This window comes from Mercenaria mercenaria, chromosome 16 (genome assembly GCF_021730395.1).
Source record: "Mercenaria mercenaria strain notata chromosome 16, MADL_Memer_1, whole genome shotgun sequence".
Classification (NCBI taxonomy): domain Eukaryota; kingdom Metazoa; phylum Mollusca; class Bivalvia; order Venerida; family Veneridae; genus Mercenaria; species Mercenaria mercenaria.
This window is the reverse complement of record NC_069376.1, coordinates 33,943,696-34,057,086: the sequence shown is the minus strand read 5'-3', so window position 1 is coordinate 34,057,086 and position 113,391 is coordinate 33,943,696. Positions and strand designations below refer to the sequence as shown.

General features: G+C 34.7%; 1 protein-coding gene across 12 annotated transcripts; it reads left to right on the top strand.

Moving 5' to 3' along the window:
• Positions 1 to 34,978: 34,978 nt before the first annotated feature.
• Positions 34,979 to 99,196, top strand: LOC123541329 (uncharacterized). Of its 12 annotated transcripts, XM_053526662.1 has the most exons (7): positions 34,979 to 35,175; positions 37,495 to 37,575; positions 44,241 to 44,363; positions 85,686 to 86,371; positions 89,468 to 89,679; positions 90,178 to 90,398; positions 91,006 to 99,196. In XM_053526662.1, the coding sequence occupies exons 3-7, from the start codon at positions 44,311 to 44,313 to the stop codon at positions 92,975 to 92,977; spliced, it is 3,144 nt and encodes a 1,047-aa protein (XP_053382637.1). In that variant the 5' UTR covers positions 34,979 to 35,175; positions 37,495 to 37,575; positions 44,241 to 44,310; the 3' UTR covers positions 92,978 to 99,196. The 12 variants fall into 12 exon arrangements, with proteins under 12 accessions (XP_053382637.1, XP_053382638.1, XP_053382647.1 ...); XM_053526663.1 differs by lacking the exon at positions 37,495 to 37,575; XM_053526672.1 differs by lacking the exons at positions 34,979 to 35,175; positions 37,495 to 37,575; positions 44,241 to 44,363 and adding an exon at positions 51,066 to 51,145.
• Positions 99,197 to 113,391: the final 14,195 nt, after the last annotated feature.

Sequence of the window (113,391 nt, the reverse complement as noted above, 5' to 3'; positions counted from 1 at the left end):
TCTTAGTATATTCTGAAGTTTTAAAAAATCACAGTTTAATCGAATTCTACATTGTAGAAAAAATTTCGATCGTAACGTGCAGAACTACCTTAACAGTCCTTTAAAGTGAATATCTCTGCCATAAAATCCTCTTAAACAGCACTTTCTGAAAAACATTTACAATATCTCATATCTCTGACTTTGTTTAGATGAGCCTATGTCTGAGAAAATATTTGAAAGAAATAAACATTATAACAGACAACTTGATCTCACCTGACATTGTAAGTTTAGGCTTTCGGTACCAACCGGGAAATAAAGTCAATACAACCTTAACCGTGAATACCTTTGAATAGCAAGCATCCTTCTACAATGGCATATTTCATATTTTTTCTTTGAGAAATTAACCGTTTTAGAGCTACAACCTCTGTGAGACAATGTCTTAGTTGTTCCAAGCTAAGATGTCCTCCCTACAGCGGTTACCTCCATACAAATTGAAATAACTTGTATAAATTTTTAACCATTGGCCTGCTGGCGGCAAATGATTCAGCCTTTGCGACCAGTGCAGACCAAGATCAGCCTCCACTTCCGTGCAGGCTGATCATGGACTGCACTGTTCGCTATTCAGTCAGTAAACCCTTTGAATAATAAGTGGTACTGCCCAAACTGAATGATGGACCAGTCCATTCTAGAAATTTAGCAGGGTAAAGGTTAATAAATCGGATTGAAGAATAGGAACATGTTTAAAATGAATGTTATACAAGAAAACCCTTTCTTTTTCCATCAGATTTTGATAATTCAACATTTTTAGTTTATATATTTGAGCCGCACCATGAGAAAACCAACGTAGTGTGTTCGCGACCAGCATGGATCCAGACAAGCCTGCGCATTCGCGCGGATGCGCAGGCTGGTCTGGATACATGCTGGTCGCAAACGCACTATGTTGGTTTTCCCATGGTGCGGCTCATTTTTGGTTTATATATTTAGTCTTATAAGAAGGTTCATGAATCCAATAAAACTAGTTTTTAAACTGTCTTCTTTTTGTTTTTAAATCACTTACCAACTTCCGGTTTTATTACTCACTGGTCAACAGACGTGACAAAAAGCTGTTGATTTTTCTTCCGCCTAAAACAAACAACATCCGTGTTTATTAAAAGCCACGGACTCTATGACGTTAATGGGTCCACTTCAAAAAGCGTATTTCTGTTTTGAGGATTGCCTGAGAGAAGATTGATTCTGATTAAGTTGCTTTTGTTTATTTTGATCGAAAAATTAATCAAACGCATCTCTTTTTTTTTCATGCCTGCGGTTTAAAATAATGAAATAAGCCTTTTAGTAGACATGGCATGGAAATAGCGAAATCTTTCTTCCTTATTATATTTACAGGGTGTGTGTATTTTTTTTATTTTGTAATTTTTTGTGTTTATTTTTGTTGTTGTTTCTTTTTATTGATTCATTTTTAATAGTCGTTTCTGATGCATGTCTTTCTTGTTTGAAACTTTTCTTAATTTTTGAACCAGACTTTTTTCTACCCTGCAATATGTCACTCAGTATACTGTAGAAAAAAAACTTTAACACGAGTGCACGGTGCACGATATGTGATTTCCAAAGTAAAAACAATTCAGATTAACCTAAGTTACCCTGCTAAATTGCCATAATAAACAAATCTATCTTTTAATTTGGACAGAACCTTTAACTGTTAAAAGGGGTGCTTACCAAATACTGACTGAATAGCAAACAGTGCAGATCTTGATCAGACTGCACGAATATGCAAGCTGATCATGATCTACACTGGTCGCAAAGGCAGAATAAATCATGTCTAGCATGATAAGGATTAATGAAATGCGGTTAAAATAATTTGATGTAATTCTTATGAATAATTTATAAAATAGTAATTTTTTTTGTTACACTGTATACAATGTTTTTTGAGTGAGGAACTTCATTTTCGATGTTTAAAATAGGGTACTTACGACCTCACACTGAAGTAATCTTTTTTTTTTTTTAACGAGAAAAAAAAAAGATTTTCAAAAAAAAAAAATTAAATAGCCATTGTCCACTGATGTCCGTAGTGACAGATGTGGTCAGCGAGAATCCTTTTGTGTTGGTCAGTATTTTAATTATTACACTGACCCGCGTGTCACAAGTAATAAAAATCATAGAATTTTATCTTTGATGTGGAAATATTTAAACTGCGGTTTAATTGTATCTGGAAAAAAGGCAAATGCTTTGTGAGTGCAGGTGGAGAATACAAAAGGGGAAAAATAACATACACTTTACCTGTGAAATGAGAGAAAAAATACTTTGTGTTATATTACTGGCAAGCTGAATATTACAAATTTTCGCTACTAAATAGAGAAGCATGCATAATTGTTTACAGCAAAGAAACATCAATTCCGTATACCAAAAAGTGTCCGGTAGAAATAACAATATTAATTAAAAAAAATATATAGAGTCATTTTATTTATATATGTTTTATTTTCCCATTTATTACCTTGTTGTGTTTCATTCCCCATTTGTTTTTCCCTTTTTTTCACCCTCTTTGTTTTTCTGTTGTTGTTTTGTTCAAAATTCCTTTCTACTCATATTTGTTTTGGTCATTTTGTTTGTTTTCAAACAGTTTGAAAGCGAAAATTGTTACTACTTCTGGTGCCAATAGCTTCTCGTTATTTACGACTTGTTCCTCATTTTCTCCTAGGGTGTGTTTGTTATCGTTTTCAGCAGTAAGGTTTGTGGTGTTTTTCTAGTTTGGTATTAGGTATTATTTTTAGGGAAAACATGTTATTGCACACCCTGCACCTTTTCAGTGTTTATGAGATATTAGGTTATATAACTAATGGCTCATCTTAAGGAAAATGTACTAATATTGAACATTGCGCTTGTAATTCATTTATCCAATGAATAAAATTTTCTATACAGAGCAAAGTAATGTCACACAGGACACATAGCCCGTAGTTATTCCATGTTATTTATCTAATGGTCATCTCCATTACGACTGTCCATGCGAAATAAAGTAATTATCCTGGTAACCAATGCTTGATATGAATTTTTTATTCGTTTAGATTTTGTTTGACTATCGTACTGGGACTTCCATGGCAAATTCAAGGGCTTTTTGTACAGTTGTTTCCCCGAGATGATAACGATAATCAGTATTTATTCGTTATGTCAAAAGTTCAGTATTATGTCAGAAGAGTATTCCTCGCGGAGATAAAATTAATGATTGATACAAACAAATAATTGCTTCAATATAAGGATGCGTTTAATGTATTGTATATATTTATTAATGGCTAATATATAATTTAGTTTATTGGTATAATAGTGGATCAATCATGGTCACAGATAAGCCACGTGCCCTGGGACATATATTGACCGCAGCCATGTCCAGACGAGGAAGCACTTCGGACAAATTATGCGAACATGGACATTGTCAAGAGTAAAAATAGATTTATTCCAATAAGTAATGGCTAAAAAAATATGAAAATAACAAATCATAGATAATGAAATACTCAGATTTTAATTGCTTACCACATTTGATTTGCCAACCCAGAGTTCACAACCCCAACCTCAGACATTTGGATCTATATGTTTTAAATAACATTTCAAAATTTCAAAAATGCTGATAATTTGGCTACCAAACCCCATTTTTAAAAGTCACAAAAATATACATAAAAGGTGTATTTTTATAAAATGGATGAATATCATTTTTAAGAATACCAAAGTGTAGATTTTGATCTTTTCACGAGAAAATGTTAAACATCATACAAATATCAAATGATCTTATTCGAAATGGCACGAAAAAAAAAACACGGTATTTGTTTTTAATGTAATTTTCTTCTCTCAAAACATTTTCCGCGAGTTTGTAAATTACACCAAATTCTTATAATTATATTAGTGTTTTATCTGTGTGTGTGTGTGTGTTGTTTGTGTTTTTTTTTTTTTTTTTCGTTTCTATGTCATGTTTGAAAATGTTTAATAAAGCATATTTCAGTGTTCGTTTTTTTATTTATCATCGTATCATACACACATTTAGGTACAATATGGCAAGATGGCAACGATGTAAGATGTGTAACTCATCATGGCCTTGAATTCCCCAATTCAAAATGGCCGCCATTTGGATGGCTCGAACAACGGAAAACTCGAACTAATTTCCACGGGACTCTCGAGTTCGAGCCATGGAAGGTTCGGACTGTATATATACTTTTGTAATTATAATACTTTTTTTTGTTGTTGTTTCTTAAGTAAATATCTTTCTGGTAAACTCTCAGGTTCACTCAAATTATAAATACCATATACGGATTCCCAAACTTTTGAGAACGGGCTTAGAATACAACTTTATAAGTTGTATTTCATTCTTTATGAAAATTATAAAGTAAAAAAGAGACTGAAAACAAAATGTGTCATTTTTACGCTTTTCTGCAGGTGATTGCGCATGTTCCTCCTTTCAGAACTTCGAGTTATAGAAGAACAGAACAGAACAGATTTTATTGCACATAAACCAGTTATGCAGTTTCTCGTGTTTTAAGTCATAATATAAACAAGACATATGTTCTTATAAAACGTGTACATTTGGAAAATAATAATTCAATTTACAAACTTACTAATCGTTTAGGTGAATTTCAGTTAATTTAAACTCTTTTTTTAACAAGTTTAAAATAATGACATAAAGTTTGATGATAATTGGTTATCTATTGATTCTTAGCAAACGGCTACATAAACTTATAGCTTCCATTTTTGATTTGCTTATAACTAGTGTTAAAAAACCAGACATTTTTTTCCTTTCAAAATCAGTGGGATGGAGGTTTCAGAATGATCAAGTATGTTAAGGAAAATTTCATTCGAAAACATTTAATTCGTTAAATGAGTTCTAAGGAGATATATAAGGAAATAAACTTGAATATCAGGAAAGATCGCCTTGAAGATATAGTTCTAAACCAAATTCGTCAAGGCATACACAAGATTGTGTTGTTGATAACACTTATCAATTATCTTTTATCCATATAATCACAAAGGCATATATGAGACGCCCTTCGCATTTCCTTTTCTTTATAATATTTAATATTAATATAACTTTTTAAAAAATCAGCAGGTTTTTTTTTCATGTTTGCGTCCTACGTAAACTATACATGAAAAACAGAACAGAAAGCATGCATGAAAAATACCCCGAAAACAAATTAACGGACAATAACATGACGCGTGATAAGGAATATTTCTTGCATGGAAAATAGTTACATTAATTAGTCTTTGGATGAACTTTGCGGAATGCGTTACTCAATCATTTGAGCATCATTAGTGTCAAAATGAAACGGATAAGCACATGTTAAGAGTATATCATTTATGCACGGGTCAGTTTTGTTATGCAAGATTTTTGACGTCTCATTACCTGCAATTTGATTCATGATCGTTTTGTGGAATAAATACTGCTGATTACTAATCAGACCTGGCAGAGAAACGAGAATTAAAGAAATGTGTTTGTAATAAATATATACAAAAATAACGAGTATGCATAATTAAAAGCACGTATAACTAATATTTTATGGAACGCCGGCGAGAACAAAATTTCAGAAACGAAGCCAGCAAAGCGCGTTAACAGTTTAGCCGAAATCGAAATAGATCAAATACTTCTTGAAAAGAAATTATATACCGCTAGGGAAAATACAATTAATAAAATATGTCCAGAAGAATATACATTATCTATGACTGTATTCAGTGTAAATGTTGTTTAGGAATGAAAATGTATAGAAAAGTATTATTATTTCGGATATTTTTTTAAATTCTAGAAATGATTTGCTAATCTGCTACTTTCAAAACGATTTTCCCCCATAGAGTTATCTCAAATTTTATTAGTGCCACTGCTTTTTTTTATTTCACCAGCATTCGTGGAAGCGCATATTAAGACTGAAAAGGTTTGCTTTGTGTAAAAGCTGTCAGCGGCCCGTTTTTATGCTAATGTTCAGCGTAACTGAGACTGAAAGAGCTGTCCAGCACATATACTGGTATACCATCGACCAGTTGCATAAAGGAAACAACTTTCCTTTAGAAAGAGTATTGCAATAGCTGGTTCCCAGCTTACAATTGCATTTTCAATTGCTCGCACAGAAAGTCAGGTACAAAAACTTCCAAGGGATTCGATGACTTTGGTATTTTTCGTTATTTATAAATAAAAATCCAATCGTAATACCGACCCGTCGAGACGTGCTGGAATGAAACAATTGTTCTAGCTCTGTATTTCTTTATAACAACTTTTTTTTATAAAACCAGCATACGTTTGTATGTGTTGCTAAACATCACATCGTTCCATCATCCACAAAATCCTTCCTACGGTCCTGTCTTATATTTATTTAATAAACAATAATGCAACTTTCACATTCAGATTTTGAAATTTCTGGCGTTCCATAGATGTCAATAATATTTGTACCAAAGGCGATTGGATATTATTAATTGAATTAAATCAAACATGTAAGTATACAATATTACATGTTTGTTTTTATTTGTAACTAAAATGTTTGGTATATAAACTCCCAAACTCCCATAAAAACCTATGCAAAAATACTAAACAAAATAGCTCAGCCATTTGTTATTTAAATATCTAAAATATTTTCTTGAAATTTAGTATACGCTTAGAACAATATGGTGTTGGTAACATTTAAAAAGTTAGCCAGACCAAACAATGAAATCATAGATATGTTTAATCTTTTTACGAATTACACCTTTTAAAAAAACAACAACAACAAAACTTACAAAATCACATTAATATGAGTAAATTTACAAACTACCGAAAACCTTTGAGGGAGGAACATGACAATAAATACAAAGTAGCATCATTATTGTGTCCCATCGTAAAAAGTGTCTGATATTTGTATGATATTTAACCGTTTTTTAGTAAAAAAAAGTCTGCACCCCTTTCTCCTGATAACTTTAATCATTCATATAAAAAAAAGAAGACTTACATGCATACTTCTGTGACTTTTAAAAGAACGGATTTTGGTAGTAAAATAAATAAAATTATATGTTTATATAATTTCGTATTTTTGAAATTTAGATATATTATTATTAACAACAGGTCGTTCTAACTGCATGCTAAATTTCAAAATAGTACTTTTTGGCAATCTTTAAGATATTAGCAAAAAAGCAAATGCTGGGGTTCAGTATATATAACAATAACTTCTAAATTAGTCAATCTTTTTAAGAGAACAGTGTGATGACATATGTCCTGCCACTTAAAGAGTCTTTATACCTTTTCTCCTTTTGCCTCGACCTGACTTCCTCCCAGAATATTTAATGACTTGACTCCTTAACAGAATATTTGATATCATAGCACTTGTTGTCGATACAAAATGGAACCGACTATGGCATTTCACACACACACACACAAATACCCATACCACAAATCAATAGAGAGGGCATGTTCGTTTCTCTTTTCTACATTGATTAACTAATTATACAAGAGATAACAAAAACCTAGACATAGCATGCTTCGTTCGAGTTAACTACTAACCAATTCATATTCATTAACAGATCATATTTTTGCCTGGTCAATAAAATAACAAGTAGCCCATTGTGGATGTTGTTTTGAAGTCCACTCAACAGTGCCTTTGGGGATGTTTTGGCCTGTTTTACCATTGGTATTGTATTAAATATTGATAATAATTTGTTGTTTACGTGATCCTAATTTGCTGTTTTGCTTAATTACCCGTCATATTTATCATATTTTTGTTATGGGTAAGAATACTTAATAAAATATTCATATGTATATTGAGAATTTTTTTATGTTACCGAAAAGCTTTCATATGGCGCCGTAGCAGAAATTATATATAAAAAAACGGTAGTTTTGCCGAGAAGGTTGTAATGGAGCTAGATCAACGAAAAGTTGCGGGTACGAAGCCTTCTTGTGTATGTAAAAAGCTTTCAAATAAGACACCAATCCAAACATTAAAGCCGTGCCATGTGAAAACCAACATAGTGGGTTTGCGACCAGCATGGATCCAGACCAGCCTGCGCATCCGCCCAGTCAAGTCAGGAACCATGCTGTTCGCTTTCAAAGCCTACTGCAATCAGAGAAACCGTTAGCGAACAGCATGGATCCTGACCAGACTGCGCGGATGCGCAGGCTGGTCTGGATCCATGCTGGTCGCGAACCAACTATGTTGGTTTTCTCATGACACGACTCATTTATATGGAACTTGTGTACAAACTTTAAAGGGGACGCATTAATTTAAAAGTAATTCAATTAGCAAACAAAAGTAAAAACTTGATTCTGCTATAAATATATTGAACAGAAGACACTGTTTTGATATAAAAATGAATATAATAGGAAGGCTTGGCATAATACCGCTCCCCCCCCCCCCCCCCCCCCCCCCCCCACACACACACATAAATACAAGTGCTCGTCCGGTGACTTTCCAAACAGCAGAAAAGTTTATTTTGTATAAATAACACTAATCAATACCGTTAACGATGAAAACAAAGCTGATCCGATAAAAATGCCCTTATCGAAATAATTATCAGAAAATTCTGCATGAAAGCTATTAAGTTTCTTGTATACTTCGTTTTGACCGCTCAGTGGTCATTATTTATTCATTTCAAATTGCATAATATGGTCATTTGGTCATTAGAGATAATGGTACTATCTAAATAGGAATGAAATGTACTTTATCTAACGTGGACAGAGCTGTGGTCAATTTTGTTTTATTGCGATATCCTCTCGAGTTACACATTGGGGAATATTGGACAGTGCCATGCGAAATTGGCGGACTAAATTAAAAACGCCAATTACTTTAAATTACACTAAATAAGCTAAGCGATACGTCTATGTTTCTGTGGATAAAATAAATGTTCAAATGAATGAAAAGTATTTGTGCAAGCAGTTACCTCGTTAATTTTGAGAAGTATTTTCTAAAGCAGCGCAACACACAAAATTCTACAAAACTTTAACTTAACAGGCCCGACTACTTTAAAAAAAAAGCGCTGCAAGGATCCGACAAAAATTTTTTTATCATTCCAAAGGTCTCTAAAAGTGGAAGAAGGATCTTATTTAAAAAAAAAATGTTGTCATCCATGTCGCTAAAAGGCGTCTTTAATATAAAAGTTTTTATGTAACATTTTTAAGGAAAAAAATCTCCTTTTTTTATAATCTTTATCTTAATAGTATTCTCTGGAATTGCATGAAAAAATTAAAAATTTTCCTCGATATTTTTTTATGATAACAAAAAAAAAATGAGATTTTTTTAAACTACAGATTTAGAAAATAAAATGTTCCTGTTTCAAATAATTTAAGTTTTTCGGACTGAAGTATATCAATATTCAGTAGTTATCAAGTATTGAAAAGGAAACTTATCTTAACAGTTTAATCAAACATAGACATTAAAATTGCATACGAACGCTGACCCGCTTTACGATGTCAATAAAATAGTTCTGTATCTGCGGCAGCTGTGGTTTTCATACGCGCCCCATATGTTATCTGTTTTAAAACTGGCCGGCAAAAGAATAACTAATATTCAATAGGATGATATGACCCTTTGCCCTAGGGGTCATATGGCGTGCGACCTTTGTAAAATATTAATAACAGCTCTTTTAGTGTAATTCGAATCAGAGTCTGGTCAGTCTGACATTGTTGTAAAAATGAAGAGCTTTTGATTGCTTGTAACCACAGGGGTTTGATTCCATGTTGTTGTTTATGATTATATTTATGTTGTTTGTGTGATGTTGCTTTTTTTAATGTAATTTTCTCTTTACTAACATTTAAATGTTTGCTTAAAGTTGTATTATAGATTGAAATGTTATAAAATGTGACAGACGACATCTAAAACTGTTTTCTCAACATTTAAAAGTATAAAGAGTATTTAGAAAGACTGAGAAAAATCGCCGACAAGTTTAGCCAGAGAAGGCGGCAGATAGGTTTTAATGTTTTTCTTAAAATACTGTAGAAACCGGCCAGCTGATATTGCTATTTTTCTCAAAAAGTAAGATTGAGAACGCGATCGGAAGTGATCGCCAAAGATCGCGACTTATATGGATTTTACTATTGTTCTAATGATGTAAGATTTAGAACGAACGCAAGAGAAAGCGACTGACGGTAAATGTTCTAAAGCGATCGACGGATTTTACTGTCAGATTTAAAGCGCAGTCGGTGGAAACTGCTAAAGAACGCGCTCTTATGTGGTAGGCCAAATGTTTTCGGAAAAGTAGATTTAATTTTGCCACGCGGTCGTTAAAGGGGTCAGTGGATTTTCAGAAGTTGTATTTCAGGATTTTTATATTTTCTTATCCCCAAAATGAAAACATGTCAAAACAAGTCATTTCCCAAATGATTAACTGGATATAGAAGACGACATTGCATGCTTTCTTTGATCTTATTATTCTAGGTTTTTTTAATAAAAAATTTTGTATCAGTAAGGATTGTCATGCCGTTCTTTTAGGAAATATGCAGAGTTAAAAAACATTCAAACCACGATGAAGATGTGTCTAGGGATCGTACATGTCGAAAAAGATTCTTTCAACACGAAGTTCAAAGTGATCACAGAGGACATTGCGTTCTGTTTTTTTCTTAATTATATGATACATTTGTTAAATCACCTTTTTTCTTTTTCCTTCAAGCGCCATATAATATATAAACCAACTCATGAACATATAAGAAAGTTAAAATTCAGGGAAAAAGGAACGTCAACCTGCCTGTCTATACAGAGCCCTGTGGAGATTATAGTTTTTGAATTACCAGTAGGATAACTACGAAGCCATTAAACAAAAACGGATACTGTATGCACGCGCGCCTGACACGAACATATCGGATTTTGATGGGCAGTTGAATATTTTATCCCGAAATACATGTTCCACATGGCGCTGTTATGTAACTTTCCTCCAATAATCTATACCCCGCGTTATCAACGGTCATTCGGGTAATGTTTGCATTTTTTTCCACAGGAAAAAAATCTTGTAATTCAACCAAAACAACAGCCAGATAATGTCCAACGACTTTTGCTGACAAGTAAAAATGTCTTTGGAAGCTGTTCAGAGGTAACAGTTCTATCAATTCAGTATTCAATACAATATTCAAAATTTATAAAATTATAAAGGTGGGGGTTTACCTACAGCGATCTGCATATATTAAAAGTATTGAAATTAATATTTAAAGTAGCAGTCCTAAGGCAGTGAGTTTCATATATTTTTAAAGTATTAATTGAATAGGAAACAAAAATAAAGCAAAATATCAAATAACGTCACTTTAGGAAGGAACCAACCAACCAAAGAACTTGGACTCAGTGTTGTCAAGATATTTGCTAATCCTTTAGGATCACGAAGTCAATTCAGTTTTCCTGTAATAGAGTGCTAGGGGATGTGAGAGGTGTTGCACATTTCATTACCTCTCATAAACAGACTCAAGCGAATCGAGTCTGCTTGTATTTTGTTTTGATGCGTTCAAAGCTTGCAAAGGGCCATCTTATAGATCAAAGATGTTACTACCAAGAATAAAGGGTGTTGACTTGACTTCAAACTTGACTTGCCTGCTAGGCATGTTCTCATTTCTGGCAGCACTGACTACTGTTCGTGTCTTTTCATTCAGCCTAAGTACAAATATTTTTAAATCGACAGCGAAATCACAGTCTTGGGTACGGTGTTCCGTTTGGACAATCGTGACTTGGGAGTTCAAATCATTAACAATGAGCCATCCCAATAAAAAACTTGTTAATTTATATTTGTGGATAAACCTGATAATAGTCCAGCACCACGTCCACATTATAAACAAATTTTGTTTTGCAACAAGGACACTCCTGAAGCTATATAGTCATTGTTTGTACAGTTGTGTTTTTCTTCTTCTCAGTATATACGGACGGAAATTTGCTGATAAAATAAAAACAAAATAGTAATAAAGAAAATATATTTTCTAAAAAATGTAAAAAGGATGTTAAGTCTAGGTATAACTTAGCAGACCCGCGGATTTGTACTGCTGTAATTTTGTAACGGCTGTTCACTACTAAAACATAATTATCTAAGCCTACGCAGGTCTATCAAAAACAAAATAGTCCTAATCTTTGTTTCTGCAGCATCGTGTTTTCTTTTTATTAATCTATTGCGCTTCGATCAGTATTATGTGTAGAACTCTACAGAAATCGGCATCTTCCTCTACCACTTGCTAGATTTTAAAAAAAAATATGTCTCGGAAACAGACATTGAAAGAAACGAAAACTTCGGAGTTCAAATCATTAACAATGAGCCATCCCAATAAAAAACTTGTTAATTTATATTTGTGGATAGACCTGATAATAGTCCAGCACCACGTTCACATTATAAACAAATTTGTTTTGCAACAACGACACTCCTGAAGCTATATAGTCATTGTTTGTACAGTTGTGTTTTTCTTCTTCTCAGTACATACGGACGGAAATTTGCTGATAGAATAAAAACAAAATAGTAATAAAGAAAATATATTTTCTAAAAAATGTAAAAAGGATGTTAAGTCTAGGTATAACTTAGCAGACCCGCGGATTTGTACTGCTGTAATTTTGTAACGGCTGTTCACTACTAAAACATAATTATCTAAGCCTACGCAGGTCTATCAAAAACAAAATAGTCCTAATCTTTGTTTCTGCAGCATCGTGTTTTCTTTTAATTAATCTATTGCGCTTCGATCAGTATTATGTGTAGCACTCTACAGAAATCGGCATCTTCCTCTACCACTTGCTAGATTTAAAAAAAAAATATGTCTCGGAAACAGACATTGAAAGAAACGAAAACTTCGGAGTTCAAATCATTAACAATGAGCCATCCCAATAAAAAACTTGTTAATTTATATTTGTGGATAGACCTGATAATAGTCCAGCACCACGTTCACATTATAAACAAATTTGTTTTGCAACAAGGACACTCCTGAAGCTAGTCATTGTTTGTACAGTTGTGTTTTTCTTCTTCTCAGTACATACGGACGGAAATTTGCTCATAAAATAAAAACAAAATAGTAATAAAGAAAATATATTTTCTAAAAAATGTAAAAAGGATGTTAAGTCTAGGTATAACTTAGCAGACCCGCGGATTTGTACTGTTGTAATTTTGTAAAGACTGTTCACTACTAAAACATAATTATCTAAGCCTACGCAGGTCTATCAAAAAACAAAATAGTCCTAATCTTTGTTTCTGCAGCATCGAGTTTTCTTTTAATTAATCTATTACATTTCAGTATGTATGTGTAACACTCTACAGAAATCGGCATGTTCCTACCACATGCTGGATTTAAGAAAATATGTCTCGAAAACAGACATTGAAAGAAACGAGAAGGAGTAAACTTTCAGGGGGTTATATTAGATAAAGTGTAGCTAACTTTTTTTTAAAAGTTCACACCCCTTTTTTTCTTCTTCTATAGTAGCGATGTACAATGTAGTTCTTTATTCCTAAAGTCCTTATTTATAATATTAAAGAAAGTTTTTCGGCATTATGTTGTACAGGCTGCCTTTTGTATCAAAAATATTTTATAGAGCTTTATAAATCCCGCATAATTACTTGCGAAAGCTTACATTCTAATTTCCGACAGTATTTTGTGTTCTAACAGTCGTTTTATGTATAAAAAAAAGTGTTCAAACTTTACAATGAAGCGTGAAATGACGTGTATGTCGTACACAACATGAAAAGAGTCCGAGTATCAAAAGAAATTCTCGGAAAATTTGTGTATACTCTGTTGATATTATATAAGAACTACTTTTTTGCTATACATTACGACAGATCGGTAAATAAACGTTAATTTCGTTTCTTTAAGGATTATAAAAAATATGGAATTTAAAAAAACTTCTTTTCAGTCTGGATAGGAAAATATGTATCGAGATGTATATAAAATAAAATATGTATCGAACAAATGTTCGACGAAAATCTCATGCGCGATGGAAGGAAAAACAAGTGTGGGTAAGTAAATACAAGCGATCATTTCTGGCACATATTCGCAGCAGTTATGATCATATAAATAAAGACAAAGACGATGGTAGATTCCCTGAACCACAGTGATTTTTCAGTCTGGCTAGCGGTGAATAATGAACCGGTCAAAGAGAAGCTAATACGTGTCATCACAATCAAAGAAATATATCCCTTGTATTCTTTATTCGGTTAAATTTGGCTTGTTACGTGGAACTTAATTACAAACTCTCGCTGATATAATAAACAAGTTGGCCGAGCTTCATTTATTTTCGCAAAATATCAGTGTTTTTGACAATGATTGCGACACATTAATAGTTCATGATCCCATGCTGTCAGAGATAACAATGTTTGTACCTTGCTTCCTAGCAAACGAATTCCAAGAGGTGACTTGTAGAAATATTTTAAGATGTCGCAGGAAAAAGTATGTCGAAGGTTCTGCGCGCGTGTTAGTATGGGTCACGAGGCGCACGTGAGAGTATGGGCCGCGAGACGCACGTGAGAGTATGGGCCACGACAGGTTGCGAATAGAGTCTAGACCTCTGTACATACTACATAACAAAGTTAGATGAGCAGCCTCCGAGACCGCTTTAACCTGAATGGTGTAAGTTCGATTAGGGCATAAAATATTTCATGTGGGAAAGCCATGACAAGCCTTACAGCTGGATTACTGTAGGTCGACGGTTGTAATGCTTTAAGAAAACAATGTCCGGAGGAACACCTGAGGCTGGAAAAGTCGCCATTGTGACCTAAATTATTGTCGGTGTGAATCTAAACCCAACAAAAACAAAACAAGATTTTTTTTTCTAAGAAGAGCATTTGCATAAATGATTTGTCGTTGCGTTTGTGCATCGCATAAATGTAGCTGTGCAAAAAGAAAGAATTGGGCACGAGGTGTCTCATTTACTGCGTTTACATGAACAAAACAAGAGGAGTAAGAAAACGGGATTGCAGTTTCATTTTTTAAAGAAAACCCTGTATTATCAATATCCACATTTTGTTATTGATTAGATTAGATTAACAATGAAAAGTTATTAATTCATAGGTGCAGTCATCAACATGTGGAGTCTGTCACAATGTTTTTTTCTATCCACGACATATTTATTAAATAATAATAATACATCATCAGAGAAGGTAAGGACAGATTTCCCGGAAGCACAGAGCACCCCAAAACACAGCCATAGAGCCAAGTAGGCTCGTAACAAAAAGAAACTGTAATGGAAAAATACAGTAGACAGGTTGCCTAAAAATCCAACAACAAGTACATCTTAATTATATGCAAAATATAAAAAATTGGTAAGGGGTAGTTTAAATGATGTGGGTGTTGATGAAAGTGAAAGAAAACAATGATGAATATTCAACAGTGTCTACCTACACTACAGACTACAGCAGCGAGAACACGCACGTACACAAGACAAACACACACACGCCCGCCCGCACACATAACAAACTTTCAAACAAGCAGGATAAAAAAAAACACAGTGGGGCACCGCCCACGAACGGCCGGTGGTCAAAAATATGATGGACACCTAACCCCACTCATAGTAAAAGGAGAGGGGCGTAAATGCAAGAAGGCGTTTGGGGGAAGGGGTGAAGGAAAGTAACACCTACAACAAATAAGACAATAACTAACATTAGTGACAAAATACCAGATTACATAAACCAAACTAAAACATATAAAAAGGGTCACTGCAAGGTATAGATACACCAATCTACTCAACAACTTGTCTGAGGTCAGAGCACCTAGAACCTAACGTTAAAGGGCACGATTAAGCAAGATGCAAGACAGTCTCTACTTTGTAACAAACAATCTTTAATTTCTTACAATGCCTTTGGAGACAACTGTCATGGGATACACTGTCAGAATAATTTGTATATTTAATATATTGATAACGTAACACATAAGCACAGATAGTGCTTGACTCCCTTTTCATGTTGCCATTGCTATAATATTAGAAACTGTGTTATTTATGTTGATTTGGGTTCATTATATGGATAGCTGGGTCCCAGCTTCGCACATTATGTCATATACAAAAGTTAAAGGGAACCAGATATTTGATAGAGCAAGTACTCGTTGTTAAACGTTATGTTTAAATTTGGACCAATCAGAAACAAGTTCTAAAAATAGCACGTCTGCTGGGGTATAAATAGGTAGATGGATGACAGAGAGTTCATTCGGTATCCAGCGGTCGAAAAAGACACATCGAGGATTCAACTAATAATTTATCCCAGTACCTGGGATAGAGAAGGAGACTATTGCAGTTACCCTGTCAGGGCGGATAAATTATTAAAAAGACGACTTTGGAAGTTCTTAGACTAAAGAAGAGTACAGTAGCAGAATTTCGATAAGGTTTCGAGCTATAGGGCCAGCGCATAGGAGTTTTACCTTAAAGGTAGTTGAATGCTATAGACGACAGCATATATAGGCTGAGCATCGGGAAGCTGAGACAGAGACCCAGAGTTTGGTAATCTACTGAGATAGTAGGAGAGTTCCAGCTTATAGACGGTTCAGCGTTATTGGTGAAGTACAGCCAAGGCATCGGGGATATACCTATGGTAGTTGAATGCTACATATGATAGCATATAAGCGCTGAGCATCCAGGAGTCAGGGCAATCATATAGAGTTTGAGAGGACAGAGACCGAGCATCTATGCGATAGGGCTTGTATGTTGTTGATTCAAAGACATTGTCTGACGGGAACTTCAACAAAAAGACCAGTCAAGTATAGAGTCTCCAACCTATAGGAGTTTGAGCTAATCATTTTTAATTGAAGATTGATAGTTTGAAACATTTAGCGATTTGCCTGATCCCTGAAATTGTCTAGCTCATAATAGAAATCATTTACGAATCATTGGTACACGAATCATTTAGGCAAGGTAGCCAGAGGAAAATTCTATATATGAGATATTTGGTCTCACCAGCTCTACGTTTTAACAAAGGACATTCTGTATTCGTTTGTCAGCTAGTCTAAGACATAGTCACCTTAGCGATTGGACCCAAACCATTGTTCAAGATACTAAAGGCGTAGGCACTTCCCTCGGTCATATAATCAGTATCCTGACATACACAGAAAGCTGACAAAACTCACCATTCTGTACCAATCAAACAGACTATCGCCTAATCTCAATCCTCAGCTGTACGGAACGCTGTGTACATAAATATCATTCTTGGGGAATCTTTTAGCTCCAGACCGGTCAGGTCTTGTGATAGGTGACTCCATAGATAACCAACTCTCTTACTCCGGCCCATTTCTACGGGTCGGATCAGTATTATGAAACGATTTTTGTTAAAACAGCGAAAAATCAAGACTTCCATTGAGACTTTTTACCTTGCTTTCTGTGCGAGCAGTTGCAAAATCCATTGAGATGCTGAGAACCAGCTATAACAATAAATAAACCAAAAGAGGTCCTTTTTAATAGTTTGTGTAATTGCTCGGCGGTATATCAGTATATGTACTTCACATGTCTGTCAGTCTCGGTTATGGTGACCATTAGCTTACTAGGACCTTTGTTCTATTTGTATATACTAACGGCAACATGAAAGATACTGGCTGAAAATCGAGCTTTTCGCCGATGACACAAGCCTCTAGATTGTTGTTGACGTCTTGGCATCCGCTACAATAAAACTAAAGCAAGACCTCTTCTCTATTTTACGTTGATCAAAAACCGGTGCTCTTTCATCCATACAAACCTGAATATATAAAAGACGCCAAAACCAAATCAGAGAGATTTGCTTCCCAACAACACTTGAACCCCGAAGTTAAAAACACACCCACGCATACACGCAAGCACGCACGCACGCACGCACGCACAATTGTCTAAGGGATAAAATCTAATCTTAGCAGCTGTTAACAGAGTATGATATAGAAAAGGTTTCTTCTATCGCTGTCATACATTCTGAACCGATCCTAGATCACATGACCTGTTCTTTTATATGTACTCTTCAGAATATGCTTATATAATATGCTTATATATGCTTATATAATCTATATAAATCTTATATAACTCCATCCAAAATGAAAGAGCTGGGATCATTTTGGAGTCAAATTAGTTGTATAATTTTCAGAACTTTATTCACGATCTTAAAGTTTGAATCTAGAAGAAGAAAAAACATAGCTCGTTCTTTTTTTTAAAAGTGAAAAATTTACCTTTGTCCTGGAAACCTTTGTAATATTTTGCCCACCAAGCCAACAACCCGAATACAACATTGGACACACCAATTATGTACCGCCAGGTCACTCTCATAAAACTGTACTATAGTTCATTTCTTCTACGCACTGTCCAAGAATGGAACTGTCTGAAGACGTCCGTGCAATAGTAGTTCGACAACAGCACTCTCAATAGTACCTCACGATTCCTTCGTTTGGTGAAGTTTTTAGCATTCTGGTTTGTATAGAAGGCCAATTGTAGAATCGCCAATGTATGATCTCTTGTGGATCAATTGAATGGTGACATATCATGCTTTCTGTTTATGCAGGTAAACTTGTGTTTGGTTAAATTTCAACAGAGCACAATTGTCTGAACAGTGTACAAACTCATTACTGTTTTTTCAGGCAAGGGTGGAAAAAAAGTGGTAGACAATGAAAGCAGTAACATTTTTATTAAAAAAAAAAATAAACAATAAGACAAACATTTCCAACATATTTGGACGGTTCAAAAATCCCATGTTAAACATACGATAAAGCCCGAAACGCGTGAAAATGATCCGAATGTAAATCGGGTGAAGTAAGCGCTCTATGTAGATTATGCGTCTAGATTGATTAAACTGGGCGAGTCTACTTACTTATTACTTGAGGATGAAAAAAAAACGTGTTTTTTAAATGTTGCTCTTAAACAAGGGTGGCGGTTGAACTATTAAAAGTACAACAACAGTTGATTCACAACAAATCGTACGGTATGTTTTATAATCAGTAGAAGCTAGTCGTATTTACGCTTATGAGACCTGTTTCAGCCATAAGTAAAGAACTGACAGGTCCATCATGAAATATTTTCCCCATCGTGCAAATACTTGTCCTATTCAATATGATCGCGCGATCAATAACTTTATTGGAACGAGATGGTCCGGATTTGATACCGTAGTTTTTCAGCTATTTACGTAGGCGCACAAACTGGTGTTTGAAGAGCGAAAAAACTTTATCGTTTTTCTATTAACCTCTCAAGTTATAAGTTCAAGGGTTCAAAAAATATCACCAAATATACATTGGCTTCTTTGTTTTTCTTTTGATAACCCTCGGTCATAAGTCAATTTGTTTGACACTTAATCAATGAGGTCGTCTTTACACTGACCATGTGTCAAATAAAACAAGTATTTTAAAGATAAGCGTTCTTGAAAGCAATTTATTTTTTATCGGCGTGACCAGTTAAGGATGTTATTCATCCATATATAGCTAGATGTAGTGTGGTTTAGATCAGGAAATGCCGAGTTTGAATCAGGAGAGGGTCATGACCGCACCCGGTCTTTAAAACAACATTTCTTTTTACAAAGAAGAGAAACTCGAACACGATTCAAATATCTGCAAGCTTCCATCATACGTCTAGGCTCTTTGGTAAACCGACCATGGTCCTGTGTGATCATTTAGTCCATTTCATATACTGTTAATATAGCATGCAGTAATTATTCGCTTTGTTACATTCATGGCCGGATGGTTAAGGCCGCTGCCTTCAAATTACTTGCCCCTCATCGATGTTGGTTCTAGCCTCACTCGGGGCGTTGAATACTTCATGTGAGGAAGCCATCCAGCTGGCTTACGGAAGGTCGGTGGTTCTACCCAGGTACCCGCTCGTGATGAAATAATGCACGGAGGGGCACCTGGGGTCTTCCTCCACCATCAAAGCTGGATAGTCGCCATATGACCTATAATTGTGTCGGTGCGACGTTAAACCAAACAAAATAAATAATCAAATTGTTACATTCAATGTTTTCAAAGCTTATGCTAAAAGGCGTATTTTTTAAAGAAAAACAAAGATATTTTAAGAATTTTCTGACTAAAATTAATCACTACAATGTAACAATATGGTTAATTGGTGGAAAACATTCAAGGACTCAAGTTAAACTTCAAAATATCAATTACATTTTTGGAAAAAAAAATCAATTTAAAATGATTGTGTTAATATTTGGCTTATAGAAGAGAGTTCTGATTAAAATTTTCTATGTACCTCGTGCCTTAATGGTAAAAGAAATGCCCTTTATACAAGAATATACAATTCTAAGTCTGCAAAATAAATTATAATGCCCTTCAACTCGCTGGATCTTTATTAAATACAAATTTTAGCTCGTTCAAGTAAGCGATTTGAGCCGCGCCATGAGAAAACCAACATAGTGGCTTTGTGACCAGCATGGATCCAGACCAGCCTGCGCATCCGCGCAGTCTGGTCAGGATCCATGCTGTTCGCTTTCAAAGCCTATTGCAATTAGAGAAACCTTTAGTGAACAGCATGGACCCTGACCAGACTGCGCGGATACGCAGGCTAGGCTGGATCCATGCTGTACGCAAAGCAACTATGCTGGTTTTCTCATGGCGCGGCACATTTGTTCTTATTTCACAGGGAAACCTCTACCGTGATTAACATTAGCTTTCGGGTCTTATCTTTTTCGGTTTTTCAGTTGCATTACTGTGGAAATTATTATTACACTCTGATTAGACAATCTAAAATTAAGGTAGTTCTGCAAGTTTGGATCGATTTTTTTCTACAATGTAGACTTTGATCAAACTCTGATTTTTCAAAACTTCAGAATATACTAAGAAAATTTAGCAAATAAAAAAGATACGCTTGTCTGTTTGATTTTTTTGCAAGGCTGCTTTAACCATTTTGGACCTCACGTAACTTTTCATAATGGGAGTCTATGGGAAAATCATATCTTTCATAATATTTTCACGAACAGAAATTGTTCTACAATGTAGATTTTAATGAAACTTCTCACAGTTAAAAATAAACTTATGGCCTATAATGTGGTGAAATAAGATGTAAAGGTCCGTATGCTTATTTGTGAAATATTTGACCATAGTGAACCGCACATTTCAGGCAAATTTTAAGATATTATTTTGAATTATTTAATTTGTCAGATGTTTCTAATATCATATTTTAACATTAGAAAAATAGTGCCATTGTGATAAATTTACTCAAAGGTTGCCATTAATTTCATTTCCGTACGCCGAATGCTGGCTTTACTTTACGTTTTCCGGATAAATGATGTTACACCCCCCCCCCCCCCCCCCCTCTCTCTCTCTCTCTCTCTCTCTCTCTAGCTGCATCCGTTGTATATAAAGCACTTTTGAATGTGTTAATAATGCAAAGGATGCTCTTTAAAATCTTGCATAATGATAATGATAATTTCCGTGCATGTCAAAATTTAGAAACCAACAATAAGGTGTTGTTGGCCTTAATTACGGATACGTTTGGCTTGAGAAAACAAACGAAATTAATAAAATTTATATGTATGTCCATGGAATAAATTTAACACGTCAATGGGCACCTGTCAGTATCTTCGTTAAAGGCTGGAAAATTCAAGTGTCTAAAATGCTAAATGCGAACAAAATTAGCAAAAAGAACGTGGCCAAAATGGTAATTGAGTAATTAATAATCAAATCGTGCACTTTTCAACTTTTGTTTTTGCCTTATTTACAATTCAGCAATAGTAGTGGATCAGAGGTTAGCGAGGCTCTCAAAAGTGTTTTTCTCTTCTTTTTTTTTTTTCATTTCATGAACCTGCTTTTCGTTAAAACACACTTATACGAAATTACGTCCTCCGCCTCTGATTCGTATGGGTAAGTTGGCAGTAACTTGTTGAGAACAGGTTTGTACTGGTACAGAATCCAGGAACACTGACTAGATTAATTGCCCGCCGTTCCATTAACTGAAATACTGTTAGAAAACGGCGCAAAGACATTTGAAGAAATTACAAAACTTAATCTAGCCGGGTCCCTTGATCAAATGTTCGTACGAGCGCACACGAACAGACGCACAAACACACACGCGCACACACATATATGCGGGAAATTATTTGAAATATTGATACAGGCAGTAGTTCTTGAATGTTCTTCTTCTTCTCGTTCGCAACTACACTGTCAGACCAGTAGCCTCGATGAAACTTGTGGTTTGCCGCAGATCCTCAATGCCTCCATACAGTTTCTGGTGCATTGAGGTATCTATCGGCCAAGTCGCAGCTCGCACCTGGACATGCCCTTTACGTCTCTAAAGTATATGCTCCGCAGTCTGATCTTCCTCACCACATGGACTAGCTGGCGATGGTGCCAGTGTGTATTTCTTGTACATGTGGGCATTGAGCTTGTTGTGCCCTGAGCGAAGCCTGACCAGCATCACTTGTTCTTCCTCTGTCCTTGGTCTCGTTATTGCCTTGATGATTGTGACTTTCTCCTTGTAACTCACAGGTTTTTTTGGTTGTTCTGACTGAGCTCCCAGCTAAGCCATTTTGTCTGCCTCCTCATTGCCTACAAGTCCACAATTAAACAGAATCCACTGAAGTGCTACTTTGTAGCTTATACTCAGGCTCGGCATTCTCCTGGTTAGCTGCGGAGCTTTACAGTTGATCAGAGCTTCCATGACAGACAGTGCATCTGTTAGAAGGACGACTGAGGAGCTTTCTCCTGCCGAGTCTTCAACCATTGAGACGGCCTTCGTGAGTGCTTCAGTCTCTGCCTTGTACCGGTAACTGCTGCAGTATTTTCCTGTGGCTGCATGTATTGTTCCTCTCTTGCCAGATGGGTATTGAATGAAAACTCCTGCTCCTCCATCTTTGACGGCGCATGTGGCTGGTCCGTCTGTATAGACATGAGTCCATGTTTCCGGAGGACAGTCTTCAATGATCATAGCAAGTGTGAGGTTCTTCCAAATACCTTCATCCTCTTGCTTCCCGCGGTCAAGACGAGGAACAGCAAGTCTCACAGTCACTGAGGACAGATTATTCGCTAATAGGTTTATAATGTCTTCACTACCTAGGGGAGTCGTTGGTATATTCAGCTCAGTTTTGAACTCTCGATTGAGGCAGTAGTTTAAGCTGGAGAAGCGGCGGATCGACCACGTCGATCGACCTCGCGATTCCAACCACTTACCATAGAAATGTTTCTCACCCTTAGTTCCTTTTTATCATTGCTCAATTTCATGCTTTCACCTAGAAACAACTAATCATATGCCGTATGGGTTAGACTCTATCAAAGATAATGAATTGAAAATTTAGAAGTAGAAAACCATCGGTTCCTTCTCAGGACATAAAATATTATAAAGAAAAGCTTTGCAGTGCTTTCCTAGGGATACACTGCCTGACTACGTACCTGCCAAAGTATCCCGTAACCGCAGTAGGAATTCAGCACCGTATAGTTTTGTGACCGCTGTGCCTGTACTATTTGTTGGACATTTGGTGCGGCTAAAAATTAAATATTATTTACAGTACTCAATTTGCAAATTCACACAAAGAAAGCAAACCTTTCACAGACTATCTCTGCAGGAGAGGAAAAACTAAGAAGGTTTGGTTGGAAAAAGTGTGACAACGTGATTTACAAAGTTAGGATGGTTCCTGATTAATTAACATGAGATGGAATCGAGCCTCCATTTTGAAAAGAAAAAAGTGTTTTTGTAACCGCGGTAACCTTGCAATCTCTAAACAACAAAGCGTAAGTACTGGCTCCAGGTTAATGAAACTGAGTTTTGATATCTTTTCCATTGGTCAGTTTCAAGATTGCACTCAAAATACCCAATCACATTCTATAGATTTTAGACGGGTTTTAAAACAAGAATTCATGGAACTAAAAACCATTTTCAGCTTGCACTTTTCACCTCTGGTGAATAAATTGAATTGCGAAATAACGTAATACTTCTGGGACATTGATTTATTTATATTGTTATTATATGATTGATATAACTGGAGATAAATGATGCTGATTACTCCTAGTCATCGCCAATGGCGTCTAAAGCATTTATAATCAGTGGATGTGCTGTACTCGTTAAATGACATTTTGGTGCTTCCGTTCTGCTCTATGACAAGTCGTCTTTGAATACCAGGGTTACTGTACAGTAAAATTTCTATGAAATGCAGATGAGTATCAGAAAACACTTTTTGAGTCAAAACATTTCAATGGCATAGTTTTTTATATTTATTATCTTCAATAATCGGCATGTAGTCGGCGATTATTACAAAGACTGTAAGTCTTTGACCTTTTGCAAACAGTCGATGGTCATGTTACTGGCGTAGGCTGTAAATCTTTGGCTCACGATGGAGCATAGTGATTCTTATAATGAGTGTATGCCTTTGGTCAACAGTCGAAAATAATGTACCTAATATAGTGTGTAGGTCTTTTGCTAACGGTGGAACATCATGCTTCAGTAATGAATATGTGTATTTGGTTAGCGCCCGAGGAGCATGCTGCTTGCATAGGATGTAGATCTTTGGCTAATGATATACATATATGGATGTCTTTAGTTGACAGCCGAATGGCAAGCTGCGTACATGAAGTGTAGATCTTTGGCTAATGATATACATATATGGATGCCTTTAGTTGACAGCCGAATAGCAAGCTGCGTACATGAAGTGTAGATCTTTGGCTAATGGTGGAAGGCATGCTTCTAATAATGAGTGCATGTATTTTGGTTTACAAATGAGGATCTTGTAGCGTACAAAGTGTGCAGATCTTAGGCTAAAGTTGGAACATCGTGCTTCTGATAATGTCTATGTCTTTGGTTGATAGCCAAAGTGCATGCTGCTTACATTTTGTATAATATTTGGCTAATGATGGCACATAGTGCTTCTGATAATGTCTATAGGTCAACAGCCAAAGTGCATGCTGCTTACATGTTGTATAATATTTGGCTAATGATGGCATATAGTGCTTCTGATAATGTCTATGTCTTTGGTTGACAGCCAAATTGCATGCTGCTTACATGTTGTGTAATATTTGGCTAATGACGGCACATAGTGCTTCTGATAATGTCTATGTCTTTGGTTAACAGCCAAAGTGCATGCTGCTTACATGTTGTGTAATATTTGGCTAATGACGGCACATAGTGCTTCTGATAATGTCTATGTCTTTGGTTAACAGCCAAAGTGCATGCTGCTTACATGTTGTGTAATATTTGGCTAATGACGGTATATAGGGCTTCTGATAATGTCTATGTCTTTGGTTGACAGCCAAAGTGCATGCTGCTTACATGTTGTGTAATATTTGACTAATGACGGCATATAGTGCTTCTGATAATGTCTATGTCTTTGGTTGACAGCCAAAGTGCATGCTGCTTACATGTTGTGTAATATTTGGCTAATGACGGCACATAGTGCTTCTGATAATGTCTATGTCTTTGGTTGACAGCCAAAGTGCATGCTGCTTACATGTTGTGTAATATTTGGCTAATGACGGTATATAGGGCTTCTGATAATGTCTATGTCTTTGGTTGACAGCCAAAGTGCATGCTGCTTACATGTTGTGTAATATTTGGCTAATGATGGCATATAGTGCTTCTGATAATGTCTATGTCTTTGGTTGACAGCCAAAGTGCATGCTGCTTACATGTTGTGTAATATTTGGCTAATGATGGCACATAGTGCTTCTGATAATGTCTATGTCTTTGGTTGACAGCCAAAGTGCATGCTGCTTACATTTTCTATAATATTTGGCTAATGATGGCACATCGTGCTTCTGATAATGCCTATAGGTCAACAGCCAAAGTGCATGCTGCTTACATGTTGTATAATATTTGGCTAATGATGGCACATAATGCTTCTGATAATGTCTATAGGTCAACAGCCAAAGTGCATGCTGCTTACATGTTGTGTAATATTTGGCCAATGATGGCATATAGTGCTTCTGATAATGGATATGTTTTTGGTGAACAGCCAAAGTGCATGCTGCTTACATGTTTTGTAATATTTGGTTAATGATGGCACATAGTGCTTCTGAAAATGGGTGTATTTCTTCGTTAACAGCTGAGATTCATGTTGCTTACATATGGTGTAGATCTTTGGCTAACGGTTGAACAACTGGCTGCATGTAATGAGTGTTAACCCTTATCTGACAGCCGAAGAACATAATTATTGCTAACAAAGATTATGTAAGTCTTTGACTAACTGTTGAAAATCTTGTTGCTAGCACAGAGAGTTTGGGTCTTTGGGTCACAGTGGAATATAATTTTGCATAGACTGATTGTAAGTCTTTGACAGGTGGTGGAATTTCTGTTGCTATCATCATGTATGCTTTGGTACATTTTATGACTTATAAAACCAATATGTCTGGCACAGAGTGTTGGGTCATGGTTCCCAACAAAAGATTACTAGAATGCTACTAACACCGACTGCTGGGCCGTTATTCGCAACCGAAGACTTTGTTGTTCAAATATTCTGTCAGGCTATAGGTTAAAAGAAACATTTCATGCCGTTTAGACTATGGTTACTAGCCAAAGAGTAAGCTGCTTAAACAGGCAGTCGTGCTACGGTTCAGAGCCAAAGATCGTACAGCTAAAACAGACTGTTGGTCCATGGTTCTAACTTCTTAGTCAAATACCATGCTGCTCAAAAACAAACCGTTCAAAGCCGACAACTGTATGGCTCACTCAGACTATAGGACCACGGTCTACGGCTAACAATATCATGCTGATCAGGTACACTCACAATCAAAGCTGATGCCGCTCAAGCAGAACGTTGGTTGGGCTTCGATTCAAAACCAGTCAGAGACCGTGCTGCTTAGACAGACTGGGGCCATAGTACACAGGTAAAGACCATGCTGCACAAATAGACAGTAGACCTACGTTATATAGCCAAAGAAAGTTGAAAGTGCTGCTTAAAAAAGACTGTTCGACCATGGTTCACAGTCGAAGATCATAAAACTCAAACAGACTGCAGGGCTATGGTTTATGACCAAAATTATGTTACTAAAAGGTCTGTTTGGGTAATTTAACTACCAGAGAGCGTACTGGACTGTACATGTTCAGTTCACAATCAAAGACGATGCTGCTCGAATAGACTCGAACAGAGTCGAATAGACTCTATGTCCATGGTTCAAATCCAAAGACCATGTGCTCAAAAGACCGTCGGGTCATTGTTCTTAGCAGCGATTTTTACTTCTTTATCAATTTTTAGGCTAGGGTTTACGACCGAAGATTATGTTGCTCTGAAATCTTGTTGGCATGGTCGTAGTTCACAACGAAATGCAAACTGTGATGGTTATGTACTGACCAAATGAGGAAAATGTACTTCTGAAGGGGGTCAAATATATTTACGGTTTTTATCACAACACAGTACAGATTTTAATACATGCTTTATAGTGGACTATCCAAATATTAGAGTGAAATATATCTGGTCTTTTCACGATGAAAATATCAAATATATTTTTTCACTGGTAAGAAAGTACTAAATAGGTAAATTTAGTAAAAAAAAAACAAAAGAAGTAAACAGAAAATTTGTCCTTTTTTACATGTAACATATCCAAATATTTTTCACTCATGAACACCAAATCTTACATTTTCATTCATGGTTATGCCACTGGTGAAAATATTGCATCTGGTATTCATGAAAATATTCCAATCTTACACTGAAACAAACAAATATTCTCTCTACCTTTTGGTATTGAACCGACGTTTCAGTTTTTCCCAGTCCCTCTTATTTGATTCCACGCTCCTCCATTTGAATATACTATTAAGCCCAGTGTACGAGACCTACAACTAACAAAAGATCCACAGACACTATTAATTTAGTCATGTACCTTTTGCCGTTGTAATATCTGACCTTCTGTTACTTGTTTAAATATTTTTTCTGCAAAATTTCGGTGCCCCCAATCACTCTTTCTATGAACAGAATTCTGTTGTTTCAAATGGTTAGAATAAACCTTCGATATTATTAAAATTCAATTATATTTCAAATTAATAATCGAAGCATGGACGTGTTTTAATTTCCTTACCTTTGCTGAACAAAGACATTTTATCTTCAACAATAATTGCGGTCTTTAAAATTCTTTCTATCAGGCCGGCATCGGATCTGATAAAAAGATATGTTTGCATTTTCCGATATCATATTGAGCATGCAAATTGGTCATCAATAATTACTGTCCGGTGAGTCACGCTGTGTCCTTGGTGCACGATGACCACTCACTGACCACTGCCTGTTTTATCTTGATACATCTTCATTAATATTTCTAGACACGGCAGTAATAGCTTGAATACATAAAAGGATAAAATGTTTGTTATTTATGGCTATGAAGATGTACAGACAGGTATCAAAGTAGTTCTTTGAAGTACACTATCAATTTGAAATAAGAGAAATAAAAAAGCGACCCTTAAATCATTGAGCACTCGGCGTCTAAGTTTGCCACAGGATATTCAACATTTAACCCGATGCGGTAACACGTACAGCATCCGACTTTATCACCATGATCTCAGATAGTTTCCTTTTCGAACATGTTGACGCCCTACCACTATTTTTTACTTTCCTGACCTGTTGGCTTTTGCTGTACCCACGTCAATGTTATTTCGCTGACGTTCTGCTGTGAAGTACTTTTGCCGTGTTTTCGAGATATTCTTATGTTGACGTTCTGTCATGAAGTGCATGTGTCGTATTTTCGAGGTTTTTCTTTACGTTGACGTTCTGTCGTGAAGTGCAAGTGCCGCATCTTCGATGTTTTCTGGCGTTGACGTTCTGTCGTGAAGTGCAAGTACCGTATTTTCGAAGTTTTCTGGCTTTGACGTTCTGTCGTGAAGTACATGTGCCGTATCTTCGAGGTTTTCTTGCGTTGACGTTCTGTCGTGAAGTGCACGTGCCGTATCTTCGAGGTTTTCTTGCATTGACGTTCTGTCGTGAAGTACATGTGCCGTATCTTCGAGGTTTTCTTGCGTTGATATTCTGTCGTGAAGTGCAAGTGCCATATCTTCGATGTTTTCTTTCGTTGACGTTCTGTCGTGAAGTGCATGTGCCGTATTTTCGAGGTTTTCTTGCGTTGTCTTCTGTCGTGAAGTGCATGTTCCTTATCTTCAAAGTTTTCTTGTGCTGACGTTCTGTCGTGAAGTGAATGTACCGTATCTTCGATGTTTTCTTGCGTTAACGTTCTATCGAGAAGTCCGTGTGCCGTACCTTCGAGGTTTTCTTGCGTTGACGTTCTATAGAGAAGTGCATGTTCCGTATCTTAGAAGTTTTCTTGCGTTGACGTTCTGTCGTGAAGTGCATGTTCCGTATCTTAGAGGTTTTCTTGCGTTGACGTTCTGTCGTGAAGTGCATGTTCCGTATCTTAGAGGTTTTCTTGCGTTGACGTTCTGTCGTGAAGTGCATGTACCGTATCTCCGAGGTTTTCTTGCGTTGACGTTCTGTCGAGAAGTGCATGTACCGTATCTCCGAGGTTTTCTTGCGTTGACGTTCTGTCGTGAAGTGCATGTGCCGTATCTCCGAGGTTTTCTTGCATTGACGTTCTGTCGAGAAGTGCAGGTGCCGTATCTTCGAGGTTTTCTTGCGTTGACGTTCTGTTCTGTTGTGAAGTGCATGTGCCGTATCTCCGAGGTTTTCTTGCGTTGACGTTCTGTCGACAAGTGCATGTGCCGTATTTTCGAGGTTTTCTTGTGTTGACGTTCTATCGTGAAGTACATGTACCGTATTTTCGAGGTTTTCTTGCGTTGATGTTCTGTTGAAAAGTGCATGTGCTGTATCTTCGAGGTTTTCTTGCGTTGACGTTCTATCGAGAAGTGCATGTGCCGTATTATCGAAGTTTTCTTGCGTTGACTTTCTGTCGTAAAGTGCATGTGCCGTATCTTCAAGGTTTTCTTGCGTTGACGTTCTATCGAGAAGTGCATGTGCCGTATCTTCGAAGTTTTTTTGCGTTGACGTTCTATCGAGGAGTGAATGTGCCGTATCTTCGAGGTTTTCTATTGATAAGTGTATGTTTCCTTGCGTTAACGTTCTATAAAGAAGTACAAGTGCCGTATCTTCGAGGTTTACTTGCGTTGACGTTCTATCGAGAAGTGCATGTGCCGTATCTTCGAGGTTTTCTTGCTATTACGTTCTGTCGTGAAGTGCATGTGCCGTATCTTCGAGGTTTTCTTGCGTTGACGTTCTGTCGAGAAGTGCATGTGCCGTATCTTCGAGGTTTTCTTGCATTGACGTTCTCTCGTGAAGTGCATGTGCCGTATCTACGAGGTCTTCTTGCGTTGATGTTCTGCTGTGAAATGTATGTGCCGTATTTTCGAGGTCTTCTTGCGTTGATGTTCTGCTGTGAAATGCATGTGCCGTATCTTCGAGGTCTTCTTGCGTTGATGTTCTGCTGTGAAATGCATGTGCTGTATCTACGAGGTCTTCTTGCGTTGATGTTCTGCTGTGAAGTGCATGTGCCGTATCTTCGAGGTCTTCTTGAGTTGACGTTCTGTCGAGAAGTGCAGGTGCCGTATTTTCGAAAAATTCTGTACGTCATTCTTTAATGTGTCATAGCTTTGACTTTTTGGCGGTTGGGGATATGTTGACATTACATCTTTGAGTTATAGCAGTCATTCTACCATGCTTGAACTTTTTAAGTATATATGCCGTAAAGTCGAATTGCTGTAATGTTATCTTGATTTCTGCCGCATCATCGTGTTTAGGATCAGGTGTATGAGTCAAAGATGCCATGTCTTTTAAAACCTTGCGTAAAACATGAAAATAAATGTGGCAAAATTGTCATTTTTAGACTTTTTATCGGGATTTTTTTTATTAATTATTGGTACTCATGCATGTTATCCATAATTATACAGGCTTAGTTATTTATTTGCTGATTTCAGAAGGAAAAATGCGAAACTTTATCGTAATAAAACATTTAACTTCGCAGTGAACTTTTGACATGCGGTTAAAACGACGAGTATTCGAAAACCGATCCTCAATCTATTTATGTATATAAATCTATGAAAATACCACTTTCTATGTCAAACTTGTAAAATTCGATGTCACAAAAATCATTTAACAAGGTGAGGAAGCTGTATGTATACCTTAAGGCGCGATTTGTTTTACTTACTTATGATTTATCGTTTTTTGCATGTTGAACTTTTCGCCCCATTACAAATTGAAAGTAATTTACTTAATAACAAATACGTCTTACAACCGTTTTTTTTTTTTTTTTTTTTTTTTTTTTTAAAAAATAAATAAAATAATCGGTTATAGTGGGGAAATCTCAAAGACATTTCCGTCGAAGAAAAGAAGAAGGGTAAAATTAGCGAATTTCATTCTAAAAAAATCGGATACTTAAAAAAAAAGAAGAAAAAAAAAGAAAAAAAACAAATACAACAAATTAATATTTATATTTTACGACAAAACAAAGGTCGAGCTGAGTCGTAGAAATCGACACGAGCAAGGGCACAAATCTAATCATTAGCGTCCTTTATGTGGGCGACAAAAGTCAAGGATTAATTCAATAATTTTGGATTTATATATTTCTTACTATGAAACCAGATAAGTATGTTTCATATATATAATGTCGTCATATTAAATTGGTGCTTACATAATATACACATTAGGTTATAGGTGTGACTTTGGGTACTTCTGTGCGCATACGTATTGATCAGGACACCGTCCGTTTCTTGTGCAATGCCAGTTAGAGACCAGCATTATGGAGCTGGTAAGAGTTTACCCAAAGGATCATTATCTCTTTATCTTAGTGCCGAGGTGCAAGTAAAAATTATCAAAATTGGGTGTCACTTTAATTTATTTGTTAGCAAAGTGACACTTCACAAGTGGGAAAACAGTACGTCGCATCACGATACGACATGCTTCTTCAATTTTCTTAACGAAATAATAGCTCCTTAATATCTTCAGGTGACAAAAGGTCACCCACCGCCCTTTTTGCGCTTCTTCCATCAATATCTAGCAGGTGGAGTGCATTTTGTCAGTTTTATATCACAACTTGAAGGGGTCAAAAAGGGCCAAGGGTCACTCGTTATAACAGCTTTTTGGAACAAAGGGCACGCGACTTTTTTCAAAACTGCAAGCGTCTAATTGGTTTAGAAAACAGCATCATTCGTTCGATGGACCATGACATGGGTCAAATCAATAAAAAAGGTCAGGCCGATCTTTTCAACTTGAAAGGTGGGAGGGGTACTCGCAAAGAAGATGAGATCGCTTGAAAAGCGCTGTCTGCATTGGGAGATATAATTATCATATCAATTTCTAATTGAGTGTTCAAAACGTTTCACCGCAGTTTTCAATGGCGGTTTAGATAGCAGAAAAAAGTAGCTTCCCTCAAAATTATCAAAAGTAAAGGCTCAGCATCGTTTAAATCTCATTCCAGAATAATTTATTTCAAACTTAATGATCGATTAAAAGGAATAACTATAAATATATATAAATATAAATATATATATATTATGTTTTAAGAGTATATTTAGGACATCATTTTATTGAGTGTTGCGCAATATCTCTTTTTTTGCGTTATAGTTCATGTTTGCATAACAATGTTTCAGTTAGACGTGGCAATCTGTACTCAGTTCCAGAAATGATATCCCTGAATCTCCCAAAAATTCCTGGAATCGCCAAAAGAAAAAAATAAGATAATGGAATCTTGCGAAAAAGATCTTTGCTCGTTTCGCTCGCAATAATTATTTCCATGATATAGCATATCCTACACACTCCTAATGAAAGTTAGTTTGTAGAGAAAAAATAATAATACAGTTTCCTTTCCGAGGAGTTTTAGAAGACATTTGCTTGCAAGTGTGGACCGACATAATATACATATAAAAAATCATGTTATCTTAAAACAGAGTTTTGAAGAAACTTATTTTCGTATCTATTTTTTAACTGAAAAAAAAAATAACGCAACTTCTATCTGTTAAATTAATTGCAAATAGATAATAGCTTGTGCAATAATTTTCAGCTGTTAAAATGAAATATTATTGTATCTACGATCTGTTATTAATAAAATAAAAGTTGATAATAAAGTGCTAAAGTCTCGTAGTGTTTGAATCAGTCCGTGTACTCCGTAAAATTAATATAATATGAACGGTCTTTGTCGAAAAAGTAAAATTATTAACTTTGGAAATATTCATATATGATTTAGATAGACATTTTTTGTCGATTTCAAACAGCTTAAAATTATTTTTCAGATTTAAGAAGTTTTTTTCTTACTTTTTCATTCTTTCTTTTAGATTTTTTTTTCAAAAGCAAATATAATATTTATGTTCAATTTTTGCATGCACCTGCACCAAGTTATTTGAAATGCATTAGAAATGGATGTCTGTAACATTAATTCCTAATTCTAAAATGTCTTGTAAATTATGATATGAGTTAATTAATTATATTAATTTATATTATTAATGTGACAGTAGTATTGCTGTTGGAATACACTGGCCAGATTTTCTTGGCTTTCTGCATTATTGATTATTTTTCAGTAAAATACATGAAAGCTGTAAGTTATTACGAGCACGCTTACATGTCAGCCCCTTTGACCCTTTATTTGACCTGTAACTGACCAACTCCAGCCGTTATATCCTCTTACAAGACGTCTGGTATTACACACCTTTTTTATCTTTAGCAGTTGTGCAAGAAGGGCCTTGATAAATTTTAAAGAATTTGTTGACAAAGAGCCAATATAGCATGAACATATTAATGTACTGATTTTGATACAACAGCCCTTTTATGTATTCCAAGAAAGAAAAAAAAAAAGAATCTCTCTTTACGATAGTGGCTATGAAAAGACCAGTTTCCAAACACATATGGTATAATAAAATGACCTGCGCATTTTTGCGACATTTTGTTGTGGCTTACTAAGGTTTTCTTTAATGTATGATTTTTCACAGAATGTTGATACTCTGCCGAGATTAGAAATGCAGGGTTTGAATACGAGCCCCAATTTTTTCTTTTGAGGGGCGGAGTGGGGGGGGGGGGGGGGGGGTTAACGATACAGGTCATATGTCGATTTTCAAGGGCACCTTGGGCAGATCGATGTTTCAAACGACACACGGATACAGTTGAAGGTCATATGGGGATTTTCAAGGGCACCTTGGGCAAGTCAATGTGTCAAACGACACACGGATACAGTTGAAGATCATATGGGGATTTTCAAGGGCACCTTGGGCAAGTCAATGTGTCAAACGACACACGGATACAGTTGAAGGTCATATGGGGGTTTTCAAGGGCACCTTGGGCGAGTCAATGTTTCAAACGACACACGGATACAGTTGAAGGTCATATGGAGATTTTCAAGGGCACCTTGGGCAAGTCAATGTGTCAAACGACACACGGATACAGATGAAGATCATATGGGGGTTTTCAAGGGCACCTTGGGCAGTTGAAGATCATATGGGGATTTTCAAGGGCACCTTGGGCAAGTCAATGTGTCAAACGACACGCGGATACAGTTGAAGATCATATGGGGGTTTTCAAGGGCACCTTGGGCAAGTCAATGTTTCAAACGACACGCGGATACAGTTGAAGATCATATGGGGATTTTCAGGGGCACCTTGGGCAAGTCAATGTTTCAAACGACACGGATTTTCAGGGGCACCTTGGGCAAGTCAATGTTTCAAACGACACGTGGATACATTTGAAGATCATGTAGCGATTTTCAAGGGAAGCTGGGTAGAACCACGAATATTCCGTAAGCCTGTCCTGTGGCTTCCTCGCATGAAAAAAAGATTCACTACAACCGATGTTTCAAACCCACGGGGATGTATGGCAGCATGATTCGAAGCCAGAGCGACCTTGACATGTTGGCCACGGAGACCTCTTAAGCACAGTAAGTGCATAAAACCTCCATTCTTTTAAGTTTAAACAAGGTGATTCAGAGTTTAACCGCTGGAAAAAAGGCCCAAGCGGAAAATATCCATATATGCATTTCACAAGTGTTACTTCCCTTTAAAAGAAAAGGTACATATTGTAAAAGTTACTCCCCTTTATTGTATTCCCGCCATAAGTCATAGCATCACGTGCAACAGACTCCTCACAAAGGTTATCATGCGGTGAATGTTTTTAGACATGAAAAGGTTTGAAAAATGTGTCACGAGCTTTGTATCTTTTGTTTCAGGTTAATTTACATGTATTCTAAAACAATTTCCAAACTATAAATTGTTTTTTTGGCGTGCTCGAAATGCTAGACACGTGTCAGACCCAAATATCACTAAAATTCATTTTAGTGTCTCTTTTATCTTTCTAAATATAGATCTACTTTTCTTTCTCATAGGCATATTGGTTGATTAGGAGCTTGCCGAGGAAGCCTAGCACATTTTTCTACCAGTCTGCAGCTTGTGAGCTGGATTGTCTGCCCTTGGGAGAGTCACAAAAGACTGGGGATGTGAAGTTGCCCCATAGTCTTTCCCACTTCATGATTTGTTTTAATGCTATGTTGTGCTGTTTGAGACATATTTTATGGGAGTGCAGGTGAGCATTAGCAAGTAAATATTTTTGTTTTTAAAAAATGCAAAGAACATTCCCTGCAGAGACTCCTATGTGTAAAATCTGCTAATTTTTAATTAATTAAAATGTGATAAACAAGCAGGGCTCCGGAAATTTTGATAACTCAATCGGTCCGGAACGAAAATCCTGACATCGGCGCTATCCCACCCACCGCATTCCCAATATTACATATTTTGTAAAACGTGATAGGGTAAAGAAATAAGCATGTCATGCATTAAAACTGAGTTACCAGTCACGCGCGTTACCATACAATGAAGACAGTTATCCAGTGTTATGTGTGATCGTTACTTTGTTTAAATTTCGATGTTTTTCCGAGATAATACGAGGCACTGACACCGTGTGCGTAACTAGTCTAAAAGCCAACGCACGTGACTTCGATACCGTATACACGGCAGATACTTTGTGATGTTTCCTCATTCTTTGACGGAATTCTATAAAATACAATGCGTCAAAGTGAGTTACGCGACACATATTCTCTGCTAAACAGCCTCAGTATTTAAAGAATACTCTGCCGCAGACCGAATGTGTACATTATTTGAACGCTGAGATCGAATATCCCGCATGTATAGTACCAAAACGTCACGCGGGTTGGCCACGATATTTCATTTCACTTACGTTGTACTTCAATAAGCAACTACATTTTATAAAAGTTATATGTTCTCTTCTGATGTAAACAAAATTTCATTTTGAAACGTTTTTTAAAAGACCGATTGATAAACATGCCACCCCGGTTTTCTTTATCATTTGTGGTTGCCCGTCCATTTTTTTCTTTTTTGTACAGTAGGGTTGCAAAGACGATTTTCTGCATTTGTTTCAACTGGAGCCCCAACAAATGAACCATGTAATTTTTTCAAATCAAGTAATTATAAAAATTATTTTTATCGGTTTTCCGTGTGATGTCTCATTAAATCAAAGACCTATAATGTACAATTATAGCTCTTTGATTAAATGCAGCGACCATTTGTTTGTTACTGTGATCAAACATAGCCTTTTCAAATAAACCATCCGTCGGGTTCTAAATAAAAGAAGTGGATCCCCGTCGAAATGATTTGGATCCAGTCAGAAACGTTAGGAAACCAGTCAAAAATGTTTAATACACCGCAGTCGGCTGTCTGCAAACATTAAAGGATGTGCCGCGCGAGCACTGATAGCGTCACGCGCTAATTACGGACCGATTATCAAAGTGACAATCAGACCGATTGACACGTTTATTGATTATCTGAAGGTGCGACCAACAATTTCCTACTTGGCAGGTGATCGTGTATTGAGATATCAGACCGAAATTTATACTTTTCTCCATTTTTACGGGACCGATTTTTTTCGTTTTTTCACTTCACGAATGGGTCTGAAAAGTCAAAAATCGGTCCAAAACCGACAAACCAGCAAATTTCCGAAGCCCTGTAAACAAGCAAACTCTTGCCATTGTGTAGATTGATTCTAGAACTTTCAATACCACAAACAATCTTCTGCCTTATACAGGGATGAATTAGTGCATGCACACTGAGAAAGGCTGAATTAGTGCATGCACACTGAGAAAATGTTATGAATTGTCGAAATAACTGGATAGCAGCTTAAACTCGAGGAATAGGTTGGATTCAGAAATCTTATATATTTCTGCACTACTTCTGTTTTTCTGTACAGGGGGAATAGTGACAGGGCCTGTAAGGAGGAGAAAATGGAATCAGTCTGATCAAATGACATAGATCTAATCAAAATAACTTTTTGTCATAAATATATTATCTCTCCAGCAGAAAATCACATAAAAACATATTGTCTAGTGTTTTAACTGGTATAGTTTAAAACGTACTAACAGTTTTGGTTGGAATATGTAAAAAAATATATTCAACAATGAAGATCAGGATGAATAACAGTAATGATGGTAGTGGTGATGATATGACAGTGATGATGATGATGATAGTGAATCTGTTTAGTTTTAAGTATATTCAAGTCATATATTTGCTATTTGATATCTAGGAGACCACAATATTTTTACCCTGAAAAAAAATTTAACCGTTAGCCTGCTGGCGGCAATTGATTCTACCTTTGCGACCAGTGCAGACCAAGATCAGCCTGCACATCTGTGCAGTCTGATCATGGTCTGCGCTGTTCGTCATTCAGTCTTTTTGGTAAGCACCCATTTTAACAGTTAATGGTACTGTCCAAATTGAATGATGGACAAGTTCATTATAGAAATTTAGCAAGGTAAGAGTTAAATTACCATCATCCCTCATCATTATTATGATCATAATTCCTGCTGTTTCATTCAGGAAGAATTTATTTCAGAGGCATTTCAAAAGAAAGAAAAATTTTGACGCAAGTCACAAGTCGCTGGTTTAACATCTTAGAGGGAGCTACGGTAATATGGTAATACATTTTGTATAAAACTGACCAATGGGCTTTTGGGACTGACCACTGGTGAAATGAAGAAATGCTTGCCAGTGAGAAATCCCCTAATTGCATGAGAGAAATGTATTGAGCTGGGATATTATGATTGACATAATCATATTTTTTTCTGTTTTACAAAAAAAAAAAAAAAACCTGTCAAACTTGTGTATTTTTTTGTGTGTAAAAGTAAAAAATATGTGCTTGGAAATAATCAAAGGCATTTAAAAATATAAAGGTAATAATATTCTCTTATAAATGATTTAAAAAGATTTCAAAGAGCATTTAAAATTTGAAATTATTTTATTTTGATTTTTTTATTTACATTGTTCTTAGTGCTCTTTTGACTATTTTAATCAGTAGAATTCAATAATTTAAAGAAAAGTAAATATATATATTTTTTTTTATATAAAAGAATTTTTTAGCAAGTACATGTATCGCATGATCACTGCTTGTCTTTTTTTTTTCTAAAAATTTTTTTAGAGAAATTCGTTTAAATTGAATTTTCGTTTTGATTGAATTTTCATTTTGAGATAATTTTTATTTTGAGATAATACCTTATAAAATTTAAAACCCTCATTTATCAAATTATCTGACAACATTAGATTTTGACCCTATAAAACATACTTCCTTCTTTCGAATATTTGCCTTTTATTTAATAAAAAAACAACACTTGCATATGATTCAGTGTTATTGCTTTGACATATAATTCAAAATTTTTAAATATTTTTTTTCAAGATTTCAGTCAGTGGTTTATTGAGATTCTGAGAAACATTCCTCATTTGAGCATCAGGGTTTGCTTGAACAGTTATAGTTTTCTGTATTGATTTCCCAGAAATATAAGTTGTAACTGTTACATACAACCATTTATGACCTACACATTTTTTTCCTAAACTGCCATGAAAGAGCCTAAGTTTGAGTGTAGAATCATATTTGTGTGGCGACAATTGTGTGACCCAGTTTATTGAGTCAAAAATAACATTTTGTTAAAGGTAAGCATACTGGCGGCAAGTGATTTTGCCTTTACGACCAGTGCAGACCAAGATCAGCCTGTACCTCTGTGCAGGCTGATCATGGTCGGCACTGTTCGCTATCCAGTCAGTATTTTTTCAGTTAACACTCCTTTAAATAATAAGTGGTACTGTCCAAATTGAATGATGGACAAGTCCATTTTAGAAATTTAGCAGGCTAAGGGTTAATTAAATAAGGTTGTATCTTTTACTGACAACCAAGTTTTCTGTAGGTTTTAGACATATCTACTGAGGAAAAAGGGCGGGGAAAAGGTCATATCTGCCACTTAAGCCTTTTTAAGAATGCATATTATGTGGTTTTGGATACAACACTTGATTACAGACCATTGTAAAAAGGTGTATAATCAATTTCTTAAAAATTATCACCATGGTTGGTATATGGCAATGGTACTTTCAGAATTCTAAAGCTTTCAATATGAGGGTACAGTATGGATACAAACAGATTCATTGAGAAATATGTGAAACGAAATGGGCTATTCCAGACGTCAGTATATTTTCTATGTTTGGATTGCTTGAAATCTTGGATTATTCAAGCAGTTGTTGTTTTCCTGTAAGAACTATAGTTTATATTAGTGTCACAGGGTGAGAAAAATGTGCAGAGAGTCCAGGTTTCAAATCCGGGACCTCTCGCTTACAAGGCAAGTGGTCTACCGACCGAGCTGCCTGACACATCTCTCCCCTTGTGTGACCAAGTTTGCAGCGTGACATACACCCCCACAAAATGGGAAATTCGTCTTCGAATTCCAAAGGTACATAATATTGCAAGTGTTGTAAGACTGACCAAGCAAGCATGCCACAGTCCCATGTTTGACGTCCAATGTCACAGTGTGACAAAAATGTGCAGTCGGTCCGTGGCTTGAAACTGGGACCCCTCACTTACAGGGCGAGTGCTATAATGATTAAGCTAACTGGCTGCTGGACACATATTCTCCCCTTACATGACCTGAAGAGTTATACAGATTTTGATAATTATTAGTATAAAGGTTAATTTTTTTTTATTTGATTCTAGTATTCTGCGGTGCCAGCTGAGGTATTGCTTTCTAGTAAAAAAAGGTTAAGCAATGATCAGGACAGTTACAGGTATTTGTATTTCTTAAATCAAGCTCAATGTTTTATTAATTGGAATAGAATTTAGTTGATTAAAGTTATGTTTTGATTATAAGAGTTATGGCCCTTTAGATGGTACTTTGTTTCGTATACCATTAAAGGGAAACTATCTGCTATAGAATTGATAGATTGAGCATTGTATTGCACAAATAGCAACAATGGCCTAATAGGAAAATAAGAAATATAAAGTTTGCCTATGTACAAAATATTATTGATCTGTCTTAAAAAATGTGCTATTTTAATTTTTTTTGTGAAATTCTGACCCTATATGTATTTTAAGCAAATAAAAGCACAAGAAACACAAAAGAAATGTTCAGTATGTTGATCAGTTACATATACACAAATTTCAGATGTCAGTTTTCAAAATGTTTTTATGTCTGTTTCAATGACCAGACTTTTAAAGATCTCTGGGATCATACAGAATTGGGCTGAAACCTTTGAAAGAAAAAGCATAACATGAATGTCTATTTTCAAATGTATAGCTTAAAAGTAGGGGAACAGTGGTCTGGTGGTTAAGGTGTTGGCCACTCAGCCCAGGGGTCATGGGTTTTAGCTCCGCTGGAGTCGGGACCAGGACTTCTCATATGATGCTAGTACTGGTTATTCCAGGAAGCGGACTCCATTAGGTTCAAATAAGCTTTAAGCTTTTATCACAATCCAGCTAAAATAAATAAGCATTTATAAACTAAACTAAGAGTACAACAGTGGCTGTATTTTGTTTCAGAGAGTTTTCAAAGGCAATCTAATGTTCTTTCAACAAAGATTATCAGTAAAGGGAGATAATAAGAAAATCCATCCATGTCAAATTTAGTTCCAGGAGATTGAAATTCTATCATTAGCTACCACTATTGGTCTACCTGTAAAAATTCGCTACTATGCATTGTTTTCTTCATTGAAAGACCAGTTGTGGTCTTAAATTAATGGAGATGCAGTTTGCTTTGGCTAGTCCAGTACACACCTCATGTTTTGACTGCAAGAGCTTTATTGTAGGATTCAGAAACAAAATGATCAATGGTAGTCAAATTGTCCTTTTGATTTGTATGAAAAGAGATGTTTTTTGTTAAATCACTGGGGCAATGCAACTATGTAATTGTGCAGTGAGAAGAAATTACCAAAATTAATATTACCATGCAAGAAAATGCTTGAGAAGTTCCATGAATCTGATACACTCTTGAATTTTCTTCAAAAATAAGAATTAAACAAGTGTTTACCGCATTTATGACCTTTTCTCTATACATAAATGAATGAATTAGCTAAAAAAAAATTTTTTCTGCAGAATAGCCGTATACCAACAGGGGGGTAATGAGGCTAGATATGTGTGTATTTTCCAGAATTATCTCCCCTTGCAACCCAGGGGCTGTCTCCAGAATTTGACTTCCAGCTGTCGGTGTTGTACTGCATATTTTGATGCATAACAAGGACAGTCTGCCATTTTTCTAGATAGTTTGATAACTTTCCTTAAATTCTTAGATTTATCTTCATCAGAATCTTCACAAGTAACTGACAATTTGCCCACTTGTATTAGTGGTATAAGGTCAAGTAACCTTAGAGTGGGCACTATGACTAACATCAGATTATCACATTGGTATATATAGCTACATGTCCCCCGCCCCAAGCATTGAATTTGGAGTTTTTGGTAAGGGGTGCTCCAGCATGTTAATATCTGTTACTATTCTTGACTCCTTACATTTATCGCCAGTTCAAGTTTTGTGCTCGCATTGAATTTCAGCTTTTTGGATTGGTGGGTAAGGTGTGCTCCTGCATGTTACTATCTGTAATTATTACATGACTCCTTAAATTTATTGCCAATATTTGTTTGTGCTATTGACCATTTTATAGTTCAACACTAAATTTTGCGTGAGTAAAGTCTAAAACTTGAGGGGGAAAAATCTGTATTAAGTTTTCTGATATTGTACAGTGTTATAAAACACTTATTGAATGCACTGTTGGTTATTATACACACAGTTTTGACTATTGGTCAGCAAATCATTTAATAAGTATATTTCTGTTAGGATTCCGCTTGTTCCTTAGGCTTAAAAAAGAATTGTTTGTTTCCTGTATCCCGACCTACCCTAAATTTTTGGCCTGACCCTAAATGTTTTTATGGCCTTGGAGAATATTTTTTTCAATGCAGTCCACCAGCTTAGCTTAGTAGGGAAAGTGCAGATCCATTGATTGCAGGGTCCCGAGTTTGATCCATGTGCAGGGTGTATAGATGACATAGTGTCTGTAATCTTTTGGCATCCACCTCTGATTCATGTGGGGAAGTTGGATCCGAAACAAACTTGAAAGCTCTTCTGGGCCAACAATATGCACGTAGCATCTAAAATTTATGCACTGAGCATTCAAATTTTTATGCATGCATTTAGTTTATACGGGTAGCGTGTACTATACATATCTAGCATGAAAATATGTATATGCTAAGGGATAAATTTACATGCTTAGCATATATTTTGTATATCAGTCAAGTGATTTCAGACTCTTGACTGAAATGATACCCTTTATTATATACCTATATAAATTCTGTAAAAAATCGGCATGTATTTTTACAATTCAATGTGAACAGACAGACAAAAATTCCATATTGTACATTTTAAATTCCATATTGTACCTTCCATATTGTATGCTGCTGGACAATTTTCATTAATATGCATGACCCGACACATTTCTATAAATAGCACACATAAAAAACTTCACTAAGTTCTATTTAATATCGATAAACATCGAAGATTTCATTCAAGAACAAAACAAGAATCAAAATGGTAAAGGTATATAATAAAAGGGTCATTATATCAGTAGCTGGATCTGGGACTTTGTATTTGGCTCGAGTGGATTTTACAAGGTCGGATCACACTCGGCGCTTGCGCGCCTCATGAGATCCGATCTGACAAAATCCACTCGAGCCGAATACTGCATCCCAGATCAAGCTATTGTTATAATAACCCTATTATATTGATGAGAAGCAAGTGACGCAAAGGTGGCAACCTTAACCCTTACCCTGCCGTATTTCTATAATGGACTGGTCCATCTTTCAATTTGGACAGTACCACTTATTACTCAAAGGGGTGTTCACTGAAATTTACTGACTGAATAGCAAACAGTGCAGACCATGATCAGACTGCATGGATGTGCAGGCTGATCTTGGTCTGCACTGGTCGCAAAGGCAGAATCATCTGTCGCCAGCAGTTTAAGGGTTAAATATAGTTTCACTAGTAAAACATCATAGATCAAGCTCACTGTTTCTCAGAATTATGCTCAGTAACAATCAGATTGTGATAATGATAAACCCTTTGAAAATTTACAGAATTCAACATATTCTGGTCTTGGTAAATGAAAAATGGTAGAAAAAATTATCACCATAGACAAGCCCTTGGTCTAGATTTGTATAAAAGGGCATGATACCTGATATGAATGTCATTTGTCTTGTTACCGAATTGACAAAATATTACCAAGTAATGCTAAATGGAAAACGCAAACTTTTAGGACAGCTATTTCAGGTAAGATTTGTAATAATGAATAACTTTAAAAAGCTGGTCATTGTGTTTTAAAGGACTATCAAAAACATTTATTCATGTTGATTTAATTTATATTATAAACAGAGAGGCTGGAATGCCTTCCATTTAATGTTGTTTAACATCTGGTTGTGAAGAAAACAAACAAAAAATTGCATTAGGGTATATATTCAGTGTTTTTCCGCCATAGGAAATGCTCCTTCCTCCAAGAAGAGTATTTTTGGGGTAGGGGACCTCCTTTGAGGAGAGTATTTTTTGGGATATGGGACCTCTTGAGGAGAGTATGTTTTGGGTAGGGGAATGTCTTTGAGGAGAGTATTTTTGGGATAGGGGACCTTCTTTAAGGAGAGTATTTTTTGGGTAAGGTCTTTTAGGGGAGTATTTTTGGGGTAGGGGAATGACTTTGAGGAGAGGTGGTTTTTTTAGGGGGTGGGGGCAGGAGGGATTTTCTAATACACAGTCAATTATTTCATGACATTTTTTGGATAATAATTATTGTTGTTTTAATATTTCTTTACAAAATATCTCAATTTTTTCTGTTTTGATACAATTATGTTATAATTAATTATGATACATCTTTCAGAAGAGCTTAATTATTGGTATGACATTTTTGATGTAATGCAAAAAAAATCTTACTTAAGGTCAAATTTGAATGCATAATTTCCATTTAAATTTTCTCGGAACTTTGCATTTTTCATGATTTTGCTTTTATAATCTTGAAACGTTTGAAATTTTACTGTGTTGAAGTCATATTTGCAATTTTTAATATTTTTCTAATCGGTAGTGACCTTTATGTTTTGAATATTTCAAAGAATTTCTAATAAACATCTGTTTCCTTTAGAGTAATAAAAAAAAATTTCGAATTCACTTTTAATATATTCTTACAAAATAAAAAAACCTGTTTTGCACTACCAGTATGAGCAAAGAACAAACTTTTACAAGGAGAATATTTTTACAGGAATTTGTTCTTTTAAAACAATTCTGTTTTTCTTTCCAGTAATTCATCCAGAGTTGTAGAGGTGACGAAGTGATAACGACTTTCAAATAGGAAGAATAGTAGTCTAAGAATGACCATGTGTTCTTTGGTTGGCTCGTCGTATTACCGGCCATTTGGTTTAAGGTAAGAGTTGGATAAAATTTGGTAAAAATATGGTTATAGGACCTTCCTTGAAAACTGTGAATTGAGCCTTATTTATTTTTTAGCTCACCAGGATCATGGTGAACTATTAGGATCGATGAATGTCCATCCGTCCGTCCGTCGTTCGTCCATTCACATTTAGTTTGTTTACACACTAGCATCCACAATTTTGAAGCAATCTTAATCAAACTTGGTCACAATGTTTTTGGTCACAAGACCTTGGATGAGTTTGATTATGATCTAAATCGGATCGGTATGGCCAGAGTTATGTGCCTTTGATTGACAAAATTTGCTATATTTCACTTGTAAATACTCTCTAGCATCCACAATTATAAAGCAATCTTAATCAATCTTGGTCACAATGTTTTTGGTCACAAGACCTCGTATGAGTTTGATTATGGGCTAGATCAGATCAGTATGTCCAGAGATATGTGCCCTTGATTGACAAAATTTGCTATATTTCACCTTGTTTACACCCTAGCATCTTCATTTATTCACCAGTCTTAATCATATTTACATAGAATGTGTATGACCTCAAGATCTTGAATAAGTTCTATTATGAGCAAAATCTGGCTGGTATGACCAGAGGTAGGGGCCCTTGATTAACAAAAATTACTATATTGTGATTGTTTACACTCTAGCAGCTTCGTTTCTTCACCAATCCAAAACATATTTACATAGTTTATGTATTGCCATATGATCTTGGATCAGTTCAATTTTGAACAAAATCAGACAAGTAGGACCAGAGTTATGGGCCCTTGATTTTGCAAAAATCCCTATATTTTACCTTGTTTACACGAAAGCACCTTCATTCCTTCAGCAATCCAAATCATATTTATACAGAATGTGTATGAGCATAAGATCTCAAATTAGTTCGATTATGAATGAAATCTAACCATTAGGGCTAGAGTTACTCGCCCTTGATTTTACAGAAATTGCTCTATTTTCCCTTGTTTACACTCCAGAAACTTCATTCCTTCACCGATAATATTTACACTGAATGTGTATAATTAAAAGATCTTGGATGAGTTCTTAGAGCTAAATCAGTTTAATAGGACCAGAGTTATGTGTCCTTGATTTGCAGAAATTGCTATATTTCACATTGTTATGCATTTTTAGCTCGACTATTCATAGAATAGTAGAGCTATTGGACTCGCCCATGCGTCGGCGTCCGCGTCCCGATTTGGTTAAGTTTTTGTATGTAAGCTGGTATCTCAGTAACGACTTGTGGGAATGGATTGAAACTTCACACACTTATTTACTGTGATAAACTGACTTACATTGCACAGGTTCCATAACTCTATTTTGCTTTTTAGCTCACCTGAGCACAAAGTGCTCAGGGTGAGGTATTGTGATCGCTCACCGTCCGGCGTCCGTCCACACTTTTCTTTAAACAACATCTCCTCCTAAACCAACAGGCCAATTTTGATGAAACTTCACAGGGATGTTCCTTGGATGGTCTTCTTTAAAAATTATTCAAAGAATTGAATTCCATGCAGAACTCTGGTTGCCATGGCAACCGAAAGGAAAAACTTTAAAAATCTTCTTCTCAAAAACCAGAAGCCCTAGAGCTTAGATATTTGGTGTGAAACATTGCCTAGTGGACCTCTACCAAATTTGTTCAAATCATGACCCCGGGGTCAAAATTGACCCCGCCCCAGGGGTCACTTGATTTTACATAGGAAAATCTTAAAAAATCTTCTTCTCAGAAACCAGAAGCCCAAGAGCTTAGTTATTTGACATGTAGCATTGCCTAGTGGACCTCTACTAAAATTGTTCAAATCATGACCCCGGGATAAAAATTGACCCCGCCCCAGGGGTCACTTTATTTTACATAGATTTCTATAGGAAAATCTTCAAAAAAAATTAAAAAATAAACCAGAAGGCCTAGAGCTTAGATATTTGACATGTAGCATTTCCTAGTGGACCTCTACAACATTTGTTCAAATCATGACCCCCGGGGTCAAGATTGACCCCGCCCCAGGGGTCACTTGATTTTATATAGGAAAATCTTCAAAAAATTTCTAAAAATAAACCAGAAGGCCTAGATCTTAGATATTTGACATGTAGCATTGCCTAATATACTTCTACAAAAAAATTTCAAATCATGACCCCTGGGGTCAAACTGACCCCGTCCCATGGGGTTACTTGATTGTACATAGAAAAATCTTCAAAATTTTCTAAAAATAAACCAGAATGCCTAGAGCTTAGATATTTGACATGTAGCATTGCCTAGTGGACTTCTACAAAATTTGTTCAAATCATGACCCCCGGGGTCAAATTGACCCCGTCCCATGGGGTTACTTGATTGTACATAGAAAAATCTTCAAAATTTTCTAAAAATAAACCAGAAGGCCTAGAGCTTAGATATTTGACATGTAGCATTGCCTAGTGGACCTCTACAAAATTTGTTCAAATCATGACCCCCAGGGTCAAATTGACCCAGCCCCAGGGGTTACTTGATTGTACGAAGGGAAATCTTCATAAATTTGCTAAAAATAAACCAGAAGGCCTAGATCTTAAAGCTTTAGCTAAGAAATTTGTTCAAGCAAGCAACTCTACTTAGGTGAGCGATATAGGGCCATCATGGCCCTCTTGTTTACAAAATTATGCCCCATTTTCGACTTAGAATTTTTTGGTTAAGGTTTTGTATGTAAGCCGGTATCTCAGTACTCACTAATGGGAATGGATTGAAACTTCACACACTTGTTCATTGTCATGATCTGACATGCACAAAGCAGATCCCATAACTTTATTTCACTTTTTTACAAAATTATGCCCCTTTTTCAACATAGAAATTTTTGGTTAAGTTTTTGTATGTAAGCTGGTATCTCAGTATCCACTAATGGGAAAGGATTGAAACTTCACACACTAGTTCACTGTCATGATATGACATGCAGTGCAAAGGGTCAATAACTCAACTTCGCATTTTACAAAATTGTGCCCCTTTTCCAACTTAGGAGTTTTGGGTTAAATTCTTATATGTAAGCTGGTATCTCAGTACCTACTAGTGGGAATGGATTGAAACTTCAACCACCTGTCCACTGTCATGAGCTGATAAGCACTATACAGGTTCCATAACCCTATTTTACTTTTTTACTAAATTATGTCCCTTTTTCGATTTTCGTATTCATTCAAGCGACAAGGCTGTTGAATAGTCGAGCGTTGCTGTCCTCTGACAGCTCTTGTTTTTCTTCACTAGTCCTAATCATGTGTATGTGATTGATTTGAAAGTTCAGATATATGTCTTTAGGTGGTCTCAGATTATCAGGGTAGATAACTCTGGACTGATTTTATTTCAAATTACCTCACTTGCATGATTGGTTCCAAATTTCATTTAAGTGGACCCAGACAATCAGGGTAGGCAACTCCGAAGTGAATTTTTGAACAACCTCCCTTTATGTTAATTTGAATGGATATTTCGCAGTAACTTCTGACAATACTGATTTGAAGTTTCATCAGGGTACTCTGATTCAGGATAGAGGGGTTACTGGTATACAGAGGTGTCCAGGTAAGAGGGGTGACTGGTATACAGAGGAGTCCAGGTTAGAGAGGTTACTGGTATACAGAGGTGTCCAGGTTAGAGGGGTGACTGGTATACAGAGGAGTCCAGGTTAGAGAGGTTACTGGTATACAGAGGTGTCCAGGTTAGAGGGGTTACTGGTATACAGAGGAGTCCAGGTTAGAGGGGTTACAGGTATACAGAGGTGTCCAGGTTAGAGGGGTTACTGGTATACAGAGCAGGGCTTCGGAAATTTGCCGGTTTGTCGGTTTTGGACCGATTTTTGACTTTCCAGACCGATTTGTGAAGTGAAAAAACGAAAAAAAAGCGGTCCCTTAAAAATGGAGAAAAGTATAAATTTCGGTCTGATAACTCAATACACGATCACCTGCCAAGCAGGAAATTGTTGGTCGCACCCGCAGATAATCAATAAACGTGTCAAACGGTCTGATTGTTACCTTGATAATAGGTCCGTAATTAGCACGTGACGCAATCAGTGCTCGCGCGGCACATCCTTTAATGTTTGCAGACGGCCTCGACTGCAATGTATTAAACATTTTTGACTGGTTTCCAAATGTTTCTGACTGGATCCAAATCTTTTTGACGGGGATCCACTTTTATTTAGAATCCGACGGATGGTTTATTTCAAAAGGCTATGTTTGATCACGGGTAAAAAAACAAATGGTCACTGCATCTAATGAGACATCACACGGGAAACCAATATAAATATTTTTTATAATTACTTGATTTGTAAAAATTACATGATACATTTGTTGGGGCTCCAGTTGAAACAAGTGCAGAAAATCGTCTTTGCAACTCCACTGTACAAAATAAAAAATAAAAAAATAAAAAAAATAAACACGAATGATAAAGAAAACCGGAGTGCCGCTGTTTATCAAATCGGTCTTTTAAAAAACGTTTCAAAATGAAATTTTGTTTACATAACGGAAGAGAACATATAACTTAATAAAATGTAGTTGCTTATTGAAGTACAACGCCAGTGAAGTGAAATATCCGTGGCCAACCCGCGTGACCTTTTGGTACTACACATGCGGGAAATTCGATCTCAGCGTTCACATAACGTACATATTCGGTCCGTGGTAGAGTATTCTTAAAAAACTGAGGATGTATAGCAGAGAATATGTGTCGTGTAATTCGCTTTGACGCATTGTATTTTATAAAATTCTGTCAAAGAATGAGGGAACATCACAATTTATCTGCCGTGTATACGGTACCAAAGTCACGTGCCTTGGCTTTTAGACTAGTTAGGTACACGGTGTATGCCTCGGTAATTTTATCCTTGCAAGTATTTTCTCGGAAAAACATCGAAATTTAAACAAAGTAACGATCACACATAAGACTGAATAACCGTCTTCATTGTATGGTAACTCGCGTTGACCGTTTTAATGCATGACATGCTTATTTCTTTACTCTGTCACGTTTTACAAATAAGGTATATTGGTAATGCGGTGGGTGGGGTAGCGCCGATGTCAGGATTTTCGTTTCGGACCGATTGAGTTCTCAAAACTTCCGGAGCCCTGATACAGAGGTGTCCAGGTAAGAGGGGTTTCTGGTATACAGAGGTGTCCATATTAGAGGGGTTACTGGTATTCAGAGGTGTCCAGGTAAGAGGGGTTACTGGTATTCAGAGGTGTCCAGGTAAGAGGGGTTTCACTATATTGCTTTTACTTGGTATTAAAGTGGTTGCAGGTTAGACAAAAGAACAACAGGATTCACTATAAAATAAAGATTTGTATTTGTGGAAGGAAATTTTCTTCTTAATATGTTTGAAACTGATAAACAAAAACAATTAATATGTAATCAATCAATCAAAATTTTTATTTCCTGCATAGGCTAATGTATATCTTATATTTGGTTATGTGCTCAAAAAGTGGTGCATGTGTTGTGAATAATACTATGAATGCAACATTGCCATTGGTCAATTTCAAAATGGTTCTAAGAATGACCAATCAGATGCTTGAGATTTTAGGCTGGTATCCAATCTAAAGTTTTATTAACCTTGGAGGAATGTAGAGTGAGGCAAACTTTGAAGGTGAGTGCATAAGTAGTTAAGAGCAGTTTATGCAGTTTTCAAATGAACAAACAATTGGGGATTCATAAAAGGTTAGATATTGCACAAAATTAATGAATTTAAAAAATCCATCATTTGAACATCTGGCAAAAACAGAACAAAAGTGTAACAATTCTAATGAAAGAAAAGCTTATGAGTATAGTAAACAGCAGATTACCTCCCTTAAGTAGCTCTTGGTGAAGTCAAAAAAAGTTTTTATTAAAATGCGTGGCAGTAGCATTTAACTTTTATACTTCTTGCTTGCTAAGTCTATTTTCTCAGAAATAGCAATGTATCTGAATTGCCTTCAAAATACTGTTTTAAACCTCCTTAAATGTGGTTTGTGTGTCTGTATGTATGTATGTATTTAAGCTTATTTATTAAGTCACCAAGGGTAGCCTATATTGGGTACTTATCGCCCGCTGCACAAAATGGCGGCCAGAACTAAAGATAGAAAAATCTTGTCCGGCTTTCACAGGTCAAACTGCTGCTGGATTTTGACAAAACATCACAGGAGTGATCAGTACTAAGCCTCGTTGTGCATATCGCCGGCACATTCCACTTCGCTGCACAAAATGGCTTGCCAGAAATAAGAATAGAAAAATCTCGTCCAGCTTTCACAGGTCAAACTGTTAGCTAGATTTCGACGAAACATCACAGGAGTGATCAGTACCAAGCCTAGTTGTGCACATCGCCGGTGTGTTCTGCTTTGCTGCACAAAATGGCCACAAGAGCTAAAGGTGTACATAGGGGGGAGACATATGTTTTTGTGACAAAAACACCTAGTTTTAATTGGAGGAACAGGGGATCGAATTCACAACCCCTGGTTTTGTAGTCATTCAGTGTTCACAGTAGACCTTCATGCCCGATTTACAGTCAAGTTTTGTCTCAAATAATAATGAAGCAATAATGAAATGGGTATCCAATACTGAAAAGGGTCAGCTGATTTTCAGAAGTACCATTTTCAGGACTTTTCTTGCTCTGCATTACAATTGATATGCGAGTTTTCATTCTTCTGTGAGAAGTTGTTATATGATGATATTATTTATGACAGACGACAAACTATTCGTAGAAATGCTTTGGCCTGAATATAACTTACATAGCTTGTAGTTTTTCACAGTATGAGTTGAAATGTGTAGGTACATTTTAAGAAAGTACGCATTTAGAAATACGATAATTTGGCTGAGAAAGGTAAGGCATCTTCATTTTCTAGACTATCAAATCGTTTGATTTTGTTGGTAAAATTTCTTTGTTTGTTTGGATTTAATTTTGTTGATTTTGATGAGAAAGCATGAAATATTTATTCTGAAAATTAGTCCCCCATGAGTATTAATTAAGCATTAAATAAAATGTCATTACTATATACCTGATCGCATTTTGTAATACAGTGCAACCTCTTTAGAGAAAGACTAAACTATGTTTGTTGTATAGAATCTGATGTAGTCGCTCTGGAAAGATTACTAAAAAATCATTTAGTTTCTTCAGCATGACATTTTGTGGTTTTAACCTGCCTGCTTAGCTCATTAGGGAGAGCGCAGATCTACAGATCACAGGGGCGTGAGTTCGATCCCTGGGCGGGGCATAATATTATGTTCTCCGTGAAGATTTGATAGAAGACATTGCATCTGAAATCATTCATCCTCCACCTCTGATTCATGCGGGGAAGTTGGCAGTTACTTGCGGAGAACAGGTTTGTACTGGTACAGAATCCAGGAACATCGGTAAGGTTAACTGCCTGCCGTTACATAACTGAACTACTTTTGAAAAACGGTGTTAAACCCAAAACAAACAAATATTTTGTGGTTTTATCTTAAATAGCTACTTCATGAGGATGTGATTTCTTGGATTTCATCTTTCCAAGATACAGTGAACAGGAATTTAACTTGTTTGTTGGGACTTAATTTTCGTGGATCAACACTGTCACGAAAAACTAAAAAATTAGTCTGCTACAAATTCTGCTGATTTCACAGTAAGCTCAGAAATGATTTTATGATTCCATTGAAAATTGTTGTTTACATAATACTTGGACTGTACAAAAATAAAATAGGGTATAAAGAAAGTCACAAATTTTCTTACGAGGGTTTAGACAGAACCGGGGAAAATGGGGAATTGATACTTGAAATTCCGTGGTTTGGGGGAGGGCCGGGGTTTGGGTGGGGGGAGCGAGAACTAACAAATACAAGTGAGGAGTTGATGAAAAAATATCAATACATATTTCACAAGCCATGCTTCTCCCCACAACCCCTTGCAATGTCCAGAAAGTTTGCAATTAGAAGACATTGAAAAAAGATTTTTTCCCAAGAAAAGGAAAAGTCCTTAAAATTTGCTTTAGGAGGGTTGGAACCATGTCTGTAAAAATTAAGGAAGGTTTTATTTAGAAAAAAAGGTCATTAAAAAGCTTTTTTGACTTTTCAGAAAAAAACAAAAACATTAAAATTAATAAAGCCTCCATTATTTCTATTATGTGTAACTTTTTTGTCTTTATTTTTACAAAAGAATTTTTTCTCCAGCAAAGTAGGCACAATGACCATTCATTGTATTGATCAGTTGGTCAATGTGAAGATCAGTCCAAGAGAAATTGAAGCCAGCTTTTTTCAGATGCATCTTCAATCAAGAAAACTAATTTTGTTTAATTGCAGCATAGCTGTCTTGCAGCCGGCTGTACTGTCCAGTTGAGGGGTCAGTTTGACCCCTTGACCCCTGTACAATAAAGAACTGACCACTAAAAATTAATATCCTCAAGGGGTCAGTTGCAGATGACAGCGCTTGGTTTTTGGGGAAGTATCTCTCTTTTTGTGTGTTGAAATTGCAGTTGTCATGCAAAATGCACATAACTGTTACCATAGATACCATATTTCTTCTACAAAATGTCCAGCTTTATATGTTTAAAAATAGTTAATTCCCTCCTTGTTTGGTTAAAAATTAATTCTTTTAAAATCAGCTGAAAATATACGCTTCTCAAATACAGGTTCCTCTTCCTGACAGTTTTTCAAGCTTTCGAATAAGTAAACATACGATAGTTTAAATGGAAAAAAAAGCTTTTAAGATGAGCAATGCTGTTTTCAGATTTTAGAAATGTTAAACAATTTTTACATCTTCTTTTTAAAGAATGGGATGTGTTATGTTTTCTCCATTTATGGGTGGTATGATCGAAGTTTTTATAAAAGTGATTGGTTTCTATGATTTTAATGTATGTAAATTTGTTAATTTGTTAATTAAACATATTTCAAACAATTATGATTAACATGATAACACAGAAGTTATTCAATAATTGAGCCACACCTTGAGAAAACCAACATAGAGCGTTTGCGACCAGCGATGGATCCATACCAGCCTGCGCATCCACACAGTCTGGTCAGGATCCATGCTATTCGCTGACGGTTTCTCTAATTGCAAAAGGCTTTGAAGGCAAACAGCATGGATCCTGACCAGACGCACTATGTCGGTTTTCTCATGGCGCGGCTCAAATACAAATGTTTCTTGCTGTAGTGTACAGTATTTCCTTAATATATGTAGAATATTTGCCAAGATTTCACACAAGGACATGTAAATTTAATGCACTGCAGTCTTAACCTTAACCCTGCTAAATTTCTAAAATGGACTGGTCCATCATTCAATTTGGGTAGTACCATTTATTATTCGAAGGGGTGTTCAATGAAAATTTACTGACTGAAAAGCGAACAGTGCAGACCATGATCAGACTGCATGGATGTGCAGGCTGATCTTGGTCTGCACTGGTCGCAAAGGCAGAATTACTTGACGCCAGCAGGCAAAAGGTTAAAATTTGTAACAAACTATTATTACACCCAGGAATATTTTTGATTATCACTACGGCAAGTAGTCTTTTTCAAAACATAAAACTTCTTAAAACAGATCCCTTAAACTCTTCATTGTCTTTGCGATAGCACCATTTCTTTATTCATGGTGCACTGTTAATTTTTCAAGGGAGCTCTGCTTTTTAGGTAGCACTTATTTCATATTACTATAAATCCAATTTAAAGCTGTAAGAAAATAAGATTTTTTTGTAATAAAATACAATTGCCTGTATTGTTAAGAACTATTTTTAAAATATATCTGTGTGTATTGTGCCTGAGAAACACACATTTTTTTTTACCCGATTGCCTTATTATTGTTTTTTTTTCTTTTTGGAATAGATAATAGGTCTAGATATGCCCTGTCTTTATTACCATTTTTTCTAATGAAAGGACATAACTGTTGGATTAGCGGATAATTACATTGTCCTGTAAAACGTTTGAAGTGGTTCGATAGACCATTGTTTTGTATTGTTTTTCAGCTTCAACTGACCAGCTGTTCTCCATATATATTTTAGCCAGGGGTCATTCTCTGTCAGTCCAATGCGGTCAATAATTACGTGACATGGAAAAATGGTAATATTTGATTATTTCAGTGAAAACAGAATGTTTTCATCAGTTTTAATAGATAAAAGTTATAAAGTGGACAATCACGGCCACGGCCTCGGGCAGTTGTGTAATGAATACTCTGCGTCCACAACTGTTATGTCTATTTAATCACTGGTACAGCTGTTTTAATGGCGATATTGGTTTTTTCGGTCATTTGTTTGTATTTTTTAATTGTATTTGGACAGACCGAGTGGGACTTTGCACCTAAAACACTTCTTGTTTGAAAATATGACTGTTTGACCATTGTTAAATTGGCTTTTAGTCATTGTGGCCATAAAAGGGAAATTTTCATCAACTATGTGGGTGGTTAGGAAAATGTTCTACAACTGAAATGTTGCTTTTGAAAGTCCATTGATGAGGAAGAAAGAGATTTTTTTTTTTCGCTATAGATATCGTTTTGCGAAATGCAGTTTACATTTTATGAAGATATGCTTCTATCTTCTTTTGTAGAGCAGGATACTTTTTTTTTTTGGAAAAGGATAAAATCTCAAGCTGGTCTTTTAGCTGTAGTGCAGAATTTAATTCGTAAAAACAAAGAATAAATAAAATTTGAAACTCCTTGAATAAAGTTGTCTCTTCAAAATATATAGATCTAGTTGAAAAGAAACAGACTTTTGTTCTCAATTGATGTACATGTCCATCTTCTCAGAGGAAAAATGCATATCGCTTCTTCCTTTGGCAAAAAAATGACCGATACTTCATCATTATTAATTATATCGGACATTTTCTTGATGAATATGCAGAATTCTTGACACTGAACTAATTAGGGCAAAAAATGACTAACGCATGTTGATCAAAATGGATTATTTTAGGGAACAGGGGACTTAAAGTGACCCCTTTTGTTGCTATGACAACTAGAATGACCAGTGGTCAGTTTAATTAGTACAAAAAGTGACCAGAAACTAAATGAATTGGTCCGAAGCTGGACAAATATTGATCCCACTTTGATTGGTTGTTTTGCCGAGATTGTATTTTAGGAACCAATAATTATCTTGTCTAAATAAATGACTCGACTGTCTCCCGTTTTATCTGAAAACCGATGGTTAAAAAGAATTTATGTAATTACGCCTGTAGTAAATAGGCAGATGAAAATGTATTGTTATGTATAGCAGGTGTATTATCTCGCTCACTTATTCAGTGATTTAACTGAGTGACCAATGAAAGATAATTCAACGGTAGCTAAAATCGGTTGCATTTTGTAATTGCAATGTTTTTTTTTAGAATATTTGATATAGGTTGCATTCCATGTATAACGTAATGAAAAACTTTCAAAAGTTTTGTTTACACTCTTTTCTCTGATACTTTATTACAAGCAGAATAAGTTCATAAAATTTTGGGCTAATAACCTTTAGCCTGCTGGCGGAAAGTAATTTTGCCATTGCGTCCAGTGCAGGCTGATTATGGTCTAGCTGCACTGTTCGCTATATTCAGTCAGTAAATTTTCAGGTAATTTTCAAGTCATAAATGGTACTGTCCAAATTGAAAGAAAGACCAGTCCATTTCAGAAATGTAGAAGGGTAAAGTTTGAAGAAGAAGCATTTTGAAAATCATTCCTGTGAAACATCGTCTTCTCCAGCATCAATGACACAACCATCTGGCTCCAGCATCAATGACATAAGAACCCCAGGCTCTCTCCAGCATTCAATGACACAAGCACCCCGGGCTCAGTTACCAAGTCCCAGGCCATTTTCCTTTTATTTAATATTTAACCCTCAATAAACACCGTTTTGCTCATCCCTTTGAGCATTTGTGCAAAAATTTGGTGTTTGACTGTATATATGTAGTGTTTTCTTTTTATTTTATTGTTAAATAAATTTTATATACATTATTAACTTTCATATAGGATCTACGAAATATATATGAGCCGCGCCATGAGAAAATCAACATAGTGGGTTTGCGACCAGCATGGATCCAGACCAGCCTGCGCATTCGCGCAGTCTGGTCAGGATCCATGCTGTTTGCTTTTAAAGCCTATTGGAATTGGAGAAACTGTTAGCGAACAGCATGGATCCTGACCAGACTGCGCGGATGCGCAGGCTGGTCTGGATCCATGCTGGTTGCATACCCACTATGTTGGTTTTCTCATGGAGCGGCTCATATTATGTTAATTTTCATACTGCATCTGCAATATACATTGTATATAATGTTACGTTTTCATAATATATATGTTAATTTTCGTACTGCCTCTTTATGTAAAAAAAATAGTCCTCATGAGTTTTGTTCTACATCAGTACAGTCAACAAAAGGAAGCTGTAGACAAATAATGATTATTCAAAGCTCTGTAAAAAAACATCAGTTGGATGCATTAATCTTTTGTATTTTATTCAGCCAATCAGAGCTCTGTATTCTGTAATATTGGATAATCATTGGTCTGATAAAATCAATTCAGCTTCCAGAGATTCACAAAAAACAAGTTTCAAGTCTGTCAGATGTTCACTATCATCCAATAGAGAAAAATACAAAATAATGTGTGGCAGACAGTAAAAAGTATATAGTGGCCTGGTTGGTTGTTACAGGCTCATGAATATGAAAACAGTGTAACTTTATTCTTTGAAATTTCTTTCACAGTTCTCAAAATTAAAGAAGATCCCATTTTATTTGTTAGTAATTAAAAACGAAAAGTTAAAATATGAAGTGATGCAGTGCCAGTGTGTTCTTTATTTACTAAAAAAACCCCAAAAAACAAGAGTTATATCTGCAATAAAATATGTAAAAAATGTCTCTACTGTGTCAGTCACACAATAGAAAATGATTAAAAATAGAAGGAAAAACAGTAGATTTGTATCTGTAATAAAATACAGTCACACAGTAGAAAATGATGAATAGAGCATCATTCTTGTAGAGGATATACAGTCAAACTTGTCTGTAAAGACCATTTTTGTGAAATGAAAAAAGGTGGTCTTTGTTGTGACACATGGTAAATTTATACTATTTATGGTTAATAGAGGAAAAGAAAATAATGGCTTTTATAAGCAGGTTTTACAGTTGTGGCCTTTATTTGAATGTGGTCTTTAGTAGTCTAAGAGGTTTTAACAGTACTGATAAAAATTCTGAGTATTTTATAGGTATTGCAGTCTGGGTTTTTATTAGCCGGTGATTAGTTAGAAAATTAAGATTTGATTGTATTTTGTGATTAATTGAAAATAAAAGTCGTAAAAGTTAGTGACTCAAATTGGTGTTCAAAGTTGAAGAGTACTTTACTGAAGGTGATTTAGACTAAAAAAATGTGGTCACATAAAAAAAACCCGAACCTTTAAATGACCTTCAGTTAGCTGGCTACCAAATAATAAACTATACGGAAATACATAGGATATTACATTTTTGTTTTTCGGCTGAAAACATTCCCTCTGGGGCAGAGAGAGGTGGCGAGAGATCAGTATCAGCAACTTCAGTTTTAGGTTACAAAATAAATGACCAAATAAGTGACCGCTATAGTGGACGGAGAAAATAGGTTTTTGATAAAGGAAATTAGCAAATGATCAAGAGAAAATAAGTGAGAAATTGGACAAGGTATAGAGTTTCAGGAGGTTTATATAACTTTTGGTAAAACACAAAGGGTGTCGAGATATTTGACAAAAAAGAGACTAAATTAAATTGACAACTAATTTTTGATAACACAGTGCTGTCATTTCGTTTTGAAAGTTTTTATTTGATTATATTAAAGACAGATATTGTTAATGAAATAAAGGAAAGACTTTTATGTGTAAAAATTAAGTACCGTGTGTACATAGTTATGTTACAAAGTATTTATCATTTTATTTTAAAGGGGCACACCTCCAGAAAAAATCTTAAATTTAAAGTAGCTGTTTCAATAAAGTGTCAAAAAATGCAAATCCATTTTCATTTATGTTGATACAGGTTGTTTTTTTTTCAATATGATATAACGGTCTGAAGAAAAATTCCTTGTGTTTAAAATACATCAATTGTTTTAGGTGTTATAAATAAAGTAGATATATTTTCTTCATAATTTACAATATTTTTTAACAATATGGAAGAATTTGGTCAATTTCATAAAAAAAATGACATAAATCTAGAGGCATGCCCCTTTAATATAGTATTAGTAATGGTTTAAAGTAATTTATTCTGTATTGTTAAAATCTTTTGTTCAGGGGAATTGATTCTCTGAAGTTATATGCAGAAACCATTAATGTAGGACTGTTATGCAACTCCCCTGTGTTTGGAATTGAATTAACCATGCTCAGGAAATGTTAATGAATTAATGAGTACTAATGATTGAATTTTCTTTGATAGTAACATTGTCTAGAATAAAATAATTATTTGGTACAAATTATGACATATAGATTTTATAGAAGTAAAAATGTAACACATATATTTGTTAGAAGAAAAAAAAATCAAGAAAAAAAGTTAAAAATAAGCATAGAAGAACTTTAACCCCTAACCTGCTATATTTCTATAATGGACTGGTCCATCTTTCAATTTGGACAGTACCACTTATTACTCAAAGGGGTTTTCACTGAAAATTTACTGACTGAATAGCGAACAGTGCAGACCATGATCAGACTGCACAGATGTGCAGACTGATCTTGGTCTGCACTGGTCGCAAAGGCAGAATCATCTGCAGCCAGCAGGTTAAGGGTTAATTTAACTAGCCACTTGACTGATAGTCAGACTTTTTTTGTGGGGGAGTGGGGGGAAGGGAGGGGGTTCTTACTTTGATGGAATTTCATAGACGTACTGTTAAATCTAGTGGGTTTTTTTTGGGTGGGGGGGGGGGGTTGTTTTCTTTTTTTCTCTGAGAAATGCTTGTAAGATAGACTGACTCCATTCTTGAAAATTGAAAAATATAAAATAATAACTGAAAAATATGTATCGCTGCTAAGAAGCAGCGGCCTAAACTATATCCAAAGCTGGATGCTGCTTTGGAAAAAATGTTTACTATTTTCTGAAGATCACTGTAATGAAATACTGTTCTAGAGATTTTATTGAGAACATTAATTTTAATTGAAACTTTATAAAAATGGAAACCTTGCTAATTTTAAGGTTGAAGGACTACATGCAGATATAACCATAGGAAGGACATTGAAGGACACTGCTTATTCATAGAATAATGACACTTCTAAGTTTGGAAGAGTTGTACAATAGGTAAATTTTCTCCCATTTTCTTCAGGTTTTTTTTTTTTGTTTTTAGTTTTTTGTTTGATTTAACGTTGCACCGACACATGATAGGTCATATGGCGACTTTCCAGCTGGAGGAAGACCCCAGGTGCCCCTCTGTGCATTATTTCATCACGAGCGGGCACCTGGGTAGAACCACCGACCTTCCGTAAGCCAGATGGATGGATTCCTCACATGAAGAATTCAATGCCCCGAGTGAGGCTCGAACCCACATCGATGAGGGGCAAGTGACGATGATGAAATAATGCACGGAGGGGCACCTGGGGTCTTCCTCCACCATTAAAGCTGGAAAGTCGCCATATGACCTATCATGTGTCAGTGCGACGTTAAATCCAACAAAAAGAAAAAAAAAATTCTTCAGGTGATCTGGTGAATCATTCTATATAACAGGGGCTTGTTTTCTTTTGGTGATTTTTGAAAGATGTTTTTTCTTTCTGTTTTATCAAGTGGTTGAGAGATTCTTTTACCCTTTGTCTTGTGTTGGAATACATTTCTGTAGTACATTTGCACATTGAAACCATTACTTGTTTTATATATCATGGCTTAAACAAAACAACAGCATAGACAGCGATTGCTGTAGTCTACGAGCATGCCCCTTTAAAAAAGTTTTATTTCTTTATTGCATTAAAACGGACATTGAGTCAGTTGACTTAGGCAGTTTACAAGCAATGTATGAATGTATGCTGACATGCTTCAGTAATTCACTGAGGCCATGCAAGCTCACTAATGCATTTGTCACATTGTGTCTCGTCATAGAATGATAAACTTTAATAATCACTACTATTTAACATTGTTTTAAAAGTACATTTAAAACTGTTTACTTTATTACATCATTCATATCTTGTTTAATTCTTTAAAAAGATAAAACGTTTTTAGAATATCCTCTTAATTTAAGACATCAAAGGGATGTTAACAAATCGCTATAGTGGACAAACATGTCATAAAACGTTGCAAAAGTTTTGACCATTTTTCTGGGTTATCTAAAAATGCGAGCGATATATTAATAAATCGCACGATTATGCAATTTTTGAGTGGATAAAAGTGGACTTTACAAGCAGTTTTACGACACATATTTTAGTTGAGATAAATGTTTGATAATAAAAGCATTTGTAGAGCTTATTTCAGGCCGGTTGTTTCATTGCGCAAATACCAAGGTTGCGTAACGCTATTTACCTTTATAATGTTGTGAGAGCCGTAAAAATGGCATTGTAAACTGGACATGAGTACCAAATGGCTTTGTTCTTTTTCCTGATGATAGGTTGGAGCTTGTTTGCAGTGATATAAATTGATAAAAATATACTGCACCAATCCATTGACAGTTAAATTGACTCATACATAAGAGTCATTTTGGTAATTGATGTTTTTATGGGGGTGTCTGGAAATCTGGGTAGGGACAATTCTTTAACCCTTACCGTTCTAAATTTATATAATGAACTTGCCCATCTTTCAATTTGGACAGTACCATTTAGTGTTTTAGGGGATGCTTACCAAAAAGATACCTGAGTGAATGGCAAACAGTGCAGATCTTGATCAGACAGTGACAGCACGGATGTGCAGGCTGATCAAGATCTACACTGGTCATAAAGGCAGAATTAATCATATCCAGTACAATAATGGTTAGAACATCCCCTTTAAAATTATTTGAGCTGCGCCATGAGAAAACCAACATAGTGCATATGCGACCAGCATGGATCCAGACCAGCCTGCACATCAGCGCAGTCTGGTCAGGATCCATGCTGTTTGCTTTCAAAGCCTATTGCAATTAGAGAAACTGTTAGTGAACAGCATATGGATCCTGACCAGACTGCGCTAAAACGATGCGCAGGCTGGTCTGGATCCATGCTGGTTGCTTTAATGCACTATGTTGGTTTTCTCATGGCGCGGCGTGGCTCATGTATACAGTTTTTCAGACAGTTCCTTGGACATAATGCTTTTTTGGAAAGGAATTGTTTTTTACCTACTGTCCTGTAATTGCACAGGAGGACAAAGGGGTGGATAGGTACTATTGACATATACATACAGGTCCACCAGTATGATTCCTAGATCTTGGTTTTTCCATTAGAGCAAAGATGCGTTTTGTTAACCAATTAATGATATATGACAGGAGATTTTGTATCTCGATTGAGATATGTCAGAAGATACTTTGCTGAGATACACTGGTTTTTAGTTTTTGTAAAACATGTGCATTTCATTGAGTACTTGTGGCCTTTTTCATGGAGATTTTGATATCCTGAGGACACTGGTGCCACATTTTTATACATTCTCATGTGGTATATGTATGTTTTTCACAACCCAGAAAATGACATCAAAAGACCATCAGCTTTTCCTGAAAATGGAAAAACAGTTAATTTACCATTTTTAGCACTGTGGTAACAATGAGCAGTAGTTTTCAGTGAAGAATCAATAAAAATTAAAGGAAATGATCAATCCTTTCTAAGTCTTTACCTTTTTAGAATTTTAAAAGTTTCTGCTGGGGCTTCAGTGTTAAGAGAAAAAGTGGTTGTAGTCACCAGGACATATTTTTAACTCTGTGCAACCAACTCTGTTATCATTCTTGACATTTTTATCATGGTATAATGCAAAACGGACTAAATTAAGTTTTTCTTGATCCCTTTGTTGGCCGTTATTTGTCCAGTGTTTTTGGTCAATTTACTATCTTGACCGTTATGCAATCTAAATAGACATAAATACTAAACTCTGAGATAAACTGTATGATGAATTTTTATGGGACTTGTTTTCATGTCATGGATTTGAAGATTAATGTGGTCAATATGGGGAGTGACTTTTTTTCTTGCTTTATTTTGTTATAAAAGAATTCATAGTTTAAAGGGGCATGCTTACAGAATTTCAAATTTTTGGAAATTTAGAAAATACTTCCATTTGTTAGAAATTGCAAATAAAAAGTTTTAAAAAAGTGATCTGGTGAAACCTTAGGCAATATTATTTACTGGTGAAAGCTCTGGACTTGTAAAATTGTAGAAAATCTACTGCGTTAGTAATGCAGTAAAATTCAGCAGTAAGAAACTCAAAGATAAAAAAAAATAATTTGATTTGCGATTTTTTGAAAATTTATAGAACCACTGTGTTTTCATTTTTGCTTTAATTGCCATGTTCATGGCATTCCCTTTTAAAACTTGAAAGAAAAGGGCCGTTTAGACACGGCTCGGTCCCTGGTTTTTGTGGTATTTCAAAATCTCCTGTTTGACTGGAAAAGATATTTGTAATGAATGATCTAGGGTACAATATGACAAGGTGTTAACTCCCCTTCATATTTCTGTAACAGTTTGTTGACACAGAAAAGCTGTACTTTTACTTCCTGTCACCTAGAATTGCAAGGTGCTAACTCTCTTTCCCATTTCTTATTCTCCTTTTGACCAAGTATGGCAAGGTGCTAACTCCCCTTCTATCTTTCTGTACAACTTGGTTGACACAGAAAATCTGTACTTTTGCTGCTAAAATTTACATTGGCGGACCATAGCCTGATCAACTCCTGTAAACTTCAAGAACCTGAAAATTACAAACCAAAATATTATTGATTGTCACAGTAAAAACCCAATCCCTATAAAAAGTCTTTCAAACAAATGAAAGTTATTTTGCAGATCGAGGAGCTATATAAAAGATATATTTATTTTTACTGTTCATGTCCAAGAGCTTGCAGGCATTTTGTTAAAAAGTGTTTTGTTGCACTCTCTTGTAATAAATTAACATTTTACTATTAAAGAGCTGAGAATACATTAAAGCGGTTTAAAAAATGATTTTTAATTGCTGTTTTAAATGATTCTACAAATTTTTCCCATACGATTTGCCTTGAGGTTGTTTAAGATAAGTATGGTTTTGTGTAAAAATATATTTTATTGCTGTTTGTCTTATTGAACACCTCTTTCAATACAATGTACCCACATTCACCCACATTCACCTGAACACCTTTTTGAACCATACCCACATTCACCTATCAGTGTATTTATAACAATAGAGAGATTTAGGACTATTTTAGACATAAAAAGTAATGTTTAGACTTATAAAGAATATCTTAAAGTTCCATAAGGCTATAGTATAATAACTAACACAGATGAAATATCTGTCCAAATAGATGATTCACATGAATACATACATTGTTAAGAAAAGCATTACTTTGAATACTGCACATGAAATTATTCCATAACAGCCACAAGGGAGGTAATTAAAAACCATGGGTTCAATAAAACATTTATGGTGTTTGTCAGTATGCAAACCTTTAACAAATATTTAAAAAAAAAAATGATAATTGATAGCAGGATTTAGTAAGAAACTAATATGTTTTATGTTTGTAATCAAAAATGAGGCAATCTTTTCAGGAGGGAGTGGGTAATAATTCCTTTACCTTGCAAATAGAATAATTATCTCCCCTTACAGCCAAGAGTTGACAAGAAATTAATAAAAGGTTGCCCATTGTAAGATTAACCAATGGTGATTAAAACAAATGCATTTGAAAAACCAGGTGTTCGTACATATAGGACACTAGTGCCTCCACTTCCTGCGACTCTGCGCATATTTTGACTTAAGTCAAGGGCCATAACTCTGGTCTGGCTGTGTCTGGTATGTATATATTATTATATGCCTGTTTCAATTTTCAGCTTTATTTTTTTTAACTTGGTCCATATATCGGCATGTCAGCATTGAATATCAATAGTTTAGATTTAAAAACATATAACAAATAACTAAATTAACACTTTTAATAAGTAATTTAGACCAGAAATAATTACTTTAATTCTAGGTAGGGATAATGGATTACAACATGTAGATTTTTTTTTTATTTAAAGGGAGGTAATTCTGAATTACTGGATAAATAAAGGGAGATTATTTTACAAGATTACATTTTAATGGTGAAAATTGTAGAAAATACAAGTTTATACAGAACAGGGCTTTTAATCTTTTAATTAAACACAACATTATCTTGACTTTAAACTATTATCTTTATATTTAACCCTACACTGACTTCTGTTATCATAATGTTTTTCATAACTGCAGTTTCTAAATAAATGTATATTTAGATAACATTCTTTTATACTGTCTTTTTATATATATATAATAGTTTTTAATGTTTTGGATTGCCAGACTTTTAGGTTACAATTTCCATCATATTTTACAGACCATGCCTAAAATAAAGCATTTTTTAAACCGCCTCGATAGCCTAGTGGTAGAGCGTCTGCTTCGAGTGCGGGAGGTCGTAGGTTCGATCTCCAGCCGCATCATACCAAAGACATGAAAAATGGTACCAGTAGCTCCCTTGCCTGGCGCTCAGGATTAAAAAGGAAATTGGCTTCTCTTCTCTCATACCCTCGTAGCAATGGATTCCATCAGGAATGAGGTGGCAAGAGTGATTAATATAAGTTGTAGAACTTGTTTCACAATGGACCTAAAATAAATAATGTATAAACTAAAGCATTGTTTGTTTCCCTTTTCACTACTTGCTCACAAAAACTCACAAATAAGAAAGCAGTATTGTTTTTTAAGGATGTATGTGTTGTTCTGATACGAAGAAAAACATACTCAATCTAGTGTTGTTACATAACCCTTACCCAGCTAAATTTCTATTATGAACTTGCCCATTTTTCAATTTGGACAGTATCATTAACTGTTAAAAGGGGTGCTTACAAAAAGATACTGAATAGCGAACAATGCAGATCATGATCAGACTGCACAGATGTGCAGTTTGATTATGATCTACACTGGTTGCAAAGGCAGAATCAATTGTGTTTAGCATGATAAGGGTTATAATGATCATAAAGATATAGAGCTGTATAGGGCTGAAAAAAGTTGTGTTATTAATATTGCAGATTTTATATCATACATTATGTATTTTGAATAGATTCTGTTAGTTGGAAATGCTTGCCCATAGTTTGGACAAAATTTTTCAACATGTTTATTTCCACCAAGTTTGGCATGGAACCAGAATGTATATACATAATATATATGACACTGGAAAATGACAAAGTGGGTAAAAATAAAAGTTAGATATAATTGTAAAAATGCAAGGAGAATGTAAATTTTCTGCATTAGTTCAACGGTTTACTACCTTGTGCACAATAATTTTTTCGATATTTTAAAAAATACGTTGTAAAAATCATATTATGTCAATATGTTTGTACCAGTCTATAAATCTGAAACTAAAACGGACAGAAAATAGGAAAATATAAATAATTTCGGTGCAGTAATTGTTTTTTACTCATCCGATTTTAATACTTTATTATTTCAGTGTGTACTTAAAGAACAAATTTTTCTGATTTCTATAAGATATTTTAATACTAAATTGTCATAATTATTGTTTAAAGTGGGTGCAACATCAAATTTACTTTAAAACAACTTTTACGCAAGTTTACACAAGTTCTAGAATTAAGAAAATTCGAGCAATTGGTCTAATATCAGCTTTTAACAATTTTATCAATTTCATAATTTTTACTTTTTTTAAAGATAATGTTAGTCATATTTTGTAAATAAACATTTCTCTTTGGTTTTTTTTTTATAGAAACTCATAGATGCAAAAAAATATATTAGCATTTTTTGGCAAAACAAAACCAACATTAAAGTGTTTGGAAAGAAAAATGAGACCCAATATCAAAATTCAGGTAAATTTAAAATGAAACAATGAATCCATTACATTTCCCTGATTTTGATGATAAAATATTGACTAACTGTATTATTGACCTGTTTGCAGCTATCAGTATTTTTCTTTGTTAGTTAGGTGGTCATTATATACGGCCAGATAGCCATTGGTCAGTTAGGTAACTGAAGTGGTCAGTACCAGTTGTAAAATAGCAGTTGAGAGGATAACACCTAGATGGTTTAAGGCACAGCTGGACATTGCATTTTCATTTCTATGTTTTTTGACTGGACAGTTTGGGGTGGACATTAAGATAAAAAAGAGCAAATAAGAGATAGTGTTAACTGTTAATGCTTTTCTTTTGGGACTGTAAAATTGGAAATTTTTGTGAGAATATTGTTTTCATGAACTTTGAAAAAAAGGTGTTTCAGAGGTTTAAATGTGTTTGGTTATCAATCTTTATATATAAAAAAAACATATTTAAAAGAAATGATAGCAGTTACAAAGAGAAATATTATTTTTTATTGAAAAGAAATATAAATTCAACATTTCTTCAAGCTGGTATGGTGCACTGAAATGGACATGAGGTATGTTTTCTTAAATATTTCTAATTTGTTAATTTCTAATTTCTGTTATCTAGGTAATTTAAAAGACTTTTACTTGCATTATCTGATACTTTGATTTTCTTATTATAGTGTTTTGGTGACTGACAATTAAGGCATTAAAATTCTTGCTTTTGTTAAAGTCATATAATTGTATTATTAAAAGTTCTGTTCTGTTCTGATCTGAATGATAACTTTAATGAGCAATTGGCATCTTATGTGCAACTTTTTTGTTGCAGAATTACTTTGCAAATTCTTATTTGAATTTGTAGTTGCAAATTGTCTGTTTCTTGTTTTGAACATCTAATTGCATTGTTCTCTATTGTGCATTTTTCTAATTGCTTTTCCAAATTGCTTAACTTTACTAATTTCTAATTGTAGTTTCTAAATTATTATTATGTTTAATTTCTATTTTAAACACAAAAGTTGCATTTTTAGTTTCCACTTGCAGATAATTTCTTATTGTGAACTTATTTGCCATTTGTTATTTTAATATCTGATAGTCTATGTACAGTAATTGTCGTACAAAACAATATTTTAATACTGTCATAACTTTTAAGTATTAAAATTATTTTAATTCAAAAGACAGCGGTCTGAAATCATTATTTTCGAGGGGTGTGTTTGTATTATGTTTCTGAGATTTTATGGTTAATGATAAAGGTTTAAGAAATTTGTCTTTAGAAAAAATGCATTTAACAGAAACATTAAACACCAAATAATTAGGAATTATGTTATGCCAGTCAAGATTCAGCATGCATTCAAAAATAAATAAGCGGCTGTGGGTGTTGAAGAGGAGAGGGAAGTGTGTGTGTGTGGTGGTGGTGGTGGTGTGTGTGAGGGGAGGGGGGGGGGGGATGATAGGAGGAGTTTATTGATGGTTTGGTTTGGTTTATGTATAGATAAAAAAAAGCAGTTTAGTGTAGAAAAGCTGTCCACAAACAGGAAAATGTATCAAATTTTCAACAATAATTAGCCAAGTGCCAACAGGACCTGTAGATGAAATAACAAGGATGCTGACTTAAAAACACTCAGTGATGAGGACATCCACATATTGAAATGCTCGATCAAAGATGGTCATTTTTAACTGGCTTTCTTTTCTTAAGTGACCACTTCAAAGTTGTTATTTCACTAATTTGATTTGATGACCATAACACCATATATGGTTTCATAAGGAAATATGTTAATAAATAAAACTGTTGGTCATCTTGATACTTCTGGGTCAAACTGTCACTAAATATTCATTTTGAAGAAAATGTATATCGTTAAATTTGACAAGATTTTTGATTGATCATTTTGACCATGTGCCTAATGATTTAGCTATTAAATGATTATTATTTTACATTTATTAAAACATGTGAGTGCTTATTTGAATGGATTGCAATCATGCAATACTTCAAAAGAATTAATTGAAAAAAAAGCATTATAGACAAGAAGTGGATGTGAAGTCACTAGAAAGTTTCTGGATACTGCAGCTATGGAACTGTATGTTCAGAGAGAGTTTTTTTACCTTTCAGATTTGTAAAAAGAAACGTATAAATTGTTTTCTTTATATAATATAGTTATGTAGCATTATCAAATAACCAAGGCCTTGACATGGTTTATTGTTGGATATACCATATTTCAGATGTGTAGGAATTAAACAATGAGGGTGTTAGCACAAGTGGATGGACATCCAAACATCTGAATAATGAACTGTGGTAAATTAGATGGTAAACCACAAGAACGCATTGTTTATTTTCATTTTAACATGTTCAGTGAAATATTTTGAGAACAGTAAAACTGTTACGCTGAGCTGAATACATCTGAGTGGTATTAGTATCCTACCAGTCTGCAGTCAAGTCATTTTGTATTGCAGAGTAACAATACAAATGGCTTCCTCTTTTGATAAATTAGAATCAAAATTGAGATTTCTTTGATCTTCTAAAGCCTAAGTGTTGTATGCAAAGTTGGTCATTTTCAGAACTGTGAAATCATTTATGTTTGTTTGAGATAAAATTTTGTGGATTTTATTGTAAGTGTTTAAGTCTCCTTTAACTTTAGTTTAAAATTTGGATTCCACAAAGTCGTTTCTCTACATATTGGCCAGAAATAGAAAAAAAATAAACTTATAAGCCCACAAAATGAATGATGTGACAGTAAATGTTGTGTTTAACCCTTACCCTGCTAAATTTCTGTAATGAACTCGTCCATCTTTCAGTTTGGACAGTACCATTAACTGTCAAATGGGGTGCTTACCAAAGAGATACTAACTGAATGGCAAATAGTGCAGATCTTGATCAGACTACATGGATGTGCAGGCTAATCATTATCTGCACTGGTCGCAAAGGAGGAATCAATCATGTCCAACATATTTGGTTGTAGTGGCTCTTGAGTTTTTCATGACACATGACTGACACTTGCTTGGTCTTAAAGAAGAAGAGTTTATACATTGCATGGAGGTTGCTAATATATGAGCTATGTCACAGCTCTGGCTTGTTAATACAGGCTCTATATAATGAATCATCTCGAGCCATTTAAAATGACATGAAATGATTTTCCTGTCATTTTTCAGGAAAGTTTATAAAATGATAAAAATTTACTTGAAAATGATTTCAGTGCGAACGAAATAGCTTTATATAATTATATGTGTTCTTCAAAATACGTTAACAAATTTCAGTCATACTTGGTCAGCTGGCTTCCTTTGTTTGCTTTCTGTTATTGCTATTTTGTTCGGTTAAAAAAACGTAAATTGCGTCTCAAAATGTGGATGATGTAAAATTTGATCAGTTTCAACATTCTATAGAGTTTTATTGTTTGACTCAGGGTATATGTTAATTTGATGCTAGACAAATTTTAAAAGAAAATCTCATCATGTAAATTAAGGAAAAACTGTTAATTAAATGGAAGCTGTATTTGTGATTATTGATAATATGACATTTCAACATCAGTGGAACTTTAGTACACTCATTTTTGAACCATCTCTTTTTGTGTTTGTTCAAACTTGAAAAGACCGTATGCAATAAAAAAAGCGTTATGCAATATTTGACTAATGGCGAATATTGGTAAAAGCAATGAAATGTTTTTGTGAAAAATATATTCATTATATAACAGTTAAACAAGATGTTTAAATAAAATTGCTGTTTTTGAGATAAGGTACGACAAACAAAAGAGTGGTCAGTTTGCTTTGGCAGAGTATTTTCAGATAAATCAATATTTGATCGAGAATAAAAGGCTTTTGAGTGGACCGTTGATTTATTTAACATTTTTATGAAAAACATATCACTGATATTACGTTGTTGAAAAACCTAACTGGTGACCTTTTGACCAGTGTACTTCAGAATAAGCGGAACATGTCAATAGATGTATAAATTTGCTTTTTTAAAAAGTGATGTTTGGCTTTTTGCCACTCCTTGTTAAAGAAGTATGTGTTTGAATCATTTCTCTCAAGTTTAGACTGGTTTCTGAAGCATAGATTACTAATGAGCTATATTCATTCAAGGTTATAAAACTTGAGTTTGGGGACCAGTCTTAAAATATCAGCATCTGATTGGTAATTTGTTAATGAGCTATTTTTTTACAATGACCAATGGTACATTTGAAGTCTCAGACTGGTCTTAAGGCTTATTCATAGAAACTTTTTCAAAGTTGATTATTTATAATGCTTATATTTTGTTCACAATGATTTTGATATAAGATGTGAAATGAAATTATGATAATTTACAATATACAATGATATATATATATATATAGCATGATACTAGTAGTTACTATTTACTATAATTATATGCACTTGTTTACATTTATTATAACATTATTTTTATCCCCCGCCGATGAAATCGGGAGCGGGGTATTGAAATGGCGTTGTCCGTCCGTCAGTCAGTCCGTCTGTCCGTCCGTCCGCAGCCATTTCTCAGTAACTACTTGGTAGAATTTCATGAAACTTGAAATAAACATGAACCAACATACTGCGATGATGCCCGTCAAGTTTTTTTTTTGATTGGTCAATTTCCCTCAGAGTTATTGCCCTTGATTTAATAAAAAATGTCCGTCTGCAGCCATTTCTCAGTAACTAACAGGTAGAATTTCATCAAATTTGAAACAGACATGAACCAAGATACTGTGCTGATGCACGCAAGTTCTTTTTTTGATAGGTCAGTTTCCGTCAGAGTTATTGCCCTTGATGTAATGAAAAATGTCCGTCTGCAGCCATTTCTCAGTAACTAGCAGGTAGAATTTCATCAAATTTGAAACAGACATGAACCAAGATACTGCGACGATGCCCTTCAAGTTTTTTATCGATTGGTCAATTTTCCATATAGTTATTGCCCTTTAATTGTTTAAAAATCCACAGATCTGTACATAACAAACCAACCAATTGGAAGAATTTCATTAAACTTCTTTCATTCTTTTCCATGAACATTTATTATAAACATGTGATGTTGTGTACCTACACCTGGTCACCACCTTACCTTGGTCCCCCCCCCCCCACCATTTTTATCTTATTTTTTTTTCATTTTCTATCAATGTTTATAATCAACATGTAAACTTTTGTATCCTCCCCCCCCCCCCCCCCCCCCAGCCCCACCCAAACAAACCATTCATTTTCTTTTAATTTGATTTTGACTAATGAAATTATTTGCTTCTTGGTAACATTCTTAACTTTTTGCTGGATATATTTTTTTGCCGTTCCTCAACTCTGACCCTGTCGGCGGGGGATTCCAATTCATCGAATTTGCTTGTTTTTCTAACTTTTTTATCTTTTCATTTTGAGGGTTTATCTGCCCAAAGTTAGTAAAATCGATTTAAAAGAAGACGTAAAAGGTAAGATATATGTAAACAGCCCACATCATTTGACATTTTATTTGCTTAAAACTGACCACTATTAAATTGTGGTCTTTTTGAAGGGAAGAAGGTTGAATGTTAATGCTTGGAGATAGAAACATTTTGCCCGATAAGAGATGTTTTGTATTGTAGATAAATAAAAGTGGACAATTTATATTTTTAGTGACATTCAGGGACATTTTTAAAGAGGTTAAGAATTTGTCAATCCTAATTGAAATGAACTCTGACTTTGAAAAAACATTGATAAAGGATGGGCTTTAGGTTTAGATAAAGAGATGAATAGTACTTGTTTTTATCCATTGATAAACGACTTTTCTATTATTAGATTCTTAAAAGGAGTTTTGAGTTAAGTTTTTTTGCAGTTTTTGTCTTGAGGTTAATCTTGAGGACTGGTATAATAAGTGAGGATTGAAGTTCTGAGTTTCTTGTGGGTGAAGTTGATAGTTGCAAGCTATATTTAAGTTTCTTTATTTTGTTTTCTATGAATATTTTCGGTTTTTGATAATGATAAAGTTGTGGGTATTGTGTTATTTTTAGAATTATGGATTGGGAATGGCATAGAACACTTATAATTGTAAACAGTTTTGTTGATGGCAATAAACACATTGATTAGCAGTATACTTGCTTTTCCCTTTTATGGCAGTTAAAAATAAAAATATTTTTTTGGCATCGGAAGACTTGATTTGACGAGACAAAGAACCGAATATTCATTATGCAACTGGTTTATTAAAAAAACATTCTGTTGTTTTCTTTACATGACGTGATTTCACTTCGATAAAAAATGTAGATAGAGTGCGATTATCAGCTAGGCTTAAAATTTAATGTCCGATTGTTTCACATTTAAGCATATAGTAAAAAGATTAGATAAAAGAAGAAATTCAGTTGAAAAACAGTTTGTGAGATCTAGTCAGCTGTATTGTGACCATTATAAAAGATTACATGCAAACAGCTAAAAGGACGACAAAAAAGGAAAAGATAAAATGCTGAACTTTGATGCTTCATGTTGAAACGTTGCTCATTAGGAATTGGAAAAGGCTTTATCGCGAGTGAACATTTCTATAGATTCAACCTGATACAAGTAAAAGCGTAAAAAAATACAAACTTAAAACAATGAAAACTAATTTGGGGAGCAGTAAACGAAAAGAAAAGGCTCCAGTGTACAGAAACAGGTGAGTGCTTGAATATTTACTGTAAAGCAAGTGAATGTGTAAGTGTAACATATTTCGTAACCAAAGTTTTACTGTAAATCAGAATTCTGCTTCCATTTAATGTTAAGCGTATATTTCAGTTACTGCCTTGTTATGAATGAAACAGTCATAACTCTTTTTCGGTAAAAGAAAAGCAGAATAACTACAGTATTTCATGAATGTGTAACCATTTTCAAAAATTGTCACTAGTGTAACAGTTTTCACTAAGGTAACTTGTGATCAAAAAGGTAACACTTCTTCACAATGGTAGCAGTTTTTACAAAGATGGATAGTGTTTACAACAGGACATCCTAAACATTTATTATAAGAACTAAAACATTTAAGTAAAAATACTAACATGAATGTAGGTTTTTGCTTTAAAAAATAATCAAATGGAAGACACTATGTGACATTAACATTTGAATAATGATTAAAATGATCTATTGAATGAATAGCACACAGTGGGTGACTATAGTTTGCCAAAGATGTTTTTTCTTGAACATTATTGGTACAGTGTTGTAACAGTGATGTAATGTAAGTATTTTTTATTGGCATTCACATCAACATCGTAAAATTATATTGTATGCAACACTTTTTAGATGTAATATGTTAGGAACAATACCTTTTATCTAATGATAGTATGATGTAATGTAGGTATGTTTTTTATTGGATAACACCTTTTTCTATAGGGAATATCATAAAACTATTTTGTATGAGCAGCTACCGTAACTAATTGACAACCTGTGATATGTCGATAGTCAGCAACTTGAAGCAGCAGGGAGCATGTTTAACACACTGCATGCAGTTAATAGTATCATAAGAATGACACAGCATGAAATTCACTGGACTGAGAAAATTGGCATACCTGATGATGAATTGAAAGTCAGAAAAAAGGTATAGAGGTAGTAAAAGATTATTAATGTTTTACTACAGTGTAACAGAAAGTTTATATAATTGTAGCAAAAAGCAAGATCATATCACAAGAAACACTTCAGATTTTTTTATGGTCTAAGTTCATTTAGTTTGTTGTTAAGCAGAAATGTCAAAAGGGTCAAGGTAGGTACATTTTCAGTGAATTCAAGAAAAAGGATGGTGGGTTTTGTCAAGTTACACCTGTTGTGGTATTGTTTAGCAGCAAGTTGTGAATTTGTTCACATTTTTTTTTGCATGATTGGCAAGTATTTGAGTTTGGTTGTGTAGAATTTAATGCTATCTTCTATGTACAGTAGTATTTTTTATTTGAGCCAGTGTATCTCAATACAAGTATTTACAACTTATTTAAAATTGTAGACCAGTCAAAATGCGGGCATCTGATTGGTTGCCTCTTAGCCCATTTTTAGCTCAACTGTCATGTAGTGACAGGATGAGCTTTTGTGATTGCCCTTCATCCGTCGTCCGTCCACAATTTCCTTGTGAACACAATAGAGACCACATTTTATATTTGATTTTTTTATCAAACTTGCACACAACTTGTATGGGCATAATATCTCGGTTCCTTTCGAAAACTGGCCAGATCCTATCATGGGTTCCAGAGTTATAGACCCTTCAAGGGTCAAAATTTGCCTTTTTTGGCTTGTGAACATGATAGAGACCACATTTTGCAAGCAACTTTAATAAAACTTGCACACAACTTGTATTGGCATAAAATCTCGGTTCCTTTCGAAAACTGGCCATATCCCATCATGGGTTCCAGAGTTATGACCCCTTAAAGGGCCAAAATTTGCTATTTTGGCTTTTGCAGCCATATAGAGATTTCATTTACAGTTTGATTTGATACAAACTTGCAAAATATCTCCAACAACAATAAATCTTGGATTCTATGATGAATCTGTCAGATCAAATCATAGGTTCGAGAGTTACGGGCCCAGATTGACCCCTGAAAGAGCCAAAATTTGGTAATTTTTACCTTGTGAACACCATAGAAGTGGCATTTTATATTTGATTTTAACCACACTTACACACAACTTAAGTCACAATAAGATCTCATTTCCTTTCGAAAACTGGCTAGATTCCATCCCTAAAAGGGGCAAACTTGTACAGAATGATTATCTTGATGATCTCTAGGCGTGGATCGAAACTGGGTCATGTCGGGTCAAAAACTAGGTCATCAGGTAAAATCAAAGGAAAAGCTTGTTAACAACTTAGAGGCCACATTCATGAAACTTGGTCAGAATGTTTATCCTGATGATTTCTAGGCCAAGTTTGAAACTGGGTCATATGGGGTCAAAAACTAGGTCACCAGGTCAAATCAAAGGAAAAGCTTGTTAACACTCTAGAGGCCACATTTATGACTGTATCTTCATGAAACTTGGAATGTTTGTCTGCATGAAATATTGCACAAAATTTTTATCTGGGTCATTTGGGGTCAAAAGCTAGGTCACCGGGTCAAATCAAAGAATAAGCTTGTTTACACCTTAGGGGGCACATTTTTTATTCTGTCTTCATAAAATTTGGTCAGAATGTTATCATGAAGTCTTGGTCACGTTGGGTCAACAACTAGGTCACTAGGTCAAATCATAGGAAAAGCTTGTATACATTGTAGAGGCCATGTTTTTGCTCCAAATTTCTTGAAACATTGTCAGAGTGTTTGTTTTCAAGAAATTTTGGACAAGTTCGAATCTGGGTCATGTGTGTAAAAAACTAGGTAACTAGGTAAAATCAAAGAAAATGCTTGTTTTCATTCAAGAGGCACGTTATTTGAAAATTGGTCAGAATATTTGTCTCCATGAAATCTCTAGGTAAAACATGTTTACACTGTTATGGTGTGTTACACAGGTGAGCGACTTAGGACCATCTTGGCCCTCTTGTTTTTTAACTGACCGATGGCAATATTGCATTTTTAGACCGGCAGTCAGATGCTTGGAATTACTTAAGACCCAGCTCACTATTAACTACTGGCATCTAAATATAACCAAGTACCATGCATTCATTAAACCTGACTTAAATTAATTTATAAACATTTTTAAGTGGGACATGTCAGACCTCCCATCAAATTTTATATTCAACATGTTCTTTCCAGTTTATATTTTCACAGGTAAAATTTTCTGATATGATTTAAGGGGTCATAAACTTTAGACTTTAATACAATCTGGTGTGGCCATGTATATTAATGATAAATTAGTTTAGAACACTGGACATTGCATCGGAGTCACCTTGATGTGTCTTTTGATAATAGATTTAAAAATATTTTAAGATGTTGAAGTTCACGAAGATAAATTTTTAAGAGGATAAAAGGATGTTGTAAGTTTAGTATACAACTAGTTTGTGATTTAATTGCACATCATTATTTTATGGGCTGAGGTTTTTAATTTCCTATTAGTGTATTAAAGCAAATTAATCATGATGTTGGGCAGTTAAGTCCCCTCCCCCAGCTAGTTTCTTGTTCATTCCTTTGGTTTTCATGCAGATATACTATAGAAGCCCGCCCACTTAGCTCAGTTTGTAAGAGCGTTGGTCTACAGATCTCGGGGTCGCAAGTTGGATCCTCGGGCGGGGCGTATGTTCTCCATGACTATTTGATAAACAACATTGTGTCTGAAATCATTAGTCCTCCACCTCTGATTCATGTGGGGAAGTTGGCAGTTACTTGCAGAGAACAGGTTTGTACTGGTACAGAATCCAGGAAAACTGGTTAGGTTAACTGCCCGTCGTTACATGACTGAAATACTGTTGAAAAACGGCGTTATACCCAAAACAAACAAACAGACTATTGTAGCCCATACACTGAATATTAAAATTCCAAGAGGTTTCTAATTTGATCCCTGTGTTAGGTGAGAATTGGGAGTTTGAGCCCTTTGTTAGGTGAAATGATGCTTGGGATCTATTAAGTTCCAATTGTATGGAGTGTTAAAACAGTCAGTGCTGTAATGTCTTTCTTAACTTAATGTATATTTTGACAAAACAAGAGAAGTTTAACATGTGGTTTGAAAATCAGCCACCCTACATGCTAAGTTTCATCGCAAAATACTGAAAAAAAAGTCTACCAATTTTATCATACCTACACTTTCACAGCAACTGTTTTACATTAGAACTGACAGGTCAGAGTAACTCATCAAAATGATTTTGGCCAGTGTACATCTGTTACACTGAAAGATCCTTGTTAGATAAAAATATACATTTTCACAAAATACATGATAGTATTACAGAGGGCCTCAAGGCATAAATGCAAGCTGACCAGTGTCTCGGATACATAAAAATGCTCTCGATTATAAAATTTAGCTAAGGGTATGTTTTAATGTCAGATTGTCTTTTCAGATAAAAAAAGGAGTGGTTTCAAAAGAGGAAAATAGAAAAATATAGAGGGAAATGAGAACCGATTTCCTTACAGTTTTGCTATCATAAAGTTAGTTTGTCGAGATACCTTTCTTAAAGAAAGATGGAAAGATTGGTTTAAACTTTATGTTGCAGAGAATAAAATGATTGTAATTGTGTTAAAAATTAATATAGCAAAAAATATGTTTCTTATAACTGTTTTGTTTTTGTTTGTTTTTTTCCATCAAATCTGTTAAAAAGAATTAAAGGTTCAGAAAAAAGGCAGACACGAATGATATTTCTTTGAAATTCCTTTGTTTGCTAAAAAACTACATTTCCCGTAATATTCTAAGCAGTCATGATAAAGCCGTAAGATTCAAACATCCAAAAAAAATCGGTTTCAAATATTTTCTGAGGAAGAAAAAGATATGGAGAAAAAAATCTGCAGCGAAAAGAGGAGAGACTATAAAACAAATAAACAAATTCCCAATTGGTGCCCCAAGGGTCAAAGTAGCTTGACCAATGTAAACCAAACACATGTTGATAGAGCAATTATTTTGTAGTCATTTTTGAGATAAAAACATTCACCATCTGCTATAATATTTTTCCTCTGACATGGGTTATGCAATTTTTATCCATGCAGGTCAAAAGGTTTTTCCTGCAGATAAAGAGGTTTTCGAAATTAAAGATGATTGACTTTCCAGTATTATCGGCAGATCAGAAGTAATTGTGGATAACTGGATTTTTCAGTGATGTTGAACATGGAGTCAACTCTTAATATGTGAGATAAAAATGGTAAAAGAAGTCCTGTACCTTTCATTTGCCCCATATACAACAATTTAATATGTGTTTGAAATTGCAAAAGCAACGTGTTTCTACAAACAAACAAAAAAATCTAAAAAAAAAAAAAACAACCATAATTGAAAAGAATGCACAAGTTACATTAAAAACCTAGTATCCTGTTTTATTCTTTATGGATCATAAAGATAATGTTTTGTAAAACGAACAAACCCAAGATTTTAATTTAAAAAAAGAGCAGTTTAACAATTTATCCGCTCATCGTTTTAAAAAAAAAAATGAATTGGATTTGTTTTCTCATCAAAATTATGTATTGTTTAATTTTCTTTTGTTATAATTTTTATACCAAACTGTAAATTTAATATAATTTATACATGTATACATATCTATGTGTATATATATATTGAAAAACACTTGATAGTAAAACAGGATCTGTTGTTAGGAAAATTAGTGTTAGGGATTATTTTATCATGGGGAGGTTTAGAACAAATAAAGCTATCTTTTGGTTCTAATGGCCAGTGTAATCTTCACACAAGTTCTGCTTAAAAGTTACGTCATCTTTATCAGTTGTTGAAAAACAGACCTAACAAATATAATTCAGAGTTATGTTATTTTGTAATACTCTTCAAACACAGTCATCAGTGTTTATTAGCCACATTTAAAAGTAGTTGTTGCAATATTTTTTTGCCCAAAGATCAGATCTGAAAATTTTATTTGATCATAAGATGGTAATCTCCCTAAATCTCCCGAGACCAGTGTCGTGATTTATACTTAACTTTATAAGCATTTTGGCTTTTGATAAATTCGGTAGATAAAACAGTTTAACCGGAAAATTCTATTTCTTATTTCTTTATTTGTCACTCTTGTTTCTGTGAAAGCAAGACTCGGAAGGGAAAGTTTAAACAAGAGCATTATATAAAATATGTAATGATTCATAATTAATCATGATTCATCGAGAAACTGGTAAAACTTGCACTCTAAACAACTGATAATTAGTCATATAATGGCAGTTATTTAGAGATGTCAAAACCGGTCTGTCTTCTTGCACTGGTAAAGTAGTTCTAATTCAAGAACTATTTTTGAAATCGGTATATCGCAGCTTTTTTTCCATGATGGAGCAATATTTACATGCTTGAAAAGCAAAACAAGTAATTAATTAATGCACATGCACAAACATTTCTATTTAAGAAAACAAATATTAACATATTTTGTTAAAAACTCATTGAATGATATTGCCATCTTATAAAAGATTATTGATCATAACTTTTAAAGAACAAACAAAACCAGCGCTTTCTAAACACTTTTACCGTGTAAATCTTTTATCTTTCTCAGATAATCCCACCTTGATTTTTATGCAAATCTGCGGAAGATAGAATCTTCCGAAGATAGTATTAGATATTTTTCCGGTCGATCTGCAGTTTTTCATTTTTCAACATTTATTAGGTGGAGTACCTTTAATAAAAAGTAATGGTCAAAGAAGACTAAAGTTGTAGGTCAGTTTGCACTCATCTTTGTAAAAATAGATAACAAAACACTTTAAGCTAATAAAGCCCTGGTCAGCCCTTGAGGATGCCTGGTTACCAAACTGTTTTACTGGACATTATCATAGTATCCTGTTTGTCCAATTGCATAATTGTGAAAATGGATCTTTGCAAAATGGTCTTGTGCAAACAGAATTTTGTGGCAGGGTAAATGTTTGCGTAAATACGTTGTTGAGCTTTTTAGCTTAGTTTTTCCACTCGCTGACTCAACAAAGGAATGTCCAGTTCTGATTGGCACGAGCATAATGATTTCTTTTTTTTTCGTTTTCGTACAGAAAAAATTACACAGTGTACACAATTGATGTAAAAACCTTTGAACAATGGTTTGATCTGGGCCAAATATTGTTTCACACTATTGTAAATATATAAAAAAAAATCTATTTTCTTCACAATAGAAGAGTTTAGATGAATGCAAACAAATGCAATGTCTAAAACATATTACAAAATAATATAGAGAGAAAAAAAGTATTTTTGATGTAATAATGGATGAGCAAAAAAAATAATTAAAAAATTGTAAATGTTATTCATAATTGTAATGTATAATTTATATTGGTCTTAGACTGTGATTTATTTAAGTTTCCTATTTTCATTTTTTCAAAATTCTGAAAAATATAATTTGTCCGGAATTTACGGCAGGAAAATTTAATGTTAAGGAATGTATTGATACAGAGAATCTTAGCATTAGCATTGATGTTTATTTTTGTTAACAGCATGATAGATTATTTAGGAAAAGTATTTCTGTAAACATCATTTTTATCAACATGTTTTATCAGATTGCTTGATGGGTTATACAAGTTAACATGGAATTTGTTGTTCTTGCAGCCGGATCAATTTTCTTGGAAAGAAAGATGAAAGAAAAAAACAAACCATATGTTTTTTTTTTTCTGGCAGTTTTGCCAGTTGATCGAAGCCAAAAAATATGGAAAAAATGTAAAAGCACAGATTTGATGGTCTGGAAAGGGGCCAGAATGATGTAGGAAATTAAGTGATCTAATGAATTATAATGTATGGATTAAACTTGATTCATTTTAAAAGGCTATGAAAACTATATTCGTAAAAGTATATAAAAACTTCTGTCAAAAATTTCACTAGTTGAGAGCCAGACAAGCTCATCAGCATATGCATAAAACCCTTCTCACTCTCAACTGAGGAAATATTAGTGCATGGCATGTTGAGTAACATTATTAGCAGTACTGTGAAAACATTATAATTCTTTCAGACTAATTTTTTAGGATTTGGCGGTTGATTTAAGTTGTGAAATGACATCCCATTGAACAAATTCATTTTTTGCTCAAAAGTTGAAAATATACAAATTGATATATTTCAACGAAACAGCCATTTTGGCTCCAAACTCGAAATTTTGTGCTTGTGAAATTATATGATTTCACCAGAACCGAATATGTAACTTTTTTTTACCTAAGTGCGCTTGAGGTCAGAAAGTGCATCAAAGTATTTTTTTGAAATCGGTATGATTTATCTAATTCTATACAAGGTATATCTTTAAAAAGATGGCGAAAGGATGATAAAAAGACATTAAGTTGTCACAAATTTGTTAAAAATCCTTTTGATTTCTTTTTTTAAATCGCCAGTGGCACTTTTATGGTGACATAATTACACATGTTAGTTCCTGATTGACTAATAAGATAATGTCGAAAACAAATAGATTGCAAAACTGACCACTTTTTTATAGCCTGGGAAAAAATAAAACATATGTCGCTTCTTTGAAAGCCCTTGAAAAGGTAGAGTGGGGGTATTTTATCTTTTTTTTAAAGGCTGATTATGTAAACATGACAGATAGGTGTCTACTGTCTTTTTTTTTCATTGTCGTACAAATAAACAGATGTAGAAGTCTCACGAAAAAATATTTAAAGAAATATCCCACACCTTTACATGTTTGATAAAAAAAAATTTTTTTTAATCATTATGCCGACAGTAAAATATATTACGTTCATAGTTTTATTAGAATTTCTTTTTAAAAAAAAGAATCATTTGCAAATTTATCACTAATATTTCAAAGATTTAAATAATTTCTAAAGTACCTGAAATTTAGCATTAATAGTTTGTATAAAGATTTAATATGATTCTGTTGAAAATAAACTATAAAAAAACAACAGAAAACAACAACAATTAAAAAGTTTTTTACTTCAAAACATGCATATTGAGATGGAAGAACAAAATTTGTTTGTAAAAATTAAACAGTCTGTTATAATTTATTATAATATAACAGAAATATAAATTATCAAAATTTTGGTGCAGATTTATTATTTGTAAAGCCCTTTGCAGTAACTTCCGGATAGCCAGAACTGAAAAGATCAAAAAAACATACAAATAAAAACAACTTTAAAATAATCACATTGTATAATATGATAAGAAAGATAATGAAAAAAATCCTGGAAGCCACACATAATTTATTATATCAAAGGTTCTTTATCAAAAATGGCATTTCCAAAAAAAAGCCAGCATGGGCATAACTGACAGACTTACAGACATGTAATATAAATGCCAATACACAATTAGGCCTCCTATTTGACACCTGTCAGCTAATTACTGTGCATATAATTATTGTGAAATTAACACCAGTCCTGTTAATCTCTAAACCAAAGTGAAGTTTTGTTTATAGTTTCTGGGAGTAAAAATGAAGAAGAAAGAAAGAAAGAGAAAGTCCACTTTTTGGATTGAACAACAGCGATAAATTAAAAAATGAATGATTTTAATTCATGAAAAATAGGCAGAAAACATCTTAACAATATCTTATATTAATTTTAGGTAAAGAAAAAATCAGTAAAACAGTCTTATAAAGACTTTCTTCTCCCTGTCATCTTTTTCTTGCTAAAGAACAAAAATTTAAATTACAAAAAAAAAACACAAGGGGACATAGTATACCTTTTGAGACATAACATTAGATTATGATATCACTGAATTGTTAGTTCATTAGTTTATGATAGATAAAATCTTTCGACTGGCTTTGTTATCATGAGAAAAAGTCGTTCAGCATCTTTTTACGCTTTTACGATTATGTACATGTCTGCACTCATCAGCGGGTGGCTATCAGCAAAAATTGAATAATTGTCTTAAATTATGTATCTATTATACCTATCATATCTCGTAAAAGGTTGACCCGTGTCATTTTTACGAGCATGTCAAAAAGAAAGGCCTACAAAATGATTACAGCAACAAATTAGTTAATCACATCTAAGATGTAGATAAATGCAAATTTTAAAGAGGATTTGTATGATAGGAATAGACCCGAAAAAGATTAGATAAATTTGTTAATTTACTTCACAATCAGATAATCTTAGTTCTAAAGGACAAAATCTTGGGATACATGTGTTTGAAAGCAAAGTGTGCATTTCAGAATTATGTCGAATAAAAGGTATGTTGTTTTAAAAAATATTTGTTTATAAGTGTGATAGATGTGTTTCAAAGATGTAATTGATTCTATGACTGTTTATTATTTGCAATAATTTTTACAATGATTTTAAGTTGCTTTCTTTTTATCACTTTTTGTTAGGAATATAAATGTAACACACATTAATTGATTACAGCTTATTGCAAATAATAAAAAAAAAAGCTGTCTTGTAAAGAAATGATAAATCTTTGCAAATAAAAGGACAACAGAAAACATTATTTTTGTCAGTTGAAATAATTCAATACTTAAAATGCAATGGAGACGCTCTGTAGTGATATAATGCAAGGGAGGTAACCTGTTCTTTACCATGTCCTTTATAATACAAGGGAAGTAACCAGTACAGACTAAATTGTATTTGTTGAATGATCAAAAGATTACTTACTTTTTACATGCTGGGATACAAGGATGTCCTATTGTTTTCTTGTCACTTCATCAGCTATGAGTGTTGAAAGTTTCATGATTTTTAAAAACCGACAATCCACTTTTGCATTGACGTTGTTGTATAGGATGTTTGATTCTGATCAAGGCATATTATCATCGAAAACAATAAAACAAATGGTCGTTTTGAAGTACAAGTTACTTGTTATTGATTATGATAAAAATCATTTGTTAATTTTGATATGCCAACAATTATCATATTCAACCGAAATAACACTTAAATGATCACTCGTAAGTACTTTCCACTTAAAACTATCTCTAAATATGTATTTGAAAAATTGAGATATCATAATAGGCCACCCCAGAGTTATTTTTTGGAAGTGTCTTTCTTATGTACGGCCTTTTTTACGGACAGTTAACAACATCAGTTTTGTGATTTGAGGATGTTGTACTAGGGGATTTTAAGATGAAATGGTACAAGAAAAGTTTAGTTATTGCTTTGAAATATGTTTTTGTGGAGATAAAAATGAGGCAGGGGGACCAATTTAACAACTTGCGCATCTGTTAATTAATGGCCTGCAATTGTTAAAAGCAATTAAAATTTCAACAATGTTAATGAGTTTAGATGTCTAAAATAGATTACTATGAAAAACAAAGACAATGAAATCTTGAGCTGCGCCTATTTCAAAAGCCGAAGAACGTGCAGAATCACACTTTTCAGGTACGCTAGAATTTAACAGTCTCATTTTAAGAGATTTTTTTCTCAAGAAAAAACGTGATTGAAATGTTTTGAGTGATATTTATGATACGGTATAAAGCATGATTGGCATGAAGAAGTTTTTAATAACGAGTATTGAATTTTATCTATTTTCAAATTTTCAGTTATTCTTGTGTTTTTAAATGTGTTTTATTTTTGTTAAAAATGGTGGGGTGTGGGGAATAGAGTAACATGATTTTTATTTCTTTTAGGATATCTGATTAAAATAATTTTCAAATTCAGGTTTCACGTCTATTGCAAATTCATCATAAAATATGATTTAAAAAATGTAACATATAAAATTAATTGGAGATTTTATTTAAACTGACAGTGCACAAACGGGATTAATTTTTTTCCCTTGTTTTTCAATTAAAGTATTTTTAATGGTATCGTCAATAAATCTTTTAAGGTTGATATAAGCCATTGTTCATTTTTTGCATTTGTGAAACATATTATTTATACTTGTACATTTTTCGGATTAAGTTTTATTACTTCAAATTCCATTCAATAAAGCGCTCTTTATGTTTTTTTATACCAGGATACAAAAGAACTTGACTCGCAAAAAAATATTTGCATTAGATCTTTTATTGCTGAGAGCAAATGAAGCATTTAATGTTTTTTTACGGCTACACAAAAATTCTTTTCATGGGAATAAAAAAAAAACAGCTTTTACAGGCAGAGGCATGAAATATACGACTTTACACTTTGTCGTATAAATTTAATACAACCTTTTATAGAAAAAAGTTATTACTTTAGCAAAACAAGTACTGTACTTTTAAGTGTGCGTAGAGGGTAAAAAAACAAGATAACGTATTCGGGTCAGTGTTTGATAAAAAAAATTGAAGTATTTGAAGTCCTGAGAGATAGGAGGGGTCATATTTTTTCTTGTATCCGTGTGTATGGAAAGTAGAAACATCGTAGTAAGTTTTTTTATTTGTTTTGGATATTGTGAAATGTTGAACTTTTAATAAATCCAGGGAGCATCTTAATAACTGGAGTGTTTTAGTGGAGGAGAAAGTGGATGGATGAAAACAATTTGATAAATTGACATTTTAATGCTCGAGTTAAATTTGATAACTTGTGTTGTTTAGAGGTAAATTCGGTTAAGTTTATTGATTAGTGATGGATTAAATACGGAAATTTAAAAAAATTATTTGATCAAATCTGAAAAAAAGGTTTTCAGACACTCTATTGATGTGCCTGGCTGTTCTTCTGTTTGCCTCTCTGTCTGAAAAAAGTGCTCAGAGTCTCCGAACTGAATGTTCATTTGTCTGTCTGGCTAAGGTTTGTGCTGAATTTTGAGGCAGTGGTGTTGTTTTTTTTAGGTTGTTCTGTTATGTTTTTTTCCCTATTTCTGAAAAAAATTCCTCATAATTTAAAAAAAAAAAAAAAATTTGTGCATATCCCAACCAATAAAACCCTTTCCAGATAATAAAGTAAACTGTACCATTTAAAACATGAGACAATGTGTTTTTAAACCATTTTCTTTTTTATTGTACCATATTTATGAAAAACACTTTCTATCACGACACAATTTTCCCCCTGTTTTAGTTGTTATGGCGCAATTTTCCCCTCCTTATACTAGGCCCACCACCATTCCCCTAAAGCTTAAAAAAAAACAACACTGTGAGTATAGTCATTTTACATGGGAGAAAACGTTTGATCAAGGCTTTAATCTAATTGCTTGTTAAGTATGTATCAAACAGGCATGTTTGAATCTTAGTACAGACATGCTGAAATTTTTGTATGTTGTTTTCAGAGTCAGCTGTGGTATGTTACATGACCAGGAAAGAAAATAGATTCGTAATATTGGCTTTTATTAATGTTTAAATATCCTTGTTTATCTTCAGGAGTGACGCTGTTTCTCCGCAAGCTGCAGATGTCATTGACAACGGGCTCAACACACATGACAGAGAAATAGGAAAAAAGTTTGAGAATAAGTTTACGCCAGAGAAACGTATGCAAAATGGTGACGATGATCTTGTGAGAAAACAGGGAAAAGAGGACATTGAAGCAGAAGCTTTACGAGAAAAATATCAGAACTATATTCGTTCCAATTCGTCTGATATTGAGAGTGACCCGGAAAGAGATGAGTTGAACTTGAGTAAGCAAGCCGAAGGCTATGATAAAAGAAATCGCAACTTTGGTTTTACGCAACATTTACCAAGCAATATCAATCCATACGCCTCGGCTTTCGGAGCTGAGGAAGCTAGGCTAAGGTTTAATTTGGAATCCGCTCAATTTAAAGAACGGTTAGGCTCGATTGGAATTTCACCATTTGGGGACGAGGCGATTCACAGACGTTACTCACTTCAGGAGACGGTTCCAGAGTCGAGCAAACTCACATCACAGAGTTCAAGTCCGCCATTGAGTCCGCGATCACAGTCTCTGCAGAGTTCACCTCTTCCATCTTACAATGGTCAAGGCCATGGTCCAAGATCGGTCCACGATTTGTCATTTGAAGAACAAGATTCCAACTCCTTCCTGCCACGTATAAAAGAGGGGCTTTTCTTTTGTCATCTCTGCAGTTTCTCAGGTAAGGGTTAAGAATGAAACACATACACGTAAATCATTGTTATTTATGTGGACTAATTTTTGCGGATTTAATACTTGTTTCCATGAAAGTATAATATAAAATCCCCAAGGATTTCATGAATGTGTCGACCCACGTAGTGAAATCCCCTCGAAAAAGTAAAATTTCTGTGCCTTCTGTCTGAATGTATGTTTTTTGTTTTCATTTCCATGTGAAATAGACATTTTGTTTAAAACCATGAAATGTAGTCCCCACAAAATTTAATGATTTTTCAGTATTTTAGTATATTGTACAAGTTTCTTGTTACTTGGATAGAAAACTACTTTTTGTTTGTATATGAATTGCATTCACAAAAATGAGTCCTCCATGAATTTTAGCACTGTATATATGAGCCGCGCCATGAGAAAACCGTAGTGCGTTTGTGACCAGAATGGATCCAGACCAGCCTGCGCATCCACCAGTATCCATGCTGTTCGCTAAGGGTTTCTTTAATTGTTATACGCTTTGAAAGTGAACAGCATGGGTCCTGACCAGACTGCGCGGATGCGCAGGCTGGTCTGGATCCATGCTGGTCGAAAATGCACTGTTGGTTTTCTCATAATTCACAAAGCTGACCTTGAGCATAAGTTTTCTACATTAAGTGTAAAATGAGCTTTAAATATCTACATTTAATGTAAAATGACTTTTTCTACATTTCAAGTAAAATTCCTTTTTCCAAATTCAATATAAAAAGGCTAAATTGTTTGCGAGGCAGTTTTAATATGAGTAATAGCATAAAGTATACCAAGGTTTTCATGGTCAACATATGTTAGAAAAATAATGTCAAAAGCTAAAGTGGACAGTGGTCATTAGTTTTAGGTTTGTATTTTCTGTCAGGGAAAGTGGTAAAATGACCAGATAGTAATGAAACTGACCTGAATCTGGTGGTCATTTTGACAAAAAACTTGCTACAATGCCCTCAGAATGTTACAAAAATAATGGATATTTACACTTGTGTGACATTTAACAAATAACTATTGTACTACAGTAACCATTAAAAATTTTGTCACAAAAGTACCTTTGATACAGACGACAAAAAAAAATCAGTGTTTTTACTCATTCTGTTAAAGTTTTAAAGGTAATGCAAAAAATTTATAAATGTTTGAGAATTATGTATATATTAATGCCATTGTTAAACTAGAATTCCTAATTCTTTCTCTCATTTTACATAATCACAATCGGAAATATTTCGGCTGACTCTACAATAAAGCGCAGATATGAAAAAAATAATGGACTCCATGGTGCAAGGATATAAAATTATATTTTAAGACCAGTCACAAAACTTTAGCATCTGATTGGTTAATTCTGAGAACAGATTTGAAATTGACCAATGGCAAGCCTGAATGTTGAGACTGGTCTTTAAACTGAATTTTATGATCTCAGAACGAGTGCCAATTTTTTCTCTGGATAAAAAGACAGGATAAAAATTGTACATGTTTTCAAAATAATGCCAAAAGCAGAAATTGACTTGAGTTTTATTTTGTCTTTTGAAAAATGCCTAATTAGGTTTTCTTTTTTTACATGTTTCTCTTTCCTTTTGATCATAGTTTCAAGAGGCTTTCACATATGTTGAGACTTTCTGCTTCGATTAGATATTTGTTACTTTCTAAAGATATATCCTTTTTATGAATAGCTTTTAAATTCCCCAAGTTACCAGGCAGAAAATACTAAATTGCTGAAAATGCAAGTTTGGCATTTTGAACAGTGACCATCAGTAAGCAAGACTTAACTAAAACATGTTCAAGAGTATGAACTCAGTCTTAAGTAGAAAAGTAGAAGTAGAGAAGTAGGGATGAGGCAAAAAGGTTGGAGGTAGTTTGATAAGAAGGAAAGAGGTCAGGCCGCTGAAATTGATTTTCTGGTTTGATTTATAGTTTTTACATTAAAAAGCTTGACTTTTTGTTTTGACTTAAGCAAACAGGTTATAAACCACGTGAATTATTGACCCTTGGTATATAAGAGGCTTTTTTGATGTCTTTTTATAGGGGAAAAAATGGTCTAGGTTATCAGTTTCGGACAGTTTAATAGTGGGTCTAAAATGTGGAGCTTAGTTTGGGGAATTGTTTTGAAGATTATATTATAGAAAAATGGGATTATGTATTTTCGAATATGGTGTTTCCTGCGACTAATATGGTAACATTCTCGTATTTTAATATTATACTTGTATTTTATGGGAATTCTAAGTGACCTGTTCACTAATTGGATGAGAGTTCTTAGTGACTGGTTCACAGATTGGATGGAAATTCTTAAATTGACTGGGTCACATATTGGGTATGGAAGTTTGATTGGAATATAAAATAAGTAGTCAGACTTGAGAAATAGGAGCTATCACCTAGCTTAATATAAAAAGTATTTGTTTTTTTATTGTTGGTCAAACATTATTCAATCATCAGACTTTCAAAATCTCGATTTTTCATACGCGTATACTTCTAAATTTCAGTTGAACTTTTACATTTTTATATAGGGGATGAAAGAAATGATAAAAAGGTATTTGGAATAATTCATGCATCTTGCTTCTAAATTTACATCAGTATTTTTGAAATTATCTTTTACGCTAATGATTGTCAGCATGAAGTATTCAGAAAATTTATGGCAGCATGTTTTTTTTTAAAGTGAGTGCACACCTTATTATATAAACGGTAAAGAATTCCAATTTTCAGGATTTTCTGTCTAGGGAAGTTCTTGAAACAAACTTGAATTTAAAAATTCCACTTAACGCTGATTACCATCCCAGATTTCTCCTTCCACAGTTTAAGGTTGCAAAGTGACCATAAGTTGTGTATGTGCGACTTAAAACTCAACAAAACTAAACTAAACCTTTTGTGGATATGACAGTAAGAGGTAGATTAAACACAAAACTGTACATTTTGAACGTTATATAGTATATTGTCTACTTTGTAATTATAAATGAGTGTACACTTTGTATGAATTTGCCCACAGTTTGCAGGGATGGCAAGAGTAGATTTTGATTAACACATTAGTGTAAACTTCAATGTTCAACACGGTAATTGTATATGAACGAACACTTCAATCACATAATATGGCAACATTGTTTTGCAGGTACTACACAAGGAGACTTTGACCAACACATGACTGTACATTTTGAACATATATGCCCGCATTGTGACTACAAGTCGAGAACTGAGGGACGTTTGAAGAGACACATCAAAGATTTTCATACGGAAGATCCCGACGGAGGATACAATAGAACGATGCCAGGAAGGCCAAAAGTATTCCGTTGTAAACAGTGCGAATATTCCACCACTGACAAGGTTTGTACACTTCCTCTGGCAATTGAAGTCTTTGGTAAAATTATGTTTTCATTTCATTTTGTTTTAATACTGTTTTTCAACTATTTGTTTACCGATGGTTTGTTATCTCTTAAGATTCCATGCAAATTAAATTACAACTTCCCCACTAGCACTTGAGGTGGAGGTCTGTTTGTGGTTGCTTCAGTCGCCCATGAAAAACAGCTTCCTGCCCTTGGGATACAACTCTGTATCTTAATTTTGTAGTCTTGACCTATAAATTACTTTCTGTGACCTGATTTAATTTTGCGGGTTTAAAATTTTGTGATTTTTCCCAGAACAACTACCTGGTATTTCAGTTGGATATGAATTCAAGGATTTCCACATACAGATAAAAATATGGGAACATTATTTATTGTAATTTAATTTTTTTGATTGATGCATGCAAAAAATCCATGAATAATTAGTCCTTCATAAATATTGATAATTTCACAGTACTTAACAATTTATTTCTTACTACAGATTGAATTCTGGACCCATTCACGGTCACATATAAAGGAAGACAAGCTTCTACAGTGCCCGAGATGTCCGTTCGTTACAGAATATAAACATCATCTCGAGTATCATCTACGCAATCACTTCGGTTCAAAGCCGTTCAAATGCCCGAAATGCAACTACGCCTGTGTGAACAAGTCCATGTTGAATTCGCACATGAAGTCTCATACGAACGTCTATCAGTACAGGTAAAAAAAAAATCAAATTGAGGCAAATGAATACAGAATTTTGACAAAATTAATGCAGTTATTGTCAAAGATTTTAACATTCTGTGATAAATTTTCTTGATAAATGATTCAATGGATAGAGAAAAAAATATTAGTGTTTCTTAAGACAAAAAAACATGCAATGCATTTTCTGTTTCGGGAAGCACCTCTGTAGATGTAGATTTCCGACCGGTACAGATAACAAGCACCTGTAGAGTAAAGTGAGAAAATTTTTGTTAACCTCCTTGGAGGAACAACATGTTTTCATCAAAACAATTTGAGTCTTTCATGTATTGTTTACGAAGTATATATTTCATTGTTAACATCTACAAATACAGATTTGTTTTGTTAAGAAGTGCTAAAATATTTACTCTGAAATATTTTTAACCAGTTAAATGATTTAACATTCCACATGGACAATGAAAAGGTGGTGTGAGGGAATAAACCTTGTCACATCATTAGCCGTTATTGCTTAAATAGTCGTAAAAGAATATAGATATATAGATACCAGAGAAAACTTGCCTCACCTTAATATGCACATTTTCTTTGAATGAATGGTGGTTAAATAATTTTTATGTACTCTTTTCAGATGTGCTGATTGTACATATGCTACCAAATACTGTCACAGTTTGAAACTTCATCTACGCAAGTACAATCACAAGCCTGCGGCTGTTCTCAACTCTGACGGCAGCCTTCCACAGGGCGTAGACGCTACGGCTTCTGGTCTCTCTTTGATGGCTAAACGTGGACCACCCCGCGGACCTAGGGGACCTAGGAAAGATAAGATGGACCAGAGTCCAGGAAGTTTCTTACCAATGCCACCAACATCTATGGCACCGCTACCAGGGTTACCAGGTATGGTTTCGCCATTCTGGCCACTGATGCAAGGACAGATGCCAGGTCGTCTCCCACATCCACTAAGTCTCGGACCAAGGTTCAATCCTCAGTTTGCCAGATTTCCAAACTTCGGAATCAAGTCAGAAGAAATGAAATCCCCACCCTCCTCGTCAAATTCCGATCCATTTAAGTGCAATTTTTGTAGCTTCGTTGGTACTAGTCGAGAAATTCTTACAAGTCACGTGGTAAAGGTACATGCTTCTGAGAATCAAGACTTGTTTTCCATGTTCGGTCTGTCATCAGAGTCATTGTTAGAAGACAATCAGAAGAGAATGAATGCACTCAGTTCTTTCCGTTCTCCTTTGAAGTCGCCCAGAATAGATGCATTCAGTCCTGGAATGGAGCTGAACCTTAATGGGAAGAAAGAGTCGGACGGAATGCAGAAAGTCAAGCGAGAAAAAGAGGAAGCTTTGAATATGTCACCATTTGCATTTATGAATGGTAAATTCCATGGAGGAGTCCAGGGAGCAGGACACGTAAAAGATGAGGGAATTGATATTCTGAAGCAGATGACCTTGAAATTTGGTTCAGGCCCAGTTGATTTGAAACGCAAACTTCCTGTTGATCCAGTCCCAGTCTCGTCTGAAGGTCCTGCATCCGACAGCCCACTAGACTTGACAAAGCCTCGCAGCTCGCCACCTGTTTATCAGCAGGAAGGCAGTTACAAACATGATGATGCCGAAGGGGAACACTCAAGTGGAGAGAACTCTGTCTACTCCAATGAAGTAATGTCGCCGACTCCGAGAAAACGTTCAAGAAAAGGCAAAGCATTTAAGCTCGATACGTTATGCATGAAGTTGCAAGAGAAGCAAGGCAATATGTATGAAAGTGATGACGACTCGGCAGCAGAAATGGATGAAATGTACACATCTGATCTCCTTCCTGTTGAAGCAGACGGACAGTCCCCAGAAGGATATAGTGGAAACGACAATAGTTACGCAGAAAATGACTCGGACAATGAAAAACGAGAGATGGAAAATGGTGAGGAGAGAGATAATGCGGAGACAAATGAGATGGCTGAGGTGGATCCAGTTTTCTCTGAAACAGGTGATGAAACAGATAATAAGTCTACAGCTGAGGGTGAGGACATAAATGTGGACAGTTCAGAGAAACTTCCTGAAGAAGATCTTAAACAGATTCATGCCAGTCTTGAAATGTTGAATGAAAAATCAAGCTTGAAGGAAGATAATGCAGAAGTTAATGAGAAGGCAGTAGTAGATAATGGCAAACCCAGTGATGGTGATGCCGAAAAGATTGATGAAGATTTCAAGAAGTCGCCATCCCCACCTGGATTTCAGAGTCACAATCGTCGTAAGCCAGTTGCAGCAGCCATCCAACGTGGAGCAGATATTGCATGGAAAATTTTGAATGATCCGAAAATGGCCGATCCGGCAAGACTGATTAAGAATGGTGACAATGGACATAAGCTGGAGTTGTCTCCCTTAGATAAGAAATTGTGGCTGGATGCTCCTTATTGTACAAAATCGCAGAAAGGTGATTATGAATGTCCCCATTGTCAGATTTCATTTGGAGACTGTATAATGTATACAATGCATATGGGTTACCATGGCTACAAAGACCCATATAAGTGCAATATGTGTGGAGACACTTGCAAGGACAGGGTGGAGTTCTTTCTCCATATTGCTCGTGCTGCACATAATTAGTGAAACATGAAAATCCCATGCAAACACACTTAGTGCTTTTAGACTGTAGTTCGCATTGAAGAAGTTTCCAGATGTGCTTCAAGATGTTGAGCTGATGGTAGCAGTTTTCCAGTTACAGACATTATCACTTGTGTGTCCTGTTTGCTCCAATTGCAAAATTGTATAAGAAATCGAGGTAGATGTTAAATTTAATAAATACATGTCAGGAAGCTGTAACTTGGTCCTTGGTTGAAAAAAAATGAGTTTGGAGACCAGTCACACAGTGTCGTCACCTGATTGGTTGATTTAAAAAATTGACCAATGGCAAGGCTGCATTTTGGGACTGGTCTACAAAATTCAGTTTTTCAATCTTAGACTCTTAATATATTCATAGATACGTACAACTTTTGGGCTACAGTCCTTCATTATAGCCAGTGCTTAATGTTACCTTTAATTTTACTAGTCAGTTTACATAATTTTGTATGTATTATATGCTACACAAGTCCTTTTGTAAATAGTCCAGTCATTTTGTTTTGCAGAAGTCTTCACTCTGCCGCATTTATCCATTTGATAACATTTTCTATATTCTTTTTGAAGTGACATTCCAATTTGTTTTGATACTTGCTAAGAATGTTGAAAATTGATTTTATTGCAATTTCAATTTTATATCAGATGTCTCTTCATAACTTTTTGATTCTTTCGGCTTTCAGGAAATATTTTGAAAAAATATAGAATTTCAGAAACTTGTTAAAAAAAATTTTTTTTCGCAAGAAATTGATATGCCATAAAAAGTGTTTTTTAACATCACTTATATATCCTTACATTTATGTAGTATTATATTCCAAAATGTATACAGTTTGTTAACGATGTTTATATTTTTGTTAATTTATTTTAGTCCTTTTTTTTTTTGTTCAGTATAATCAAGATAAATTGTCTGTTTTCAATTGTTATTTGACTGTATATTATGTATGTTGTAAAAAAAGTGAGGCCTAAACTTGAATACATTCATGGACACACTATACATTACTAAGTTTGTCAACAAATGGCTGTAGCACATTTGGTTTAGTTCTTGATATAATGGACAGATAATGATGTTCGGCAGTTTCCGTTCCAATATTATATTCTTGTACTGTGAAATCATTAATATTCGTGGGGGACTAATTTTCATGGATTTCGTGGTAGGGTCAATCCACGAAAATTAATCCCAACGAACAAGTAAAATTCCCATTCATATTATGTTCAAAAGTTGAAGTCCACGAATTCTTATCCCCACGAAATATTCAAATTGCCGTTTTGACCAAAACCACGAAATTTCATGCCCACGAAATTAAATGATTTTACAGTATGCCATTTTGGATTGCTTTGTTACTTAATATAGCTGGTACAAGCACATGGTTTTCTGAACCTATGGGGAATGCTGAAATAGTATAAGTAAAATGCAGAGTTGACTAGAAATTGCCGTTAGTCATTATAGGTCTGCTACCTTAAATGTTACAGTAAGTATACAGTAAGGAAAAGAAGCCTTTCATTTTCGTTATAATTCGTTAAGTCCTGTTACAGTTACTGGTTTGAGAGTCTTGTCTGACTAGAATGAATGAATTTTGAAAATGTTAAAATTATCAGATTTAACAAGAAATGGTCTAAAAGATCGAGTCAGCAAAGTCACCCTGCTAAAATTTATCACCGATGTGAACCTGTTAATACAGAAAGTAAGGATGATTTTCTCGGCAACTTTTATAAAAGAGCAAAGAAAACTATTAACACATTTCCTTACAAACTGTTATTATTTGCTGGGGGAAAAATTGCCATTTTGGTTGTAAAAGTTAGTTTTTTTTGCATTGAAGTAGTTGACATGTAACAACAGTCAGCAGTTTTTTGTTTGATCATTAAATGTATGATATAAGAGATTGCTATAGTATTTTTGTTGTCATGGTGAAATATTTCATGGTTTAGGTCTTGTGAAAATTACATATTTGTTTTATTTGTTTGGTTGACAAATGTGCCTAGTATTGAATCCAACTTTTTGAGAAATCCATATTTTTGTTTGTTTGTTACTTTATTTTATATGATTGTATAGTAAGTACACCTACACAAGGTTTATGCTGTCTGGTTGGTTACTACTTGCTTTGTGTTTTACCAATTCTGTTACAGGACTTTCTTCTCCAGAAAAGCCACCTGTTCTTTACTTTTCAACACCTAAAACGTTAGAATATCTTAGTTTTGCATAAAAGCAACATGTGCATGTTGTATTGTAAAATTTAGAAGAAAATGATTTTTGTTAAGATCTTTTTCATTGGTTAAAGTTTTAGTCAGATTGTTTTTTTAAAAAAGCATTTTTTTGATCTTATCATAAAACCTGAGTAGAGATTAAAAGAAGATTTACCTACCATTCTTTGAGACCGTTTGAATGATATTTATTTAACTTGCACTTGACTTCTGCTCAGTTAGGAGGAAACGTTCCAGAAAACTCTTGTGATGGAATTTTTGAAACAGATTGTTATTGTGTTTTAGCAAGGGCTGAGCGTGAAATGATTGTACCTTGTTCTTTATTTATATACAATTACAGTAGTTTCGTGCTCGTCCCTGGAATAATGTGTTTTGTCATGAATCGTTTACCTGTGCAATGTCAGACGGCCCCAATGGGAATAAATTCCTACATTTCTGAAATTTTAAAAGGGGTTGATAAATTTCATTGAGAGTTTAATTAGAGATGTTGTAATTACGTGTTGGACCTTTGCCGCATTTCAAAAGTGGTTAGACTTCGGAACAGTATAATTTGAGCGGCGCCATGAGAAAACCGACATTTGCGACCAGCATGGAACCAGACCAGACTGCGTGGATGCGCAGACTATTCTGGAACCATGCTGGTCGCAAATGCATTATGTTAGTTTTGTTATGGTGCGGCTCAAATGTGTAGCAAGCAGCACGATTAAATTTTTCCAACAAATTACAGCCGATGCAATACACCATGCATTCATGTAGAAGTATGAATTTCTAACTTCTCTGTAAACTTGCTTTGTAATGTCATTTTGAGGCACTTGTCAAAAAGTCTTTTACTTGTAACAGTGAGCATATTTATTCTCCATTTTCACAGCTTTCATGTCTTCATTGTTAGTTTGAACAGGGAATACTCTAGTCACAGTAAACAATTGTTTCGACACATACCGCAGATATCCATGTAGAATGCGCACATCAATGTATAATGTACATAGCAGTAAAACTCATCAGTGTTTTTCAATGCGAAATTAAAGACTTGGACATAAAATGCATTTTTTCTCAACAATTCATTCTTCCTACCCATAATTGGCAGACATTCCAGGATGAGTTTTTGTTTTTTTCCCCATTATCATTCAGATATTTAGCTCAACTTGTGTATATTTTACCTTGCCAATATGTTAAAACAATGCCTTTTTTCTCAGGGATAAGTTAATAGTATTTATTGTTAACATTTCCAGTTTGTTATTTGTAGCCAATTTTACACTTGTTAAAAAATTAGGGACCAGTTATTCTGAGGTGATCTAGGTTAATGTATGTTTTGTTATCTCCCCTTAATTCTATGCTTGATCTGGTGAATATAAAACTACATTCTATTGGTCAGTTTCAAATTCCTGTTTATAAATGACCAATCAAAAGCTGAGCTGGACTTTTGAGACAAGACTGGTTACCAGACTCAGTTCTATAGACCTTTAACTCCAGTTTTATAATATTGAATTTCAAGACCAGTCTTAAGAATGTTACCTTGCCATTGGTCATGTACCAATTGGCATTCATATAGGTCTATGAGATGCTGGAGTGAACTAGACAGTTTTCAGAAACTGGTCCCTGTTACATGTTATTCTTATATATCCATAGTAGTTTGTAGTAATTGTACATTTATCTATACAGAAATCCAAATGTAAAAACAGTAAACGAATTAAGTGGTTTACTACACACAGACTTCTATCATTTCACATACAAAACTGTTTTTGATGAGCCTGATTGCAAGAGCTTGTATTAGAATGTTTAAGGTTTTTTCAAACCCTTGTGCATGCACAGATTATGTATTTTCTGTAATTTGAAACACTTTTCTTTTAGACATACTCATTCAGTTGAAGCATGGGCATTATGTATGTGCATTTAAAATTATACTTGGTTTTTTGTTGTCTGATTAGAAAATACTTGTTTGCATAACAAACATATCCCATACATCAATACAAAATGTACCAGTATTCCATTTTGACTAGTTACCAGCTACATAATATTTTTTGAGCCAATATTGTTTGAAACTCGTATTGTGTTATTACCTGTCATGTCATCATGTTATATTTCAATTTTATCTTGTTATTTCTGTTATTGAGATATCTTGTTTTTCCTTTTAAACATTTTCTGCATCTGTTAATAATGATTGAAAGATATTTTATAGGTTTTATAGACACAGTTAATCTTTAAGCCACCAAGATACAGTACAGAAATTGTTATTTTGCACAAGAAGTGCGGATTAAAATGAAACTTTTCATAGAAATCAAGTGTTACATGGCTCACATTTTTACAATCATTTCTATTAACAGTAATTAAAATTAGATGGATGAAAGAAGAATGCATTTTTTGATGAATGAACTGGCTCTGCATTATTACACTTGGATGAAAGAGCTCTGAATATTCATGCGGAGAAGAGATGAACTTGATAAGCACAAGCCCTGTTCTTTATACATACACACAACCAGCTTTGGATTTAGATTTACAAATAAACACATATTTTAGTGTCGCATATAACGTATTATTACCAAGAAATTATTAGAATAATACTAAAACCATGCTACCTCAATCAAGTTAAAACCTTGCCTTATAGTCGCACACATGTGCACAGTAGTATAGTATTAGTTAATGTCTACCCTAGAATTGTTTTATCTTTCATTTCTCGGAAGTAAATTTTTTTTACTGTGAAATCATTTAAGATAGTGGACCCGTAATGGCAGTAAACAATTTCCGTGCGATTTCGTATCCTTAATATGCAATTTTGGCATCCTTCGTATGCATTTTTGGCATCCTTTGTATGCTATTTTGGCATTCTTCGAATGCTATTTTGGCATCCTTCGTATGCTATATTGGCATCCTTGGTATGCGATTTTGGTATCCTTGATATGCTATTTCGTATCCTTCGAGTGCCATTTTGGCATCCTTCGGCTGTAACAGAAAATTAATTTTTCATAACAAGCGGAGATTGCCGAAAATTGCATGCCAAGAATACGAGCGTAAGGAGATGAAAATTGCCGCCTGTCATTACAGGTCCACTACCTTAATTCTGTGGGTACAAAATTTTCGTGGTTTTACCTAAAACGGCTACATGTATTTCGTTAGGATATGAACCTCTGGATTTCCACTTACAAGATAAAAGGATGGAAATTTTGATTGTTTGTTGGGATTAAATTTTTTGGATTGATACTGCCATGAAATCCTATTAAAAATAGTTCCTCATGAAATTTATGAAAAATTAGTCCACCACGAAATCCACGAAAATAAATCCCACACAGAAATGATGATTTTTCAGTACAGCCTTTAAAGTTTTATCAGTCTTAGATTTAAAGCTATTTCAAATAACTTGTGACATATTAATTGAAGTGGCATGTTTCAAATGATTTTATACCTTAAAGTAATACACTTGCTTATGTAGGAATGATAATCAGAAACTCCTCTTTTGATCTTTCATACTAAATAAACAGAAAACTTTTTGAAGAATTTAAGATTTTTTATATTGCAACATTTCAAAGTTTTATGGCTACTGTTTGCTTTAGTGACATAAAAAGTTGTTATAATATTGGAATTAAGACAGAATTGCGCAGGATTGAATATTTAAATCATATTTGGCGATTTGAGACCCAATACAATGCCCACCATAGTTTTTTGTTGCAGTTCTATTTTGAAGCTAAAAGACAAAACTTAAGTTAAGTGTTTGATTTCCAGTATGTCTCCAAGGATAGATTTTTTTTTTACATTATTCCTTGAATTATAGAGAAAATTATTATTTAAATAAGTTTTCTGTATATTATGCAAGACCTTGTTATCACTAATTGAATTCTAATGTAAAACTATTCTCAATGTATAAATAGCGTCCAAGACATCTAAATTTGCAAAAAATGTGAACATTGAATTACAGTTTAGTTTATATGGCTGTGTAGATTTTGATGTAGATAATTGATTGATGATTTTTCTCTCTATGTGCTCTTAATGGTGTGTCAATAATCATGTCCTTCATGTAAACAAGTCTTTGTTTTTCATTTTCCTTGACCGAAAAGGATATATTTATATTGATATATTCAGTCATTTTTATGCAAGTTACGCCCAACAGACAAATAATGGCTGGTCCTATCCGTATGGCCATGCATAATGTTAATGATCCTCTTCATTATCTTCAGCCAGGTGTCTTAACACAAAATAAAATCTTCAGAGGCGTGGTCTAACTCAAAAGAAATTGTAAGAGGTGTGGCCTAATGCAAAAGAAACCATAAGAGAATAAATGTTAAAGTTTGCGTACCACCCCAAATATTTTCAAAGTCCATTGAGATATTGCTTTTATCTTTTGCATACTTGTTTACCATCATGACCCCAGTCTGTAAAAAGGAGGAGGCAACTCTATCAAGCATTTTGACTGAATTATGGCCCCTTTTCGACTTAGAATAAAATTTAATGTTAAAGTTTGCGTACCACCCCAAATATTTTCAAATTCCATTGAGATATTGCTTTCATATTTTGCATACTTGTTTACCATCATGACCCCAGTTTGTAAAAAGGAGGCGGCAACTCTATCAAGCATTTTGACTGAATTATGGCCCTTTTCGACTTAGAATAAATGTTAAAGTTTGCATACCACCCCAAATATTTTCAAAGTCCTTTGAGATTTTGTTTTCATATTTTGCGTACTTTTTAAACATATGACCCCATCGAAAAAAAGGGGAGGAAAAACCATCAAGCTTTTTCGAATTATGGCCCCTTTTGATTAGAAAAATGTTTAAGTTTGCGTACCCCCCCAAAATTTTAAAGTCCTTTGAATATTGTTTTCATATTTTGATACTTGTTTACCATCATGAGTCAGGGAAACCCTGCCCAGTTTTTTGACTGAATTATGGCCTTTTCGACCAGAAATGCTTTTTGTAAGTTTTACTCTTTGCTTATATTATACATCAAGCCAAAAATAGTCAGGGGCTGTCCTGACAGTCTTGTACAACTAATTTTTTCCAAGGTGACAAATCTGTCTTATTTTAGCTGGGCTTTTGTACAACGGGGATTGTATTGTGCTTTCCCATCGAGCGGTGTCGTGATTTGGAAAGTTTTCGAATGAGCTGATTTGTCAGAATTGATTGAAACTTTCATGACTTGCACTGCACAGATTTCAAACCCCTATTTTGTTTTTTCAAAACTTTTTTCCCTCTTTGAATTTATTTTTTGGTTAATTTTTTGTGCACCCCCCCCCCCCCCCCCCCCCTTCTTTTTTGGGGGGGTGGGGGGTGGGCCAAAGGGCCCCTTTGTTGGCCCCCCTTCCCGTCCACCCAATTTGTGTCGTTCAATCTCAAAAGTATTTGACCTAGGTTTTTTTTCAGAGGGAAGCAGGCCCGGGGGTTTTAAATTTTGGGACCCCACAAGTAAGACCAGAGTTAGGCCCTTGATTTAGTCTAAAATAGGATAGAAAGGGCTAAGTTTTGTCGCAAATCTAAAAAAGATTTGGGCCCATTATTATGAAACATTACAGGAATATTTTTTCTGGAGTGTACATTTGGGGTTTTATTAGACATATCACTCAGTCAGACCAGAGTTATGGCCCTTTACTTAATAAATTACGCATGAAAAGGCATAAAAGTTGTGTCGCACATAACTAAAAAAGTATATAACATAGGGTCATGAAACATCATAGGAACATTATTCAGCATGTGAAGTTGTGCACATGGGATTTTGTTCTGGATTTTTGTCAGTTAGACCAAAGTTATGGCCCTTGATTGTCAAAAATATGCATAAATGGGATACAAGTTTGTTTCACATGTATCTAAAAGGTATTGGTCTTAGAGTCATAAAACAGTTGTGCACCCAGGTGTTCTGTTTGGGATTTCACTCAGCCAGAGTGGAGTTACTAGTATGGTCCTTGACTTAGTGAAAAATACACAAAGTGCTTGTGTTGCATATATCTTAAAAAAGATCACCTAGAGTCATGAAATCAGGAGGAATCTTATCCAGCATTTGAATTTGTGCACCCAAGTTTTTTTTTTTCACTTCGCAAGACCAGAGTTATGGCCCTTGACTTGTCAAAAAATAAAAGTTTGTGCTGCATGTGCGTCAAAATGTGCTTGACATAGAGTCATAAAACAATAGAGGATTGTTTTATAGCCTATGAAATTTTGCACCGGGTGTATGGGATTTTACTCAGCTAGGCCAGAGTTACGGTCCTTTCACTAAGTGAAAAATACACGTAAAGTTCTATAGTTTGTGTCGCAAACATCTTAAAAAATGTTTAAACTTGAGTCATAAAACCATGTACAGTGACAGGAGTGGGGGGCACCTTATATGGACACACATCTAGTTGTCTGTAAGCTGGTATCTTGGAATGGATTGAAACTTCACACACATATTCACTGTAATGAACTAACTTGCACTGCACAGGTTCTCTGTATAATACTATTTCGCCTTTTTTCCCAAAATAATGCCCCTTTTTCGACAAAGCAATTTTTAGCTCATCTGATTTTTTGAAAAAAAATGAGTTATTGTCATCACTTGAGCGGTTGTCGGCGTCAGCGTTGCCTGGTTAAGTTTTATGTTTAGGTCAGCTTTTCTCCTAAATCATCAAAGCTATTGCTTTAAAACTTGGAATACTTGTTCACCATCATAATCTGACCCTGTATAGCAAGAAACATAACTCCATCTTGCTTTTTGCAAGATTTATGGCCCCTTTTGTACTTAGAAAATATCAGATTTCTTGGTTAAGTTTTATGTTTAGGTCAACTTTTCTCCTAAACTATCAAAGCTATTGTTTTGAAACTTGGAATACTTGTTCACCATCATAAGCAGACCCTGTACATCAAGAAACATAACTCCATCTTGCTTTTTGCAAGAATTATTGCCCCTTTTGTACTTAGAAAATCAGTTTTCTTGGTTAAGTTTTATGTTTAGGTCAGCTTTTATCCTAAACTATCAAAGCTATTGCTTTAAAACTTGCAACACTTGTTCACCATCATAAGCTGACCCTGTATAGCAAGAAACATAACTCCATCTTGCTTTTTGCAAGATTTATAGCCCCTTTTGGACTTAGAAAATATCAGATTTCTTGGTTAAGTTTTATGTTTAGGTCAACTTTTTTTCTTAAACTATCAAAGCTATTGCTTTGAAACTTGCAACACTTGTTCACCATCATAAGCTGACCATGTACAGCAAGCAACATAACTCTATCCTGCTTTTTGCAATAATAAATAACTATCAAAGCTATTGCTTTAAAACTTGCAACAGTTTTTCACCATCATAAGTGGACACTGTACATCAAGAAACATAACTCTATCCTGCTTTTTGCAAAAATGATGGCCCTTTTTAGACTTAGAAAATCATGGGTAGGACAATATTTCTATTATACAAAAAAAATCAGCATCTAGGGCACAAAATTGGCGCAATTTCGTGACATACGTTGCATTTGTTACAAGAATAACATCAAGTAACAAGATGTAACATTAAGTAACATGAATAAAGATCATGTAATATCTTTTAATGCCCCACTTCTGATTGATTTAAGAAACGGACTACAAGAAGACGCTCCTTCTCAGACACACGTAACATAAGTAACACCCATGTAACATCCTTGTAACATCCTTGTTACACCTATATAACACTAATAAAGACGTATTTTGGCCGAATTTAAGAAATGAGCTGTAACATGTGTAACATTTTGACTACAAATTGAGGCCTCTTCTCAGACACACGTAACATAAGTAACATCCATGTAACATCCTTGTAACATCCTTGCTACATCTATATAACACTACTGAAGACGTATTTCGGCCAAATTTAAGAAATAAGGTGTAACATGTGTAACATTTTGACTACAAAAGGACGCTTCCTCTTAGACACGCGTAACATAAGTAACATCCATGTAACATCCTTGTAACATCCTTGTTACCTCTATATAACATGAATTAAGACGTTTTCCGGCCAAATTTAAAATATGAGGTGTAACATGTGTAACATTTTGACTACAAAAGCCGCCTCTTCTTAAACACGCGCAACATAATTAACACACATGTAACATCCTTGCAACATCCTTGTTACATCTATATAACACTACTGAAGACGTATTTCGGCCAAATTTAAGAAATGAGGTGTAACATGTGTAACATTTTGACTACAAAATGACTCCTCCTTTCAGACACATGTAACATAAGTAACATCCATGTAACATCCTTGTAACATCCTTGTAACATTCTTGTTACCTCTATATAACATTAATAATGACGTTTTTCGACCAAATTTAAAATACGAGGTGTAACATGCGTAACATTTTGACTATAAAAATGACACCTCTTCTCAGACACATGTAACATAAGTAACATCCATGTAACATCCTTGTAACATCCTTGTTATAACTATATAAAACTACTGAAGACGTATTTCGGCCAAATTTAAGAAATGAGGTGTAACATGTGTAACATTATGGCTACAAAAAGACGCATCTTCTTAGACACACGTAACATAAGTAACATCCATGTAACAGCTTTGTAACATCCTTGTTACATCTTTATAACACTACTAAAGTCGTTTTACGGCCAAATTTAAGAAATGAGCTGTAACATGTGTAACATTTTGACTACAAATTGAGGCCTCTTCTCAGACACACGTAACATAAGTAACATCCATGTAACATCCTTGTAACATCCTTGTTACATCTATATAACACTACTGAAGACGTATTTCGGCCAAATTTAAGAAATGAGGTGTAACATGTGTAACATTATGGCTACAAAAAGACGCCTTTTCTTAGACACACGTATCATAAGTAACATATATGTAACATCCTTGTAACATCCTTGTAACATCCTTGTTACATCTATATAACACTACTGAATACGTATTTCGGCCAAATGTAAGAAATGAGGTGTAACATGTGTAACATTTTGACTACAAATAGACGCCTCTTTTCAGACACATGTAACATAAGTAGCATCCATGTAACATCCTTGTAACATCCTTGTTACCTCTAAATAACATTAAAAAGACGTTTTTCGGCCATTTTAAGAAATGAGGTGTAACATGTGTAACATTTCGGCTACAAAATGACGCCTCTTCTCAGACACCGGTAACATAAGTAATATCCATGTAACATCCTTGTAACATCCTTGTTACATCTTTATAACACTACTGGAGACGTTTTTCGGCCAAATTTAAGAAATGAGGTGTAACATGTGTAACATTTTAACTACAAAAGGACGCCTCTTCTCAGACACACGTAACATAAGTAACATCCATGTAACATCCTTGTAACATTCTTGTTACATCTATATAACACTACTGAAGACGTATTTCGGCCGAATTTAAGAACTGGGGTGTAACATGCGTAACATTTTGACTACAAAAACACGCCACTTCTTAGACACACGTAACATAAGTAACTTCCATGTAACATCCTTGTAACAACTTTGTTTCTCTATATAACACTACTAAAGACGGTTTTCGGTCAAATTTAAGAACTGAGGTGTAACATGTGTAACATTTTGACTACAAAAGCCGTCTCTTCTTAGACACGCGTAAAATAAGTAACACATATGTAACATCCTTGTAACATCCTTGTTACATCTATATAACACTACTAAAGACGTATTTCGGCCAAATGTAAGAAATGAGGTGTAACATGTGTAACATTTTGACTACAAAAAGGCGCCTCTTCTCAGACACACGTAACATATTTAACATCCATGTAACATCCTTGTAACATTCTTGTTACATCTATATAACACTACTGAAAACGTATTTCGGCCAAATTTAAGAAATGAGGTGTAACATGTGTAACATTTTGACTACAAATAGACGCCTCTTCTCAGACACACGTAACATAAGTAACATCCTTGTAACATCCTTGTTACACCTACATAACACTACTAAAGACGTATTTTGGCCGAATTCAAGAAATGAGGTGTAACATGTGTAACATTTTGACTACAAATTGAGGCCTCTTCTCAGACACACGTAACATAAGTATCATCCATGTAACAACCTTGTAACATCCTTATTACATTTAAGACGTATTTCGGCCAATTTTAAGAAATGAGGTGTAACATGTGTAACATTTTGACTACAAAAGGACGCTTCTTCTCAGACACATGTAACATAAGTAACATCCATGTAACATCCTTGTAAGATCCTTGTTACATCTATATAACACTACTGAAGACGTTTTTCGGCGAAATTTAAGAAATGAGCTGTAACATGTGTAACAGTTTGGATACCAAAAGACGTTTGGTTCCGTTCTACGCTTCGAAAAGTTCTTCTCATTACCTCAGTCACACATACGGCGCAGATAGCTACGCCTAGCCACGGGTAGAAACGTAGTAATCCGTATCGATCCGTACCTGAACCGTGTGGATTGGTACGGAATGATTTAAGGTATGTCTCAGGTACGGATCGATAAGGTTTACTACGTTTCTATCCGTGGCTGGACGTAGCTATCCGCGCCGTATGTGTGACTGGGGTATAGATCACACCTACAATTCGTGGTGCAAATCTGTATCTATCTTTTCTTGACGTGAAATAGACTTATTTTATTATTTATATGATTTTTGTTTTCATGTAAAAGTTGTCAATAAATTTAAGGACATTCAAATTTTATGTATTGGTAATTTAAGAATGCAGTTACTTTGAGATTTCCTCCGAACTATAATAGTTGTCCGCTGTCCACTCAAGTGCTCGTCATAATTCATACAAGTCTACTACTTATGGAAGCGTCCTGGTGCCAGCAGAGAGATTTAAATTTGTCTTACGTATGACTTACTATCTCCTACGTAGGACCTAAGGAGTTAGTATCTCCTACGTAGGACTTAGTATCTCCACGTAGGACATAGTATCTCCTACGTAGAACTTAGTAACTTACGTAAGGGTTCCTATTTTGGGGCGCTGCAGCGTTCTGTGGTCCTACTCGCGTTTCCGGTACATGTGTTAATTGAACATTGCTGGTTGACTTTTTAATTAGTGCTGATAAATGATATTTATCGCAATATTTGATTTATTTTCTTAACTATTTATATTCTTGTATTTTATGTATTGTCTCAAGAAGGGGCATAAATAAATAACTTTCATTGCAATCAGTGAAATTATCTCTTAACCACTGTTTCTAACCAATAACAAAGAATAAATTTATATAGACCTGATTGCATGACACGATTATCAATGTTCTATAACATTTAGTTAGTTTCAACTAGTCAATTATTCTTTTATCTAGTCACTCTGATCAAACAAAATTGTAAATGTTATTTCGCATGAAATAAGCTCTTATATTAAAAAATAGCCTCTACTATGAAGAGCGATAAAGGGGAATAAATCATGTTTACCAAGTTACTCGTCCTTAATTTCTTCTCTCTAGGCATACACTTAACAAAACAAAGGATTACCAGATTTAATGACTGAAACCTACAAATTCCGTGATATTCGGTAATTAAAAGATTTTACTGTCAAAAAAATGCTTCACTTTATTTAAATACTATTCTATTCTTCCTCTTTTTCACAACATATACAATATATAGAAGATACACACACCATGTTAAAGAAAGCAAAACCGTCGGACCACACGTTGATTTGACATTAGTGTTTCGGAACACTATATACAGTCGTTAAATGTAAAGCACTTTCCTCTCTGATACCACTTTCTGAAAAAAATACAATAACTCTTACCTCTGACTCTAACGACTGGACAAATGCGATCTGAGCTAGGCAGTTTTCACCCCAGCTATAATAATCACCATCTCATTAGAGATCATTGCAAATGTGTTCATGATGTAACATAACCCTTGATTGACTCCAGTGCCCTGGATTATAGAATATCCTTTATGACCTTCACAGTCTGTATAATGAAGTGCTTGCCAATGAGTACCTTTTATCACCAGATTAATGGGAGAGGTGTTAATGAACTTTGTACCTTAATAAACTTCATAAATGTGTCATCTTTAATATGCAAATAAAGTAGAAATGAGTGTTTGAAACAAACAAAAAGTATCAATAGTTTATTATCATGTTAAATCAAGCTTTAGATGCAGTTACAGTAATTTCCTGTAACTAGTTAATGCTTGACCTGAATGTAGAAAAAGAAAATTGAGCCGTGCCTTGAGAAAACCAACATACTGGTTTTGTGACCAGCATGGATCCAGACCAGCCTGTGCATCCGCACAGTCTGGTCAGGGTCCATGCTGTTCACTGATGGTCTCTCTAACTGCAATAGGCTTTAAAAGCGAACAGCGTGGATCCTGACCAGACTGCGCGGATGTTCAGGCTGGTCTGGATCCATGCTGGTCGCAAAGGCACTATGTTGGTTTTCTCAGGGCGCAGCTCAAATGATGATAACACCTAATAAATATTGATTATTAGGCACTGTCCTTGAGATCATACGACAACAGAAAAAAAGAGAAAGTTTAGGTACCAGTATCAAGAAATTAATGCTAATACCGCTTAAGAAAGCTTTGAATTAATTACTAACAGATTATATGTTATTGAAACACATGAGAACTAGTTGTCTTAGCTATCTTTTACACTGGAATGCAAAAGCGTTTGTAACGTTTTACTGAGGTGAACTGCCTAATTATTAAATATCTACATTCAAGGGTCATTGTATACATATTCCTGCGTGGTGTATATTGTTAAAGACAGCAGGAAATTTTCCATTGCCGTGGCGGCCCGGGTTCGATTCCCGGCTCTGACATCTTTTTTCCTTGATTGAGTAGATTAAGGATAGTTTAGAAACAAAAACTCGAATTTTAATGTCCATAGTATGTATGACCGAACTTCAAAGACCATTTTTAGCCAAAATTTGTAGGTCAGTGCCTTTATTTAGAGAAAGTTTATTAATCAAATCACACAATCGGTCAAAACAATAACTGGCGGTAATTATATTTAGTAACTTTCATGATAAACTTTAATCATACTTTTGAACTCTCTACATAGTTTCAAGAGAGGCCCCCATAGCCGAATGGTAAAGGTTCGAAACCCCACATGACATGTTTCAATTCTTCATGCTCATAAACTGCCCGGTTGGCTTATGGAATGTCGGTGGTTGTAACCTGATGTCTGCCCATGCCTGGAGCAATGCCTAGAAGTGCACCTTGTGGGTAGCGCAGTGTGTCTATACCCAAACTACGTAGTCACCCCGAAAATACAAAAAAAAAAACAAAAAAAAAAACAACAACAACAAAATAAAATGTTCAAAAATATCTATTAAAACAAATTTATTGACTACTTCATCTGTCAAATTCAGAACTTGGTCAAATGTGTCTTTAATTCAATTACGAAGTTGTGAGACATTGAAAGAAGGGAGATGTTTAATTATTTACAAATATGTAATCTACCGGTATCGAATAATCAGACAATCCTTACTAAAATATAGTACACACGAGTATTGTTCCACTGCGCATGCTTGGAGTCTTTTATATAGTCAGTGACATACGTACGAGTTACAAACTCCTAGTAGGAGATACAGTCCTACGTAGGAGATATTAAGTACTACGTAGGAGATACTAACTCCTACGTAGGAGTATTAAGTACTACGTAGGAGATACTAACTCCTACGTAGGAGATACTATGTCCTACGTAGGGGATACTAACTCCTACGTAGTACGTAATATGTCCCACGTAGGAGATACTATGTCCTACGTAGGAGATACTAAGTACTACGTAGGAGTTACGTAGTACTTAATATGTCCTACGTAGGAGATACTATGTCCTACGTAGGAGATACTAAGTCCTACGTAGGAGATAACTATGTCCTACGTAGGAGATAAGTCTACGTAAGTACTAACCCGTAGGAGATACTTTACTCCTACGTAGGAGATACTATGACTCCTACGTAGGAGATTACTAAGTCCTACGTAGGAGATACTAACTAGTAGTCCCTACTTAGGAGATATTAAGTACTACGTAGGAGATACTAAGTCCTACGTAGAAGATACTATGTCCTACGTAGGAGATACTAAGTCCTACGTAGGAGATACTATGTCCTACGTAGGAGATATTAAGTACTACGTAGGAGATACTAACTCCTACGTAGGAGATACTATGTCCTACGTAGGAGATACTAAGTCCTACGTAGGAGATAGTAAATCGTACGTATGACAAATTTAAATTTCTCTGCTGGCACCAGGACGCTTCCATAACTACTCGCATGTGCATGAACTTGCGATTAATTGTCTTGTAAGAAATCTGTCGTCGATCCTTCGGTGGCAAGGTTTTTTATGTATCATATATCATACATTTTCCTATTAGAAATACATTTACCAAAATTGGTCACTCAGATTGGGCTGAGCCTGTCTAACATATGACTTTGATAGAAGATCACTCGTTTTCATGTATATATTTGGTATATATGGGGAAGTTGATCTTGATACAAATGTTTAGTGTTAGTTTTTTGACACCTACATCAAAATACGTTGGTATATTTAGGACACACATATTTTTTCTTCTCAAAATTATCTGAAGCGATCAAAATAAGATTTCATCTGATCGAAATAAAATATCGTGAGCTCGAAATAAAATATCGTGCGAACGAGGTGATAAGTCGTGCGTTCGATATACAATGTCGTATGGTCAAGATAAGATATCTAGCGATCGATGCTGTGAGCTCGATACAAGATATTGTGCGATCGAGATAATAAGTCGTGCGTTCGATGTAAGATGACGTATGGTCGAAATAAGATGTTGAGCGATGGAGATAAGATGTCGTGCCCTCGAGATCAGATTCTTTGCTCTCGATATAAGATGTTGTGTGATCTAAATAAGATGTCACGCACTCGGGATAAAATGCAATCGGTTGCGATAAGATATCGCACACTCGACATAAGATGTCGTGCTCTCGCGATAAGATGTCATGCGATCGAAATAAGATTTCATTCGCTCGAGACAAGATGTCATGCTATGAGATAAGATGTCATTCTCTCTAGACAAGGTATTGTGCTCTCGAGATCAGATGCTGTGCGCTCGAAATAAGATAATGAGCGTCCGAGATAATCTTTTAATAAGACTGCTATGTTAGGCCTAGATCGATCACCTGGGTCTTACAGATAAAAGTAAATATGAAACAAATTCCGTCCTATAACGGCCATGTTTTTGCACAAATCGAAAGTGTGAGCAGTTTTAGTTAAACGTTCGCATGACATATTTTTTTGCCAATACATATAGAAAAAATAACCAGTGTTCACTTAACTGCTACGGGTAAAATTCATTCTGAAATCGAACAAGCTCTTTAGACAAGAAGATGTTCAAAGTATACACTGTATACATATGTACATATTAGATTTCTAGATTAATAAGCCAGTTCGTAGTGGAGCCAACTTAATCAAGTTTCATAGAAAGGCACATTCTGCCAAACTGCTTTGTTAAAACTGCTTGTTCAATTTTAGAATAATTGCAAACAATGTCTGTTCTTTGTTTGGTGTTTACGGCATTTTGATATGGTAAAAGGCATGGCCGCCCTGAGCGTAACTTATTTTCTCTAAATGGTTTTGTCAAAACAATTTAACGCAAAAGATGCTTCATGGTACCATTTTACTCAGACTGTTCATACTGTATGATTTGTGAAAAGTGAAGGTCGCTTTACAAATTATCTCGAGCGCTCGAAATCTTATCTCGATTGCATGACATCTTATTTCGAGCGCTCGAAGTCTTATCTAGTGCGCACGATACATTAACGAGCGCTCGAGAGAAATTAATTTAAAAAAATATGTTTGTCCTAAACAAACCACCATACATAACAATATGTAATGCATTTTCAACTTATCAGCAGGGTTTCGTTTGTTTGTTCAGTCCCCATGTTCATCTACATATGACGGGCGGCACGACGCGCGACATTTATGTCACATGAGCTAAACAGGACTCAGTAGGATTCAGTAGTTAAAATCTAAAATAATTTTAGTTCTTTGGCGAGTACCGCGTCGAGGCACAAACCTGTAAATATCATGTTAAAGCACCATTAAAGAGCAAACATGTATTTAAGAACAGAATGTCATTTCTAAGCCCTTTCCATAATCCACACAATGCATACGCACTCGTGTTTAGTTTAGCTTAACCATATTTTATTGCAAACGAATCAAAACATGTTTTAATACAAATAAACACACGCATTATTTTAAAATGTATACATTGAAATCAGAAGCAAAAGGGATAGGTCACATTTTTTTCCAACATCAGCGACGGCCCTTCCCCAAGAGTAGGTTAAGGTAACAGATTGATCTATCAGAACACTGCTAAGACATGCAAAGACACACAAAGACATGCTAAGGCATGCAAATACAGTCACCAAGACATACATGTATATGTAAATGTGTATAGGTATATTAATGTTGTAAAAAAGTCTGTAGAACCTCAACAGAGGTGAGTATCGGCAGAAAAAGACATGCAAAACCGGTCACAAAGACATGTTTGAATGTAGACTGGTATATAAACGTTTAAACGGTGATTTTAGGCAAAAGTTATTTAATAAAAATAAAAAAATTGTTACAAATTATTCTGAATTTTTTAAAAGGGACAAAGTATCGTACAAGACACACGAAGACATGCAAAGACGATCACAAAGCCATATATCTGAATGTGGACTGGTATATTGATGTTTTAACGGTGATTTTAGGAAATATTTATCTAATAAAAATAAATAAAATTGTAACACATTATTCTGAATCATAACAAAAGACATGTAACGCACACAAAAGATATAAATTACAGTAATAACAGGAAGTTACCGTAAAGTTATTTTCTACAGTATCGTTCGAAAAAGATTCTGAACTTATTATGGTGTGTATTGATTTAAAAATAAATAAATAAATAAATAAATAAATAAAAATATAAAAGTACAAACTTATTTTTATTATTAATAACCCCCTTTATTAATCTGTTTATATGAACCTGAGAAAAAACAACAACAAGAATAACAACAAATTTACAAATTATTGCATAAAACATTATACAATGCATATAGGATAAACACATAATATATGTATGACAATAACCGATGATACTTCCTTCTTGACAATTTGTGATCATCAAAAGGACAGTTGTGTGGTCCTAAAAAGGACCGTTGATACGTTAGATTTATGTTTTTACGCTACAGAGTATTTGCGAAGGCGGCACTGGTATAAATTTGTGCATTGCATTGTTGTCTGGTTCTTTACCACGGGAGGGGATCCAACATATATGTATTCCCCTCCCGTGTTTACTCTCCAAGCGCAGGAGTCCTTTGGAATAATCAGCAAGAAACTTAATGTCAGGAAACCATAAGATTTTTTTTATAAGTTTTAGCTAAACATTTGAGCCGCACATTGAGAAAACCAACATAGTGGCTTTGCGACCAGCATGGGTCCAGACTAGCCTGCGCATCAGCAGACCAGACTTAACAAGACTGCGCGGATGCGCAGGCTGGTCTGGATAAGATTCATGCTGTTCGCTTACAGTTCTCTAATTGCAATAGGCTTTGAGATTCATGCATTCGCAAACGCACTATGAGGGTTTTCTCATGGCGCGGCCCATTTGTTAATTTTATTATAAACTTTATAAACGGCTAGAATTGAACTAGACTTCGACAAAACATAAAAAGGCAGACACAAAACATACACTTGAAGGCAGACATGTTTATTTATGTTTGAACGGTTATTTTAAGGGATCTTTATCTAAAAAAAAAAAAAATGAAATTGTAACAAACTATGTTGAACTTAACAGAGACATGTATCGTACACAAAGACACAAAATATAGCAAAATGTCTACGGTAAAAATGTTTTAAGTATCGTTCGGAAATGCATGATTCTGGTGTAATGTTGTGGTGTGTATTGGTTTTAAAAACAATAATTAGAATTATTAAAATATAAAGACTTGGTTAAGACTTCGACCTTTTTCGAAACATGCAATGACACACAAAGATGGATACAAAGACATACATTTGAAGGCAGACATGTATATTTATATTTGAACGGTGATTTTAGGGGATCTTTATCTAAAAAGTAATAACAATAAACAAAATTGTTATAAATTATGCTGAATCTTAACAGAGGCACGTATCATACACAAAGACATAAAATACAGTAATAACAAAAATTTGTCGTAAAATTATTTTCTTCAGTATCGTTCGGAAAAGATTCTGATGTATGCCTAGTTGTGGTGTGTATTGGCTTAAAAAAGAAACAATAAATAGAATTATTAAGATATAAACTTTATAAAAGGCTAGAATTGGACTATACCTAGACACATACACAAA

Bases quoted from the DNA above. Each gene is read 5' to 3' on its own strand.
- LOC123541329 (XM_053526661.1), top strand. From the start codon at position 83,723: ATGAAAAACAAAGACAATGAAATCTTGAGCTGCGCCTATTTCAAAAGC. The intron at 86,372-89,467 runs GTAAGGGTTAAG...ATTGTTTTGCAG, and splicing joins TCATCTCTGCAGTTTCTCAG to GTACTACACAAGGAGACTTT. The intron at 90,399-91,005 runs GTAAAAAAAAAA...TACTCTTTTCAG, and splicing joins ACGAACGTCTATCAGTACAG to ATGTGCTGATTGTACATATG.